Here is a 144,179-nt window from a genome sequence, read left to right as displayed (position 1 = left end):
GCCTCTATGTAGCTTAAATGCCAGGGCCTATTTTAATTCTCAGTCAGGACCTGATGGGGACCTTCCCCAGCACTTTTCTAAGTTTTTTTAGGTCGAATAAAAATCGCTCGATCGTTCGTTCGATCGCTTAAAATTGTTCTAATCATTCGAGGATCGAATTTGAGGGACATTGCCAATTTACTAACAAGTGTAGAGGACGCTTCGCCAGCAAAAGAGTACATCGCTAACGAAGTTTCGTGACCTTTCGACATGTGAATTTTCTCTCAGGCAAACGAATATTACTCTGCAAATTCACTAAAGTGCGAATTTTCCATTACGTCACCCCTTTCGCCATAAGTTCCTGCTGATAAGATGAAGCTACTTCCTCCTCAATATTATGTCAGCGACATCATATCCTGTATGCCGAAATGTTGGATAAATTAAAAAAGACGCTGGTGTTTTTTTAGTATTTTAAAGTGGGATTGGGTTTAACAGTTTTAACTGTTAAATAGTTTTGTTTTAATATTGTTAGTTTTAGGGTGGCCTCATGTCTAGGGCATTAAAGGATCTCTGTAGCCTTTATTTTGCTAACGAACATTAGTGAAAGTTCCCTCTGAAATGCTCGCGCTGACTAATTAATGCTAGCGAAACTTCCCCAGCGTTCAGCTGCAGAAATGCGACTTTGCATTTTAGTGAATTTAGTGGTAGTGAATTTGCTCCTGGCGCAGTGGCGGGAAGTGTGGAAAGGCCTTCGCAGGTGAAAATTTGCCCCAATGTCTTCAGGGTGGTATTGGGTGTTTGTTTTGCTGACCTAGAAACTGGCATGTGTGACATTATCCTTAGACTATTCTGTGTCACTAATAAGATAACATCGTCTACTCCTTCCTCTTCTGAACATTCCTTCCCCACTGAGCTTGCACTTTAGCTATAGCTCCTCGGCCACCCTAGAGTACAGTTACAGAATTATTTTAGTTTAGGGAATGAGCTTGCACTAATATTCCTGTATTGCTGAAATGGAAAACTGGAGAGCTGCTGAATAACCCTTTTGAAATATCCATACCTGTTATATAATATTTTAAAAATCTAAAAAAAAACACCTCTATGCCTGAGGCATAACAATAATTTTCACTTTTATTCCTGTGCTTCCTATGTCACAGCCTCCTCTCTACACACTGTATATAATTGTGCAGCCTGTACCTGGGCATCAGTTCCCTTTCAGGTGCATAAATAAGATTTTGGAAGGATGCAAAGCTTGCCTTAATAACAGTCTCTACAATATGGTGCCTGACTGTATGCTCTAATTGGAAACCAGATTAAAATAATTTATAAAGTGTGAGTAAAGTTTATTTGATTTCTTTTTTTAAAAGGTTTTCATTTTGCATTTTAGACAACATAAAACTAAACAACAAACAAAATAGGCATTACTGAAGTAAAGTGTAGTTGGTCAGCTGTTTAGGATTGGGTGGCCAGTTATACATTGGAGCATAAAGTACCGAATGCAGTAGAGCCAAGTAAACAATGCAGGGCTCAAACACATTGAGACAAACCATCATTTTCTGTAGGAGTTGCAGACGTAATACATACAGTAAATTATCACATACTGTATATAGTATTTGTGTTTATTGGGTCACCAGATCCGCTTCCGGGCAAGCGTCCAGCCAGGGTTCCCAGATTTATTTCAAACTTTTTTAGGCATTGCCTTGCTAGGTATGTCAGCTTTATCATCGGAAGTCTGCTATTAAACAATTTTACCCATTGCTTTACTGTAGGGGGCTGGGGGCTCAGCCACTTAATGGCAATATGTTTTTTAGTATAAAAGAGGAGGGTCCATAGCAGATATCTAGTTTTGTTCAGGGTGCCAGCTCATCTATGAACCCCAGCAAACATATCTCTGCTGTTTATTTTTAGATTACCCACATACACTATACTCTCTTTTCATATACCTTGGGTATAAGTTTATTTTTCTTGACTATAAAACAGGATTAGGAATTATTTTTTAGGGCTCTTACACACGAGCGTTTTTACCGAACGCAGGAAAAATGCAGCATGTTGCGTCTCAACCTGCGTTCGGCGCCTACACGCGCCTGTGTGAGTACAGCCCCATTGGCAAAAATGTAATGCGTCTATTCCAGCGCTCCCCTGTGGCTGAACGCAGAAAAACGGAACGCAGGGGAGCGCAGGTAAAAATGCTTGTGTGTAAGAGCCCTTAATGTGCCATGTCCCATTTAATTGCCTAATAAGCCATGACTTTGCATCAATTAGCACACTCTAATTATCTTATAGACCTGGCAGCATCTTTGCCTCCTTTACAAATTCTGCATAATTTGTTTGGTATTTTATTGCTGCTGTTTTACACAAACACACGTCCGTCTTAAATCCACAAATACCTTTTCTAGATTCAATGTACCTTGTTAAAAAAAATTATAAAAATTGCACTTGTTGTTCCAAAAAAAAAAAAAAGGTGGTTTATGCAATCCGACTGTTACATTAAAGCTACGTAAATGGAAGGACCTGGGGCCAAAACTGCCTTGAATTTATGCCAGACATGGACAAAGGCTCTTATTAATAACCAGCTGCAACGTCAGTGGAGCTAATGATCTGAAGAGTAGTGAATCTTCTTAACAAAAATGAGTATGTATCGGATAAAAATCCCCTGGAAGAACCTCTTTAAACAGAGAGCTGTAATTTGGACTATATATGTTTATAATACACAAAAGCCATGAATATCTTGTAAATTATATCCTTATAAACGGTGAGTTCTGATGTCATCAGTTATAAACGGTGAGTAGTGATGTCATTTCTGTCACATGACTCACTAAAACTTGTGTATTATATTAAATAAAGTACCCCCTGTTGCAAAATATGAGGATATTAGAAGTAACCTCGGAGTTTCATGCCCTGTATAAAAACACTCGGCCTTCGGCCTCGTGTTTTTATATGGTCATGAAACTCCTCGGTAACTTATAATATCCTTATATTTTACAAAAGGGGGTACTTTATTCCCTATATAACCTACTACTGTATTATAGCTTTGTTTTTCAGGATATTAAAAACATAATATTATCCTGACTAAAAGGAAACCTATCTCAATGAAATTCTTTGTTTATATTTCATTTTATAAATTCAGATATTTGCTTTTCTACATATGAGTAGTAGTAAGCACATTATGGGGCAAATTTACGAAGTAACTAACGCTGGCCAAAATTCGCCAGCGTGACATAATTTCAGCACTTCGTCGATTTACTAACAGGTGCAGGCGTAACTTCGCTAGCGAAAGAGACTGACGCTGGCGCTCATTCGCACTCAATCGCCAGGCGAAGTTGCACTCTGGTGAAGGGACGCAACTTCGCAAATTCACTAAGATGCAGATTTTACCGAACATCACCTCTTGCGCCAGACTTGCCTTCGCCACCTCAGACCAGGCGAATAGAGTAGATAGGAGAATTTTTCTAAAGGTGGCCATACACGGGCCGATAAAAGCTGCCAACAGACAGTGTCGGCAGCTTATTGGCCCCTGTATGGGGCCCCCCGACGGGCTTCACCGATCGAGATCTGGCCGAAAGTCGACCAGATCTCGATCGGATGGGACAAGAAATCCCGTCGGATCGCGGCCGCATCTATTCGTTGATGCGACCCTGCGATCCGACCACCCGTTAGGCATCGTTAGGATCCGATCGTTGGGCCCTAGGGCCCACGATCGGATCAGCCCGATATTGCCCACCTCAAGGTGGGCATATCGGAGGGAGATCCGCTCGTTTGGCGACATTGCCAAACGAGCGGATCTCTCAGTGTATGGGCACCTTTAGTCCCAAAAAATGCTGGTGTGTTTTTTTTTTTCAGGGTAATAAGCTGCAAAAGAGCGTACATTTTTTTTGGGGGTAACCGGCTTCCCCCCTACATTTTCTAACATATGGCATATAAACTATACACTGGGCTCATGTGTAGGGCAATATAACAACTTTATTTTATTTTATTTCATGAAGGTTTCCCAGCTTGTGTAATGTAATGTATTTGCTGCAACATATACGTCCATTTAACTTTAACTTCCCACCGTATGCAAATTAGTCAACGATAGCGCAACTTCGCTCTGCTTGCCGAATTAACGCTAGTGCAACTTCGCCAGTGTTCGGCGCCCTGGACACAACTTCAAATGTTAGTGAATTAGCGCTGTCTGAGCGAATTTTCGCCTGGCAAAGTGTTGCTCTGCCTGCAAAGCCTTCGCTGGCGAATTTTCACCGCTTAGTAAATTTGCCCCTATATTTGACCCCAATACAGTGTTATCTCTTTTGATATAACGCATAGTAAGTGTATGTGCATATATAATATAGATTTTATTTTCTTGTTTCTCAATATGTTTTTAAAAGACCCATAAGTGCTGTCACTGCTACTGTTTATATAGTAGTACAGGTAGTAGAAACCTCATAACCAGAAAACTCTGAATTACAGGCCATCTACCATAAACTCCATTTTAATCAAATAATTTTTTATTTTTGAAAATGATTTTCTTTTTCTCTGTAGTAATAGAACACTACCTTGTACATTCTATAACATGCTAAAAGCTTGTTGATTTGCTACATGCCCTAAGCTTAATTGCCCAGAGCACTCTGGGCATGTGCAGTTCCACCGACCCTCCTAACAAAATCCAAGATGGTGAGCAGCCATGCATAACTTTAAAAGCTGGTGCAGTTAGTTTAGTATTTAGAATATGACATTTTAGCCATATTTGTTGTTAGGGTTTAGTTTTTCTTTTATGGGTCGTGGCATGACAATAAAACCGTAGCTCCAGTTTTGTGATATAGCACACTACATAGAAAAAGATGGACAGCACTACTGTAGTTGAGGCCTTTTGGGACTCTTAGTACTAATTAAGTAGAGTGACACACGCACCACATCAATTGACAGAAGTAATTTCTGGCAGTGGGAGTTAAAGTAGCCCTAAATTTATTCTGATTATCTAGTCTGGGGTGGAAAAATATAAGGCACCCTATACAGAATATGTACACTTGTTTGTTTAAACATTTTCTGCCAAATAGCTATTTTTATATCGTGGGTGGTTTAGGTTTGATCTGGTATCAAGAACAGGGACAAGCTGCACACCTGACCCACCTGTCTCAACTGCCCTGGTGTTTGTGAGTAAGTCGTTTTCTCAGTGTAATTCTCATAAGCATAAGATAAATATTATGGGCAGTCCCACAGCAACACAGCATTTCTTTAAGGTCTCTTTAAAGATCGATCTCATATGTATATTCATTAATACATTTAACCATGCAACTCCGGTGACCTTACACTGCAGCAAGACAAAATAACTTCTCAAAAAGAATTCTACATAACTTGATCTTATCGGGCTCAGTCGCCTACTATTCAATGCTATGATTGTTGTCATTGTGTCCCAGCTGTGTTCAACTGGGTAATTGTTTCTCCGCCATTAAACTCAATTAGGCAGTGCTTTACTAAATTAACTATGAACATATGCTGTCAAAATCCAATAAAGCAGAGAGAGAAAAGAACTGTGTGGGTGCATGTAGAAAACAAACATAAAACAAGTCGGAACCATTTCTTCAAGTATCCTCTTAATGAGTTTAATTAAATTAATTTACAAGAGCAGTATGTTAGCATTACAGTTGCTTTCATAACAAAACAATATATTTCTGTTTACGTGTTGAAATTGGGTGAGACACAAACCCCTGTTCCCTTAATATGCTGTGGGCTTTATAACCTGCTCTCCTTACATGAGCATATAAGGATTACTTAAATGTAGAGATTGATCTGTTATTTAACCTGTGGATGCTTCAGTAATAATTCCTTAGATGGAGAAAACATTCTTTTAATATGACATTGCTTATACAATGAACCAAGGCACACAATGCCACAACATGCTTACTAAAGGACGGTGACTGGTAAAAGCAACTGAAGCAAACATATCAACACAAAAAGATACACTTTTTTTTATGAACTATTATTTTAAAGTAAGGTTTGTATATTTAAGTACCATGGTTTAATTTTTAAAAGTTTTTTTTTTTTTTGTTAGCCTTAGGTGCAATCAGAGTATGGTGCACACAGGGAGCATAGGGCAGGCAGAGTATGGCACACACAGGGAGCATAGGGAAGGCAGAACAGAGCAGGTGGCCACCTATCAGGACCACTCTAAGATGTACTACATAGTGACACAGTGCTGGTGCCCGTCCAGCAGTTTGTATGAGTGTGAACAGGTTTCAGGCCGCATACCAGTTGGACAGCCCTGCTCTAGTGGATAGCTGCTCTTTAAGTGTTTGCTCTTTAAGTGAGTTACACAGAGTTACACAGAGTTTCTAACTAAAGGAGCTTCAAACAAGGAAAAAGTTGAAGGTCTTCCAATTTTGCCTGTGCCACTTGCAAGTTTAGGAAGAAAGCAGGAGCTTAGGGAGCTAAATGCATGACTAAAATGTAAGAAGGAAGGGTTTGGGTTCCTAGAGCACTGGGCTGATTTTTCCTTTGGGTACAACCTATAAAGTCGGGAGTGATTGCACCTCAATTGAAGAGGGACCTTTGCTAGGGGAAAGACTGGCTAAGAGGCAGGAACTAGGTGTAGGCAGAAGAGGCAGCTGCGTAGGGCGCAACAATTGGGGGGCACTGGGCAGCTACCTCTTCTGTCTACCCCTAGACTGGACCTGGCCCTAGACTTGCACCCTTGAATGTTGCTGGTGTGTATGCGCAAGCGAACATTGCTGTCATGCATGTGCCATGCATGTGCCATGCATGTGCCATGCATGCGCACGCAAACAAACGCTCCTGCCGCACATGCGCACGCGAGTACCACACATGTGCATATGCACACGAGCACCGAGAAAAAGAGCTGGCCGGCTGGGCTGCCTAGGGTCAGCCTCTGCTAAGAGGTTGGAGGACTGTTTCAACTAGGCAAGGGAGGGGGGAGTAGGTGAGATAATGACTGGGCTGTGAATTTAAATCTTTACACCCTTTTTAGGATGGACAGAGGGATTAAACAGGGTGGAAGAGTGTGTTTGTATGTAAAGCCTGAATTAAAGCCATGCACTAAAGTAATATCCAATGGTGGCACTGGGGAGGGGTGGAATCCCTCTGGGTAGATTTTGAAAAGGTTACAAATAAAATTATTATTGGTGTATGCTACAAACCACCTCATATAAGTGAGGAGAATGAGGTCCAGCTACATTTACAAATAGAAGCAGCTTTGCAACTAGGTCAAGTTATTATTATAGGTGACTTTAATAATCCAAACATTGACTGGGGTAATGGGGTTGCCAAGTCAGAAAAAAGCAAGTAGGTTTGTAAATATGCTAAATGACAACTTATTTTATTTCAGCTCGTTCAAGAACCAACTAGGAATAACTCTCTTTTGGATCTTGTAATAACTAATTAAACTGAACTCATCTCTAGCATTTGTGTGGGTGAGCATTTAGGGAATAGTGATCATAACATGGTCTCCTTTCATATTACAGTATTTACAGTACAGTATGTTGAAGAAACAACTCTATAAGGGAGCAGCTAAAACACTAATTTTTAGATGTGCAAACTTAGACAGTATAAAGGCATCTTTGCTACATATGGGAAAGGATTTTCGTAGGGTTAAACACAGAACAAAAAAGTGAAGTCTTTAAAATGGTGCTTAATAAATATATGTCAGTATATTCCACTTGAAAGCAAGGAATGTTGTTGGTTCAATAAAAGTATTGGTGTTGAGGTGGGTAAGAAAAGACTCACTTTTAAGGCTTTCGGGTTAGCTGGGACAGCTGAAACATTTATCAAATACAAGGAGGCCAATAAATCATAATAAAAAGCTATCAGACAAGATAAAATGAATATGGAAAAGGGTATTCAAGCAAGGAGTAAAAAGAATCCAAAATTATTTTGAAATATATAAATAGAAAAAAATGAAGCAGAAAGACTCTGCTCTGTTATTTTTTTGTCTGTCTACACAAATAAGGAACCAGTTAATGAAGGTTACTTTTTAATAGTCCCAATTCTAGTAATATAACAAGTGATACATGGTTCATGCAAGAGGAGATTCACAGGAGAATAGAACATTTAAAGATAAACAAAGGTCCGGGGCCAGATGGTATTTATCCCAGGGTGCTAAACAAGCTTAGCTCTGTGATCGCCAAACCTCTTTACTTAATTTGTCATGATTCATTGAAGTTTGGCATTGTGTCAAGAGACTGGTGAATTTGTAATGTGGTGCCACTATTCAAAAAGGGATCCCGTTCTCCGTCTCAAAACTATAGGCTGGTTAGTATGATGTCAGTGGTAGGAAAGCTTTTCAAAAGGGTATTAAGGAATGAGATACTTGACAAATAATACTTTGAGTTTGTGCCAACATGGTTTTATGTATAATATATATCTTGCCAGACTAATTTAATTTCTTTTTATGAGAAGGGTTAGCAGGATCCTCAACTCTGGGATGGTAGTGGATGTGATCTACTAAGACTTTGCTGAAACATTTGATATAGAGCCACACAGAAGGTTACTGGTTAAATTAAGGAATGTTGGCCTAGAACATAGAGGGATGGAAGACTTAAATTATGAAAGTAGACAGTGAAAGTTGGGGTTGTTTTCTCTGGAAAAAAGATGCTTGCGAGGGGACATGATTACACTTTACAAGTACATTAGAGGACATTATAGACAAATAGCAGGGGACCCTTTAACCCATAAAGAGGATCACCGTACCAGAGGCCACCCCTTTAGACTAGAAGAAAAAAACCTTAATTTAAAGCAACGTAGGGGGTTCTTCACAGTCAGGACAGTGAGGTTGTGGAATGCACTGCCGGGTGATGTTGTGATGCTGATTCTGTTAAAGGAACAGTAACACCAAAAAATTAAAGTGTTTTAAAGTAATGAAAATATCATGTACTGTTGCACTGCACTGATAAAACTGATCTGTTTGCATCAGAAACACTATTATAGTTCATATAAACAAGCTGCTGTGGAGCAATGGCGGAAATTGAAAAACGGCTATATGGCACAGGTTAACAAATGGATAACAGATAACACTATTAGACAGACAGAGCTTATCTGCTATCTGCTGTGTAACTTGAGCTTTTTCTCCTTTGAATGGCTGCCCCCATTGCTACACAGCAGCTTATTTATATAAACAATAGTAGTGTTTCTTAAGCAAATACATCAGTTTTACTAGTGCAGGGCAACAATGCATTATATTTTCATTACTTTAAACCACTTTTATTTTTTGACGTTACTGTTCCTTTAATGCCTTTAAGAATGGCTTGGATGATTTCTTGGACAAGCATAATACCAAAGGCTATTGTGATACTAAAATCTACAATTAGTATAGATATTTTTATGTGCAGTTTATGTGAGTGTATAGAGGGGTCAGTGTGAGTGTGTATGTATGTATGAATGCTGGGTTTCATTTAGAGGGGTTGAACTTGATGGACTTTGGTCTTTTTTCATCCCGACTTAACTATGTAACTTAATTTATTTCAATTAAAAGGCTAATAATGATCTGTGGGAACAACACAGTGTAGCACTCTGACCCAACTGAACCCAATTTCTAGATTGTTTGCTCCGTTTGTACATGGGGATTAACAAACCATTTCTCTAAGAGGATGGAATGTATGAAGTATAGTTTCATATAAAACCATAAAGGAGAAGATGTAGAAACTTTCAAATTCAAGTTAAACCTCGATTCAAGGTTTTTTTTAACTAAAACTCACAAACTTGAATTAGAGTTTATGAAACTCAAATATTCAAGATTTATTTAAATGTAAAAAAGGTGAATGTAAAAATTCGGCATCTAAAAGCTGGTGAGTTCATGGGAAATTTCTCAACTCAAGCTTTTTTAATTCTTTTAAAAGTTGGTAGACGTTTTAATTTGATTGAGTTTTTTAATTGATTTACATAGATTGTGACTTATAGATTCGAGTTTTTTAATAAATAGGCGCTGATTCCATTCGACTTTTTTTTTTACTTCCATTTGAAAATTGTGATTTTTGATAAATACGCATGATAAAATATTTACTACAATAATAATGAGCAGGGCCGGGCCAAGGGGTAGGCAGAGTAGGCACGTGCCTAGGGCGCAAAGCTGGGGGGGTGCCAGGCACGTACCTGTTCTATCGCCTACCCCGCGTCTGGTCCCCTACGCCCAGCCTCTTCTTGCGCCACTGTGCATGCACGCGGGCGTCACTTTGAGAATGCGCACCGATGTCACTTTGCGCATGCGCACACATGGCGGCCGGCCAGGTTGCCTAGGGCGCCTGGCCGGTGTGGCCCGGCTCTGATAATGAGTGTAATATCACAATATCGGAATACTCCAAGACTCGAGCATTCTGGATAACCAGTCCCATACTTAACTAAAGAATTAGGCTAGAAATGTTGTACATTAAAGGGATACTGTCATGGGAAATTTTTTTTTTTTCAAAATGAATCAGTTAAAAGTGTTGCTCCAGCAGAATTCTGCACTGAAATCCATTTCTCAAAAGAGCAAACAGATTTTTTTATATTCAATTTTGAAATCTGACATGGGGCTAGCATTTTGTCAATTTCCCAGCTGCCCCTGGTCATGTGATTTGTGCCTGCACTTTAGGAGAGAAATGCTTTCTGGCAGGCTGCTGTTTTTTCTTTTCAATGTAACTGAATGTGTCTCAGTGGGACATGGGTGTTTACTATTGAGTGTGGTTCTTAGATCTACCAGGCAGCTGTTATCTTGTGTTAGGGAGCTGTTTTCTGGTTACCTTCCCATTGTTCTTTTGTTTGGCTGCTGGGGGTGGGGGGGAAAGGGAGGGGGTGATATCACTCCAACTTGCAGTACAGCAGTAAAGAGTGATTGAAGTTTATCAGAGCACAAGTCACATGACTTGGGGCAGCTGGGAAATTGACAATATGTCTAGCCCCATGTCAAATTTCAAAATTGAATATAAAAAAATCTGAAATGGATTTCAGTGCAGAATTCTGCTGGAGCAGCACTATTGACTGATTCATTTTGGAAAAAAAATTCCGATGACAGGCACATTAATTCAAGGGTTGAATTTCGAATTCATGTGAGTTTTGTAAAACTCCCTTAAATTCAAATGAATTCTGAATTTGACATGGGGAAATGTATTAATAAAATTTAATCTTTTAAATTGGGACAAATTTTTTCTCTGAAAAAAAACTTGAATGTCAGGAAGGCTGCAAACATCTCCAAATTGATCCCTGGACCTCTCCCATTGACTGAATTTGGCAGGTTTTAGGTGGTGAATAGTCAAATTCGAATTCTTAAAGTGCCAGAGTATGATAAATTTCAAAAATCTAATTCAAATCTTTATAAAAAACATGAATCGATAAATCCATAGTCGAATTTGAGAGTTTTGACCATAAAAAAATTCGATTTGAATTTTCAGTTTGACCCTTAATAAATCTGTCCTTAAAGGAGAAGGAAAGGCTAAAACTAAGGAAGCTTTCTCAGAAAGGTCTATATAAATATACCAGTAAACCCTCAAAGTAATGTTGTTCTGAGTCCACTGTCAAAAAAAACACTGCATTTCTTTTCTTCTATTGTGTACACATGGGCTTCTGTATCAGACTTCCTGCATTCAGCTTAAACCTCCTTGTCCCGGGCTTGAGCATGCTCAGTTTGCTCCTCCCCCCTCCATTTCCCGCCTTCCCTGCTGTAATTTGAGCCCAGAGCTATAAATGAGCAGGGAGAGAGAGACTCAGGCAGGAAGTGATGTCACACAAAGCTAATATGGCAGCTGCTATCCTAAACAAACATAGAGCTTCTAGAGCTGTTTACTCAGGTATGGTAAAGCATTCTGCATAATAAATATGAAGTTATAGCTTGAACTATTGTGGCTTATCTATTGGCAGTAAACGGCTTCAGAAACTTTCCTTCTCCTTTAATTGTTGGGCTTCTGTACCAGACCAAGGCAAACATAGCCCTTTGGCAGTAAATATCTGTGTCTCCAAATATGCCCCAGTAGCTCCCCATCATCTTTTTTTGCAGATTCACTGCACATGCTTTGTGCTGCTGTCACTTACTGAGTTTAGGGATCAACTCAAGATACGAAGTAGACATAGAACATAAGGGGGTTATTTACTAAACTCTGAATTTCTCACTATTTTCTTAAAACCTAACTTCCGCACACTTTTTTTTTTCTGTATTTATCAATATTTTCACAATAAAATCTGGTGCGGGAAAAGAATTGATAGAATCGTGAAACAATCTGAAACTTATAATTTTTACGTCTATGTCGGTAAAAACTTTTTGGATTATCACCTGAAAACCACTAAATGTTTGGATTATTGAAACCCAGTGTATATCAGGATATCTTCCAATTGTACAAGGGACATTTGCCATTGACTTCTACGTGAACTTGGCAGGTTTCAGATGGAGTACTTTTTTATTCAGACTTTTAACACCATTGGGGTTTAATAAATCACAAAAAATCTATTTTTTTCAAAATTGTGTTTTCCACCCCCTAAACTGAGCATGGATATACATTCTTGAATACCAGGATTATTATGATAATTTGGATTTAATAATATTCTAGGGATATGGCTAATATAATATTCACCATATGGAAATGCTCCCACTAACCCATTTTAATGCACAAAATGCATAGATTCCAATAGCTTATAGTAGGTGAATTATAGATACTGCTGGGGAGGTACAGCTGTAATGTGCTTATCAGGATTTTTTGGGGGGCTTTACCCCTACTAAATGGAATAAAGCCAAGGCAAGCAATACACTGTATAACAGCTCTCCTTCACATGTCTAAAATATACAGTAATGTGTTATTTTCATTTGTGCTTTCAGCAGTGTGTATACTGTCATACGTTATTTGTTTCAATTCCTATTTTTTTCAGTGTTTGCGCAGTCCTTGGGATTTTCCAAGGATTCAGCATTTTCAAAGAAAAAAATGTTAGTTTTTTTTATTTTCTGTTCTGCTTTCATTCCCCATCCCACCAAAAATTATTGTTTATGTATTTTGGAATCAAGTGAAAGAATAACTTTTTTAACTTTTTTTTTTATTAAAAGCAATGCATGCTAGCGAAACTATAACATGAGTTCCTTTTTCTGCTAGTGAATAAGGTGCTTTCGGTTTAACAAAGGAATAATTGTTGCCAAATAGAAAATTTGTTTGCATTTAACATATTTTTCTGTTAATGGCTACTACATTCCCCTTCCCCCTTACATTAGAGTACAACCCCAACAAAGCATGCGTTACTTTGAAGTCCAGTGTGTATAAACACATAAATTACTGCTCATTTAGTGACACCCTTACCTTTATTATACAAGCTAAAAAAAACATTATTGCTTGTTTAATCATCATTAATGTACAGCAAAGTTTTCCATTCTGGATGCCAGATAATAATCTTAGCAGCCTGGGAACGACTGGAGAGAAAAGCCACAGGAGGGAGGTTCCTGATTCGTGGAATATAGAATGTATTTTCCAGTTCAGAGCTAAACCGCTATGTAATGTAAATGTTTAAAATTTTAAAAATGTTCAAAGTTTGCTGCCTGACGTGCAACTCATAGGACCCAATCAGTAGATAGCATTCAGGGCCGGCTTTAGGCCAATTGGGCCCCGCACCTCTGGGGGGCCCCGCACCACAGGGCAGCACAGATAATATTTCCCTCAGCACATGATGCTGCCTGGCCTGCCCCCAACTTTGAGAGTCCAGCCCATCCCCAAATCCATAGGTCTAGCCTGCCCCCAACTCTCATAGGCCCAGATTTCCTCCAACCTTGTTAGGCCCTGCCTGCCCCCAATCCAACCAAGCCTGCTCCCAAGCTGAATCGGCCCAGCCCCAAACTAATTGGCCCAGTCCACTCTCCTATTTCCTCCCTCTCTCTCTTACCCTGTGTGCCCCTATTATGTTACCTTGTCTGCCCCTTTCCTTTCTATTTTGTGCCTGTATGCCCTTATTTTCCTAAATACTTGGTGTGTGAGTAGCCAGCAACACTTTGTCTAGGGGCCCCGCCAACATGGTCCCAATTGGGCCCCACATTTGATAGGACCAGCCCTGATAGCATTTACTGTCAGATTTTTAAAAATGAACACCTGATTGTAGTAATGTGCTACCCTAACCCTTACCTGCCCCTTCACCATCTACATCCGACCCTAACCTGGCACAATTCTGTATTTATAGACCTGCACCCGTCCTGCTCTGATGTCACCAAAGGGATGGGTGTGCAGGCGCAAGTCTATACAAAGCTCAGACTGGAGGTGGAAGCAGGGCAGGGTGGGTGCAGAGTAAAGTTCAGCCTGAACCACTTGTTATGTGGATGTTGGCCCAAACCCACCTGACCCGACTCGTGGGTAAACCTGTAGGTCCCACAAGTTTTGAGCCGGCCCGCATATCACTACCTGATTGGTTGCCATGGCTTACTACATAGGGCAAATTTTAGACTTTTTATTACTTTATTTTTTATGTTTGGTTATTGTTGCAAAATTGTGTTATGTACAGGGATCCTTTTGGCCCATTAAAGCTGCATCTGGCAGGAGGGCACAAAACACATTTTCGCTGCACAAACACCTGGAGCAAGCACATACTGTATGTGTATTGCCTCTTAGTGCACTAAGAGATTGCATCCAGCATTGGCACATGAGTCTTTATGTTTATGAACAGAAGAATCTGAAGCAATGATTAACAATACAGGTAACTATTAAGTAATTAAGAATCTGCTAAGGACTGTTGCCAGTGAAAGAATAAAGCTCATCTGTGGTTAAGAAGCTCTGGCACCCAACATACAGTACTTGGAATAACATTGCTACGTGTGCCGTACCAATTAAGAACTGACACATGTTGTAAAGCTATTGCATGGGCCCCAGCTGAACAAAAGGCAAGTGAAGAATGCTGCAGCGCTGAGACAAGAGCCAAGAGCAGGGGACAAGAAGTGCTTGGTTGCTATTTGCCATCACAGCAGCTTAATAATACTTTTGCCAAAAGCAACAATACAGGGTGATGGGTCATCAAAGAAAGAATTGCTAATCGTTTTGTAATCAGCATCCACAGATAATTGTTTCTTTTACAATATTAAGTCAGCAGCCTCCTTTGATTTTTGTGTTTTATTTCTTTGCTTGGGGGATGTTAGAAAGCTAATAAAATAAGCAAAACTTTTTATACTAAGTTTGGCAAGTTTTCTTTGCTTTGTCCCAGATGAATGGAAAACAAACGATTCAGCAATGGGTGTATCGTTCTTAAAACACAAGGAAAATAGCATTCACTAGGGGTGCCAATTTGTTACCTTAGACCAGGGATCCCCAACCTTTTGAACCGTGAGCAACATCAAGAAGTTAAAGGGGTTGGGAAGCAACACTAGCATGAAAAATGTTCTTGGGGTGCCAAATAAGGGCTGTGATTGGCCATTTTGTAGCCTCTATGTGGATTGTCAACATACATTGAGGCTCTGTTTGGCAGTGCAGCTGGTTTTTATACAACCAAAACTTGCCTCCAAGCCAGGAATTCAAAAATAAGCACCTGCTTTGAGGCCACTGGGAGCAACATCCAAGAGGTTGGAGAGCAAGATGTTGCTCACGAGCTACTGGTTGGTGATCACTGCCTTAGACCATTGGGACAACAAGAAAGATGGTTTTGTGGAAGGAACAGGCCCCCGGGCAAGTGGAATTTTCAGTGCACAGGAGTGCCGGCCCATGGTCCTGTTCCTGCAGTAATGTGCCACGATCTTAAGTGATGCCCCAGAGGTCCTCTGTGGTGCCAAATAGTGCACATGTGCAGTAGAGTAAAAAAGTTTTGACTCTGGGACCAGATTTACACATTGGACATATTTACTGTAATTTTTTTTAAACAATCACACCTCCTGCTTTTCCTCAGTGCTTCTGAACCATTGTGGATGCATTTGGACGGCGGAGAGCAACCTGGCTGGTCATAGATTATATTATCGAGGGGCTGCCTATTCACATATTGCCACCAGTGAATTTCTCTTCTTTTCCTGTTTTTGTATAAAGGGAAAATATACCCCATTTTTGACACAGACATATTCAGTTGGACTTATGTAGGTGCATAAACCCCATCGGAACTTCCAGAAATAAATATATATTTTTTACACTGACATACCCAATTAAACAAGTTTAATGAAACTATACCTGACTCACCTTGTTCCATTGTGAAGTGATTGATTCTGGAACTTGAAGTCCCCGTGTTCTAGAACTGATCACTTCAAAATGGACCAATTTAAGAGAGGGATTGCATGACTCTTTGAGCCAAAGGTTTTTTTTAAAATGGTTCTTATGAGTCAGGGATAGACTATTAGGAGTTCCTTTCAATATATGTAATCATCTGTAAAAAAAAAACACATTTATATTTATTTCTGGTTCAGATCCTTATACAACTTTTATGCATAAGCCCAACTGAATGAGCTCATGCCAAAAAGCACAGAATATATTGTCTTTTAGTGCTAAAATTTGCTTTTAGCCTCTCCATAGAGTGGGGACGGTAGTAGTGAACTGGCTGTGACAAGATATTGGAAAATATGATATCTCAAAGGAATTTTCCTTATCTGCTAAAAATACACTCAGTTGTAAAGGGCAGTGTCTACATTCAGTGTGCAAAGTGCCAAAAAAATAGCCCATTGCACTTTGCACACTGCCTTCCTTATAGTTAAATAATTTAATTTGTTAATAACAACATTTGGCCACATTCAATTCAGAAATATAAAGTTATCTGGTGGTTTATAACGTGAAAATTCACAGATGAGATTCAATTCCAGGAGAAAAAGCTTTTCTCCAAATTCAGTTTTTTCCCATAGACTTTTTTAATGTGAGATAAGTGTTTCTAAATTGAATTGCATCTCATATTGAATCTCGTTCATAACTTTTCATGTGATAAAGCTTTTTTCACTGAATTGAATCTGGCCCATTATCTGATACACTCTTGGCACTTACGGGCAAACGCCCAAATCTTTGTGCACTTTTGCCCTTCTATTTGTCCCTGTATGTTATGCACCAACTTCAATTGTAAGTTCTATGGGACATGGAACGCCTTCCTCCTTTGTTTCCTACTACATGGAATTTAGGGGGTATTTATCAAAATCTGTGATAAGTTTTCACTATTTTCTGAAAACAACTCAGACCAAATCCACACTGACCTTTTCACCATATTTATCAATGCATTTTACTGAAAATTTCTTGTGCGGGAACAAATTCAATAATATCGTGAAAAAAAATCTGAATCGTATGAATTTTTTCAGACTTGTTGCCAAAACCTGTGACTTTTTCGGATTTCTCTCCCGAAACCTGCGACTTTTTCAGATTTGACGCCCGCAAACCATGAAATGTTATTGGATGAAACCCAGCACAGATCAGGATATCAATGAAACATCTGCCATTGACTTCTACATGAAATCATTAGGTCTGAGTGGGAGTACTTCTTTATTTGGATTTTTAACATCATCAGGGTTTAATAAATCACAAAAGATTCTATTTATTTTCTATCAAAAATTGGTGGTTTTCCCCTTTAAAAGTCAGACCAGAAAAAAAACGAACTTTGATAAATAACCCCCTTAATCTCTATATATTTCTGCTTATATATTGATATTGAGTGTTTGTGCATGCTCCAGCATATACAATGGCTCTCTATGGAAGGTTCTGAGCTGAAAAATACTGAAGTGTTTGCACAACCCTGCACAACTCTGAAACTGCAAACAAATGCAAGTAGGCAGACATGCACATATAACACATACTCTATGTTGCTACAAACAATACCCTTCTCTGTCTCTTCTTAAATCCACTGCCTAGCTCTATGTCTAAAGGAACAGTAACACCAAAAAATGAAAGTGCTTTAAATTAATGAAAATATCATGTAGTGTTGTCCTGTACTGGTAAAACTGATGTGTTTGCTTCAGAAACACTACTATAGTTCATAATAACAAGCTGCTGTGGAGCAATGGCGGAAATTGAAAAACGGCTATATGGCACAGATTAACTAATGGATAACAGATAACACCATTGAACAGACAGAGCTTATCTGCTATCTGTGTAACCTGAGCCTTTTCTCCTTTGAATGGCTGCCCCCATTGCTACACAGCAGCTTATAACAATAGTAGTTTTTCTTAAGCAAATACAGCAGTTTAAACATTGCAGGGCAACACTGCATTATATTTTCATTACTTTAAAACAATTTTATTTTTTGACGTTACTGTTCCTTAAGTCTTGAACTTTGTTATATTATTTTATATTATTTATTATTATTTATTATAATGCTTGTCCTCCCTGTGTGTATTTTTCTATTAAAAAGCAATGCTTATACTAGTAGCACTATAAAAAAAGGTTATACAGGCAGTTGTACAGGCTGATACATTAGATAGCTTTAAGAAGGGGTTGGATGGCTTTTTAGCAAGTGAGGGAATACAGGGTTATGGAAGATAGCTCATAGTACAAGTTGATCCAGGGACTGGTCTGATTTCCATTTTGGAGTCAGAAAGGAATTTTCTCCCCTCTGAGGCAAATTGGAGAGGCTTCAGATGGGTTTTTTTTTTTCCTTCCTCTGGATCAACTGGCAGTTAGGCAGATTAAAAAAAAAAACTAAAAGGTTGAACTTGATGGACGTGTGTCTTTTTTCAACCTTACTTACTATGTTACATACATACATACATACATGCATATATACATGTGGCAATTATTTGTAGTACTAAACCTTTTACATGTTTAGATATTGGAGAAGAATGGTGCAGTCTTTCATAATGAATAAATTATAAGGAGCTTGCATTCAGATAATCACACACTGATGATTCCATATATGATTCTATTACACTGTAGAAATATTGCATATTACAGTATTTAACTTGCAGTTTCATTGTAATGGTCCATGAAGACCAAATTTAATTCAGTAATAAAGGGGCTTTGCATGCGAAAACTCATAGACGAGATTCAATGTGAGATGCAATTCAATTCAGAAAAGCTTAACAAATATTCTTGTTTATATTCACTTTCTTATTTTTGGACAAGTTTTAATAAACGATTAATAAATGTTCCACATTAGAGTCCTGAATAATGAATGAAATATGTAAAAGTCAATCATTGAAACAATGATATACAAAAGCAGAGAAACATTCATTTCCTGTTATCACAGTTTTTCTCCTAATCATATTTGTTGGTTATAAACACACTGCATGCTAAACCAGCCATGAAGATCTCATTAGGTGAAGGAGATTTGCTGACTTTGCATTATGAAGTGGTTCTGATTGCACTTAAGCCCTTCATTATCCAGTACCCACAAATATCCAGTCTGTGAGTTGGATACAGCTGCAAAATAAATACATACAATATCTGCTGGATTAGCAGGCCATTGTTTTGCATTCCTTACCATATGAGATGCATGCATTTCAATGTATTCGCCAAACTTTGAAATCCTTTGGGTGTCATTACTCATACAAACCAGGCATAAAAACAGAGCAATAACATGTGTATATCTGGAAATATTTTAATTTTGTTGTCATGACATCTGCAAATATGACTCCTTAGTGTATGTTCTGTATTGTATCCTGTTAAAGCAAAATAACATAATTGAAAATTCTTCAGCTGCAACCCTAAAAAGTTTTTTTTATACATGCCTTCAACCCCCATGGGTTTGGTGGATATGGATTTTGCTAAGCCTAATGTTTTGCCTGTTAATTATAAAATGTCTGTGATTTATGATATTCCATGCATTAAACAATTCAAGCAGTGAAACTGAATTTACTTTCATTTTGCAACTGCCTGGTTCTTCACAGCAACTTTGAGTTGAGGAGAAGACAGATGACAAATACATGGTGCTTGGCTTCAATCTTACCCAAAAGTACTGCTATGTTTTGTTTAAAAGCTACGAATGAGTGGTGGGTAAGACATAACAGAAAGGATATGGTTAGCCAATCACAGTGCAGCCTTCACGCAAAAAAATAATAAACAGCACTTCTTTGTCAGGTTTATGCAGCTTCTGATTGGCTGCCATCCTAGAGACCAAAGTTTGGAGAACCATAACCACAAATTTTTGCAAAGAACGGCTAATAGCATATGGGTCATTTTCCGATCCACTGCCTTTTGGTCCTTATAGGCAGTGCCCACACAACAAAACACACTTTAGTATTTCCAAAATCCACTCTGTGTGTATGTGTGCGATAATAGGCTTATCCCATGCCTGTCAGGGCACACATATTATATACGAGGTGCGGAAACATATCATCAGTCATCATTCTCTAAATGTTTGTTGTCCATGAATTTGTGTGATTTGTTATGTGCATTCATGTTTGAATTCAAATTTGTTGATTAAGCTACTGCTTAAATGAATCGACTTATTAAATAAATCACTTTGCATTCAACTTTACACAAGAATTAATCTAGACAATTGTTTTAAAAGCCTTTCTTCAACACTTTGGGGCAGATGTATCAAGGGTCGAATTTTGAGGGGTTAAATCCCTCGAAATTCGACTGGGGAATAGAGTCGAATAGGCAATTCGGGCGAATTTGTGCGCTGGCGAATAGTCGAATGGGCGAATATTCGCCAGGCGAATAGGTGCACGATCGAATATTCGCTCGAAGGATTTTCATTCGATTGAATGCCTTTTCATTCTATCAAAAACTTGGAAAACAAGCCTATGGGACTTTCCCATAGGCTTTTAAAGCAATTCGGTAGGTTTTAGGTGGCGAAGTAGGCAGTCGAAGTATTTTTAAAAGAGACAGTACTTTGACTATCGAATGGGCAAATAGTCGCAGCGTTTTTGCGCTCGATCCAGTACTTTGACTATCGAATGGGCGCTCGATCTATTCGAATCATTCTACTCAGGCGAATTTACGCCAATTCGATAGTCGAGGAGCACAAAAAACTACTTGAAATTCGAGCTTTTTTCCCTCATTCACCCGAGCTTGGTGAATGGGCCCCTTTGTATCAACGTCAATCTCATTCTGAATGAAACAGTACTTTTGATTTTGTACTCCTATTTAGACTTCAGACAAGGGCTAAACACAAGTTTGAGTCTGAAAGGGCAACAGATAAATGGATTAGATTCCAAAATACATTTCAGGCCTCATTTCCTCTAAACCTTTCTCAAACACAACTCAGCATTTCATTACAATGTATATGTATTGTACTTTAATGTTCCTCTACAAATGAGTCTCTTCTTTATGTAAGAGTTTATATTGCCAATGCATCCCTTAGTAAAAGTATTTAGCAGAAGTGTTTATTGAAATAAAGATTACCTTTCAGTAACAGACGTTTTCTACATAAACTTGATTCATATTTTCAAACAATACTTGGGATTATTGGAGGCAGACATAGAGGCAGTAAACATTTAACACATCACACATGGATTTTCTTTCAAATTATCTTACCAACTAGCCCATGAATCAAACAGCTAGTTGTTGTATGATTTGGACGTACACATGCATAGTCCGTCTACAGTGATCCCATTAATAACACAATCAGAAGCAGAAGGGAGGCTCTTAGATTTCCATGTGTGCGACTCGAGTGACCCAGCAAACAGGAACAATCAGTATTTCGTAAGGAGACAAACTGCTTGTGATCCCAATAAGGGACATGTATGGAAACCATAAATCTCAAGATTAAACTTAGTTGGAACACACATTTAATTACAACAGCTTACTAAAATCAGATGTGTTTGCTTTGCTTTTTTTTTTATATTAAACTCTAAATGTTACAAGAATCCACATGGGCTATGTTTTATTTGTAAATGTGTTCCATTGTTTGACATACCATAAAATATTGTTTAATTTCCTATCTGGTTGCAGCAATATCTTTACACAGATATAAAATGGCAAAGCAGCAAATTAGGGCTAAAACGTTACCTGCGGCTGTCAAATTGCACAGATAAAAGATTTGCCCAGTGCTAATAAGCAATTAGCTACACATTTGTTTTACAGAGTGTGTAAAAGATCCCTATGCAAAACATTTGTACTGACTGAATAACACACATAAGAGAACGCACACTGTAAATCACACACAAAGTGCATATATGTGAATTTGGGCATCATTCTGATTAACTCCAACATTAACACCTATGTACTCTCAGTCTAGCGGCAGGACAGCAATTTGCAAAGCATTCAATAATACTGAAATTTTGGGGGTAAAAACAAATGGTAATGCATTGATTACAGCGCTTTTGAAGCCAGTTGTGCACAATATTCTGCAAGACCCCCTTCCATTGCTTGGTGCACCAGCCCCCATTCTGTACTGCTACTTTGCTTAGGACCTCTTGGGTTCTATTGCGGCCAGTCCTAGTGCATTTGCACTACCTCTCCCCAGTAGTTCTGCCACTTTTTTCAGTTGTGATCTTATACCCTCCTAAAATACGTCCATTTTTAGTATTTTACATGAAATACTGCAGAAAGCTGTGGCAACACAATCCCTTTTAAAGCAATGCTGTCCAATAAAAATGAACAAACTCTAAAAAGCCAGGAACACGCTCATGGAAGAGTATTTCCTGTTCTTTTATTCATACCCTTGTTAATGGAAGCACTAAACACATGTCAAAGTTCCAACACTCGGACAGCACCATGTCGGCCCTTCTCATGTTGACCTATCAACTCTCCTACTTATTCTTGGGGACACAGCAATAGGTGTGTTCAGGGGTTTAGCTGCAACAGGGCATGCCATGAAGATGCAGAGAGCAGAGATTTATGGAAGGATTACATGCCATATAAAGAAGTTTCAATATTTCACACCATCTCTATAGAATCACAAATAAAATAACTTCATGCTGTTTAAAAGTGCTATTATTGAACGGGAATTATATCATTATCTAAACTGTGAAATGAGGGGAATATCTCATCCTTTAGTAATGTTCTGGCTTCTATATCAAATCCATATGTTATACAAAGAAAAAAATAATTGGCCAGCATATTGCTTTGTGTGTCTATCTATTACTGGGGCTGTCGAAGGCACTGAAAACATTCTTTGTCTGTCTGACTTCCCCACCCAGCATGTCAAGAGGATAAGAATGTTCTATGGAAGGGGAAGATCTGCTGCGCAGACTCACAGAAAGTGAGATACAGTATGACACACCTCATTACAAAGTATGTCAAAGTTCAGCAAAGCATGCAAGAAGCATGATTTTCTAAGTATGTCTGAAAATGCATGCACCTGAGGCAGGAGAATCCTAGCATACAGTTGTCAAAATATAACATGGTTGTTGCAAAGGAAAACACTATGCAAAGAATAAAAATATCACATTGTGTGTTTGCATGGGAAATCCACGACACACTACATGAGTACAGGTATGGGACCTGTTATCCAGAATGCTCGGGACCTGGGGTTTTCGGGATAACAGATTTTTCAGTAATTTGGGTCTTCATGCCTTATGTCTACTAGAAATTCATTTAAACATTAAATAAACCCAATAGGCTGATTTTGCTTCCAAAAATAATTAATTATATCTTAGTTGGGATCAAGTACAAGCTACTGTTTTATTATTACAGAGAAAAAGGAAATCATTTTTAGAAATTTGGATTATTTGGATAAAATGGATTCTATGGGAGACAGCCATTCCGTAATTCGGAGCTTTCTGGATATCAGGTTTCTGGATACGGGATCCTATACCTGTACTGTCTAAATGACATGCAAGTTAAGGGATGAGTAGGGAGCATGGGGATGCATTTGTGCCTCTGGCAGACCCTCAGACAGCTCTGTATTTCTTAGGGATCTGTGGATATGTGCAATTTAATCATATGCAGTGCAGGGTGATGTACAGAATACTTGGTGGATTGCATCTATCTCTGCACTTTGCCCTTTGTGCTGAGCTTAAAGAGATTGCTCACCTTTGCGGTAGCTTTTAGTATGTTATAGTTATTATAATGTTCAATTCCTAGCAACTTTGCAATTGGTCTTCATTATTTATTTTTTATAGTTTATGCGTAAATTTGCCTTCTTCTTCTGACTCTTTACAGCTTTCAAATGGGGGTCACTGACCCCATATAAAAAACAAATGTTCTGTAAGGCTACACATTTATTTTTATTATTACTTTTTAATACTTCTCTTTCTATTCAGGCCCTCTCCTATTCATATTCCAGTCTCTTATTTGAAACAATGTATGGTTACCAGGGTAATTTGGACTGAAATTGCTGAAACTGCAAACAGGAGAGCTGCAGAATATAAAGCTAAATAATTCGGAAACTACAAATAATAAAAATGAACTAATTGCAAATTGTCTTAAATATATGACCCCTATTACCTCTCGAGTGACACAACAACAATAGGATCAATTATCAAAATAGGTGATAGATATGTGACAATGGTATCCTTTTATGTAGGTATATAGCAAGCAATGGTGCACTCTGTTGACTCTACTACCTGGGTGCCAGCATAAGTTATATACAATAAAAAGAAGCTTGCAGCACAAAAAAAGGTTTATTTAGCCTTTATGTAGGTAGGTAGGGTAGGACAGTGCTTCAGGGTCATTGCATTTATAAACTAGATAAACAAAACCTACCATTGGTATTCTTTCAAGTGGACAATTTGCATGTAAATTAAGTACTTAACTGCATTTAAGAGCATTTGCAAGCTGCCAAATGCATCTGTTTTACCCATAATTCAATGTTCTTTCCCAGATGTTTAGCAGACAGCTGCAAAGTACTGTGTATCATATTGGTAAATCACAACAAGTTGCCTCAATGCTTTTTATAACAATGTGAGTGGGAATGCTGTAGTGTCATTGTAACTGAAGGCAGTATTTGTGTATCCCTTTCTGCACTGCTGGTTCTTGAAACAACGTAGCAAAAGGCAGCCTATCATAATTCTTTACAGGTCTGTTAGTAAGCTGCTACATTGTTTCAAAAGTCACAACCATCACAGCTGAAAATATAAAGTGACAGATTCTGTATAAAACTTTAAAGCGGCTGATGTCGTTAACATATATTGGAAAGTTACTTAGACTTAGTTAGTAATCTCTTTCAGTAGGCAAAATGTTATTTTTGGGGTTATATTTATTACAAGTACAGGGCACAGAGTTTGTCTGCTCTGTGCTTTACACCTTGCACGCGTTTCATCAAAGCAAGGTTATTATTGGTGCCAGGTACTAACTGCTGTAAGCACAAGCACTTTTGTGAATAGCATCTATATGCCCACAATTTTGCACATATTGGCATTTTGCACTTTCTCTAAATAATGCAGGGTATGTGTAAATATTACATCCTGGGAGGTTACAGATATATAGCAAAGCTAATTCTAAACACTTTGGGGGTTATTTATCTAAGTTAGAAATCCGAGCAACTCCGATTGCCCGAATAGACCTTAATTTATGAAGAAAAAAGCCCGAAAAAATAGGGTCGGTCAAACTTCAGAGCTTTCCCGAAAACTCTGAATTGTTTGTGGTTTCTGCGCAAAAAACAATGAAATCTACGAAAAAATTGTAGTTTTCTGACTGTTTTGCACAGAAACTGCAAACTCATCGGATATCGGGAAGGACATCAGAGCAGACACTGGGACCTTCCCCATTGACTTATACAGGACCTCGAGAGCTTTTAGATGTTGGGGTTTCGGATTCTGAGTATTCAGCCGAACCCTCGAATCCTTTGAGAAAGATTCAGCCGAATACCGCATATGCAATTAGGGATGGGAAGGGGAAAAAATTTTACTTCCTTGTTTTGTGATGAAAAGTCACACAATTTCCCTCCCCATTCCTAATTTAGGATTCGGCTTTGGTTCTGCTGGGCAGAAGGATTTGGACGAATCCGAATCCTGCTGAAAAAGGCCGAATCCCGAACCGAATCCTGGATTCAGTGCATACCTATTAATAAATCTCCAAAAATGTTTTGTTTTGTTTTTTTCATCTGAAAACCACAAATTATTTGAGGTTAGGATATTTGGACCTTGATAAATAACTCCCTTTAACTAGATTGCTGGTCAAATATTGCCTAGCTATGGACCAAACCTGTGATATTGAGGTCAGTCGCTGAAATCTGAGCATCGTATTGGACATGAATATGTATATACAAATAGAAAAAGGAAAGCAATTTACTGCAGAAGTGGCCAGAGTTGTAAGAGTACATAGAGTTAACTGTTTCTGGCTTTTGGGAAATATACAGATGAAAGGGCATGAGATAACTCATAAATGCTTTAAAATCATTTCAGATCACTGATACTGGCCATGATTCAATAGCTCATGACATCAATCTCTCATGATCTCTAATAACGTTAGCTGCAAACACATGGTTTAGTCCAGAAAAGCTTTCAACCAGTTTTAAAATGTGTACCTATAAAACAAGGTATTCTAAATTCTGTGAATTCTAGCAACTACAACCACAGCCACAGACTGTGGGCTTAACTTATTTTCTAGTTAGCATTCTGGCAAATAGAGCCTTTGTTAATCAGATGTTACCCTTGTGCCTCTTTGCTTTCGGAACAGTTAACCTCAGAGTCTGTAGGAATTCTCCTATTATTGGCAATCTCTCACTAATACACAGTGATTACTCTATTTACCTCTGTTCCTCTGCAAAGTAGGGCAGATATAGTTGACCATAACTAAGGGTAGCTGGGACACAAAAAACTTTTAAAGTCATTGAAGAGATGTAAGTAACCCCCAACTCAAACAAGTCAAGAGCTACATACATTATAACTGTGACATCAATATGTCGAATAAGATATTTGAAAAGGGCCATTGGTCAAAAATGACAATATGTTGGGTATTGTAATATATACGTATTAACAAATGTGACAACATGGATTAAACTGTGCTGGTTCTCTTATCTCCACTACAGTGAGCGTAACATTTTGTGGCACAGTACATGGCTCCGCCCCTTTTAAGTCATGTCAACTAGTGATGTGCGGGCCAACCCGAGGCCCGCGGGACCCGCAGGTCGGGCGGGTTCTGGCCGACCTCTGGACAAAATGTGTGGGTCGCGGGCGGGTGCTGGTCGAGCGCTTCTCCTGCTCTCCCCGGCCTTGACCTAGTACTGCCGGCTTCCGGCGCCGGAATTGATAGACTTCCGCCTGCCCCGCCCCTTTTGTGATGTCACTGTGGGGCGGGCACGGGTCTATAAATAAAGGGGAGCAGCGGGCCCAGGTCAGATGCGGGTAGGGAGCGGACGGGTTAGGGTTGGGTGAGGGTCCAGAAATTCTCGACCCGCACATCACTAATGTCCACCCCCTGTTTACATCATGGCCCACCCCCTTTTGTTTCTGCCCCCACCAGCCGGTAAAAATTTTAGGAAAAGGTGGCAACCCTAGTTGTGGGGAGGGGGCGGCAAAAGGAAGGCCACCTCAGGCGGCAAATTGGCCAGGATCGCCCCTGGTACTGGGTTTCGTATAGTAATCGGAAGAATTTGTGGTTTTCGGGCTATAATCCGAAAAATGTCAGATGTCATATCTGAAAAAAATTGTATGATTCAGATTTTTTTTTTTTTACAATTTTATTGTGTCTATTCCCACAGCATTTTTCAAATTCATTTATTGCTTAATTAAGTAAAAACGTGGATGGGAGTTTGGTCGAAAGAGAAATTTTCGGACTTTAGTAAATGACCCCCTGAAAGTTACATTTAAACAAGCCCTTTTAGAGAAATGTAAGTGAATGTGCAATAATTGGCCCAACTTGCGCATTGTCCATTGGGATGGATATAAATAAAACTCACAAAACTGATTTTTAAATTGAGCAGAACTTTATTAGACACTTGAGTTAAATAACTGTTTATGGAGAGGTAAAAAAGGAGTTGGAGAGTGAACACCTCTAAATAAGTAGCTGTTGCTTTTGCCTGCGAAACCAGACAGATGGGAGGCAATGATTTCAGTTTTTCCCCTGTGTGTGATGCAGGGGTTACAGGGCAGGGTGGGGCACGGCTGCAGCAGCGCTAGGGAAAGTTTCAGCCGAGCCCCGGGAGGCAGAGAGAGAGGGAGGCAGCGGCTGTGCATTAGGCAGGACACAGTCCCAGCTGTCACAAGTAGTGAGAGGAACTCAGGGGTCAGAACTTATTGTGTTCTATAGGGGGGAAGTGGAAGTGGTGTGAATGGAAAGGGCAGGTAAATAAGCTTGAGGACACTGAGGTGAAATGGCAGAAAGTTCATTTGCTGAAAGGTAAGGGGCGAGGGAACTGTCACAGGCTGCGCTGGAATGAACCTGCCTCGCTCTCTTATGATAACAAAGTGTCTGAGAGTCAGAGGAGCGTCTGATTGGTTCAGGGCAGGGCATTAAGCAGCGTTGGGACCCAGAGAAAGAAAGAGTCGCTCAGGGAGCAGAGCTCAGTTATGTGTCTCACAGCAGCGCCCTGATCTCAGCCTTGACAGGAGCAGGTTGTGAGTCACATGTGAAAGTGAAGTTCAGCCTGGAACAAGGAGTGACTGACACTGAGGCCATTACCTGGCGCAGAGGCAACGGGCACTTAGCTGCTCTTCTGTGGACAATCCGTCACCCCAAGGATCTATTTCTACAACCGGCCACGTGGGCGGCTGGATACATCGGCCAACTTCATCCATCGGATTAAAGCGCAAGCTGCGGGGTTTTCACCCTAGACAGGAGAATGTGCCCAATGTTGCGGAGTAAATGAGGCGCGCACTGGAATGACAACATGTAAGTACAAGAACTGGAGAATAGGGGGTCGGTGAGGGGGGGGGGGGTCGTATAGAGTTTTACAGGCGCAAAAAAGTGAAGAAAAATCAGAATAAACCTTTGGAATCAGAGAAAGGAATGTGGACATTGGAACAAGCTTCTTCTATATCCTCCTCATACCTTCCCTTAACCTGTGCAAATGTGCAATACTATTTATTTCTCTTGTCTGATACCCACAGTGCACCAGGGCTGCTACAGATGAGTTTTCTGCTTTCTGTCAGACCATTATTTACTGCCACTTTGGCTACTTTCCTGCTCTGCCGCCATTATTTTACATTTATGGGATCAGATCAGCTTTAGGTCCATGATACAAATTTATTCAGACTAAACCAATTCTGAAACAGCTTTCTTTCTATATATATATATAAATAGCACGTTAGCATCGGTGGCACTGGTTCCACGATAAATCCTGCTGCGTTTTCCCTTGCTCTTTATTTACCACAGGTTTTCCCACTAAGCAAATACCCCTGAGGCAGGGACCAGAGAAGGGAGGAGGATTTGCAAAAGTGCAGAAATGGTGCGTGTCCTTGAAAACCAAGGCAAGACCCAGCAATTCAGTTGCGCTGACCCCCTGTATAAAGCTGGCCATAGACGCACAGATCCTATCGTACGAATCAAGGATTCGTACGATTTTCGGATCGTGTGTGGACAGTGCCGACATCTTTCGTCCGGCGGAAATCAGTCGTTTGGTCAACCGGACATGTTTGATTTTGACCCGACCAATCCCGCCGGAGCCCATTTCACATCGTAATCAGATTGTTCGGCCAGAACGTTCAGATTACCCCCGATATAGCCATGCTCGTTAATGGTATATCGGGTAAAGATCCGCTCGTTTAGCGATGTCACTGAGGAGAGAGAGAGAGGGAGAGGTCTCTTCTCTATTCCTGTGGTGAGTGGAAAATCAGTAAGGGAGTTATGTAAAACAACATGTCAGACTACTTTCACTCGGAAAATGTGGCTGGGGGGGTTGCACAACCTGAGGGAATCTGTATAACCCAAGTCCTACTTAACATGGGGCAGAAGAAGTGAGGGATTCCATGAAAACCTCATGGTTTAGTGGGGGAAAGCTATATGACTTTTATTCATTTATTAAGCTGGGGTAAGCAGGTGTTTACTTGCTGTGTCGCTCTCCTGTAATAAAACACATGCAAGGAATCAGCTTGAAGATGGAGAATCAAAACTGGCAAAAATCCCTATAAAGTAAGGCACTGTTCTCCTTTTGATAAAGATGAGAGAAGTCTGACTACTTGGGTTGGATCCTTTGATAAATATGAAGTGCAGTCAAGGGCTTTGCTTTAACGTAAAATCATTTATGAAAAAAGTGTACTGCCAGGACAGTGACAGTGGCATATAACAGTCATTTTCCCCTCCATCCACCCTTATGTTGGCCCACTACTTGCCATTTTTATGATTCCAGCTGCCTTTCTTCTTTACACATGTATGCTGTGTAATGGGGGCGCTGCACTGTGATCTGGCAATAGTTCTGGCAAAGCAAGATAATGCTAAACAATCACAGTGCAGTGAATGTGCTCTAGGTGGTATGATGAATTCACCCCTTTTCCTCATTTTGTTGTTTGATCCAGTTATTAAAATAGATTTAATTGGGATGTTTAGCGTTTGATTTACACAATATAATTAACACTGCCTAGTGTTTATTGTGACAGCAAGCATGTTTAAGGCTGTTGATCAATACAGTACAAACTTTAGCTTCAAGTATGTACCAGCCTTGCACACTGTTTTTTGAAAGAGTTTTTTCTCATTCCTTTAGGCGTATTTGCTCTAGGGTTTTTGTGATTGTTGGGTGATGCTTGAGCCATTCCAGTGTTGATTTGTCAATTGATTTTGGGATAATTAACCTACTAAAAGATGATCATTCTCTCCTGATTACTTGTGTAGCAGACTAAAACCAGTTAATTTGCAGTATTGTTACCTATATTTGCACTATAATTTCTTCCTTCTATTTAATAAGATGCCCAGTTTCTGCTGTTGAAAAGTATACCAAGAGTATAACCAAACCATGTACTTGCTGAGACCTCAGTAAAAGTTAGGGTCTATGTGCTGAGCTGAGCATTCACATGCATTTTACACTGCAGTCTAGTGATGGGTGAAATTGTCCTGTTTCGCTGAAAAATTAGCGAATTTCCTGCGAAATGGCGAAAAATTTGTGAAACACATTGAAGTCAATGGGCGTCAAAATTATTGTGACACACGTCAATGTCGACGCCAGTGACAGTTTTTGTATGCGCACCTATTTTGTCCAAATGCATATTAAAGTCAATGGGTGTCCGAATAGTTTTGATGCATGACAATTTTTATGCGCACGCCCAAATTTTTTTGACACGGTGGATGTTTCACTGGCGAATTTTCGCAGCAGTTTCTCAAATGTATTCGCCAGCAGCAAAACGCGCAAATTCGTGCCTGATGAATTTATTCGCCCATCACTTTTCATAATCTATTTTATTTGCAATGGAAAAAAATCTTCAAGAACTAACCCCATAGGCATATGGCAGAGTGTTGAAATAATCCAGGTAATTATTGTGGATCCAGTAGTAACCGTAGTGTGTATCTAACACATGGCTTCAATTACTGCCAGGAAACACAGATGGCACATATGGAGACGATTATCTCTCCCATGGGCAATACCTTCTGATACAGTATCTTAGGCTTATAATGGCAAGTGACCATTGATGAAAAGTTCTATCAACAAAATGCAAGTAATCAGCTCAGTGAGCAATCAGAATGCCTAGTGATCAGTAAGCCTTACTGACTTTAATCTGTTATATCAGCAATCAAATTCTGTCTGAAAAATATAATTTTGTTGCACTTTCCCTTTCATTTTGCCCACACTTGCCAAATATAATATTTTCCAGCCTTATTAGCAAAATGTACAGTTGATATTGGGAACTCAAACCTATATGACAACATTTGCTTAGTGTATTTTTTATTTTTTTGACAGCCTGCATTCCTCTGTTAAAATATGCCCTGATTGCAACATTATCTTACCTGAACTTGGCACCAAAACAATGTGACAGGTACTGCCTGTCCAGGTGGGAAGCACATGCACATGGTGAGAACATGCGGATTGTACCTAGTTCAGAATCAAACTTAAGACCCCCCTGGTGCTGCTAGACTGATTTTCTAACTACCGTAAGTTAAGGCAGTGTAAAGATCAATTAGTGCATCACTATTGAGCGAACAATAGTATATAAAATATACAATTAAAGACATATTAGTTGACTAATAAAAAATATTGAAAGCAACACTTAATTTCCACAACATTAGTGGAGCAAGTTTAACTCATTTGCGTATTTTCAGGCTGAAAAACACCTATACGGGCACAAGCAGGCATTTCCCATTTAAAGGGATGGTTCACCTTCATGTTAACTTTTAGTATGTTATAGAATGGCCAATTCTAAGCAAATTTCTAAGGTCTTCATTGTTTATTTTGTATAGTTTTTGAATTATTTGCCTGTTGCTTCTGACTAATGCTCTGTAAGGCTACACATTTATTGCTACTTTTGATTACTCATCTTTCTATTCAGTCGATCTTCTATTCATATTCCAATCTTTTAAGGATTCATATTCGGTTCGACCAGGCACATGGATTCTGCCAAATCCGAATCCTGCTGAAAAAGGCAGAATCCTGGCAGAATACGTAACCAAATCCTGTATTCGGTGCATTCCTAATTCAAATCAATGCATGGTTGCTAGGATCTTTCCATAATTTGGATCTTCGCTTGCTTATCAACTTGTTTATTAATGACCTGGAGGTGGGAATTGAAAGTACTGTTTCTATTTTTGCAGATGATACTAAATTATGCAGAGCTATAGGTTCCATGCAGGATGCTGCCACTTTGCAGAGTGATTTGTCTACATTGGAAAACTGGGCAGCAAACTGGAAAATGAGGTTCAATGTTGATAAATGCAAGGTTATGCACTTTGGCAAAAATAATATAAATGCAAGTTATACACTAAATGGCAGTGTGTTGGGAGTTTCCTTAAATGAGAAGGATCTAGGGGTCTTTGTAGATAACACGTTGTCTAATTCTGGGCAGTGTCATTCTGTGGCTACTAAAGCAAATAAAGTTCTGTCTTGCATAAAAAAGGGCATTAACTCAAGGGATGAAAACATAATTATGCCTCTTTATAGGTCCCTGGTAAGGCCTCATCTGGAGTATGCAGTGCAGTTTTGGACTCCAGTCCTTAAGAGGGATATAAATGAGCTTGAGAGAGTGCAGAGATGTGCAACTAAATTGGTTAGAGGGACGGAAGACTTAAATTATGAGGGTAGACTGTCAAGGTTGGGGTTGTTTTCTCTGGAAAAAAGCCGCTTGCGAGGGGACATGATTACACTTTACAAGTACATTAGAGGACATTATAGACAAATGGCAGGGGACCTTTTTACCCATAAAGAGGATCACCGTACCAGAGGCCACCCCTTTAGACTAGAAGAAAAGAACTTTCATTTGAAGCAACGTAGGTGGTTCTTCACAGTCAGGACAGTGAGGTTATGGAATGCACTGCCGGGTGATGTTGTGATGCTGATTCAGTTAATGCCTTTAAGAATGGCTTGGATGATTTTTTGGACAGACATAATATCAAAGGCTATTGTGATACTAAGCTCTATAGTTAGTATAGATATGGGTATATAGAATTTAATTAAAAGTAGGGAGGGATGTATGTATGGATGCTGGGTTTTCATTTGGAGGGGTGGAACTTGATGGACTTTGTCTTTTTTCAACCCAAGTTAACTATGTAACTATGTAACATACCTTAAATCTACTTAGTTGGGTTCAAGTACAAGGCACTGTTTTATTACAGGTATGGGATCCATTATCCGGAAACTCATTATCATACCTCCCAACTGTCCCGTTTTCAGCGGGACAGTCACACTTTTGACAGCTCAACCCACAGTCTGGCATTTGTACTGAAAAGTCCTGACTTTCTCTGCACTGAACAGCCAGAAAAAGATACAAAGTTTTTAACTTAATTGGATTATGGCAGAGAGCCCAGAACAATTTTGAGATAAGCAAATAAGTTATTGTAACAATTTAGATAAGGAGGTCCCTTGGGAAAAGTTAGACTTACAGCTTAAAGGGCAATTCATCAACTGTACTAACTTTAAAAAAACTACAGAAATATTTTCAAACTTTCATAATCTGCCAAATTTTGTAAAATGAACATGGTAATTAGGGGGCGTGACCACAAAAACGGGCAGGGTCAAAACATTTCACTGCGCTACAAGCTCCAACTTTTTTTGTCCCTCTTTTTATTTCAAAAATGTTGGGAGGTATGCATTATCCAGAAAGATCCGATAGTCTCCCATAGACTTCATTTTATCCAAATAATCCAAGTTTTTTTAAAACGATTTCCTTTGTCTCTGTAAGAATAAAACATTACCTTGTACATGATCCACACTAAGATATAATTAATCCTTATGGGAAGCAGAGCTATCCTATTGGGCTTTTTTAATGTTTACATGATTTTCTAGTAAGATCCAAATTACGGAAAGATCTGTTATCTGGAAACCCTAAGGTCCCAAGCATTCTAGATACCAGGTCTCATAACTGTACTGCAGAGAAAAAAGAAAAGCATTTTTCAAAATTTTAATTATTTAATTAAAAGGAAGTTTATGAGAGATAAGCGTCCCATAATTCGGAATATTCTGGATAAAATGATAAAAATGGGTCCCATACCTATAATTCAAAATATAAATATCTGTAGAAATTAAATCTATCAAACGGTAAACGCTCACAATGTCAGTTTAGGGCATATGCCTTTGAGGGTTGTTGGGTCATCTTGAATTTATGATCCTGTATCAACACATGTACCTTTTGGGACCCATAACCAATCGCTGTCTTAATAGGTGCAGACAGAGACCTGGAGGTAAAAGTAAAGAGTAAGTGAGGGGACTGTAGTAAGTTAGGGGGTTTGTCATCTTATGAATAAATCAGCTCTGTGCCCTAAATCTAATTAAAGCCTTTATTAGGCAGGGCTATTGTTGTCTGTTATACGCACATACCATTAGTCCGTTTCCCATGAATTTGCATTCTTATTAACTGACTCACTGAATTGGGTTAATTATACAGTAATACCGTCAGATTAGTAGTAACTAAGTAAATACATGATTAACAAACCAATGATTTGACAGTACAGTCACTAGGATTTTGCCCAGAATGTGTGCTGTAAGGTTTCGCCCTGGTGCTGTATTGTATTTGGTTAGCGAACATGGTGGGCTTTTTGTTAACTCAAGTCCTGTCAGGTGGTTCAAATTTGGCATCTGGAACTGATGTTTTTGTTACATGTGCTTCATTCTCATTGGCCAGATTTTGTGGCTTTTGCCATAAGTTGATACGTTCCTGCTGCGCATAGTGAGTTAATCAGGCAGGGAAGGAGAAGGGAGGAATCACAGTATTCATAAAAATCTTCTTTGTATCATCCAGTTAGAATTTACTGGGAAGGCTTTATTAAGGTATAATTTTGCTGATCACTACAATCTGATAAATCGGATGCTGCATCCTGTAATCACATCGTCACATCGCTTTTCTTAAAAGTTCAGGTGTTTTGGTTTGCTTTTCCTTAACCAGCCTTTTCTAGCCTTACCAATTCTGCCATCAACTTTCGGGGCAGAAGAACTGTTTTTTGAATAATTGACCTATTATCGGGCAAATTCACTAAGATCCGAAGTTGCGCCAGTGACAGCTTCGCCACACTCCGCCGCACTTCACCAGGCGTAGTTTTGCCAGCGCTACGCAAATTCATTAAAATGCGAAGTTGCACTCAGGGAGGCGAACGGTAGCGAAGTTTCACTAGCGTTAATTCGTCAAGCAAAGCGAAGTTACGCTAGTGATGCCTAATTTGCATACAGGAATACACTACACAAGCTGGGAAAGCTTCATAAAATAAAATAGAGTTGTTATTTTGCCCTACTCATGTGCCCACTGTATAGTTTAGGTGCCATATGTTAGGAAATGTAGGGGGGAAGGAGGGTACCCCCAAAAAAAGTACGATCTTTTTCAGCCTTTCACCCTTAAAGGAGAAGGAAAACTCCAAGACAGTTTATTGCCAACAGATTAGCCACAATAGTGCAAGATAGAACGCAATATTTATTCTGCAGAATGCTTTACCATACCTGAGTTACCAGCTCTAGACACTGTCTCTGTTTGTTTAGGATAGAAGCTGCCATATAAGCTTGGTGTGACATCACTTCCTGCCTGAGTCTCTCCCTGCTCACTTACAGCTCTGAGCTCAGATTACAACAGGGATTGGAGGAGGGAGGGGGAGAGGAGTAAACTGAGCATGCTCAAGCCCTGCCCTGGAAGTTTATGCTGAAAACAGGAAGTCTGATACAGAAGCCCATGTGTACACAATAAAAGGAAAGAAATGCTGTGTTTCTTTTGACAGAGGACTCAGAGCAGCATTACTTTGAGGGTTTACTGGTGTATTTATATAGACCTTTCTGATAAAGCTTAAATAATTTTAGCCTTTCCTTCTCCTTTAAAAAAGGAAAAGACGCCAACGTTTTTTGGGACTTAGAAAAAATTTCAACTTTTTTTGAAGCAAGCCCTATCTACTCTATTGCACTTCGCCTGGTCTCAGTTGGCGAAGGCAAGTCTGGCGCAAGAGTTAACGTTCATGAAAATCCGCAAGTTAGTGAATTAGCCTAGTTCGCCATATCGCAACTTCGCCTGGTGTAAGGGTGCGAAGTAGCGCTAGAGTAGGTCCACTTCGCTAGTGAATTTACGCGCTTTAGTGAATTTGCCCCATCTTTATTTCTAACACAATTCTAGCATTTTGTTGTCTGCATAAAATATGTTTATTCACAGTACTTGCAGGCAGGCATACAGAATGCCACACTCTTTATATAATGCAAAATGATATGTTGCCAGTGGCTGTTCCATAGCCGTTCCTTGGTCAGAATGCCATATTAATCTGCTGTCCATGGAGGAATGCATGCCAATTTCATTTTTCTTATTGAAATTAATATTGTTCTTTGTGTACATTTTTTATTATGTTATCCAATTCACTCATTAATTAAAACAACATTTATTTTACTCTTTTGCCTTCCTCTGTATCAGATAGCAGTTAGGCAGGTTAAAATAGAGTTCAAAGGTCAAACTGTCTTTTTTCAACATAACTTATTATGCTACTACTATAAATAGCTTTTCATTTGTATATGTTATAGCAAAGTTTTGCTCTTAAAGGAAAATTTCGGTGTGAAAATAAAAACAGGCTGTGCAAAATAAAAAATGTTTCTAATATAGTTAGTTAGCCAAAAATGTAATGTATCAAAGCTGGAGTGACTGGATGTCTAACATAACAGAACACTACTTCCTGCTTTGCAGCTCTCTAACTCTGAGTTAGTCAGCGACTTGAAGGGGGGCCACATGGGATATAACTGTTCAGTGAGTTTGCAATTGATCTTTAGCATTCAGCTCAGATTCAAAAGTAACATGTATGACCCATGTACCCCCCCCTCAAGTCACTGATTGGTTTCTGCCTAGTAACCAATCAGGGCAAACCATGACAGCTGCAAAGCAGGAAGTAGTGTTCTGGCTATTATGTTACACATTTAGTCACTCAAACCTTTTTACATTACATTTCTGGCTAACTAACTATGTTAGAATTTTTTTTATATCACACAGCTAGTGATGAACGAATTTCTCCAGTTTCGCCGAAAAATTCGCAAAATGGCCAAAAATTTGCGGGAAAATCGTGAAATCGGAAAGTTTCACGAACAAAATGTTAAATTCGGACATTTTCATGGAAAAATCTTACAAATCGGTAATTTTCACGTAAAAATCGTGAAAATCGGACATTGTCACGAAAAATCGGAAATTAACGCCTGCGTCCAAGCTGATGCTGGCGTTAAAGTCAATGGGCACTGAATAGTGTTGACGCGTGCCAATTTTGACGTGAGCAACTTTTCGGATGCGCGCCCAAAAAAACTTTGAATTTCGCTGGCAAATTTATTCGCCGGCAGCGAAACATGGAAATTCGCCACAAATTGTGCCAGGCGAATTTATATACCCATCACTACACACAGCCTATCTATTTATTATAAAAAAAAAATAATTTTTATACCGAACAATTTTTGTAAAGACTCAGTGACATAAGAGTATTAATCAAATCATCTTAATTAAACAGTGGTCCAGAAGACACATCTGTTACAGGATTTGTATTACTGTCCTGTACTTTATAATTCCATTCCTATTTATATTATATCTTGTTAGGTAACACTGGGCTGTGGCGGAAGTTGCATCTTTATATGTATTATACAATTTGGTTTAAGCAATAAGTTTGGCACTGCTAACGACCGCTACCTGTTGACTTTGGGGAAGATGCTCAAAACCTGAAATACTACATTAAAATAACACACAGTGATTTGTGATTAGCATAACATACACAGCTGTCAGTCTATTTGGCACCACAACTGGAGACCTTAGATGTATGACTCCTTTCATGAACAACTTGCAGTTTTGGCTTTGCCATATAAGTGAATAGAAAGCACTGTTTGCTCTCAGAGAATCTATTATCTCTTGCGTCACAAGAACGGGTGCCAATCCTATGATAGAACGGCACATTAGCTACTTAATCTTCTTTGGCACTTGGCAGAACTGTTGCATGAAGAACGCGACTCTGAAGAAAGCAGGGATTCAAACCTTGAGAAAAATATTTATGGTAGTATAAAACGATTAGTATGAATCGTCGTGTTTCAGTCAGGAGAATAAACTCCAAATATAAAATCCTGCTTCATACCTTAATATTCAATTTAACTGGGTAATGAAATACAATTTTACACTCTATAATGCTAATCAGTCATCTACAGTAGAGTGATGAGCTGCATGTACAGGTATTTACAGTACATTTAAATACATCTGTACAAAGTTTATCTACAGATAGCTGCTCATTCTCCCATTTAAATAAGAATACAGTAGAGGAAGTCTACTTCTTCATTAAAGGGGTAGTTTAACTTTGAGTTATATATTGTCCCTTTCTTAGTAACTTTTCAAATAGTTTTCTTTTTTTTATGAATTATTTGTCTCTGTATTGTGCATCTTTCCATCTTTGGTGTTGTTGTCACTTCACTGACCCCTGCAGCCAAAAAACTATTGCTCTGTAAGGCTACAATTGTGTTAATGTTACTTTTCGTTTCTTACCTTTCACTTCTGTCCCCGTCCAATTACTCTTCCAGTTTCTCATTCAACCCGCTGCCTTATTACTAGAGTAAGTTGGACCCTAGCCACCAGATAGCTGCTAAAAATCCTAAACTGGAGTGCTGCTGAACAAAAAGCTAAATAGATCAAAAACCACAAAAAAAGAGAAGACAATCGGAAAGTGTCTCATTGTGTAAGAGTTAATTTAAATGGCGAACTACCACCTTTAATTGATTTGCATTTTTTTTAACCTTAAATTCAAGACAAATCAAGAGCTACTGTATCTTAAAGGTATACTGTCATACAAAAATTAAATACGACTGTTTTCTTTTGACGTAAAATGTGCAAATAGTTTAGGGCTTCTAAAATTGCACCCCAAACAGTTGCTAATATGCACAGAAATGTATCAGCTGTTAGATTAGAAGTTAACAAGCAGTGAAAGGATCAGTGTGTGATTGCAAAGCTTTGCTTACTGTTCTCACATTGACTCATTCATTGGCTAAGAGAGCAAGGTCATGTGCGTAGTAGGCAGAGGAATGGCAGACTCCCTCGAGTTGCTAATAAGCTGTACATTGAGACAACATATCACTGTGCCTAGCATATGCATTCCACTATTGACACAACGATAGAAGAATAGAAGATTTTGTGAAATGACCATGCCTTTAATGGAATAAACTGATAAATATGCAGTCTTTCCACATTCAAGCTTTAGCATACAATCCCAGGGCCCATCGTTTACCATATTATCCAGGTAGAAATTTTCTAAAAATTCTACCTGGAATGGTAAACTAAGGGCCCTGGGAAATTATATAAACTTACTTTGCCTTACCAGCCAGCAATCTTTAACTGTAACCTTTGTATTGCAGTCTGGAATCATTAGGAAAAAAACATATTGAAGATAAATACTCATTACAGTTCAAACAGTATCGATCTCAGGAATATGCTACCAGGGCAGGAGAATAATGAAAGACTTCAGAAAAAGTTCAATCAATCTGTCAAAGATGGATGGGCTAGAGACATGGCGGATGAGGGGTTTATGAGGGACCAGACAGCATCATGGAATTTGTCTGGTTGCAGTATGAAAATTTCCATCATAGATCAATCTGTCAATGCATCTGCGAGAAGAGCACATCAAGATACCTCTAAAGCTGGCCATAGATGCAAAGATCCGATCTTTGGAATCCTCGAACGATCGGACTTCCCCATCTTCCGACCTGCCACTAACCATTCAGATCAAATAAAGTAGTAAAAGAACAGATCAGCCGATGTTCTGCCCCTGACAGCAATTGTACAAAAGTTATGTCTGACCAAAGGTAGTGACAGTCTCCCACTGAAAATCGTACGATCTGCAATACATGCAGAGATATTATCAGCAGCCAACAGAAATCTTTTAACCTGTCCGATTGACCAAACAAATCCTCGATTCGTACCATCGGATCTTTTCGTCTATGGCCAGCTTAAGTCTAAGCAAAACAACTTTCCAAGGGATGAATTCATATGCCCATAGTTTAGCCTAAACTTATTTCCTTACTTGCTCTACTCTGTCTTGACAAAGCCAGTGTTTGTATTCCACCCCAGCATATCATTGATTAAAGATGTATGTATGCAGGGTACTAATTATTTATCCTCTAAATGTGTATTTCTCAGTAGGATGTATAGCACAGTGTTCCAAAATGAAAATTGCTTTGATTACACAGAGAAATCAATTATTTTAGTCTCATTAGAACACCTTTTCTGATAATGTTAACTACTTCTTTATACCAAATGCTACTGCTTGCATTGTGATTTATTCTTATTTATATACAGTGATCTGACACCTTTGTTTACACTAAACTGTGTTCCTCTTCGGTGTACACCACTTGTATTCTTTAGTACTGGGTAAAACCTTACAGGTTTACTGCTAGACTTTTAGGGATGGGGTACGATTTTTGAGGCTAGTTTTTGGTGTTTATGGGACTTGGGATTTATTGTTATATATGTACTGCTTTGGTTTTTCTGTAAAAATTACTGTAGAACCCTAACTATATAACACGTCAGTATACAACACAAACGTTACATTTACCCTTTTAGTGACATTTACCTAGGGTCGAATATCGAGGGTTAATTAACCCTCGATATTCGACCGTCGAAGTTAAATCCTTCGACTTCGAGTATCGAATTGAACGATTCGAAGGATTTTAATACATCGATCGAAGGATATTCTTTTGAAAGGAAAATTGTTAGGAAGCCTATGGGGACCTTCCCCATAGGCTAACATTGTCCTCGGTAGGTTTTAGATGGCGAACTAGAGGGTCGAAGAATTTTCTAAAGAGACAGTACTTCGACTATTGAATGGTCGAATAGTCTATAACGATTTTTAGTTCGAATCGTTTGATTCGAAGTCGAAGGTCGTAGTCGAAGGTCGAAGTAGCCCATTCGATGGTCAAAGTAGCCAAAAAAACCATTTGAAATTCGAACTATTTTTCCTCTATTCCTTCACTCGAGCTAAGTAAATGGGCCCCTTAGTGTTACCAATAAACATGTGCATCCCAAAGCGCAACCCAGAAACACAGAATTTTAAGCACCGTTTTCAAAGGGGATTGGTTGCCAATGTTATAGCATCTATGTTGGTATATAAACCTCCCTAAAGTTTGCTCCATTTTTATAGTAACATTTGTTAGAGGAAACATTTCATAGGTTGTTGTGGGCTGCTAGACCTGGAGCAAACATTGTGTCTTTCATTACATTAACAGTGTAACCATTGAAAAAGTGTGCAAGCCTTCAGTAAGGACCAGAGAATGGTACAGTGTGAACAGGTCATTTTGAAAATAACTGTGGTCCTGAGTCATAAAGTACCTAGATTACAAATTTTGATTTTAATTGAGTCCTGAATGATTGCCATAGATAATGGTAATTGTCATTTTGTGGCAACATGAGATTAAAGTGAGTTTGGCTCAATATGGTTATAGTTTGGGGTGAATACACAGAAAATAAACACCCTTTAAAACATATTTTAGAAGAAGATTTAATGTATCTGTCTTTTTTCTCAACAGGATATTTCAGATAAGTGGATTGTGGTGCAGTCATTGGAAATGGAAAATGCAATACATTCTACTCTTCTTTGTGGTGTACATTGCTTTAGTCCAGCATAATGGTGAGTACTGAGACTTCTATGCTCAGATATGTGTGTCTGTGTTTTAGGTGCCTACAAATATAACTTATTGTAACCAGAAGAGAGTGTATAGGTGTATAGGACATCACTAACATAACTTATGACAGCGCCTTATCAAGACCATGCTTTACATTTTATCCACGGCTTTTGTTTATTTTGAAGTATAATATACAGTAGCCAACATTATGTCATACTTCTATTGTCTGCTGAGCACAGAGGTACTGTAGACAGGAGGCACTTTAGGAAAATACATTGCAGAAATGTGTATGAATACAGCGACAATTGAGCCAATGTGGCTAAAACTGCTTACCTACCATTTTCCATATGGATCAATATGGTGTGTTTCTCTTTGAAAACTAGGGGCACTCTAACAACTTAGGCTACTCTAGGCGGCAGATTAAGGGTCAAATTGAAAATATACATTTTTTTATGGTCAAAACTCCTAAATTGAATTTTCAATTCTCCAAACTTGATCGATTGAATTTTAATTCAAATTTTGAGATTTATCATACTCAGGCCCTTTTATGAAATCAAATTCGACTATTCGCTACCTTAAACCTGCCGAGTTCATATATAAGTCAATGGGAGACGTCCAGGGACCAATTAGGATATGTTAGTAGGCTTCCTGACATTCAAGTTTATTTTGGAGAAAAAACTCGATTCGAGTTTAGTCGAATTCGATTAAAGTTTTCGAGTCGGTAAAATTTGTGTGAGTTTTAGATATTCAATTTTTTTATCAAATAACCCCCCAATTGAAATTAAAGTATATTTGAATTTAAAGGAGTTTAAAATGTTAATGTGCCTGTGTAATCATTTGCAAAATTAGACAAAGGAAACAAACAGAGGGCCAGATTCAGTTCAGTAAGGAATTCAGTTCCAGTTTTTTTCTCAAATAGATTTCAATAGAGTTTTCCTGTGATAAACCATGAGTTAACTTTTTCTGAATTGAGTTGCATTTCAAATTCAATCTCGCCACCCATGACTTTTCACATGATAAACCTTTTTCTCACTGAATTGAATCTGGTGTTAAGAAATTTATAAACAGCCCCCACCCTCATGTAACTTACAGTGTTTTCCTATCACAGTCACAGGTTTTCGGAATATAATGCAATCACAAAGATTGTATGCAGTGCATGAATCTGGAGAAAACAATATTGAATGCCCCAAATTTGAATAGCCTCTAACTCAGACTAAACTTGCACTTTTGTTCAAATGTTGTTATGATGTAGTATCATTTGGTGTGTGGGTTGCTAAACATGGAGCAAACGGTGTGCCTGTGAGATCATTTATTTCTTTTAAGCAGGTGTTTTTTTTACAGTACTTCTCGCTACTTTTGGCTTGGACTATTTCAGGCTTACATATAGAATTTTAATGGCTTTATTTTCAAATACGATTTTTATGAACTATCATTTGAAAGAATTTTGCTGACCGTATGAAGTGTGCATAGCCGTAAAGGTGCAAATTATCCATTTCCTCAGCTTTGAATTTCAGTTTTGTTTGAAAAACTAAAACTCCTTTTTTGCTGTCGTTCTGGTGGTGCCTCTAAACTAATTATGTGGAAACAATAGTGGCAAGTAAAAACAAGGAGTTCTCATGAAAACACACAGCCAGAGTATATATTTATAAATGAGACTGTAGTGTGAGGAAATCCTGTCTAAGATAGTCTGCATTGTAGAATAGAAGGGACACTGAGTGCTCCAGACTACTTTCACCTTAGATGAAATATAGGTTAACTCAGATCCATATCGTTTGTAAATAATGTGTGGGAAGGGATGTGATTGACAGAAATAAAATTTTTGGCTTGGCTGACAGATAGGAAACTCCTTGCTGAGTTTGATTTCTTAGGATTAAAACCAAAATAAAACTTGTGGCCAAACCAGTAAAAGAGTCTTATAGAGAAAAAAGGCCACGGGGGTAGGACTCATAGGTCGTAAGCCTTTCAATTATGTCAAAATTTTTTACGGAAAGTACACTGTACAATAAATTACATGAACTAGGAAATACCTATATGTTGAATGCTATTTTTGTACTGTATGTATCAAGTCTTTTTCGTTGACAGAGATACTGGTGGCTTGTATTAGTATCCCTGAACTTGGTTTTCAAAATAATACAAAAGCACAAGTTCTCAAAATGTCAAAATGGTATTTAGCATACCATTAGTAAAGGGCAACTGTACCCAACCATACAATGAAGAATTTTTAGCACTTTAGCACAGCAACTAAACCATGCAACCAGTCAAGGTAATTGGTACATTTGATTAATTAAATCACCTTTGTTCAGTATCACACAAATTATTTATATTGTCGATTATGTAAAAGTTGGTTGGATTCACTTTTCACTACCAGTTGTTTCTAATATGCTCTTTTAGGGGATTATTTATTAAAATAATAAAAATAAAAACATTTAGAGATGTGTTATGCCCTGAAGCTGCTAAAAGTCAGAATCCAAAAATACTCCTTCTAAAACCTGCTGAATTTGATCCGATTTCTTTCAAGTTTAATTATTAGTAAATTAGCCAAATTTGTGAATTGGAGTTGGGTCGAGTGTTTTTAATGTAAAATATGAGAAAAAATTAGTTTCAGTAAATAATACCCTTGGGGGCAAATTTACTTATGGTCGAATATCGAGGGTTAATTAACCCTCGCTATGCGACTGTCGAAGTTAAATCCTTCATTTGATTCAAAGGATTTTCATCCATCGATTTAACGATTTTTATTCGACCAAAAAAAGATAGCTAAGCCTATGGGGACCTTCCCCATAGGCTAACATTGACTTTGGTAGCTTTTAGGTGGCGAACTAGGGGGTCGAAGTTTTTTTAAAGAGACAGTACTTCGACTATCGAATGGTCGAATAGTCAAATGATTTTTCGTTTGAATCGTTCGATTCAAAGTCGAAGTAGCCAATTCGATGGTCGAAGTAGCCAAAAAAATACTTCTAAATTCGAAGTATTTTTTATTCTATTCCTTCACTCGAACTAAGTAAATGGGCCCCTTGATGTCATTTTTAGATAGAGCAGTGATACATAACTGAGGAATTTAAACTAGATGCAATTGCCCTGTAAAGGCAACTATAAAAGTGCAGACAGTTACATCACTGCTTAACTCTTCTGCAGGAGGTGCAGGAATTACCAGCTTGATTTAGCCTTTGATTAGTATTCTATAAAATATATATAGCACTTTTGCATTGAGCAAGATATCGTATGTGTTTGTCCCATGAAATACATTGCAATGATTAATGTTATGTTTATTAAGTCTGTTTTTGAGGGAGCACTAAATTTTATTTTACCACCTAGCTGTGACTAACTGTGAAGATCAATATGGACCAAATTCACTTAGAAAGTGGCAAATATATTCCTTGTTTAGTTCTATATTCCTTCAGTACAGGGAAGATTCAGTTTATAAAATCAAAAATGGAGGGATTTTTCACCATGCCGAAGAACAAAGATTATTTTCTGTATGAAAACGTATTATAGTTTTTAACAATCCTCCAGTTTATATATAATAAAGAATAATTGTTAACCAAAAAACAAGAAATATGTTTCCTTTTACATTCAATCTGCTCATTTATCCTATTCGATCCAACAATTAGCTGTTCGGGACTAGAGGCCTTCGCATAAAAAAATGAGCATTTAGGGTTATTCATAGCTTTAAATATACAGCACATATTTTTTGTCTCATGTAAATTGAGGTGGTTGCTTGCCTTATGCCTTACATCTGGCTGCTTTTATTGACCGGAGTGAAACAAAGTTCTGATTAACAAAGTGCACAGGCAAATATGTCTGGTATGGTCTGCGCAATGGATATAAGATGTAAGTATTCCACAAGACCCAGACTTAGTTTTCTTTACACATTTCAAATCTCTGCTGGTTTGTATCATAGAGTAAAGTTGTGTTTTATGGAAACATGTTTCCTTCTTGAGGCGGATGCAGATCAATAGTGGTATAAATAATTCCTGCTTCTTATCAATATGTTTGTTGCTGTATTCTTGAACACCTTCCCAATTTAAACTCATATCATATTTGAATAAGTAACAAATCAGCTTGTGTCGATTCTGAAATCATAACCAACATGGCCAGGCTGCATGTTAATATTCCAGGGTCAATGCACATAATAATTGACAAGAGTATTTGTAATATTTCCTTTGTTTAATAATATATACAGGATTATTAGAATACATACTGTATTCCATGGTCACTGCACAATTGGAAATGAATAAACAAAAAGACTTTCAAATATACACGTATGGGATCTGTTATCCGGAAACCCGTTATCCAGAAAGCTCCGAATTAGGGGAAGGCCGTCTCCCATAGACTCCATTTAATCCATATAATACCACTTCAAAAAAAATTATTTCTATATTTCTCTGTAATAATAAAACAGTACCTTGTACATGATCCAAACTAAGATATAATTCATCCATATTGGAAGCAAAACCAGCCTATTGGCTTCGTTTATGGTTTACATGATTTTCTCGTAGACTTAAGGTATAAAGATCCAAATTAGGAAAAACTTTATCCTGAAAACCCCAGGTCCTGAGCATTCTGGATAACGGGTCCAATACTATATGGCCATTTATTTACAGTTGTAATTATACTGCAACAAATGAGATCATTGGGACTGACCCTAAAAAGCCTGTGATGCCCTTTAAGGGTTTTCAGTGTCTTGTTGTTCTGGCCCATATAGATTTTTTAGCATAAAGGATACTTTTGTTGTTGGCTTCCACCTGTTTGAACCCATGTGTCATCCCCAAGTTTATACTGTACAAGTATTTTCTGTTTTGAATACATTTGAGGATTTGGCCAGATCCAATGGGGTAGCTGAATGTTTGGGTAGGCCCAAACATAAACATATATACATACATACAACAGGTATGGGGCCTCTTATGCAGAATGCTTGGGACCTGAGGTTTTCCATATCAGTGATCTTTTCATAATTTGGATCTCCGTACCTTAAGTGTACGAAAAATCATTTAAGCATGAATTAAGCCCAATAGGAATGTTTGCCTGCAATAAGGATTAATGATATTTTAGTTGAGGTAAAAAACAAGGTGCTGTTTTATTAATACAGAGAAAAAGGAAATAGTTTTTAAAAATTTTAATTATTTGAATGGAGTCTTTGGGGGATGGCCTTCCTGTAATTTGGAGTTTTGGATAACGGATCCTATACCTGTATATAAATATATATATACTTCTGGGGGTTTGTGTATGTGTATATGCAGAAGCTATTTTTGTCTCTATGACCAGGATAGCCAGATTGTTTTCCTTCTGCTGTTACTGCCATATGTCTCCAATCAGTACTTGTTGCTTATATACTGGCTGGCCCATAAAAGAGACAATACCGTAAGTTGAAAATAAACTACATGTATGGACTTGTTACGATGAGAATTCTGCGGGAGGCTATAAGCCATCTGGGAAAGATCAGGCTTTGCTGGAGTCAGTAGTCTGGACAGAAGAGATGTATTCATCCCAACAAAGAAAGATCTTTTCTGTACGAACAAGAGCACGAAATGTGTAACTGCTCAGTGTCAAGGAATTCGCAGTGCTGTAAAGCCACTGTGATCCATTTTACACAGAAACTGTGTAAGCTATTGGGATAAGCTTAACTGCTGAGGAGTCCAGAGCGTTGGGAAATGTGCTGTGCAGTTGCAAATATAGTGTACCTCTTGCAGTAGCCATTACATTTTTGCCACACATGTAAATTGTATTGATATTTGAAGTTATCAAGGAATTCCACAATTAGAAGGCGTGAGATGTTTCTTGGAAATATAAATCTGAAGATCGAATGTGGCTGATTAAATGTTCCTTGCAGCTCTGAGGTGACTTCTGAGGTCACAGTATTACCTATAACTGTATTGGTATTAACGACTGATCTTTCAATGTATGTATATTTTTATTTGTATAGCTCTCCTTGAGGGCAAAGCACTGTACAGCAGAACAATACATTAGTAGAAGAAACAGGGAGTCATTGCAATAATAAGTAAATAAGTATACAAATACTGGACACGTACATATAAAGTGTACATAAATATAAAGTATAACTACAATACATATTAACTGCTTATTGTCAAGGAGACAAATGGATGGAGGTCCCTGCTTCTTTGAGCTTACAGTCCCGATGGAAGGGTTACATACAGATACAGATTGGAGGGATATGAAGTGCTGTAGGTTACGGTGGGTGACACTGCCATATAAGTGCCAGTATGAAATGGCATTCCAAATATAAGGACTTTGATACTGGTGTGTACTTAAAATGTGTGACTTTTGGAATGAATCTTTTAACACAGTGCTGTAAGAATGATAATAATCAATGTAATGTTTATTGTCACCACCAGGCAAGAGTACAATTTTGGACATAATAAGCCCCTGTAAAATTGAAAAGAGCTTGTCAAAATACTGTACAGGTATAGGATCCCTTATCCGGAAACCCGATATCCAGAAAGCTTCGAATTAAGGAATGGCTGTCTCCCATAGACTCCATTTTATCCAAATAATACAAATTTTTAAAAATGATTTCCTTTTTCTCTGTAACAATAAAACAGTAGCTTGTACTTGATCCCAACTAACATATAATTAATCCTTATTGGAAGCAAGACCAGCCTATTGGGTTTATTTAATGTTTGAATTAATTTCTAGTAGATTTACGGAAAGATCCGTTATCCGGAATATCCCAGGTCCCGAGCATTCTGGATAACGGGTCCCATACCTGTATTAGCAAAATGTGAGTAGGAGGCAGGTGTATGGCAAAAATCTGCAATTTAAAAAAAAAGAGGTTAAAAATAAAAGATCATTGCAGAATGCTATAAATTATTTTTCACATGTATTTTCAGCTGTCTGATTTAATTAGCTTTATGTAAAGTAGAATAGTGGATTTTGTGGTAATAATATAACTTCCTTTCAGAGATCAGAGCTTTTGAGATTTTATGACTGCTCATACTGTAAGTTAAAGGGGTAGTTCACCTTTAAGCTATATTTTGCCATGTGATCAAAATAGGTAAATTCTTAGCAACTTTTAAGTTGGCCTTCATTTTTTCTTTTATAGTTTTTTAATTATTTGTTTCCTTCTTCTCACCAATCTGGCCACAGGTGATCGGTGTCAGCCATTAGACTCATTGCCCAACGTAGGTCTATCTCCTGATAGTTTCTGGGTGTGATTCTTCATCTGATTTTCTATTCCTAACCCTTGCCTGTTTTGACCTTGCTGTATTGCTGCCTGAACCGTCCCTTGCCTGTTATTGAACACTCTTCTGAATCCTGACTCTGTTCTGTGTTTCTGACTAGTTTTGACCCTGGTCTGTTATCCTGACTATGCTCCTGGTTCTGTGCTGCATTGTCTAACTGGTACTGACCCGGTCTGTTCCACAACTACATTCCTGATTCCTGATCCTGTACTTCATTGTCTGTTTGGTACTGACCCGACTTGTTCCACTACTGTGTTCTCTGTTCCCTGTCCTTCCTGCATACGTTACGGTTTCCTTGAATGCAATTTGGATAAATCATAAACTTTTATGTTGCATCAAAACCACTATAATATGGCATGTACTTTTCTCAATTCTGTAAAATAAATGAGAATCACGTTTGCATCTTTTTTTTTTATAATTCTTTATTTTGAAAGGATACAGAAAGAAAAAAAGTGTAAATAAAAAAATCTTGATAAAACCTCTCCTTAGTTTTCTTTATAAGTTGCTGTTCTATTGACTGTTAATCTAAAATAAAGGAAATTTTGTTTCATAAGGTGCAATATTTTATCATATATGCTTATTAAACCACCCAGCTAAGTAAACATGACACTTACAACTTCATAACATGTTAATGGAGATGTACGGTCACCACCCCGCAGGGAACCAGTGGCTTTTTTTCCCATCTATTGTGTTGTGAGTCATTTTCAAGACAGATAATCCAATGATTGTTGCAGATTTATGCCATGTTGAAAGAAAGAAGGTGGCACAGTGGAACATTTGATGCGTTTCTATTATAAAATGCAGTAGCTTGTCCTCTGGCACACAATAACCTCAATAAGTGTGTCAGTTACAGAGGCTGTGCTAGTCAACATCCTTTGTTGGTTACGCTCCCAGAGATCCCATATGATTTGCAAACAATATTCTATTGTAGAACATGGTTATAAACTTTTTGGCCAATTTATTTCTTCATTAATCAATGTCTGTAGGGTTAACTGGTACTGAAAAGATTCACTTTGTTCCAAAACACTGTGACAGTACTGTGATCTTTTAATTAATGCTACAGTGGCCTCTGGTTTATGGAGTCCTGCCAGGAATCAATTGAGTTCAGTTGAAGTGTCAGTAAAATATTTAAGTGATTTATAAAACCCTGTGTCATTCATGTCCTCCTAGTTTTAGTTTCCCATTCTTTAAAAACAATTTTGGGGATGTTGTAAAATCTACCAACGCTTTCTTTTTTTATGCGTTTTAGAATAAAGAAACATTCAGTTATATTTTAATTTTATTGAATTGAATTATAGATTGAGTTATTTTGAGTTACAGAAATGTACATCTACAAACTGTAATTAAGCAATGCACGGAAAATTTTAATTCCACCAGTGTGGCAGCAGCACTGATAGTACAGAGGGGGTAGGTGGAACATTGGCATTGCTTTGCACATTATTCAGGTTATCATCCACAATGGCAAATACCAAGGCTGTAGCAGGACATTTCACTTTATTATGACATAACAACATGTTGACCCAGCTTTGGATCTTGACCAATTGGTTCAATTAAAAGATTTTGGCAGGTGTTAGGTAAAATTGAGTGGGGTTCCCCATTTACTTATTTTTTTCTTATGCTAAACCTTAACTCATGCACCTTCTTGCACAAAGATAAAAATGTTGCTTCCACAACCTACTGCAAAACACATTTTGCAATTAGCTATGCTTTAAATTCTTTAAAGAAGTAGGCCAGTAATGTTGTACATTAAGTTTTGGGCTTCTGTACCTGCCCAAGGCAACCACAGCCATTTGGCAGGGGAGATCTGTGTCTCCAAAGATGCCCTCAGTACCCCCTCATCTCCTTTTCTGCTAATTCTGCAGATAATTACTACTTGGCAGCACAAAAACCAGTGCAACTAGAATCAGAATTTAATAATCAATCTGGTATTAGCATTTTGAATTAATTAATTGAATATTTTCTATTCAAAGAGTAAAGCCTCGCTGAAATTTTAGAATTTAGGTGTCCAGAATTACAGAGCAGTTCAGCATTGTTGTTCACCATTTTTAGCTGTACCACTTTTGTTCCCAACATCTATCTTGCTGATCAGCAAGCACTCCATATACACTGGCGAATTGTGAATATGGGCTACTGGGTATATTCTTGGTTGAGATTGATGGTCAGAATGGAAGTCACATGACCCAAAGATGGTAGTGTAGCTTTGCTTTTCTGGATGTGCAGTGAGACGCACAGTTAAGCCGGGGCAAGTATAACTGATGTGATTAGGGAGGGGGATGAAGAATCTGTGTGTTGGCGATAAAAATACAAATTTTCCAAGAGGTTTTACACCTGCTGAATATAAATTGTGGTGCTGCATTCATTAACTGAGAGATGAGAAATTAACTGAAATTTTAGGTGATAAAGTGTGTACTTACATAGTAACATAGTAAGTTAGGTTGAATAAAGACACACGTCCATCAAATTCAACCTTTTTAATTTTTTTAAACCTGCCTATCTGCCAGTTTATCCAGAGGAAGGCAAAAAAAACCATCTGAAGCCTCTCCAATTTGCCATATTAGACTTAAAAGAGGCAGAGAATCTTTTCTGTGAAAGACCAATCATTTGTATCAGGTACATGTATAGCTCTGAATCACCTTATGACACTCTTGACAGCTTTAGGAACAACTAAAGACTAATTCAGGAAATAAAAGTCTGTAAAATGGGCCAGGTTGACTGGGAACCCTAGACAACCACACTGACTATGTCACCCCTCCTCATGCACTCGCGTGTACAAGTGCCTGCATGTGCAGAAGAGTATGTGCACATTTGCAGAACAGTGCATTGCTGAAGATGTGTCGCAGGTGGGTGGACATAAGGGTAACAACTAGGGAAGGCTGCAGAAGAGGTACATGCCTGGTGCCCCTTTACATTTGTGCCCTAGACACGTGCCTCTTCTGCCTACCCCTAGTTTCTGCCCTGTGTGCAAAAGACAACATTTGAAACTGCCTGTTTAAAATATTTGTGATTTGTGAATATGGTGGGAAATGGGAAATGCGACACATCTATCTCCTGCCCTGCTGTTTTTTTTATACTGTCATCTGTCATATATTGCACAGCTGTTTTTTTATTTCTATATTTTACATGGTTCATCTTGCACTACATCTGCTCTGCCGCTATACTTAATTTAACATTTTTATTTTCATGGTAATACTTTTGTACTTACTATTTAACTAGTATGTTTTAATTTGGCTCAGTCTAAAAAAGTGGATCAGGATGCATTTCACTGCATGTCGTACCTGTATAACTATACATGTGACCAATAAAGAATCTTATCTTATTATCTTATCTTATTATCATCCACTTTAATTTTGTCTCAGGATTACCTCTATTGTGAATTCCCTCCTGTCAAGACCGCCGGGAGCGCGAGGAGTCGCGTCCGCTCCCGGCGGCGAAGAATTCAAGATGGCGGCGCCCAGTCAACCCACGTGGGTTCCGACGCCGGCGCCGTGGCGTCAGCGCGGCGCGACGGTCGCAGGCGCGCTGACGCTGGCGCAAGGGCACCAAATTCAAACATAAAAGGACGCCTGAGACGCCAAGATGGCGCCCGAAAATAGGATTCTGTTCCCTGAGAGTTTCCTGGGTTCCCTTGCTGTTTTCCCTACTTATATCTGCCTGATTTCTTGTTGTATTGACCCCCTGCCTGGACTTTGGACTTTGATTATATTCTGCCTGCCTTGTGACCTGTAGCCTGAACCCGATTACCCTTTCTGCTTAATCCCTGGATACCACGATCCTGATCCCTCCTGAGGGGCTTCCTCCTAGATCCGGACTACTCCCCAGAGGGGGCTCCCGGCTCCCTGACATTATTTTCGGGCCATGGATCCTTCTGAGGAAGCCACACCTCATGTCGGACGAGCGCTCCGCGGACTGGCATCCCGCATGGAGGACTACGAAAACCAGCAGGTTCGCATTGGGCAAGCACTCGATGTCTTGCTAGCTCAAGTGCCTTCTGAGCCTTCCACTGCTCCACCTACTGGAGATCCCCCCATGGCGGCAGCCCCTACGAACGCAAGCTACCCGACAGGTGAGCCTCGCATTCCACCATAGACTGGTCCACTGGGCAGATCTCTCGTTGGAGTTTATTTTGCCTGCAACATTGCCTTCCGTCAAAACCCCTCGAGAAGGTGAATGTCTCCTCTGCGGAATTAAAGATTTTGCCCTCCACTTACAAGGGATTTTCCGATGTGTTTTGTAAAAAGTCGGCAGAGTTCCTTCCCCCACATCGCTCCTACGATTGTCCGGTTGAACTCCTGCCAGGAGCTATGCCCCCCAGAGGGCGCACCTACCCTCTCTCTCCTGCAGAGACTACCGCTATGAAAGAGTACATCCAAGAAAATCTCCAGCGGGGGTTTATCCGCCCTTCTACCTCTCCTGCAGGGGCTGGGTTCTTCTTTGTGGAGAAGAAGGACGGAGGCCTTCGGCCTTGTATAGACTATCGGGGTCTGAATAAGATCACCGTGAAGAACAGGTACCCCCTGCCCCTGATTGCCGAGCTCTTTGACCAGCTGAAAGGGGCAAAGATTTTCTCCAAGTTGGATCTCCGGGGGGCCTACAACCTCATTCGCATCCGGGAGGGTGACGAATGGAAGACGGCATTCAACACTCGGGATGGGCACTATGAATATCTCGTTATGCCCTTCGGCCTATGCAATGCCCCTGCCGTCTTCCAGGAGTTTGTTAATGATGTGTTCCGAGATCTCCTAGGAAGGTTCGTAGTCGTATACTTGGACGACATCCTGATCTTTTCCAAGGACCTTGAAAGTCATCGCTCCCAGGTGAAGGAGGTACTCTCTCGTCTGAGGAAGAACTCTCTCTTCGCCAAGTTGGAGAAGTGTGTCTTCGAGGTATCCAAGATCCCCTTCCTAGGATACATTATCTCTCCAGAGGGATTTGAGATGGACCCCGTGAAGGTGTCGGCCATCCAGGAGTGGCCTCTCCCACTGAGTACCAAGGCAATCCAGAGGTTCATCGGATTTGCTAATTATTATCGACAGTTCATCCGGGGGTTCTCTTCCCGCATTGCACCTATCCTGGCCCTCATCCGGAAAGGGGGTAAACCCAGCCTGTGGCCTCAATCCGCCATAGAAGCCTTTCAGTCCTTGAAAGAGGCCTTCACGTCCGCTCCTGTTCTCCGACATCCCAATCCTGCACTACCCTTCTGCATCGAAGTCGATGCTTCTGAAGTCGGAGCCGGAGCTATCCTGTCTCAGAGACACTCCACTGATGGAAAATTGCACCCCTGTGCGTTTTTCTCCAAGAAGTTCTCATCCGCAGAGCAGAACTATGATGTCGGAAATCGAGAACTCTTAGCAGTCAAGCTTGCCCTTGAAGAATGGCGTCACCTCCTGGAGGGCTCTGAAATTCCTGTCCAGATTTTCACAGATCACAAGAATCTGGAGTTTATACAGTCCCTCAAGAGGCTAAATCCCAGACAAGCCAGGTGGGCCCTTTTCTTTTCCCGTTTTAACTTTGTTTTGACTTATCGCCCAGGTTCCAAGAATCTGAAAGCCGATGCCTTGTCTCGTAGCTTCACTCCGGTGGATCGTGACCCTGAGAGGCAGGAGCCAATCATTCCACCAGTCAAGATCATTGCCTCTCTGTATCCCCAATTTGCCGACCAGATTCTGGCTGGGCAGTCCTCGGCTCCTCAAGATACTCCGATTGGCATGGCCTTCGTCCCTCCAGAACTTCGCCTGGCCATCCTGCAACAAACCCACTGCTCCAGACAAGCTGGACATCCTGGTCCGGCCAAGACCCTTGAACTCTTGAGGCGCCTAGTCTGGTGGCCTGATATCCGCAAGGATGTAAAGGACTTTGTGGCTGCTTGTAATGTCTGTGCCACTTCTAAGCCTAGCCATTCCCGCCCCAGCGGGTTGTTACAGCCTTTGCCGGTTCCCTCTCGTCCGTGGACGCACCTCTCAATGGACTTTATTGTCGAACTTCCTCCCTCCGGTGGGAATACTGTGATCTGGGTTGTCATTGACCGCTTCAGCAAAATGGCCCATTTCATCCCTTTGAAGAAGTTACCCTCTGCGGTGGAATTATCCCAACTCTTTATTAAGTACATCTTCCGCCTGCATGGTTTCCCGGTGGAGATCGTCTCCGACAGAGGCACCCAGTTTACCGCCAAGTTCTGGCGTTCTCTATGTAAAGACTTGGGAATAACACTTAAATTTTCATCTGCCTACCACCCGCAGACGAATGGGGCAGCTGAACGTGTGAACCAAGCCTTAGAACAGTTCCTGAGGAACCACGTGTCTCTTTGCCAGGACGATTGGTCTGACCTCCTCCCGTGGGCAGAGTTTGCTCATAATAATGCATGTCATTCCTCCACAGGAAGGTCTCCATTTATGGTGGTGTATGGACAGCACCCTCAAGCCTTTCCTCAGGACTTCGTGTTGTCGGACGTCCCGGCTGCAGATGATCTGACAGCCCATATGCTTGCTATTTGGGCTGCAACCAAGTCTAATCTGGAGAAGTGTGCTCTAGTCCACAAGACTTTCGCGGATCGCCGTAGAAGGCCCTCTCCTCCCTACAAGGTGGGTGATAATGTCTGGCTCTCTTCCAGGAATATTCGCTTGAAGGTGCCATCTCCCAAGTTGGGTCCGAAGTTCCTGGGTCCGTTCCCCATCTTGGAGATAATTAACCCTGTAGCCATCAGACTTCAACTCCCACCAGAGATGAGAATCCCCAACGTGTTCCACGTCTCCCTGGTGAAGCCCACCGTCTCCAACCGTTTCTCTGGTGTCCAATCTCCTCCTCCTGCTGTCTCTGTGGAGGGTCAACAAGAATTCGAGGTGGAGAGAATCCTTGATTCCAGAATCTCCAGAGGGTCCCTTCAGTACCTCATCCATTGGAAGGGCTTTGGCCCCGAAGAATGCTCTTGGGAGGGACATCGTGATGTGCATGCTCCTCGTTTGGTAAGAGACTTCCACTCCAAGTTTCCCCAGAAACCAAGTCCCGGTGGTCCTGAGGCCCCCCGTGAGGGGGGGGTACTGTCAAGACCGCCGGGAGCGCGAGGAGTCGCGTCCGCTCCCGGCGGCGAAGAATTCAAGATGGCGGCGCCCAGTCAACCCACGTGGGTTCCGACGCCGGCGCCGTGGCGTCAGCGCGGCGCGACGGTCGCAGGCGCGCTGACGCTGGCGCAAGGGCGCCAAATTCAAACATAAAAGGACGCCTGAGACGCCAAGATGGCGCCCGAAAATAGGATTCTGTTCCCTGAGAGTTTCCTGGGTTCCCTTGCTGTTTTCCCTACTTATATCTGCCTGATTCCTTGTTGTATTGACCCCCTGCCTGGACTTTGGACTTTGATTATATTCTGCCTGCCTTGTGACCTGTAGCCTGAACCCGATTACCCTTTCTGCTTAATCCCTGGATACCACGATCCTGATCCCTCCTGAGGGGCTTCCTCCTAGATCCGGACTACTCCCCAGAGGGGGCTCCCGGCTCCCTGACACCTCCCAAGCGGCCTATTTATCCTGCTGTGTAAAACATTGGAAAAGCAATCAATCAGCAATTAGACAACAGTCAACTACAAGTTAGAAAACAAATGCAAAGATCTGAATGGTTGTTATGGGCAACATCACCGATGATGTTTTTCTCCACTGTTTTGCACAACAGGATAAATATGTCCCCAATTGTTCTACTCTGAGAAGATGCTTTGCTTTAATTGCATAGCTGTGTCTGTTTCCAAAGAAGATTGTTCAAGAACATCATTCTTTTTCAATTAAGCTTTGATGACTGAAACTGTGCAACTATTCTTAATTCCATGACCAGCATGTATGCTTTCATATCATTTCTTATTATTTTCATTTGTGGGAAAACTCTGAACCTTTTATTATACATAGTAAATTGTTGTTAAAGTCCACTTCAAATTTTCATGTTTATCAATACTTAATTGCTATTGAATTGCATGTCAATTGGACATTCAGTACAGGTAGTATAATACATATAAAAATTTACTTTTCTGTTTACTTCACTCTCCCTTCGGTTTTATAAAATCGTGGCTGTTTTAAATTAGCTTTTTTTTTTTTATCTTACCTTTATTAAGGTTTAGACAATTTGCAATTGGTTTTCATTTTAGTTGTTGTCTCTGATTACTAGGGACTCGCTTTAACCAGGTATGTATTTGGAAGTGTGAATGAATGTTGAATAGGAGAGGAAATCTTTAGAAATATAAGCCATAAAAAGTAATGCCTTACAAAGCATCAGTTTTCTCGTTAGCAGGGTCAGTGACCCCTGACAACCAAACAGCATTTGCAAAAATAAGGAAAATAATTTAAAAATTATAGCAGCCAATAAGATCTTTGTGTTTAAACACTAGACTACTAACTGCTTCTTATAGCAAACATTTGCAGTTTTTATTAAATAATCCCGCAAGTTAATTGATGTATTAAGCAGTCTAATGGCAGCATGTTTAGTCAGTGTGTTTATATATATATATATATATATATATATATATATATATACATACAGTATAGCCTATGCTTTATTTCTTTGAAACTGTTGAATGATTTGTGTGACAAGACTTAGCAATGTGCATTTGCCAATACTAATATAGCAGTTATATTATGTATTTAGCTTCACAATTGGAATTCGTGACATTCATAGCAGTTGCCATTCATTTAAATATGTATTGATGTTGTTGAATAACATGCAATCTTTGTCATAAAAAAATTGTACTCAGAACATATTTTAAATATTTTGTAATGTACAGGTTTGGGCATGAGGTGCTAAGATTAAAATATTCTGAAAAAGTAAACAAATTACCGTGAAGCAGTTAAGATTACAACATTAGTGCCTCTGATTTCATTATAAAGAGCTGTTGAGAGGATATGTACAAATACTCGTGGTGTTAGTACAGTACAGAGTTTTCCCAAATGAGCAAAATTTACAAGGTCACTGCTGTGCAGTATGTTGGTGCTCTATAAATGCATGTTAAAATAATAGTAATATTAATAAAAAATGTCAGCAATAAATAAAGGGGATGGGGTGGAATTCACAAAAGTGGTGTTAAGATTTTGGAGTTAAATGTTTGTTTGGGCCAGAAACATTTATTTGTATTTAATGTACCAATACCCCCATTTTTTTTTACTGATAATAAGTTGGAGTAAAGCAATTTCACCAGTTTAACTCCAACATTCTAAAATGGACATTATTATTATTGCAAAATGGAGTTAAACTGTTGTAAGTTATACTTCTGAATGTTGCTCACTGATTCAAAAGGTTGAGGATCCCTGCTCTATACTCTCTTCAATGAGAGTTTCACTCCAAAGCATGCCAAATGTCCATATTCACGAAATGAAGAACTGTGAATTTAACTCCAACATAAAGGGGTTGTTCATCTTCTTTATGGTGAAATATATATAAAGACTGCTTTGTATTTGTGACCTAATATTGAAGTTGAATTTTTCACTTTATGGGGTAAATTTACTAACCTGTGAATATTCGCCAGCGACGGCTTCGCAGCCATTGCAGCACATCGTCAGGCGAAAATTCGCTCTGACAAAGCTAATTTACTACAATGCGAAGTTGCAAATCCTAATGCAACTTCTTTAGAGGTCTTTGCTCTGGCTAATTTGCACATGCCGGAAATGATAAAGTTGAATGCACGTATATGTTGCAGCAAATACATTACATTACACAAGTCCAGAGAACCAAAACCTTAATAAAAAAAATAGAGTTGTTATAATGCCCTACACATGAGCCCAGTGTATAGTTTATGTTTCATATGTTAGGAAATTAGGGATGCACCGAATCCACTATTTTGGATTCGACCGAACCCCTGAATCCTTTGCGAAAGATTCGTCCTAATGCCGAACCGAATCCGAACCCTAATTTGCATATGCAAATTAGGGATGGGAAGGGGAAAACATTTTTTACTTCCTTGTTTTGTGACAAAAAGTCACATGATTTCCCTCCCCGCCCCTAATTTGCATATGCAAATTCAGATTCGGCTCTGCCAGGCACAAGGATTCTGCCGAATCCTGCTGAAAATGGCTGAATCCCGAACCGAATCCTGGATTTGCTGCATCCCTATAGGAAATGCATGGATGAACCCAGTTACCCAAAATGTAAGCAAAATTTTTAAGGATGCTTTTTTGGGACTTAGAAAATTGTTGCTCTAAAAATTGAGGAAGATCTATGCACTTCAATGCACTTCGCCTGGTCTGAGCTGGAGAAGGAAGCCTGGTGGAACAGGTAACGTAACAGGTAATCCGCATCTTAGTGCATTTGCGGAGTAACGTTCATTCACCAGAGCGAAAATTCACCTGGCGATAGAGTGAGAATGAGCGCTAGCGTCTGTCTCTTTCACTAGCGAAGTTACGCCTACGCCCATTAGTAAATCGGCGAAGTGCCTGAAAGTGGTAATGCTGGTGAATCGTCGCCAGTGTTTTTTACTTCATCCATTAGTAAATTTACCCCTTTTTTCTGAAGCAGCTGGGGGGGGTCACTGACTGTAACTTTTTTTTAAAATTGATACATTAGTTGATACATTTCTTATCTCTGTGCCTGCTGAGCAAAATTCATGAGTCTCATTAAAGGCAGCTGGTAGAATTGATTCAATAGTTGCTAATATTCCACAGATATTGCTGAGAAATGTATCAACTTGTAACAGTTTAGAATCTGCTCATGGATTACGGAGCTGCCAGACTGGAACACCAGAGACACAAACAATAAACTTTACAGTTCCGTTTTGGAAAACTGGTAATGCAACCGAAACTGGAAAATTTTCAGTTTACTCCACTTTTGGGAATTCTTTCATTGGGGTCTTCCCCTGAAATACTGTATAGCAAGTTGGCAGAAGCACCAAACATCCCTCATATTTGGGGGACGTAGGATGCATTATTCATTGCTAAGTTATAAGGGGGAGCTATGTAACACTGGAGGTACATATAAAAGGAGGTTCATTTGTAGGGGTGCCTGGCAGCTATTCGAAATGATATTTAAAAAAACAAAACATTTTTACTAAATGAAATCTAAATTTCAATAGATTTAACCAAATGTGCTGTTGGTTATTCTCACAAGCAGTTTGACTGGATGAGGTTAGGCTACATAGCCTGCTGTTACTATTTACCTATAAACATATCTGCAGTGTTTATTGTGGCCTAAAACATTTTAAATAGTTTTACTGTCTTAACGGAGAAGGAATACTTAAATATATGTACCGTATAGACACGTGCACTATGTGTTTTGTTGGACCAGTAACTCCCAGTAGCCAGTCAGTTTTTACAGTTCTGCTGCAGATCGAATAATAAAATCAGACATCCGATTACAGTGAATTACTAGAATAGGATAAACTGTGTTATTATATAACCCCTATGGTTTCATAGCATGTTTATACTAGATCTATCAACACTGAAACAAAAATTCTGATATAATTGCAAGGTTGCACGATTTAAGTGAATCACATATTCCAGTGATATCCTTTCAGCAGAGCTATATGGGAGTGCTAACATTTGCTGCTGGTTTTGGTCCATGATTTTTGCATTCTGGAAGGGCTTTGCAATAAGACAAAAAGTGCGACACATGGTCAACATTTTGCAATGCCACCAATAGATTACTTCTTCCATGCAAGAATGACAGTGTCATCTGTGGCATCTGCTAAGTAGTAGTAGCTTTGTAGCTAGTAGTAGTGACTGCACTTGTGTGCATATTACATCACTTCCTACTCACAACATCAATTAGAGTGTGTTTCACTGGTCAAGTTGTTGTGTGTCTTGGTGCATTGAGTCAGATGTTAATTTCAGACTTCTGTAACCCTTTATTGGTTCACTCACTTACAGTTGCTATGGCGATCAGGGGTCCTGAGCCTCTTTTCATGAAAGATACCGGGAACTGGGATTTACAGCACAGTGCATCCACCTTGTGGGCATTGAGGAATTGTACCTCAGGGGAGTTCCACAAGGAAAATAAAAACACACAGTTTGTAGTAACCAAGTATAACTTTATATAAAACTTAAAGAAAATAACTTAGGCTTTTAATACACAGTGGACTGCTGCACTAGGGACACGTGAGGACTGACCTAACTCACTGTTATGTATCACACAGACTGTCTCTATAACACAGTCCTTTTATATCACAGTCCCAATCACAAATGGAAGAGGTTAATGACAGCACAGTTCAGTTCAAATGAAATGTCCCTTCCCAAGAGCTCTTATACCCCAAGTAGTGCTAACTTTTACCAAATTACATCTTTCTTTGGACACTTAGTAAAGGCTCCCATGTCGTAGATGAACGAACAACAACAAACAAAACCTGTCCTCACACAGGGGCCCCACACTTGTAGTATTGCCAATATCCTCCTTTGGATGGCTCACTCACTTGGTTGCTCTCAGTGGCAGTCACACTGGAGATTACAGGCAGCTCTGCAGCAGAATCAATGTCAACAGTGGCACCGTTCACCTCCTACAGCTATAGCAACTGACAGGGAAAAGGATGGGCTCTCTCTGTACTTCCAGAGTGGCAGAACTGTAATCTTAATCTGCATAGCATGAAACAGAAATCTGACTGCAGTCCTGTCAGTAACTTTTAAAGGTGTGCATTTAGACTTTTTAGACTTTCTATGCAGATATGCACTATAGTTTAGTCCTTCAAGTTTCATTGGTTATACTGCACTTTATTATACCCTCATTCTGGTGGGAATCTACCCCCTTAATGGGTTTTTTTTATTCAATTTCATTTGAGCTTTATGCAAACAACTTTTGGAATATTGGGATTAGGAAAATGTCTCTGTGTTCTGGAACGGTCATCCCCAGTGTCTAATATTAGGATACCTACAGATAATCTCGAGGTACATAGGCAATCATCAGTGGGTAAAAAGGAGGATCCGTTGGGTGAATTACTGTTGGGTAATTCACTTAAGAGGTAATTTACTTACCACAAGTGCAGTATATAAAGTACAGATGGCATCACGTTGGGTGTGGCGTCAAAATGACTTGCAATTCTCTAGGTCAGGGAAAGGCAGTGGTGCCAGATGCAGCTATAAAGAAGTGCAAGGCACAAGTACAGTAGCTTTAATTAGTTTTTCTAGGAATTTTTCTTACAAGTGTGGCAAAATGTACACATCCACAACTAAACTTTCAGTAAATGTATAATTACTTCAAACTTTTTGTGTTACAGGCACCAGATTTTAATCTGTATTTGACAAATTGTGCTCTCTTTTTAAACCATTCAGTTCATGGCCTTGGCTTAAGTCATTAGCAATATGCACACTAGGCATAGGATGCTTGGTACTTCTTTTGTTTTATGCACTAAAGTATCTTAAATATAATAGCTTTTTTATGGACAAAGAAAATCTAGCTGAACTTGCAGTTATTTCATGTCATAACAACAATAGTATTTAGTTGGTGAAAACTACTGTACTTCTTGAAGGAAATAATGTCAAGCACTTGACATTCCTAACACACAAGAAGAAAAGATAAGCTTGCTGTGTGAGGGATGCTCATTTATTGCGTGAGAAAGGATGTTTTGTCCCACTGAACTGACATATTGCAAGGAAGTCTGGGTTAAGCAGTGCTGACACTTTTCTGGCTTGATGTTAAAGTGCTTCTTGTGGGGAAGCCAAATGATCAGAGAATTCACTAATGAATAAACATTGAAACATTCTAGTTTTTAGGGATGTGTATATACTTTATGGAACACTTTTTTTTTAATTGAAATGTGTTCTTTTATAAAATAAAAATGTATCATTTGTAAAGGGACTGTTTCACAGGAACCACTTATCCTTACAAACTTTGAAACACAGCAACTTAATTTCCTATTACAATTATGCAATTATTAATTTTCAACTGATTTGCTTTTTTTTCATGTAATTTGACAGTACCTTGTGCTTGATGTTAAAGTAGAACTAACCCCCCTCACAATATTGGCCACTGAGTTTTTATGAGCAGTTTTGTAATATACATACATTTTATCTTCTGCTTAGTAGTTTTACATTGCCATTGTCATAACGCTGACCTGCTATAATAGATAGTCAGCCAGTCAGTTGGCTGGTGGAGGGTTAATTCTAAGCAAGACTTTTTAATGATGTTTCTAAATGTAGAGGCCAAATCTAAAAATAATGGCACATGAATCTAAGGCTAATGGCACATATTTCAGGTTTACAGATATGGAATTCTGATTCTTTGAAGTAAGTACTAATATATACCTGGAAAAATTTAACTCAGCCAAAGTGTTTTTTGTCATTGTACTACTGAATAACGTCCTTATCCCTGCCAGACGGTCTTGAAATTGGGTAGTTTAAAACATTCAATCTGTTCCATACCTTCTTTTTACTTATATCATGAGGGTATGATTAATTAAGTATAAATGTACTTATATTGGTTCTGGTGCTGGAGTTTCTTTTTTTTTCTTTTTTTTCTTTTTTTACTTTTGTTGACTTTTTTTTGAACTTTTTAGATTCCATTGGAGATTGTTAAACTTTGTCTGAGAAAATGAGAAAACTACAGCTATATGATCTATTAACCCTTAATACCTGCACTTGCTGTCATTCTATTTACTGTGCTTAGTGAGCCAAGTCTTGTTGAAGTCTGGCCACTTAAGTGAATACTTCTTCCTGCAGTAATTATCAATGAATCAGTAATTCAACCCTCTTTGTACACAGCTCTCTTGCAGTACTGCATACTTGAGGGGCAGCCATACACAGGATGGGGGTGGACCCTCACATTGGCAATGTGAGACAGCACCGGTGTAGGCAAACCCTCATATTATTGCAAAGCAAAGTTTGGTTGACAAAGGAGTGGCAGTGCACAGTTCCACAGTGTGGTTATCTGTATGCATCAGGTGAAAGCCTTGTATATGAACTTATCAAAAAAATAAATGGCAAAAATACCTCAACAAGGTTATTTCATCAGAAATATTTTCAATGCTTTTTAATAAATGTACAGTTTAGATGGACAAATTAAAGGTATCTTAAACACAAAAAAATAAAAGTATCTTAAACACCCAACAAAAAAGGTATTTATATTTGTTGCAGAAAACATTATAATGCTCTCATAAAATGTACACTTCTTGGTTACATACAGATTTACTGGGCAAAATAAGCTATTACAATGACTGCATCCAGACCTCAAAATAAGAAGAAGTAAAGCAAACATTTGATATGCACTGTACTAGCGAAAGTTACCTTTTCCCAAGCTATTAGAAACTGCACTTCTTTATTTGCATTTCACTGGGGTGTGGGTACAATTATAAAGTATTTTTTCTCTCTGGCCTGTGTTTGTATAGGCGGGGTAAAATCTAACCTATAACCAGTTTAATGCATGTGCAGAAATGTCTAGATTAGACCAAATAATCAATTAGAGATTTGCAAATTATAATTCAAAATGGTGCCCCACCCCATATGTAACCCTTTGTTTTAGCCCAGGGACATGTGTTGTATCCCTTCATCATGAAGGGAGGGTGAAACCCCCCCAAAAAAAGGGGATCATTCCCAACTGCAGAGAATTGAGTGCGGATCCGTGTACAAAAATTGATGTTAGCCCAGGGACAGACAGAGGAAGAGGATGATTTTTGTGCTTTGAGAGGCTAATTACAGACATTTCTAAACAGATACCTTCATAGTATTCCAGGACCAGTTTGATATAGGATAGCCCTAGGGCACATAGTAGTATAATAACCCCAGAACACACGACAAACAAGGATAAAGAAAGGATATACTGTATTCAAATGCAGTGCCAACTTCATGTATAATGCCTCCATCCTGTCCAATTTTGTCCAATTTAGTGGGATGAGTGATACTAAGAAACAAGACCTGCCTTCAGCGTTTAAGGATTAAAATAATTTCCCTTGAAATTAATTGCATGTAATTTTCTCAGAATTTCAGTTTCATGAATACTGTGGATTAATGGAATACACTGCAAATGTTATTAATGGAGGGAACTACTTTCTGTTCTGATTGAAAGAGTTTTAAGCTGCATCTAACGTTCACCTTTATATTAACTTTCTTTATATCTTATAGGTGTATCTATTCTAAGCAACTTTTAAGTTGATCTTTTTAATTTGGATGTTTTTTTCTTTTTAAATATTAGCATTTCATACCTCCCATCATTTAGGAAACAGAAAGAGGGACAAAAAGATTTGTCGCGCCTATCACGGCAACTTTTTTTGGCCAGGCCCATTTTTGTGGCCACACCCCCTAATTACCATGTTCATTTTACATAATTTGGCAGGTTATGAAAGTTTGAACACATTTCTGTGGTTTTTATATGTTATTACAGTTTTGCAAATGAAGGTGAATTGCCCTTAAAGCTGTGAGTTTTCGTTCTTATCTTATCCAACTGTTACAAAAGTATGTGAAGTATGGATTCTGGGCTGTCTGTCAAGACCCAATTAAGTTAGAAACTTTGTATCTGTTTCTGGCTGTTCAGTGCAGCAGATCAAAGAGAAACTCGGACTTATCAGTATAAATCCGTGACAGAGGGTTGAGCTGTCACAAGCGGGACTATCCCGCTCAAAATGGGACAGTTGGGAGGCATTCCTATTTAGCCTGCCTCCAGCCTGCAACAGCTTACTTTGCTTGCCCTAATTTCATTCACTATATTCCTACTTATTACCATTAAAAGGCACAAACTTTGCTCAGGAGCAGAACCCATACCAACCAATAAAATGTATTTGCTACCTGCTGATTAGTTGCTGTAGGTGATAAGACCTGTAGCAAACTTTGCACCTTTTTTTTACATAACCCATTCATATTAATTCTCAGATTAGTTTGTAAGCTTTTCTGTTGGTTGCAGAACCAGTAGACACCTTGGGGATATTTATTATGACGTGTAAGAAACAGCAGGATAATACAGAACACATTACCAGGCTTCACAGTGTAAAAAACTGCGTACATTTTTAATGTGACTGCCAGAAGCAATGTAAAATAACGGCGTCAAATCTGGAGTTTGCATGGCAATTACACACACCTTGATAAACTCATTTTACACAACATAATAAATACCGTATGCTCCCTTGTGTAATACCCAGTAACTTAACTATAACCACCATCCTGCAATACTACCCAACAGGAAGGACTTGCAGATAAACAGTGGATGTTACTAAGGGTCAGCAATTAGGAGCTTTCTCTGTGTACTCTTGTGTAATGAACATGAACTAACTATGATACTCTGTTGACATATTTATTACACAACTACGCCATGAGGGATATTACAAAGTGTGGCTACAAACTACATCCTGTTATATAATATACAGTGTATATATATATATATATATATATATATATATATATATATATATATATATATATATAGCGATAAGGAAGATAAGCACTCCAATATTACTGGTCAATAATTATTTATTCCACTGTGCATACAGTGGAATATATAGCATAGGCTATACTGTATATTGTGTATATATATATAGATATATATATATATATATATATATATATATATATTTATATATTATATTTCATTCAAATTTGTAATAGCTGACATTATTAAGTAAGGGTGCCTAATATATATCATGCATTTATGCATGCCGTACCATTAAATATTTTGCATTTCTATGTTTATTGTTAGCAACTTGGAAGAGAGATCAGTGTCCCATTTTTATTTTTTTACTTTGGGAATGCCACTGTAATTTATAAAAATGAAATGGTTTTTCCACTGATAAGAACTAAATCTGTGAATGCAGTAGTGAAGTAAAAAACACTTAAAGGAGAAGGAAACCTACCGAGGCAGTTTATTGCCAATACATTATCCACAATCATGCAATCTAGAATACTATATTTATTCTGTAGAATGCTTTACCATACCTGAGTAAAAAGCTCTAGAAACTCTTTGTTTGTTTAGGATACAGCTGCCATATTAGCTTGGAGTGACATCACTTGTTGGAGCTTGGAGTGACATCAGTCTCTCCCTGCTTTCTCATATCTCTGGGCTCAGATTACAGCAAAGGGGCGGAGTGGGAGCTAAAAGGGAGGGAGGGAGGGGGAGAGGGAGAGAGGAGTAAACTGAGCATGCTCAAGCCCTAACCCTGGAGGTTTAAGCTGAAAACAGGAAGTCTAATACAGAAATCCATGTGAACACAATAGAAGGGCAGAAATGCATTGTTTTTAGGGATGCACCAAATCCAGGATTCGGTTCGGGATTTGGCCAGGATTCAGGCTTTTTCAGCAGGATTCGGATTCGGCCAAATCCTTCTGCCTATGCAAATTAGGGGTGGGGGGACTTTTTGTCATAAAATAAGGAAGCAAAAAATGTTTCCCCCCGTTCCCACCCCTAATTTGCATATGCAAATTAGGATTCTGATCTGGTTCGGTATTCGGTCAAATCTTTTGCAAAGGATTCGGGTGTTCAGCTAAATCCAAAATAGTGGATTCGGTGCATCTCTAATTGTTTCTTTTGACAAAGGGCTCAGAGCAGCATTACTTTAAGGGTTTACTGGTGTATTGATATAGACCTTTCTGATAAAGCTTACTTAGTTTTAAACTTTCCTTCTCCTTCAAAGTAAAGATGGGTAAATCATAGGAAAAAGATGAGTGAGTAAACATGTGATGTGTGTGCACAATACAGCACTATGCTAGTGAAGATGTCCAGTGCCTATGCACAAACTGTAATAAGGGTGACCTGCGCATGTATTGTAACACACAGGGTGCTAACAGTCCTAGGATTGTTGAATAAGTCAGTCTAATGTTGCAGGAATAATGCTTGATCAGCAGAAAGATTGTGTGCAGCAGTAAAGTATAACAGAACCTTGTTATCAGAAGTGCACTCAGAGCTAAACCTTCATTAGGGTTTTTAATTGACCTTTAAAAGGAAGGGCAATATTTTGTTTGTAGATGCTAACTCATTAATATATTTTGAGTTTATGCAGGCCCAACCCAAATATATTACACCATTTATACACTTTTAACGGGAAAACATTTTGTACAAGATTAAATTGGAATTGGCCGTAAGTATTTTTTTAATAACAGTTCTGATTTCCTAAGGACATTTCATTCCAGTCAGAACATTTCCTTGTTACACATTTTTAAAAGGAAAATTCTGTCCAAACAGTTGGTAGGGACAGTGACTGGCATCTATGAAAGAATGTTGGGATGACTGGTGAAGAAAGTATTTGACTCATATAACAAGGGGAGATAAAGCTAACATACAGCTTGCCCCTATATATGCGTATTTAGTGTGACACATACAAATATACCACATGCCTGCATGTTCCCAGCATATTACACTTACCACATGTTTTCCTTGGCTTTGAACTTTGTATAATTCTTCCTTCTATTAGCAAATAACTTGCTAACACTTTATACTGCTTATTTACAGTGATGACTGACTGTTAGTGGTATACTCCTGTTTGTAGGTTGGGAAAATGCCTTGTCTGCTTTAGAGAACTTGCAGCCCTATGCATTGCCCCAGACAGCTGCAGCCAAGGCCTGTCAGAGTTTGAATGAAAATATAGTGGTTCCTATAAATATATGTATACTGGCCCTCTCTTAAAACTGTTATGTATGTTTTGCACACAATTGCCCACCAGTCAGTGGCCTCACAAAGCTCTCTACACTCCTTTACCCCATAGCAGCATCTGGGTCTGCAGCAGTACTAACACCCTGCAGTGGACCATAACCTCAGTGTAAGAGGCAACATCAATTTCATTGCCCCTTATGTTAGTATTTAATTTCTAATCTATTGAATTCATAGCTTTGATGATGTCATATCGTAGGATGCAGTTTTTTTTTAAATATACCCAGTTATTTGTGCTGTACATTCTAACACTTTATTCTTTAGAAGGGGTTACAGTTATACCTCAGTATTATGTAGGGATGCACCGAATCCACTATTTTGGATTTGGCCGAATACCGAACCTAATCCGAATCCAAATTTGCATATGCAAATAAGAGGTGGGAAGGAGAAAACATTTTTTACTTCTTTGTTTTGTGACAAAAAGGTCACTCAAATTCCCTCACACTCCTAATTTGCATATGCAAATTAGGATTCAGATTTGGCTTGACCTGGCAGAAGCATTCAGCCAAGTTCGAATCCTTCTGAAAAAGGCCGAATCCTGGCAGAATCCTGAACTGAATCCTAGATTCGGTGCAGCCCTAGTTTTATATTTCCTAGCATATTAAACAAATTTGTTGGCTTGTCAATTTCAATGCATTTTAGGATTTTACATCTAGTTTTCCAAACGTTTTCTCCTTGGACCCCACACGCTGCCTCACACTTTGCACCTTGGACACAGACAGGTTTTTTCAGTTCCAATGTGCTAAGAATTGGCTTCCCCCATGAATACAGTGCTGCCTGCATTTGGTATCACTGTATTCATGAAGGTCGGATGGGAGTGAGGTACAAGGTGCAGGGCACATGTATTCTTCAGACACAAATATTTACATCATGAGCACTAAGGAGGAGATATTATGTGCCGTTTAGTGCATTAGCACATGTGCATGTGATATACATAATTCAGTTGGATGCGTAAGTTGTAGTATAAAGAGCTAAGCATTGTAAAGCCTGCTTCTAACAAGTTTGCAGGTTTGCTTGCTTCTGAAAAAAACTAGATTTTATCATGTTTTTCAGATCCTTAAGAAACCACACAACTGCCAATAAAAATAATCCTGTGTTACAGAGGGTGTAACCGTTTTGTTACCTTGCCCTCTGTGTATAAGGGAAATCCATAACTTTATCTCCTGCCAGTGCACTCTGTCCTAGGCAAACAGTGTTCCAGGGTCGTCAGAGGTTTATCCAATTGATGTTCTTATTTCTAGCAAGATTTTTAATGGCAGGGTTCCAAATAATCAGGCCCAACCTGAAAAGAATTACTTGAAAATATAATTGCATGCTACTGTATTTTCAGTGCTTCTTCTCTATGTACATTGTCAGGGGTCACACCAGATTTTTTCATGTTTGTCTTTTGTATGCATTTTATAGTCAAACAAATGTATACTTTTTAGTACTAATATTTTTATTTAATTAATATTACATTAATATTTAACATTATCTGATCACCACCATATTCAAACTTTAACAAACTTCTCAAATAAACTTTCTAAATATGATCTTCATATACAAATTTACTTAAAACTGACAAATAGAAGTCATGCCAGGGTAAAGCTAAGGAGGGCCTAACTTTCTGCCTAGCTTTGTGAAATTTGCCAGCTTCTGAAACATAAACATCTACAGGGTTCCTTCCACAGGAACATTTTTGTTTATACAGCATGAAAATACACATTTATAGCAACTCTTGGAGCAAAGTCTCAGTGGTGCTCACTCAGCAGATAATGTGACAGAAATGTCAATGCTTGCACCAGGTCTAGATCTCTATAAACACTTTCCAAGTACTGGAGGGACTATCCAAAAGTAAGCAACTCACAGATTCACTGTTTACACACACACACACACACTTTTAGGGGGTTGTTTATCAGAATCCGAATTCTTCTGAAATTTTAAATAATAAAAGTCAGACCAAAATAGAATCCACGATTTACCCTTAGTTATCATTAAAACAACAAGAAAAAACGTGACCTTTTCATTAGTCGAACGAAGAAAAAAAATCAGAAGTTTTCCGATTTGCCATCACAAAAAGTCTGAATTTTTCGTGAAAGCAGAGGAATCATCGGAAAAGCCTGACATGTTTGGATTACCGTACGAAACCCAGCACAGAACATAATATCTTCAAATTGCAAATAGGACAAAAAAGTAACTGCACTCACAAGTCTTTCTCAAAATGTGCAAAATGATTTGTTGGGAAATATGAGGATATAAGAAGTAACCTCCGAGTTCTATGACCTGTATAAAAGCACTCGGTCTTTGGCCTCATGCTTTTATATGGTCATGGAACTCCTCTGTAACTTATAATATCCTTATATTGTACAATATAAAAGTCTACTTGTAGCAGCCACACTCAAACCGGACTTGTTCAATTTAATTCGGGTGCAAGGTCCAAAGTTTTATGTATATAATTATTGAAAAGACCCGCACTCCATTTCTTGCAAAGTTCAAATTCTTTTTATTGTGTACAAAAATACAACATTTCGGCCCCCAATTGGGGCCTTTCTCGGCAGATAAGGCCCCAATGGGGGCCAAAACGTCGGATTTTTGTACACAATAAAAAGAATTTGAACTTTGCAAGAAATGGAGTGCTGGTCTTTCAAAAATTATATATATATATAATTTGTGTACTTGATGAAGATCCCTGTGAGGGATTGAAACGTGGAATATATATAAATATATATTGTAGATTGTAAATGTATATATACATTTTTAAAATTTATCTTGAATACATGACTATAAAATGTCAGTGGAACTGTACAGACAGTGTTTTATGCATGTTTCTTCGCTGAGGAGCTAATATTCTAGCAAAGATTTCCCAAATTTAATAAACCACAGTCAATGTTAGTGTTTTGTATTGTAACCGCACTTGGCTAGTAAAACCACTTATTAGGTGCTTCTAGAACAACCTAACCCATATTAAGTTGTCCAAAGTCACAACATCATTTTGCAGCCTACAGTCCCATTAGCACATTAGGTGATACTATTTTAAAACATTTATTGTACTATTTAGTACTTGTTTATGAAGATGGATAGTAGACATGCTCATTCTTGTTTGCACTAGAGACATTTTAATTATATGAGCTGCAAAGATATAGCAGCCATAACAGTGCTTATGTGTGTTGCAGCCAGATGAACAGTGACTGCCAACTCGGATGTGATGCCAGAGTTCTTCTCTTCTGACATCTGCATATGATGACTCAATGTGTCTTTGCTCTGCTTAATGAAAATAGCTGAGCAGTGAAAGAAATCATTGTGTCCTTTCACATATTAATCTGCTGAGCATAGTTTATGAAAGTGTGTGGGGGGGGGGGGGCAAAGAAAGACCTATTGAGAATCTTGGTCAAGCAACCTGCCCACAGCAGGGCATAATCCTTTTAGTTCTCACTCTTTGTGTCCTGTAGTCTTGGAGACCTATTTACACTGCAAAAGGACAGAGTCAACAAATAAGAAAGCACAATAATTGCAGAGCTTTTCTGCATTGGAGGGTGGTCTGCTGGCTTATTTTATCTCAAAAATATTTCTGATCATTCAGCTTGTCTTAGATGGTTCTTAACTGAATGAACGGAGGATACTGGAGACCTTGCTCCACAAAGATGCCTCATTATCTCCCCATCTTCTTTTCAGCTGATTCACTGCACATTCTTTGTGCTGCTGTCACTTACCCGAGCTGAGAACTGACTCACAATATAGTGTATATAGAATATAAAAGTGACAATGCAAGGCTAATTAGTAACCATCAATCAGATCAGATTTACAATATGTAGCAGCTCATAAATGAGTGCATTCAGCCCTGTAGCAACAACTTATATGACACGTGAACCTCATTTTTTTCTGCCCTGAGCACACTGAGCATGTGAGTGTCACTGACATTCCTAACAAAATCCATGATGGTAACACCCCTGTACACAAATTTGAAGGCCTGAATCATTACCGGTATAGAGATTCTAAAAATGTAGGCTGGTGCACCAAGACCACTATGTAAAATATGGCATTTCTGCCCTTATTTATTTTTAGGGCTTATTTCTCCTTTAAAAGCAGATCTGCAGTAAACAGGTTGGACAATACAACTATGACAACACACAGTCACAAAAAATATATATACAGACAGAAGCCTCCATATTTTTCACATTTTACACCCAACCCTGCTGTGACCACCCACAGATGCAAGTCTTTGCACTTCAGAGTGGATTGCTTTTTTCCTGACAAATACTGGGCTTCCAGAATTTACAATTTTAAAGAGTGAACATACCTGAAGTTGGCTGGCTATCCCAATGTATACATTTGCATTCTTGATCATTTATCAGGGGCGTGACACAGAAATGTATCCTTTGCAGTTTTTAAAATATTATTGTGCAAATTATCATCGTTAATCCATTAGTAGTTAAAATGAATAAAAGTCTAATACTGTCTCTGGAGACGGTACTATATGTTTTAAACATACAGACGCCATTTTTATAATTGCCAGAAACAATATTTGCCTGATTATCACTCTGTCTCATGTGTTACTTTTAATAACCTGACAGGACAGCCACGGAAATTACATGGGATATTGGAGAATAATAATACTCATGAGCCAGTGTTTAATGTCTTTAATGAATAAAACTTTATCTCCAATTTTCAGCACTGTCTTTTGTATTATTTTGCAGTTCTAGCTTCTAGAAATGTATTTCTATGGAGCTGCAATATTTGCTTACTAAGTGGCCCCATGGGTGCAATAATGAGATCATTAAACAAAAACAATAACAGAAAATAAGGCGTGAAATTGTCAGCTCACATGCAGGGAATGCATGCTTATGGTGAATAAGTTGGGGAAAAATGGATATGAGGCAATAAAGAGGGGACTGTGAACCAATATTATTATTATTATTATATACAAGTGTATATACAAATGTCCTTGGACCAATTGCTACTCCTCTGTGTTTAAAGGGGACAAAGCAGTAATATTATAGGAACAGTAACACCAAAAATTTAAGTGTTAAAAAGGAGAAAGGGCACAGGATACACCGTAGATAACAGATAAGCTCTGTAGTATACAATGGGATTCTTCATAACTTATCTGTTACTTACTGTGTATACTATGCTTCAATGGTTTATATTAACTATTAACACTATTACTATGTTTTGAAGCAAATGCACCAGCAACAGTACATTATAATGTGGATTCTTTAAAACAATTTCATTTTTAGGTGTTACTGTTCCTTTCATACATACTGTATACAATCCTGTCCTGTTCGCAGAACTGACATTTTAACACTGAGAAATCTTGCATACTTAATTTTTGGGCAACGCTGGTGCTCCAGGACGGTCCATCTGAGGTTAGACAATTCTGGGAGCTGAAGTTCAGCAACAGGTTTGCATATTGCCCTACTTTCATATAAGTAAAAAGAAAAAAGTCTTTATTAGAAGCAGCTTTGGTCAACAAATAACACTTTCCACTGAAGATATTGAAAAATGTTTCTGCTGTATGGCTATAAAATGTAATTAGAACACTCCACAGCCAAGTATTTTCTAAGATTTGAGATGGTCTCATATTTGTTTCCTTCTGTCACCCACACTGATTTAGCACATGTTTTTGCTTCCTTTAGCCACAGGCATGTACTGTTATGATGGAAAATACACACAGAAAAGGAACACATATTACCTCAGGCTATTTAGGAGACCTGGTTCCATGGTAAATCAGTGATGTCTGACCTGCAGTCTTTCTGCTTTATCAAACTTCCCCTTCTAGCACCCCAAGAGTTGTTGGTCTGATTGTTATATATCCTCAGTGAGTGGGCCAGCAGATGTTTTTCAAAACAGATGCATTGGTGAGAGAAGTGTGGACTGTGGACAGGCATCTTATTCAGTAGATAAAAACACACCAGGAAATAAACATAAGGACAGACGGGGCCACCACCATCAGACATCTGCTATAACTTTTCCAAAATCCATCCAACTGAAAATTACAGACCCTTCATTTTAATCAACTGGACATGCTCCTCAAGCAATTGTATTATTATTTTTTTCACTTGCTTAATGGATCTTGCAGTATTGGAAGTGCAACAGGCCACTTTGCTTGTCACTTCTCTACCGCAATTGTATCCACATCTCAAAAATAGACACAATTGCTCCTGCTCTTCATCACAGATTGGGCTTAGTTGCTGCAAATATATTCCATGTTTATGTGGTGTCATTTTCAGGGCTTGTGACGTAGGCATATGTACTATGTGCATATTGATGCGGGGTGTGAAGGGATCTCTAGAGGAGGTTGTGATAGTTCCAGGTTCCCCTGCATCAATAAGCACAGCCGTGCCCAATTGGCAGGCAGGAGGGACTGAGTGGCACCTATTGCAATTAAATAAAAGTATGGTTTTAGCCAAACTCACTGTGGCAAAATGTGCAAGTTCAAATCTGTGATTGTGATCTAAAGTGACCCCTTATATCTTTATTGGAGATTATTTTTTCCATTTTATTATTGTATTTCCATGTAGTGGTGGGTTATGAGCAGTGGCAGAGACCGCAATGCCCGCCCCACCGAAAAAAAAAATTGGAGGGGCATGTTGCGCATTACCTCACACTGCTCTGCTGAGGATTTTAATACTATATCTGATCCCACTGTCCAGGCCCCAAGGGTTCACCAGGCCCCAAGGGTTCACCAGGCCCCCCAGCGACCGTAGAGGCTGCTTTCGCTATAGTTACGACACTAGTTACAGAAATGAGCATAATGAATGTAATTAGGAGATTACACACAGTACCATTAGGCACAATCATTAGCTTTGAAAACTGTTTGAGGCTCATTTTATAATATAATAATATAATACACAAAAGCCATGAAATTCTTGTAAATTATATCCTCATAAATGGTGAGTTCTGATGTCATCAGTTATAAACGGTGAGTAGTGATGTCATTTCTGTCACATGACTCACTGAAACTTGTGTATTATAATAAATAAAGTACCCCCAGTTGCAAAATATGAGGATACTAGAAGTTACCTCGGCCTCGTGTTTTTATATGGTCATGAAACTCCTCGGTGACTTATAATATCCTTATATTTTACAATTTTATTCACTATATATATTATATATGATATTTTATATCAGTGCATGTAATAGATTTTTTAATGCTGTAAACTTATTTTTACATTAACATTGGACTATAATACACTGTATGTTTTCCCTTTTTCTTTCTGCCCAACAGTTTTATGTTGCACTGTCTGCAAGTTAACCTTGACAGCACCTACTGGAAATGTCACTTCACCTTGCTATCCCCAATTGTACCCCAACAACCAGGACTGTAAGTGGATCCTACAGGCTCCAAAAGGATTTATCGTTCAACTCACATTTGTGGATTTTGATGTTGAGGAAGCTTTGAACTGCGTGTATGACTATCTTTCTATAAGCAATGGAGAAACAACAACCAAATATTGTGGTGTAACAGCAAGAGGCCTTACATATAACTCCACAGGGAATATGATGAATATATCCTTTTTCAGTGACTTTAGTATCCAAAGGAAAGGCTTCAATGCAACCTATAAGCATGGTAAGCACGCACACAACCAATCCCCTCATTATTTCTCATCATAGACTCTGACTCCATAGACTCAAAGAAAAAAACATTTGCATTGTTCAGTGAATGAAAGTAGTGCTGGGAAATTCAATTTGCTTTAATATTCATAATGCTAGAGCTATCTTTATGCTTTCATCTTTCCTTGGACCTACGGGACAAAATACTGTTGTCTAGTATTTCAATAATCTTCCTCAGTCCCAACTGAAAGAGTCAATGGTCTGAAATCCATTTCAGATCTAGCAACCCTGCAGCCTAATGATTTTTCTGTTTGTAGAAAAAAACTACAGGTATAGGATCCATTACCTGGAAACCTGTTATACAGAAAGTTCCAAATTACGGAATGGCCATCTCCCATAAACTTCATTATAATCAAATAATTTGCATTTTAGAAAATGATTTCCTTTTCTCTGTAATAATAAAACAGTACCTTGTACTTGATCCAAACTAAGATTTCATGAATTATGATTACTCCTTATTGAAGGCATAACAATCTTATTGGGTTTATTTAATGATTACATTATTTTTTAGCAGACTAAGGTGGTTATTTATCAAAGTCCGAATTTATCTCAATATTATCTGCTACAAGCTCCGATCAAATCCGCTAGGGGGTTTTTAATGCTTATTTATTATTACATTTTCCAGAAAATTTGCTTTGCGGGAAAAAAACAGATTTTCAAAATTTTTTCGGATTTTTTCATCCGATTTTCACGAATTTCACATTTTTTTCTGAATTTTCACCCAAAAACTCAGAATACGGGGCATTGTATGAAACCCATTGACTTATATGCTGGCTCGACAGGTCTGAGATGCCAGATTTTCAGATTCTGACTTTTACATCCTCAGGGTTTAATAAATTCCGAAAAATTTGTGATTTTATAGAAAAAAAACATGACTTTTTCATTATTTTTCCATTCAGATTTAAGTAAATAACCCCCTTAAAGTATGGGGATCCAAATTATGGACAGACCCTTTATCTGGAAAACCCCAAGTCCTGAGCATTCTGGATAACAGGTCCCATACCTGTACAAGCAAATTTATAATCAAAATATAGATTCAATCTTAATGTTATACATATGAACATGACAGATACAAATTTTAACAAAAATGCAGATCCAAATGCAGAAAAAAAATGTTTTGCCTCATATATACATTTTATTCCGGTACATTTATATTGCATCAGTATCATCAGAGAAATATGGTATTTTTCTAAATGTTTCTGTGGGTTCTGCTGGGTTACCTGCTACTTAAGGTAGGCATTTTGGACTATTAGTAATATAAGTTTGTACCTAAAATACTATTTGTTTTTCTTTTTAACAGTACCTGTAACACTGAGAAATCTTAAAGTTACTATACCGCAAAACCAAAGTCTGGGTATTGTGTCTGTCGCAAGTACAGTTCTTGTACCAGTGCTAAGCCAGTTTACAGTATGCTTTGAGGCAACAAGATTCATGAGCAGCCCAGCTGAATGGAAGGCATTTACATACTGGAATTCTTTAACAGAGTTTCTTAGTTTTGGAAAGACTGCAAGTGGCCATTTTGTGCACATCCATGGTATACAGTGCCCTCTCAACCTTACTTTGTCTTCATTAAGTGCAACTGGGGATTTTTTTACTGAAACATTGCAAGAGATGTGCATTACCTGGGACAGCCGGTCACAACTTGTAGGTGTGAAGACCGTAAATACCTTTCAGACTTCAACTTGTTTAGATACAAAGGAATTAAACATTCCTGCTAATGGAAGCTTAATATTAGGCTGTTACGATAATAAAACATCTAGTCTGCAAGGGGATATTTACAATTTCCGTCTTTGGGACACTGCCTTCGATTCAGTGGCTCTGTCAAACCTAAGCTGTGATCAGAAAGGAAATATTGTCAACTGGGAAAATGATTTTTGGTCAATCCCATCTTGGGCAAGAAAAGCTGGAACTGATCTCAGTTGTGGTAAGTAGAATTTTTTTTTTTTTTTAGAAAAAATGTACAGCATTCTTCCAAAAGCTCCTCTGTGTATAAGCATACCCTGAGGAAAGAGAATGACCCTGCAATTTAAAGTGTGCCGTAGGATTTTGTTCTTCAGCTCAATAAAAATGATAGGACCATATCTGATCATGCTGAACATTTCAGTGTATTGAAGCCACCTGAGTCTTTATTTTTCTTGCACATAATTTTTTCTCTTCATTGCATCTAAATATGGACATACATGGTCCAGTCCAAATGCTGTACCTACACACATTTTATTAATATGTTATATAGAAAGGGATATAAGGGATATACAGACAACACTTTTTTTTTCCATTGTGTGTCATTACTTTGCAATTTATATTGCTCCAAAGATTTGTGTGTATGTATATATATATATATATATATGTATATATATATATATATATACAAATCTTTGGAGCAATATAAATTTATATATATATATATATATAAATATATAAAATACACAAAAGCCATGAATATCCTGTAAATTATATCCTTATAAACGGTGAGTTCTGATGTCATCAGTTATAAACGGTGAGTTCTGATGTCATTTCTGTCACATGACTCACTGAAACTTGTGTATTATAATAAATAAAGTACCCCCAGTTGTAAAATATGAGGATATTAGAAGTTACCTCGGAGTTCCATGACCTGTATAAAAACACTCGGCCTTCGGCCTCATGTTTTTATATGGTCATGAAACTCCTCGGTAACTTATAATATCCTTATATTTTACAAGAGGGGGTACTTTATTCACTATATAAACCTGTTGCTCTGCCTTTGTCCACAGAATTAGTAGAGACAGGTACTTGCAGAGGTTAAACTGCAATTTGTGTGAACAAACTATAGAAGTACCTGTCTCTACTAATTTTTGGACTTGATAGTCCAGCCTTCTGTGGACAAAGAAAGAGCAACAGGGATATCTAAGGCATATTTGGAACCAGTACATCACAAATACAGTTTATAGTGGTATATGTAAAATATTCAGGATTCAATTTGCAGATAAAGATGGACTATTATCTAGACCATCTAGTTATCTATGTTGTAGGTGTAGTAATTGGGTAACTGACCAAAAATGCAAATATTTCTTTGACCAAAGTCTAAAAAACAGGTTAGTGTAGAAGTCCGACTGTTCTTGATGCCATATTACTAACTGCCCTAGCTGTCATGGTGTCCATGGAGGTGTCCCAGGTTTAAATGTATTTGACTTAATTAAATAATATGTGTTTCAGTGACATAAATGGTGTCACACCTGCTTCTCCTTGACTGTACTATGTTGTGCATTCCAGGCCTTTCTAATTTGCTCAGCCACATGGTGCCATATAAAATAATTGGTAACACCCAATCAGGGTTCCCTTTGTTTACATTCAGAAGCACACAGCTGAAAGTGCCTTGTTTTAGAATGCATTGTGCTGATAGTGCTGATTTATCATACCATGTATAATTTCTGTGACACTATGTTGTCTACCTATTTCCAAATGTGGCCCTGTGTTGTGCTTACTGCATGAAACAACAAAACCCCAAGGAGAGGGAACTGCAATACAAACAAACTGGAAGATTCAGGCAGACATATGCGCTTCTTATTCAACAACGATTAAATAAACAGAAATTAATAAAATGTGTTTTCTATGTGTTTTGTTATACTCTTCTGTTCTTGATTATACTACATTCCACACATTCATTTTATATTCTTAGCATAAGGTTCAATATACTAGCACAACATGCAGTAATCTGGGGTCCTGTGACACTACACCTATATTTGTGTATTGGGGCGAAAGCATTTGACAACATTTCTGCACATTTTAATCCGGAGTGTCACCCATAGCAACCCATCCAAACTGGTTCTCATAGCAGTGCCCTAAGAGAGTAGTGGTGCTAAAGGGACATTAACACTGATGGAAAAGCTGTTTAAGTACCAACAGCCCCACTGCTTGCATTACACGTGTTGAAGCTGTTATTTGGTATGTGTAAACTTGTTACTGTGAACAGTTAAACAACTTTTTGTTGCCCTGTAATCCAGAATTTTTGGTTAAAACCTTTGAATCTTCTTACAGTTATGGATTAGAACAGAACAATATAATGCATTATGAAGTCCTAATGGCGTTTATAATCTTGCCTTTTTTATGTAGCAACAAAAACATTTCTTTGCCTACTTAAATCATGTATACAAAGCAAGGGTTTTGGTAATTAGTCAAAATATATTTAGTATGTAGTCCACGAGCAGTTTACTCTACAGGTCCCCTGATCTAAGTGCTGACCCTGGGGCCATAACCTGTGTTCATGCCCAGTTTTTATTTTAGGCCAACTTACATTTTTGCTTTTTTGTCATATACTGTATATATCACACATATACTGTAGGTTGTATGTAAATTGAATGAAATTTTAAAGGAGAAGAAAAGGTTAAAAGCTAAGTAAGCTTTATCAGAAATGTTTATATAAATTCACCCGTAAAATATCAAAGTAATGCTGTTCTGAGTCCTCTGTCAAACAAAAAATACAGCATTTTCCTTCTATTGTGTATACATGGGCTTCTGTATTAGACTTGCTTCTGTCAGCTTAAACCTCCAGGGCTAGGGCTTGAGCATGCTCAGTTTGCTCCGCTCTCCATCCATTCTCCCTCCTCCCCTCCCTGCTGTAATCTGAGCACAGGGCTATGCAAGTAAGGAGAGACTCAGATAGGATGTCACACAAAGCTAATGTTGCAGCTGCTATCCTTAACAGAGAGAGAGAGAGCTTCTAGAGTTGTTTACTCAGATATGTAAAAGCAGTCTAGAGAATAAATATACTGTTCTAGCTTGCACTATCGTGGCAATAAGCTGCCTTGGTAGCTTTGTTACTCCTTTATAGTACAAATTATAGTATAAAGTATATAGTATATAGTACAAAATATAGTATAAAGTACAAACTTCATATATGTTCATATATGTTTCTTTTATAGAAAAGATCAACTTTAATGCATTGGAAATTACTTATGTGTTTATCCTTACATTGTTTGATATTCTTTCCTAAGGTACCTCGTTATCAAGTACACCTTCTACTGTAACAACCACCTGTAAGAATCTTGGAGGCGTTTGTCAAGGTACACATGTAACTACTTTAAACTGAAATCCGACCAGTGGTACAGTATTATTATAAAGAGAGATACAATATTCTTCATTGTTTAACAAATAAAATAAGTTTTTAAGACATGGAAGCAAAACATCTATCAGAACATATTGGTTGTAAATATGAATCAACATATCAGAACAGTAATTCTTCACGAGGGTTATTCAGTAACATGAGCAAAACTTACCCTGGAGTTTTCAGTGTCCAGTGATCTATTGCAACCATTAAGCATTTCATCTACTCTATAATGAACGGCACCCTATAAAATGTACCTATATTATTGGTCAGTATTCATATGTCATTTGCATTTTTGAGGCATTTCCCTTCTACTGTGTAGCACTGTAGAATATTATTGAGCTTTGTTGTCAGCAGTTGTGTAATAACATGGTTTGTTGTCAGTGTTGTATATTCAGATTTCCTTGGTCTAAACTGTTGACTGTTGTAAACCTAATGCAAAAACATCTTGGTGGTACTGGCCAAGAGAGGAGAGAGAGTAGACCACTCCTACGTCACACTTTCACTTTGCAAAATGTCACTGAACTTCTCAAAGAATATAATTTAGTAAAGATGTTATTACACACATGGCTCCCTGGTGAAGATGTAAAAGACAGATGAGGTGCTAAAGGGTCAAACAACCAATATTAAATATGATTAAATGAGATATTTTGCACATTTTATACAATTATAGTACTTACATTACTTCTTTTGTAACTGTATCAATAGACATGCCCTGTCTATTAATTGGTCTTGATCTTATATCTTAATCAGTTAATAATGGTGATCCAGAGCTCTGATTGAACTTTTATACAAAACAGATTCTGTGGGCTGGTTGTGTATAGGTCAGTGCAATATCTTGTTTGATCAGATACTCAAGGAGTGGGTTAGACTAGAACAATGCAACCTAGAATAATTACTTTTAAAAGAATAAAACAAGAATTCTGGCAGAGAAATCAAGGTATGGTATAAAGTACAATACATCATGGGTCATGGGTCAAGTACAATTTCAAGTGCAAGTCACTATATTTTTTTAACATAATGCAATTTTTTTCCCAAATGTCCAAAATTTGTACACGCCACTTAGTGGGACAAAATTACATCACAATTACATCACAAATGACATTACATTACTCCTGGAATAGGAGGTGGGACAGACATAGCGGTGCTGAGCACAACTATATGAAAGTGCATGGAGCTGCTCAAGTAATGAATGGAGTTTTGTCACGCAATGACAGTTTCTGCAACTGCACTTGCTGTCATAAGTGACCCCTAATATTTAGAGACAAAGAGCCATATGTAATGACCTCAGGGTAAATTGCCCTGATGGAACTGAAGGAGGCTACACTAATTTTTTGTTCATTCATAAGGCTGACATGAATAATGAATATTTGACTGTTATTTATTTGCTTTTAGTATTTACTGTATGTAGAAGAATAATGGTCAGTCCCCCCCAACTCCATGGTTCTTTGTGTGGAATAGTTGCATACTAGATGTTAATGCTTTATGTTATTGTGCTGTCAGAAATTCATGTTATCTTTTATTACCCTTTTACTGGAATCTGTTTTAGAATGCAGCACTCTCCATTTGCAGTGTGTTTCCATTTTACACATATTGATGAAGGGGTGCTGACAGTTCCTAGTAATCCTGGTGACGCTACTCTGCCCTGTGGAAAGGGATTTTAGTGTACTTGTGTACATGTGCTGTTCAAATACAAAAACTTGTTTCATTCTGAGACAAATGGGCTGCAAAAATCATCTCCCAATGTCTATAAGATGTGAATTTCTGTTTCTAACTGGATATTTGCAGCAGGCCAGGTACAGAGGTGCCCAAAAGGTCCAGGGCCCACTGGGTTGTTAAGTTAACCAATATTTTGATTCATGTCAATCAAAATCAGCCTTGTCCACAGAGCGCCTTGGGACACTATGCACACTGCATGTTTCCCTAATATGAGATCTCCAAGGTAAATGCCTCTGCTTTAGGGTCAATGGCAGACTCCACAGGGAGGCATATTAAACAGGTTATGTGTTGGGGGATACTTACAAAGTGTTAACAAATCTTGCACTCAAGTTTACATTTGTCTCACCTTTATTACCAGCAACTGCTGCTCATGCAGCTACTAAACAAAAACCAACAACTACAGCCACCACTGGTAAGAAAATGGACTGTACTAAAATACACAGGGCCTTGGTTCTTATACTATACCTTGGTGGTATATTACTTTCTATGTCTTTTTTACTGTTGAGGAAATTCTGTGGCCCTGTATGTATATTAACCACATAATCAATAAATCAGATGAGTTAAATGTTATTGTATCTTTTGATCCTAATTTTTTAAATAAAAAAAGTTTCATTCTATGAGTTTTAGTGAGATGCTGATACTACTATTAATTGTAGATTATCCACTAGGCACCCTTAAGGGGTGTCTCAACAAACATCTCCTGAGTATACCGTAATATGGGTGGCATAACCATATAACCATCTCACTTGGAGTTTTTCCTTCTGCCTGAGCTTAACATTTTCACTTTTTGCCTCCATGGTGTTCAAAGATACCAGGATCTTCTTCAACAACTAGTGCTGTCTATTCCTTCTTTGGAAACAAATGGGTCCTCATAGCAGTTGCTTGAACGATCCTTCAGAATGTTTCCCAATACCACAGCCAATCTTACTGTTTCATATTGGGTGACATGCACCCAATTGAAAAGCCTGACACACTACCAGGGGTGGTAGGCGGAAAATATATATCCATTGGCCCAATACATATATGAAAGCTGATAAACTGTACTATGGGAAGAAATGCTGTGTGACTTATCTTGCTAGATGTGATAATGGAATAGTATTAATCTGCAAAGCTATAATATTCCTAATAATAACCTATATATAGTCAAAAGATACAATAACTACGAATACATCAGTTGGGAAATCTCCTTTTTTTTCAATAAGTAAAATACTCGACTAACTGCAGCTATAATCACAGCCTTTTGCTTTTTTCATGCTTTCATTGACTATATAGGAACTGCATTTTTTTCTTTTTTTGCATTTTCCCCATATGCATGATACTATGGTATATCTTTATTTATAATTTGCAAATGTATTGTTTTCTTTTGCCATCTTCTGTAAAAACTATTTTAAGCCACGCTGATCACTAATAGTATGTTTATTAATAACCCCATAATTTATTTTAGAGAGAAACGTCTTGGTAATGAAACCATTAGAACTTGCATTGCAAGGGAAAAAATCTCACTGTTAAAGGAACAGTTCAGTGTAAAAATGAAAACTGGGTAAATAGATAAGCTGTGTAAAATAAAAAATATTTCTAATATAGTTGGCCAAAAATGGAATCTATAAAGGCTGGATGTCTAATATAACAGAACAGTACACAACTTCCTGCTTTTCAGTTCTCTAAATCTGAGTTAGTCAGCGAATATAAGGGGAGCCACATGGGACATAACTATTCAGTGAGTTTGCAATTGATCCTTAGAATGCAGCTCAGATTCAAAAGCAGATATGACCATGTGGCCCCTCACGTCACTGATTGGTTACTGCCTGGTCAGTGAAAACCAAGAGAGCTGCAAAGCAGAAAGTTGTATTCTGTTATGTGGGACATCCAGTCACTCCAGCCTTTATACATCACATTTTTGGCTAACAAACTGTATTAGAAACATTTTTTTTTTTTGCACGGGCTATCAATTTACCCAGTTTTTATTTTTATACTGAACAATTCCTTTTATAGCCACTATAACATATGTGACAAGCTCATTTTTAAATTATTACTAAATCATTCACCCAAATTCACCTTTCTCTTATCTCTCACCACCAGCAACTACCATATCTTCTACTGTATCATTTAATGTATCATCTACTGTTACATCCAATGTATCGTCTACTATAGCATCTACTGTAACATCCACCATATCTACTATAGCATCTACACTAGTATCATCTATTGCACCATCCACTAAAACATCCACCATGCCATCTAATGCACCATCAACTGTATCATCTGCTATAGCATCTTCTCTATTATCCACTGTATCATCTACCATATCATCAACTTCATCTGCTAAGACGTCTAACAAGTCATCCAGTGCACGATCTTCAATATCATTTAATTTGTTATCTAATGGGACCTCTACGAAATCATCCACTGCACCATCTACTTTAGCATCTCCTCTACTATCCACTGATTCATCTACCATATCATCTACTTCATCCTTTACTAAAACTTCTAGCAAGTCATCAAGTGGACAATCTTTGGTATCATCTAATGTAACATCTAATGGACCATCTACCAAATCACCTACTTCACCATCTACTAAAATGTCTAGCAAGTCATCTAGTGCACAATCTATTTTATCATCTAATTTAGCATCTAATGGACCATTTACCAATTCAACCTCTGCACCATCCAATGACCCATTCAGCAAGTCATCTAATGTACAAAACACTGTATCCTCTACCATACTATTTTCTGAACTTTCCCTTTTGAAATCTACTGTACCATCTTTTTTGCCATCTACAGTACCATCCTCTGTATCATCTGCCATGTTATCAAAATCTACTAAAGAATCTAACATATCATCTAGTATACTATCCACTCTACTATCTACTAGGTCCTCTAAATCTTCCACCAAGTCATCCACTGTTCCACCTGTTTTGTCATATACTGTACCATTGATTGTGTCATCTATCGTGTCATCTACTGTGCCTTCCTCTGAAACATCCTCCCTGTCATCTACTGTAAAATCTAGTATATCTTCTTCTGTACGATCTACTGATCCATCCACGTTGTCATCTACCATCATATCACCTGCCACATCATATATACCAGTGTCATCTACTGTACATTCCTTGGAAACATCCACCTTGCCATCTGCTGTATCAAGGACTGAATTATCTATCATGTCATCTGCTGTATCATCCATTTTGTCATCAGCTGTACCATACACTACTGTGACATCCACTGTGCCTACTTTATCATTTACTGCTACCACTACATTAACCACTGCCACAACTACCTCTGACACACTGGGTAAGGAGATGTCAAGTCTGTTGTATAATAAATGTTTTCTGCACAGATACACTAGTCTCCACTGCCCTATGGTAACAAACTACTCTCAGAAAGCATATTTAGCAAAAACCTAGAATCTAACAATAAATGTTATCTTTACTATCCAAACCTCACATTGACACTTAGGGGCCGATTCACTAACTTCGAGTGAAGGATTCGAAGGTAAAAAACTTTTTTTTGGGCTACTTCGACCTTCGACTACGACTTCGAATCGAACTATTCGAAGTAAAAATCGTTTGACTATTCAACCATTCGATAGTCGAAGTACTGTCTCTTTTAAAAAAACTTCGACCCCCTAGTTCGCCATCTAAAAGCTACCGAAGTCAATGTTAGCCTATGGGGAAGGTCCCCATAGGCTTGGCTAACTTTTTTTGATCGAAGGATATTCCTTCGATCGTTGGTTTAAAATCCTTCGAATCGTTCGATTCTAAGGATTTTATCGTTCGATCAAAGGAATTATCCTTCGATCGTTCCATCGAACTATCTGCTCTAAATCCTTTGACTTCGATATTCGAAGTCGAAGGGTTTTAATTCCTAGTCGAATATCGAGGGTTAATTAACCCTCGATATTCGACCCATAGTGAATCGGCCCCTTACTGTATTAGAAGCATCCATTTATCCCTATTTCCCCTTTGTTTATATACGCAAAATGTAAACTGTTTTCCATCCAGTATTTTTCTAGGGAGTCTGCAACTAAGCAGTGCATGTGACCAGCTTGCAATAACTGAATTTTTACAATAACTTTTGCTTTATTTATTGCTTTGCTTTATTAATTTATTGATGCATGGTTAATTTGCCTTGGCATGGACTTTCCTTCCATTTGTCTTTTTTGGCCAGCCACCATAAGCACTACTTTGCAATCATCATCAAACAGCATTACTGCTTCTAGCATAATGAATGGTAAGAAATGCATTTTTTTAATAATTATTTCTCCTTTTTTTTTTGATATTGGAGCTTTGGTCATGTAAGTTGAGCTGTATATACTGTACATAGTGTACTGTGGGTATGTGAGGTGCTTCCTACAGCTGATACTATACCTGCAAAAAAAACTGTCTGCCTACTTTATAGTTACTGATTACTACAGTACCTCCACCTGTAGCACAGTATTGGACAATATTGATTGTTATGCCAGTTAAATGAAAGGTCACTTATATGGTAACAGCACAGCAAACTGTTACCGCACTTGTCATCAGTGATAGAATAATAAAAAATAGAGTGTGCTTGCCCCCATCCAAGGGAAGTGTGAGTAATGACTGCGGATTCACACTAAGGTTTTTTCTGTGATTCTATGTAGGAATCTTCAGAAGTAGAGATGTTTTCACTGCCCAATGGTGTTATCTATTCTACAGTGGCAGCTTCACTATATATTAGTCAGCCAGGCAAATGGAATATAGGTATGGGTCCTGTAACGGATCCCATACCTGTATATAGATATATAATTTGTACCCCTAGAATCCTAAAAATGTCAATATAAAGAAATTTCTTCTTTTTTTGCCAAGGCATCTACTGTAGTGGTTTCCAGACTGTGGGCCCTCCTCCATCCCTATGAGAAAAGTGTCAGGGGGACCCAGTCTGAAGGATAGTTATGACAAGATTTGAGTAAAATACCTAAACTCCTTTTAGATACTCCTGGAAGCCCATTCCAATGGTCTGAAATGAAATAACCGTGTATTCACATTCTGTTGCCTTGCCCAAATAGTTTTTGTTGCTTTGGTTAAAAGTGTCCAGCCTGTTCTGAAATCACTTGTTGGAACACTCACTACTGAGTTTCAAACTGTCTCTGGAAGCCAACCCAAAATCCTTTGTTTACTCCATTCCAGCAAAGCAATGGCTGGAATGGAGTAAAGGTTGTCTTCTATGGACTCTGCAGCAGTGGAATCACATTTTTTGAGTAATGAATCACATTGTCTGATGGATGTCAGAAGTTAACTCTACCTGTCTGAATGTGTAATGCAGACTGTAAAGTTTGGTGGTGAAGGAATAATTATCTGAGACCATGTTCATGCTGTTTGGGGGAGGCTTATTAATGTTTCAGCATGTTTATGCTCATGTATAATACCAGTTTTTTGAGACCGGAGTGCATTCACAGAGCCCTGACCTCGGTCTAGCTAAACCTGTGGATTAGTTAAAATGCTCACGTTGAACCATCCTGATACTAGCGCCAACCAGACTAAATGTTTTTGTAACAGAACAAAGCTAATCCAATTGACAATGTTCCAAAATCTAAGTGAAAGTTTTATCATAAATATAGAGGCAATTTTAGCAGCAAAGGGAGGACACACTTTTTGAATTTAGATGTAATACGGATAGGGGTCCTAACAGTTGATTATATAGTATAATATATCGTGTTGTATGCCAGACTTTCTTTTTATGAGTTATTGGGGTTTCTGTACACAGGTGGTGTGATGAGCAAGGTGATACCGGTATGATTTGTTGTCTGGCAGCGGTAATGGAAAATATGGTGGCATACTATGCTGTTCCATAGGTCCATCACCCCAAAGACTGGCCCTGCTCAATCTGTTGTCTTTTGTACAGCTAGTAGTTGCTATCTTTCTGTAGTTTGACATCTTCTACATCTTTTTCAGCTCTACCTGTCCTTTCCTCAATAAGGCTCTGATAGAGAAGTACACCATTACTGGTCCATATCTTCTTTCATGGGAAACAATGTAGAACTGATTTAGGGATCGATCTCCAAAGTACGAGAATGTAAACTTTATATTGGAGTTTGGGAAAAACCCTTGGACACTTTCCCTGTGTCAGAGAAGAGAGTAGAAGGAGTGCAGGGATTTACAGTTGACTCTATACAGTAATCAATATCTGTGGTATAGTCTATGGCCCCTTAGATACAATTTTTAGCTTTTCTAAATTTGTATGGTTGCGAGAAAAAAGGATAACCTAAATTACCCTATACAATTAATGCCTTGCAGAACTGGGGTCCAGGGTCTGTTTCTACCCAGGGCATTATCTACAAGGAGTTTATATGTCCTCCCTATGAATGCTTTGTTTTCCTCTTACTCTTCAAAAACCTATAAAATCACTGGCTCCTGATAAATTTGACCATATATAGTGTATGTTTATGTGATAGAAACCTTAGAGTGTGAGTTCCATTGGGACAGGGACTGCTTGGAATAATGAATAATCTCTGTAAAGGGCAGTGGAATGCCTCCCTTTTCTCAGCATTGGGTAAGGAAACATCTAATATTATGATGGTATATTGGTAAATCAGAAATGGGACATGCTGTATACCCAACATCACGTGATTAAAAATGATCCACAATGACAGAAATGGTTATATTATATTAAACATTATTGACAACCAAGATAATACAAAGTGACCCAACTAGTGGGCACATCCAATTCATTTTAATTCTTTGCAGATTAATATTGATTGTGGCAAAACCTACCTATAGCCCCACTGATGTTACACTGTGAGTCCTGACTACTTGGCCTTGGATAATTCTTTTTACAACTGCCTATCAATGTGTGGGCAGAATTTGTAGATTGTCAGCAGTCTAGAACTGTATAGTTGAATATAATATGTATTTTAATGAAATCACAAACACAGCTGCTTTAATGATATTAATTACATGTTATCAACAAAATATCAGCAAGGAAGAATCTTGAGTAAAACATCATATTCAGTTGCATCAAACAGTCAGCAAATCAACAGTTATGTCATTATTTTTATTTCATGTATAGCGCGTGTCGTTTGCAAGATTTTAGATTGCATTTTCTGTATAGTTATCATTATGCATGGCAATCTAAGCATGTCATTCAATGCATGTTCACTTATTCCTATGTTTTCCCAGCTACTGCTTCACCATCTACCTTGAGCCCTACTAACTCATTTGATAGGACCACAAACTATAGCTCAAATTCTGGTAAAGAAATAATGTGTATTTAGCCTATGCCCAGCTACACACACAGTCGCACACACCGACTTGAACTTTATAAATGTACTTAGACTGTGCAATGTTTGTGTGCAATACAAAAGTTCCAAAATACAGAATATCCAAATGTAATGGGATGCAAATGGTATATTGTGGCTAGTTCTGGCGTTCCCTAATATCACCAGCAGTATTACATACATATGTTTAACACATATATTATGTATTCTTAACAGCTACTAATACTTTAACTCTCTAAAATGCAAAAATAGTTTGGATGATCCTCTCTCTTGGCAATATATTAAAACATAAAAAGTGTTGTATTTAATTGTAAAGATATTAGCAAACCTTTAGCAAATTGTATCACTAACACAGTAGCAGTGCCACATACATTGATAAAATAGACAAAAACTTTTAACCTTCATTGTGCAAAGATAATTGGAAACGCCCTGTATAAAGTGAAGTCCGGTGTTCCAGAGATTAGGAAATTAAAGATACATTAAATAAAGAATGAAATATTTCAACATCTTTTGTTGCCTGCATGACGCTTGTATTGCAATCACTTCACTTTTTTTATTTTGCATGAAATCTAAATTTTAACGTAAAATGCATGTAAATATTTTCTTTTTCATAGCTACTCTAAGCACGGTCTCAGCTTCTACCTTGAGAACTACTCAACTAACAGCAACGTATAGCCCTAGTCCTGGTAAGGGGAAAATGTGTAGAGAAACTATAAATCCTACAGTATATTATTTTTATCACTGGATTAATAATTGCAAAATCTCATTTAGTAATAAAGCATGTACTGTAGCTTATATGCTAAAACCTTTTCATACAATAATTTATCAATGATAATTCTCAAATTATTTAATAAAAGCATAAAATGTTACTTTAGGCAAGCTATGGTTTAATGTATTAATTTCCCTGCTGGTCAGGAAGGTTGAAGGGCAGTCCAATGACAATTAAATAGTTACCAGCAATAACTGGGAAATTCATACTTGAAAACCATACATTTTTTGTGATTGAAAAAAGTAAAACATGTTTTTCGCACAAACATTATTCAGTGAAGTTGCCACTTTAATTTACTTTAGTCCTGCAGGTGAGACACAGGTGAGACAATTTTAAGTCATTCAGTAGTGCAGAGGAGTGTCCTTGGGTCTCATCATTGGCCCTTCTGAGCAGAGTTTCACTAAAGGCAGCTGTTATAATTGTAACAATAGTTGCTAATATGAAACAGATGCTGCTGAGAAATGTATTTATTAATAAAGCAAATTGTAACAGTTCAGAATCTGTGTCTGGATTACAGAGCTGCCATACTGCAACACCAGTAACAGGGGCATTAAAGTGGCGGTTCATCTTTAAGTTAACTTTTAGTTTTTTTTTTTACTAAACTCCGAATGCAAAAATCACGACAAATGTTTTTGGAATTTATTGAACCCAGAGGATGGAAAAGTCAGAATCTGAAAATCCGGCATCTCAGACCTGTCGAGGTTGCATATAAGTCAATGGGTGAAGTAACAATGATTTTTGGATGTGCGCTGGATTTTGTTCAATACCCCGAAGTTTTCAGGGTTTTCGGGTGGAAATTCCGAAAAAATCGTGACATTCATGAAAATCGGATGAAAAAATCCGAAAAAGATTGTGAAAATCTGAATTTTTACCGCAAACCAAATTTTTTGGGAAAATGTAATAATAAATAAGCATAAAAAACATGAGCTGATTTGATTGGAGTTTGTAGCAAAAATTATTGAGATAAATTCGGCCTTTGATAAATAACCCCCTTAGTATGTAATAGAATGGGTAATTATGAGTAACTTTTCAGTTGGTCTTCATATTTACTTGTTTATAGTTTTTGAAATATTTGCCTTTTGTTCTGACTTTTTCCAGCTTTCAAATGGGGTTCACTGACCCCATCTAAAAAAACAATGCTGTGTGAGACTATAATGTTACTGTTATTGCTCGGCTTCCAGGGCCTCTCTGATTCATCTTCCAGTCTCTCATTCAAATCAATGCATGGTTGCTAGGGTAATTTGGACTGCTGAAATTGCAAACTAAATAAAAAGTTAAATAACTCAAAAACCACAGATAATAAAAATGAAAACCAGTTACAAATTGTCTCAGAATATTATTCTCTACATCATACATAAGCGAACAGCCCCTTTAAACTTAAGATTTCAATTTTGAAACAATGGTAAAAAAATGGAAAGTTATTGAAAAATAGTGTTTATTTTTTGGGAACAATCTGAAAAAAAGTATTTGGAAGGAGAACAAACCCTTTAAAATGCATCTCCACCAAAAACTGTTGCATAATAAATAATTCTAAACAACATTTAAATATACATTAATCATAAATACCCTGTGGTTTTAAAGTTAATTGTAAATGTTGTTGTTGTAAATGTTGTTGCAATATTATTTGTTTATCCTTTTCTGTACTCTGGTCCTGACCTTTGCAAACTATGTAGCAGAAAGGCGTTCCCCTCTAGGTTTTTTAAACAGCTGTTTCTACTACAACGTTTTATGTGTCAGAGCAAGTAATATTAAGCTACTGTTTTAACTAGGAATCACATTTATATATATTATTTCTAAAAACCACTGAAAATGTAATATTCCTTTGTTTAGCCCTTTTTGTTTTCTGGTTTGGACTCCTGAAACAATATACGAAACAGAAGTCAGTTTTCATCCAGAACTTGAAATCAACTGCTTTGTATGTGGGTGCTATCTGACTGATGAAGCGTCACTATCAGCAATGTCCAAGTATCGAGTTAAAATAGTCTCTCAAAAGAAGGGATGCGCCAAATCCACTATTTTGGATTCGGTCGAACCCCTGAATCCTTTGCGAAAGATTCGGCCGAAATACCGCACCGAAGGGGAAGACATTTTTCTTCCTTGTTTTGTGACAAAAAGTCATGCGATTTCCCTCCCCGCCCCTAATTTGCATATGCATATGCCTGGCAGAAGGATTTGGCCAAATCCGAATCCTGTTGAAAAATCCTGGATTCAGTGCATCCCTACTGAAAAATTTTCATAGAAGACTTCTTCAACCTTTGTAAGGAGGAATCATAAGCTCAAAATCCACTGATTTAATAGTTGGATGCTGCATTTTCAATAGCACTACCTGCAAGATTTCCGGGCAGTGTGAAGGGAACAGCATGAGCTGGCAATAAATAAGTTAAGTGCCCTCTTACCCAAATTATGCAAAGCATAGAAGAGGGCACGATTTGCCATGGTTTATTTAAAATGCAACATTCTGCCATCTTTTCAGCATAATTGCATGCAATACAAAACTTTACACTTAAGGTAATTGCTTCAGATGTATTAATCCTGTAACTGTTATGCAAATGAGAAACACGTTGCAAAGGCTTGGTTATAAGCATTTAAGGGCTAGTCCACACGGGGAGATAGCGACGCGTTTGCGGTCGCGGCGACAAAGCGCCGCGACAGTCGCCGCGACCGGCGCAGGCGACAGTTTTGTATGGGCGCCTATGTAAAAACGCCTGTGCTAACCACACGAGGCGATGCGCTTTTCAACAGTCGCCTGAAAATGCCTCGCCAGGCTTTTTCAGGCGACTGTTGAAAAGCGCATCGCATCGCGCATCGCAAACGCGTCACTATCTCCCCGTGTGGAATAGCCCTTAGGGTGGTTTACTATAGAAATCACATTTGAGTGCAATTCAATCGGTGCAGCGTCTGTGGTGCAACATTCCAAGGGAGCCTTAAGGTGGCCATAGATGCACAGATAATATTGTACGAAACTAATTTTTGTCCGATATTCGTTGCGTGTATGGTGGAAAAAGAGCCGACCGTTATCGGCAGAAAACTTGGATATCGGTCGGCTCGTCGATCGGGCTGGACGGAAAATTTTGATCGGGTGCCTTTGAAGGGACCCAAACATCGGCCATTGTTAGTGCTGAATCATCAGATACAGGTAGAATTCTATTGTTTCTTCCCGTATGTATACCTGTATATCTGACGATTCAGCTCTACACATGTGTATTGAAACGAACGATCTTTCTTGGAAAGATCTTTTCCAAGAAAGATCGTAATTGTTACGTCTATGGCCACCTTTACACCTATCTATACTTATACCCTGCATGAGAAAAGTTCAGATGTCTGAATGTACTGCTGTGTTCAACAAAAAAGAGCACAATTCTGTACTGTAGGGACTAGCAAGTTTGTGAGTCAGTCTATATTTCTCTATTTCCAATTGTGTTTAGCATGAGAATAAATGTGTTTTGCCAACGTTTGTACGCCAGCTAGATTTACTACTTACATTTACAAATGTAAATGTAAATTTCTGCTTGACCTTAGTTTTTGCCACCACACTAATGCATGTTATCTGCATGATTTACTTGTTTTCTTTACTAACTATGTTTTTGTAATATGCATTAACCATACCTTTCAATGCATGTATATTTGCTTTTTGCCAGCTACTTACAGTACTGTCTCAACAACTACCTTCAACACTAGTAATTTGAATGACACAACATATAGCTCAAGTTCTGGTAAGATATATATGTCTTATTGTTTATCCCTCAAAACACTGAAATAGGATTCAGAAATAAAAATTGTGTAAGTTACCTATAAGTCAATCCTTTACTGTACTGACAAATCCTAAATGAAAGAATTAAATATAAGGGAGTAATTCTTTTCATTGTACTGTATTGTTTGCATAACAACACAATATATGATTCTAATTAGCCTTCCTATAATTTACATTAATCAAAAATGTTCAGTGATTGTAAAGTTATTTAGAAATGTAATGGCTGTTGAAAGAAATAACTCTGTTTTACTATTTCCTCCACTGCTTGTCCTGACTACTTGCAAACCTAAAATAAAACATTGTATTGGTAGTCATCTATTCTTCATGCAAGGCTGCAGGCAAGCTGATTTGTGCTACTTTTTAAGTTATAGTTAATATTGAAAATAATAGCAAACTACAGATATTGCATGCAATAGCAATTACATTACAAATAAGTTAATCAATTAAATATTCAAAAATTAACAAATGTATATTGGAAAGTCTCCCCTTGTGCAGTGCCCATGTAAACCAGTGATAAAAGTGTTTAAATTCTGATTGCACTTGACCTCTAAAATCTACCTGCAAATGTTTGCCCATGTTATGTATTTCTTTCCTTTTGGTATAATTAGTTAGCATTTTTATACTTTTACTTGACAAATCTTAAGCAGCCTTTTTGCATATTGTGAAATGGTAAATTAACATGGCTCGTAGAGTTATTACAGTTATTTAATGCCTCACTTAGGGGTAAGTGCACACTGGCCATTTGGGGAGATTTGGTCACCTGGCGACTATTCACCTAGTTTTTGCGGCGACCAATCTCCCCAAACGCCTTTCCTGACTCTGCCGGCGCTAATCACACGCGGCGGTTCGTTTTCCGAAGTCGCCCGAAGTTCAGGTTGCCAGGCGACCAAATCTCCCCAAAACGCCTGTGTTGCCTGACCCTAAAATGCATGTTTTTTGCATGTAAGTTTGCATTTTCTTTTTTGTCATGCTTGGCACTTAAGGTTTTTTATTTTGCACAGCCTATCTATTTACCCAGTTTTTATTTTTACACTGAACAATTCCTTTAAGGCTATAGTCCTGCACTGCTCACACTGCTTACAGCAGTGAGTTTGTGTATTTACTCAGTTTGGTGTGCTGTATGGGCATGGCTCAGTGTATTTGTTGTTTATATGTTTATTGGTTAAATTAAAAGTGAAGTTTTAAGTAGTCATTTTTTTTCTAAATATGTAGTTTTACTTGGCTGATGGAGCCGGAACTGGTTTGCAAGTGAGTGTGGGGGAAGGGGCCATATAACGTCACAACCACAACTCTCCACTCTACATTTCTTTGTTTTCACTTATGTAGCTCTACTCTAACTTAATCTTTTATTACATTCCCCCGTTAGTTCATAAAAATGTCCTGTAGCACTGTAAAGAGCTACAGAATATTTAGCTCAACATCTGGTTAGGAAACCTCTAATATTATGTTGGTAAATCAGTAATGGGGCATATACCCAGTGACAATCGATCATAAATGACCCACAATGACAGAAATGGTTATATATTATCTTTAACAATGAAAAATCTTTAATCTTTGACTACTGAGATAATACTAAGTGACAGAACTGGCAGAACGATTTTCCAAATTAGGATCTGGACAGGACTCTCCTTTAATGACATGTCATCAAGCCCATCCCAATGTACCCATTCCACCCTCTGACATCATCTGCCCCCCTCATATCACTGCCCCACCCCTTGGCAACCGTACTGTAGTCACATTGATGTTACACTGGGAGTTTTGGATACTTGGATAATTCATTTATAGTAACATCTTCCTATCAGTGAGTGGGCAGAATTTGTCAGTAATGTAGAATGTGTAAATAGTTGTGTAAATAGTTTTTTATAATATGTTATATAATATATTAAATTGCTTGCATTGTACAGGTGCATCAACTGATGTGTTCTATGAAAATCTGCATAATTCAGAGTATTTGTTTTTCATTGTTACAAACACAGTTGCTGTAATGTTACGAATTGCATATATCTGTGGCATATTGCATCCCAAGGAAGAAGCTTTTGTTACATATGCTTTTCAATTGCATCCAACTTTCAACATCGCACCTAGATAATCATTTTTTATTCCATGTATAATGCATGTTGTCTGCATGATTAATAGATTACATTCACTGTATTGTTTTCATTATGCACGCCACTCTAAGCATGTCTTTCAATGCATGTTCACATTTTACTATGTTTTCCCAGCTACTCTGAGTACTGCTTCACCATCTATCTTGAGCCCTACTAACTCATTTGATAGGACCACAAACTATAGCTCAAATTCTGGTTAGGAAACAATGTGTACTAAGCCTATGCCCAGCTACACACACAGTCACACACAAATATGACTTGAACTTTATGAATGGCTGTATTTACGCTGTGCAATGTTTGTGTGAGATACAGACGTTCTAAAGACCAGAACGCCCAAATGTAACAGGATACAAAATGTATATTGTGGTTAGTTCTGGCATTCCCTTATATCATCATCAACATTTCTTACTGAGAGTGCAGAAGTACTATACAGGTATGGGACCTGTTATCCAGAATGCTCGGGACCTGGGGTTTTCCGGATAACAGATCTTTCCGTAATTTGGGTCTTCATGCCTTAAGTCTACTAGGAATTCATTTAAACGTTAAATAAACCCAATAGGCTGGTTTTGCTTCCAATAAGGATTAATTATATCTTAGTTGGGATCAAGTACAAGCTACTGTTTTATTATTACAGAGAAAAAGGAAATCATTTTTTAAAAGTTTGGATTATTTGGATAAAATGGAGTCTGTTCCGTAATTCGGAGCTTTCTGGATATCAGGTTTCCGGATAAGGGATCCTATACCTGTATGTAATAATAAAACATACATATATGTTTAACATATGTATCGTTATGTGTTATTGACAACTACTAATACGTTTACCCTTCAGTATCCAAAAATAGGTTGGATCATCCTCTTTCAGGGCAAGCTATTAAAACATACAGTGCTAAAAAAGTGTTGTGCTTAATGCATACGATATTAGCGCAAACAAATTGTATCACTGACATTGAAGCCGTGTCACATACATTACAGTGATAAAATAAACAAAAATTATTTAACCTTCATTGTTCAAAGATAAGTGTTAATGCCCTGTATATAGGGAAATATGGTGCACCAGAAGTTAGGAAATTAAAGATACATTAAATAAAGGAGGAAATATATCAATATTTTCTGTTGACAATGCAATTACTGTTTTATTATGCATGGAATCTTAACTGATTTAGTTCCACTAGCAAGTTTGTGAGTGAGCCCTGTGTTTTTCTTTTTGCAAGTTGTGGTTGGCTAGAGAATAAATATGTTTGGCAATTCTGTATGCCACCTAGATTTACTACTTAAATTTACTAAGGAATCTTGTGCCAAACTTCTTTGTGTTGTATCAGATATCATCCCACTTGACTTTTGGTTCTGCCACCATGCTTCATTAATAATGCATGTTATCTGCATGATTTACTAACGACTTTTTGTAATATGCAGGATACCATTAACCATACCTTTCAATGCATGTGTATTTGCTTTTTGCCAGCTACTTACATTACTGTCTCAACTACTACCTTCAACACTAGCAATTTGAATGACACAACTCATAGCTCAAGCTCTGGTAAGAAATATGTGCCATATTATTTATCCCCAAATAATAAAGAAGTGATTCAATAAACAAATTGTGTAGGTACCGTACCTATAATTTCAGTATCTATCTGTAACAGCAGAATTGCTAAATGTAATTGCTACTGAAAGCAATATCTCCAACTTACTATCTCTGTCTTACTATTTCCTCCACTTCTTGTCCTGACTACTCCTTCTATTGAGTAGCAATTACATTGCAAACAATGGAATCCATTATATGTTTTAACAGAATCATTTTACAGGTATGGGACCTGTTGTCCAGAATGCTGGGGACCTGGGGTGTTGCTGGATAACTGATCTTTTCGTAATTTGGATCTTCATACCTTAAGTCTACTAGAAGAGCATGTAAACATTAAATAAACCCAATAGGCTGGGGTTGCTTCCAATAAGGATTAATTATATCTTAGTTTGGATCAAATACAGGGTGCTGTATTATTACTACAGAGAAAAGGGAAATCATTTTTTAAAATCTGGATTATTTGATTATAATGGAGTCTATGTGAGACAGCCTTTCCATAAATCAGAGCTTTCTGGATAACAGGTTTTCGGATAACTGATCCATACGTGTATATTTGAAAGTCTTTTTCCTTATGCAAAAAATAAATTGTTTATTAGTTTCCAATTGTGCAGTGACCATGGAAATAATGGTCTGACTTGTAAAATCTGCAAATATTCTCCCATGCTATCCAGTAATTTGCTTTTGAAAAAGTCAGCCTTTATTATACATTATTCTACACGACAAATCATAGGCAGACTTTTTGCACTTTATGAAATGCTAAACATAATTAACATCAAGCTGTAGCTGTACAGTTGTTTAATGACTGGCTTAAAATGCACGTTCTTTGCTGCAAGTTTGCATTTTCTTTTTGTTATGCGTGGTACTTTTCCATATATGCATGCTCACTTGCATCTCTTTTATCAGCTACTGTAACTTTTGATTTTTAATATGATGCAGAGAGATATTCTGAGACAATTTTTTTGTGCTTTATTTATCTTTTTATTCAGCAGCTCTCCAGTTTGCAGTTTCAGCAATCTGGTTTGCTATGGTCCTTATTACCCTAGTAACCATGCACTGAGTTGAATAAGAGACCGGAATATGAGTAGAAGGGGGCATGAATAGAAAGATGAGTAATAAAATGTAGCAATAAACAATACAGAGCATTTGTTTTAAGATGGGATCAGGGACCCCTATTTGAAAGCTGGACAGAGTCAGACTAAGAACGCAAATAATTAAAAAACTAATAAAAGTAAATAATGAAGACCAATTAAAAAGTTGCTTAGATCTTGGATTTGTTGCATCTTTACATCCACAAAACATTGTGGATTTGTAAAGCTTCCCCAGGATTATCAATGAGGTGAGTACTTTCGAAACATGACTACTTTTAACTGCCGTGAGACTGAATAGTTGTCTGCACTTGTGGAGTGTGACTATACAGGCTTCCTACATCTAAATGTTAAAAAATAAATAATAACATGCCTTAAAACTGTGAATTTTGACTTTTTTTGCTATTAACTTATTTTTCTTTTCCCCTAATAAGAAATATGTGCTTTAGCATGGCTCTTCAATAATATTTGCCTAATGTTGCGTGATGCTTTAATTGTGGCTGATAAATAACTATGGTACCATTTTAAGTTTTATTGTCTCTTTTAGCAGCTATCTCCTCACCATCAACCATGATAACTATTAACATGAATGATACTAACCACATCAATAACTCTCAGCCTGGTAAGAAAAATGCATTTCATTTATCCCTTTAAAGCATAATGTTAAACATATATAAATAATACTAGCCGGATCTAAAATGTCCAGATGTGTTATCAAGCTAAAATATGCCTTTGTCTAGTTTATGGTCTTTTTGTCAGTGCTGTTTGGAACTGCTCCATAATTCCAGGTGGTCTGTATATCCGATGAAGGTTAGAAAAAAACACCAACTTGATTTTTTATGCAAGCTTTAGTTTTCATGTAAAAAAAACCCAAGATATTCCTTTAATGTTCTCATTCTTTTAAGTGTATGACAGATGCTGTTTCTCTAAGTTAGCAGCCATCTACATGAGACTCTTTTTTTTATCTCAGAGCTGTTTTTTGAGAATTTTATATACATGCTGTCTTTGTTGATATGTTTTATTTTCTTCACATATAGATTAGGGTTGGTGGTTATGCTTGTTTTACGTCCATACATTTCTTACTAGACTTTCTTCTAGTTTACTAAGTGCTAGACCACTTTTCTCATATATGACCTACAGATTCTATGTGATATAACCCTAAAGCCCAGATTTGTGGCAATGCCACAAAGGCCTTGGCCTAGGGAGGCAAGATTTAAGGGACGGCATGTGGACCAGCCGCAATTCAAGGAGCACTCTGCACTACTATATGCGTAATGCCTAGTGCTCTGGCACACACGTGGGGGGAAGGGGGACTGCTAGGACCCTGCATCCTAGGGGCATCCAAGGCCAAAATCCGGCCCTGATTACCCTCTCTTTTATATCTCACATGCAACTTGAATGCACTAAAAATTCTATTTTGTATGGTACTAATACTGATCATTTAAAAACTATTTTGAACAACTGTGTAGTGCTTTTCCTAAATGGCATGCAGCAAGTGTTTGCATATGCTGTACAGTTATATCCATAATTTGTTTATATACTTAATTATTTTTTATAACTTCTCTAGTTAACAACCAGGTAACGCTATCAATAACCAAACACACTTGTTGCAACATTAAGATTTATATATGGTGGATTCATCTAGTTTAGTGAATTGAGACTTTTTTGGTTCAAGCCCCCCTTGTAAGTTTAACACTTATCCCATAACAAGGTAAAATAATGAATTAACCGTTCAACCTTAGTTGTTTAATCTGGCAAACATTCATCCTAAATTGCACCCAAATCAAAATTTAGGAGTATTTTAGAGAGAAAATCTCACCCAAACTGGCCTGGAGGCTTGTCCCTCCAGCCACTGCCCTGGGCTCTCCTGGAGAACCACTGAACTAGTGTATATTTAAAACGCTGGAGAAATTGTATTGGTTGTCAGCTATTAATGGTGAGATTACTATTTTAAAAATACATTAACATTAAATAACCGCTTATTTTACTCTATTTGTTACGGCATAACACATGCATATCTGCAGGAACTCAAAGTTCCTGCTAAATTTTTCATCAGAATGAAGAGAAACCCAGTAACAAGTTCCTGGACACATTTGCAGTTGCAATTACAGGACTCAAAAATAAAAGGTGTAAGGGGCATGGGAATTCTCTCCACTCTGGAGAAACAAAGACCAGCACCTACAGAAAAAGATTCTGCATTGAAGGAGACACCTCATAAAAATGCAGCAGCTTTCTTCTTCATACCTACTCAGTCTACTGTGTCTCTATCTAGCACTTTCACAACTAATGACATTTCGAAAAACATTACAGTAGGTGACCAATTGACTGAAAACATTTCGAGTCATAGAAATAGTACATCTCTCAGAAACATGAGTCGATTATTTTACCAAGAATCAATCAAGGAGGACGGATCGGTGCAACAGGATACAGAAGGTTCTGGGATGGTGAATGTGTTTCCTAGTCATAAAATGTCACAGATCTCTTTGGATCATGTGCACATCAGCAATGCAAGCAGAACATGTCATTTATACTTGAAAAGCATTTGGCATAATAATGAAAACATTATTGTTGGACTAGATAATAAGGAAATGGCTGGTATATCTGATTTTATATCAGACCTTACCAAATGTGCTTTCTCTTCCCCCTCACTTTACAGCACGTTTCCCATTATCATTTATCATCAGATAATAGTCTATACTTAGATGAAATATCAGAATCCAGGGTGTCCAATAGCAAACATAACTCAAATATTATGCCCACAACAGTGGTGTCTGGCCTTCCATCATTAGAAAATGCAGATAAAGCATTTGCTGTAGAATCTGCAGACTCGGTTGCTAAGTTTCTAACAATCCCTCTCCATAGACCATATGTTTCGCTAAATATCAAAGAAACAAAGCACCCCTTTGTGGCTAATGCTAATCTGCCAGTAGAACTGAATCCCTCTGAATACAGCATTCTCTCATATAATTTAGCATCTCTTATGCTAAGGAATAAATACATACATTCAGCAACCACACACAACAAAGATAGCATTTCATCAAATGCCCCCTCCAGCTATGATCTTTCTAGTTGCAATACTGTAAAAACAGAATTTGTTTCAGATAACCTAGAGCCTGCCATACCAATTTCTGTACCAGGAAGTTTGCCAGCCCAAAGATTAAATATGCAACTGCCTTCAATAAACCACTATGTGGGCAAATTTCTAATTCCTTCACATACTATTATTGGCCAAACACAAGACAAGGGCGTTTACTCACAAGTTACATAGCAGAATCAGAAGAAGGGCTTTCTAAGGAAGTATTAGGACCCCATTTCAGATTCCCTGACACCAAGTTATGATCTTCTGCATGCACAGTGGAATGACAACAAAGATATTCTTCATCCAATCTCGTCAAGTTATGATTAACATTTTGATCAGTGGAAGTATACAACATTACCATCTGAAAAAGTAACAAGTAACTCGAAAGCTTCCACTGAGGATTTATATCAGCAACAAACTGCACAGCTACCATTTATGAACTTTTTTGTTTAAAAAAAAAAACTAGCAATATATAGAAGAGTTTGATTATGATGTGACACAATTTTCAGGCAATAATTATTTTTTAGAAGAAGAGAAATTGTATTTACTCACCAGAAATCCAATTATTAGAAAATCAAAAAGCAAAGAAGTTGTCTTTCTAAATTCGTTAACTTCCTCAAACCAAATAGAATTTCTAGGAAATTAGTTTCTTGTAGAACAAAGTAATTTATCTAGACATCCCCCTTTAGAAACAGAAAGCCTACAAGATTCATCATCATCATCACGACTTCTCAAGCCTGATGGTACAAGGAAATCTGTCTATGCATCTCAATATAGTTTGTCATGAAAAAAGACTTCAGATGCAAGCCCTTCCTCTTTACCCTGTTTATATCACCAAAACACTTTATCTACCCTGTACCTTGGAAAAAATTATGAACTCAGGGAGGAACAATGCAGCTCAACAAAACACTATTACACATACAAGTTTTATTCAGCTTTAGAGTAAAACAACATATCTAGATATGAATGATTGGAAAAATCTAATTTATGTATATTGTATATTTTTTAGTTAATTCAAAAGTTGAATGTTAAGTTCAGATTAAAAAACAATTACAAGTCAAAATGGCAGTTTGTTCTGCATAGGACACTTACAATTGTAATTCCATTAAAGTACCTTTTCTCTCTTTTATGGACAAATAATAGACAAATAGCCAATTTCTACAGAAACCTCTTCTAGAGACATCCTAATTGCAGTGAAGTGAATACATGTAAATGAATGGACATTACAAAACTGACATTTTTTGTTAATCATTGAAATATCAAAAGTATGCCTACGTTGTGTTTTTAAAATGCAAGAGGGGATATGTGAATGGTGGTAATAGTCCAACCCACATTGAAATAGAAAGAGTAGTAGATTTATAAATGCCATATAAATGGAAGGCCATTGGCGATAAGGTGCTGCCACAAATAGTGTTGTCCATTGGAGTTGAACAGTTATTTACATGCATTGCATCCTTAAAGGCAATATCAACCCAAATAATTCATTTTTTTCTTGAAAAGAATTTTGAAAGAAAATACTGTTCAGTATACCATTATATAGCTCAATTCTAGTAGAGGTGTAATTCCCTTAAACATAAACTATAAACATTGTTGGATTGCTTCTTTATATTGCATGGTTATACCTTATAGGCAGGGAGGTAAACTGTCATTGCACACTAAATTAAATCTTTGCAAAAATAGAATGCTAAACATGTTCAGGGTAAGGGCACACGGGCAGAATCGGGGAGATTAGTCGCCCCAGCCACAAATCTCCTCTTCTTCCGGCGTCAATCTGCCTGAATTGCCTTCCCTTACCTTCCCGCCAGCGGGATGGCTGTCGCTGCACTTAGTTTTCCGAAGTTTTATTATTATTATTATTATTATTAACATGTATTTATATAGCGCCAACATATTGCGTAGCACTGTAAAGTAAATGTGATTATACAACTACATCACATGAATTACATATATAGAATATATGGAGTAACAAACATCACAATCAATACAGGTACAAAGAGGTGAGGAAGGCCCTATGCATAGGCATACAGTCTAAAGGGAAGGGAGTAATACACAAGGTGTGGGAGAGGGCAAAATCGAAGTAAGTGGGTGAGAAATGTGGTGTTGTATGTGGTGTTGCATTTGGTAGTCAAGCAGAGTGAGGGTAGGCTTCTCGAAAGAAGTGCGTTTTCAGAGATTTTTTGAAAGCAGAAAGGTTGGGAGAAAGTCGGACAGACCGTGGGAGAGCGTTCCAGAGGAGGGGTGCAGCCCTTCCAAAGTCTTGAATGCGAGCATGTGAGGAGGTAATGAGAGAAGAGTTGAGTAGCAGGTCAGTAGAGGAGCGTAGTAAGCGAGTGGGTGAGTATATAGAGATGAGTTCAGAGATGTAGGGGGGAGCAGAGTTGTGAAGAGCTTTGAAAGTCAGTGTCATTAATTTGAATTTGATTCTGAAAGGTAACGGAAGCCAGTGCAGGGATTGACAGAATGGCGAGGCAGAGGAGGAGCGGTTGCTGAGGTGTATGAGCCTGCAACTTCTGGCAACTTCGGAAAACGAAGCACCGCGTTACAGCAGACGGGAAGGCAGTTCGGGGAGATTGTCGCCCCAAAGAAGAGGAGATTTGTCGCCGGGGCGACTAATCTCCCCGAATCTGGCCTTGTGCCCTTACCCTTAATTGAATATAAGCTTATCTTCAGCCACTGTACGCCTTTCATGCCAACTGACTGCACATGGTTGTCTCTGTGCAACCTCCTCGGAGTGTAAAATGTAGATTATTGTAGTGTACTAATCTCCCTAACATGCGTATAGAAGCACCGTTTAGTGGCAGGTATGAAGGCAAACCCGTTGGACAGCTTTCCAAGGTTCTAATGGTTGTGTACATTTTAGATTAAAAAAAGTAAGGTAATAAATGCATAGCTCTTTAAAAACATCAAGCTGTGCTGGAATCTGGAAACAGATTTGTTTTGTTTGGGGTGTCTCCAAAAATAATATGCTTGATATACCAGTATGTAACTCCTAAGAAGCACATTCAGGTGCAGTGCTCCAAAACAATTTTGTTTTAATTGGGCTTCCTCCAAATTTAATATACTTGGTAAACAAATGGCTGGGATTAGACGTAGATGGTACGGATCAGACGTAGATGGCAACTAAAATGAGTTTTACTATGTGTCTTTTTGTACATACAGGCAAACATAATGTACCATTTGATGTCTAAATGTCCATAGGTCAAAGCTGGAATAATATTAATACAGATACATTGTGTTTTCATATACTTAAATGGGCATAAAAAATCACCTGAAAATACTACTTTTATCAGTAGTAGAATGGATAATGTCGAATTATCAAGGGCTGTTGATGCTTGATGCTGTATATGATTTACATTTAGTTCCAATTTCAATTTACTTCAAAATGCCTGCTACAGCGGTCACTAATACTAGAAAATGTGAGTTAGAAATGGCTAGAATTGAATGTGTCTCTTTAAGGGATTCTGTCATGGGAAAAAATTTTTTTTTTCAAAATGAACCAGTTAATAGTGCTGCTCCAGCAGAATTCTGCAGTGAAATCCATTTCTCAAAAGAGCAAACACATTTTTTTATATTCAATTTTGAAATCTGACATGGGGCTAGACATTTTGTCAATTTCCCAGCTGCCCCTGATCATGTGACTTGTGCCTGCACAAGGAGAGAAATGCTTTCTGGAAGGCTGCTGTTTTTCCATCTCAATGTAACTGAATGTGTCTCGGTGGGATGTGGGTTTTTCTATTAAGTGCTGTTCTTAGATCTACCAGGCAGCTGTTATCTTGTGTTAGGGAGCTGTTATCTGGTTACCTTCCCATTGTTCTTTTGTTTGGCTGCTGGGGGGGAAAAGGGAGGGGGATGATATCACTCCAACTTGCAGTACAGCAGTAAAGAGTGATTGAAGTTTATCAGAGCACAAGTCACATGACTTGGGGCAGCTGGGAAATTGACAATATGTCTAGCCCCATGTCAGATTTCAAAATTGAATATAAAAAAAACTGTTTGCTCTTTTGAGAAATGGATTTCAGTGCAGAATTCTGCTGGAGCAGCACTATTAACTGATTCATTTTGAAAAAATTTTTTTTCCCATGACAGTATCCCTTTAATGTTTTTTGTATTTTAAACATCTTTTATGTGTACAGGTGGAACATTTTACAGGATTTCCATAACTGTTGTCAACAACAATCTTGATAATGAATCCGAAGTGCAGCGCACAGTATCTGACTGGGTAAGTAAATACAGTTATTTTTCATTTATACAAGGTTGGGCATGTAGCACGTGCTTTATATATAAGCACGTGCTATATGCCAAACCTTGTATAAATTATATATTTTGTATAAATATATATATTTTATATATATGTATATTTTTCATGATTACATTGCTTTTTGTAATATTAAGAACGTCCCTTTTATAAAAAGTCCCAATAAAAATGAGCCCAGATGCAAGTGCTACAACACTATAGGGCAGATTTATCAAAAGTCAAAGGTGAATTTTTGAATGAAAAAAATTTGAATTTCGAGCTATTTTTTGTGTACTTCGTCTAGGGAATAGTCCAAATTCGATTAAATTTGGAAAAAATTAGAATATCGAAATTTATCATGTACTGTCTCTTTAACATTCGATTTCGACCATTCGCCATCTAAAACCTGGCAAATTGTTGTTTTAGCCTATGGGGGACCTCCTAAAACCTATTTGGAGTCAATTGGTAGACTTTGAAAAATCTAAGTTTTTTTTGGGAAAAACTTTGAATCGAATTTGATCGAATGCGCTATTCCTTCGATTGGAACAATTCGAATTCGGCTGAATATGGACCTGTTCGAGCAAAAAAAAACTTCAACTTCATTTCAGTTGGTCTTTTTGAATTTCGAAGTTTTTTCAATTCGAAATTTGACCCTTGATAAATATGCCCCTACTGTATGTGGAGGAAAATCATGTCCTTAGTGTTTGTGCAAGAAGTACTTTCTTCCAAGGTCTTGTGCTCTATTCCTCGTGTTGAATTCCTGGTAAAGAGTACATTGGTGGCAGCCACAAGACTGCCCTGTTTTTGCCAGCTGCCATAGGGCAGGCAATAAATACAGTGTACAGAGACCCAGTGCAGAACCTATTGAGGCCTACACTTGCTGGCACTCTGTTGCATGTATGAATTATGAGGAAAAAGGACTAGGGGGATTGTTGGGGATGCTTACTTGCCTCCCCCTGCCTGGCCCTCATGAATACATTGCCACTAAATGTAGACAGTGCTGTATTCTTAAGAGGAATGTGGGTCAGAAAGATGTCAGGAGAGGGTTGTTTTTTGCATCCTGCCCCACAATTAGTATATTTTCATATAATTTTACATATGGTACAATAACCTGTTCAAAATAATTTTTACAGGTTCTGAAAGTATCTGAAAGAAATGAGCATTACACTAAAATGATCTTACCTTAAACCTTTAGGGTAAGGCCAGACGTGGCGTTTTTTGCGGTGTTTTTACGTTGCGTTTTTAAAAAAGAACAGCCAGGCGTATATACGCCACTGAAACCAAATGCGACCGTCAACATGCGTTTTTCATGCGTTTTTCAGCACGTAGGATTCTGTTCCCAACATGCACTTCTCATTGTTTTCATTGTTCTCTTTGAGAATTTGGAAGCCATATTTAAAATACGCTGCATATTTGCGCAAAGTGTGGTTTCAAACGTGCAGATCCCATAGAGTCTATTGATTTGGTAGTTTCTTGATGTATTGACGCCAGTATTGCTAAAAAACGCCAATACTGGCGTCCTGTGGCGGATTTCAGCTTGCAAGCGCCCTGTGTGAATTGCCATAGTGCGTTTTCCATTAGTTTCAGTGGTAGTGCAGTTTATGCGTATTTACGCTTGGCTGTTCTTTTTTAAAAACGCCGCAAAAACGCCACGTCTGGCATTGCCCTTAATGTGAATGTCTTGAGGGTTCTGAATAGTTTGATACCCAGTTTTGCATAAGAGTAACCAGCTGTATAACATGTAGAGAGCTCAAAATGTAAATAGTGCAATCAAATTACTTTGGCCCCTCAAAACACACTGCATTTTAAAAGCCCCCTAACTTCATAACCCCTTCAGAAAACCATATATTTTAGAAACAGAAATTTCAGAATAATTTAATGTGGATGTACATTTCCATGCACATAATGGGTCTTCTGCGTGTGATTTCTCACAGATGTCTGGAATCACGGTAACTCAAAAAGATAAAAAACAGTAAATGTTATTTAAGGGGCAGATTTACTAAGGGTCGAATTTCGAAGTACAAAAAACTTCGAAATTCGACCATCGAATTTAAAAACTTCTAATTCGAATATCTAATTCGAAGTTTTTTTCAACAAATTTGGCAATCCTGCAGTCGAATAAAAATCGTTTGCTCAAACCATTAAATCGTTCGAATGGAACGATTAGAACGATTTTTAGCTATCGATCAAAGGATTTCTATTTGACCAAAAAAAACTGTGCACTTCGGTAGCTTTAATTTGGCGAAGTATGAAGTCGAAGTTTTTTTAAAGAGACAGTACTTAGATTATCGAATAGTCGAACGATTTTTACTTCGAATCGTCGAATATAGCCTATTCGATGGTCGAAGTACCCAACAATTTACTTCGAAATTCAAACTTTATGACATTCGAACCTTAGTAAATCTGCCCCTAAATGTGGCAAATAATGAAATAGCACATGAATTGATATGTTGATAATATAAATATGATTTATTTTAGTTGAAGCAATCCCTTCAGAACTGGAGTTACGCTGTCTTTGTATTAAACATGAGGTAAGTGAAAGGAGAAATTATACAGTGTAAAAGTTAATGGTACTATGCTGTATAACTTTCCCTTTAAAATAGATCTGAACAAACCGATTTCTTTTCTGTGGTAATTACACTTACACATACAATATGTATGGATTTATTTATTACAGCATTTATCAGACCAACTCAGAAATTGTCAGAGATGCCCGGAGCCTTATCATGAAAAGGTAAAAATGTGATCATCTTTACCAAGCTGTTTAATTTGAGAAAGTCTATAATAAATTAATGATTATTTTGCAGTAAATACAATTTTGATGAGAGATGTGTTTCCTTATATGTTGGTTGTTTCAGTAGTAAAAAAAAAAAAGCTATGTTTTAATATCCCGCATAGGAAAAAAGTGATAAAGCTAGGTGTAGCACGTATCTATATCCTACTCTCCCCTTTGCTCTGTTTTCTACAACTGCCTTGCAGCAAGGAATGACTTTTTTGCTCCCTATTCATAAAGGGGATGGACTTCAGAGGGAACAGATTTTATTTTGTATTATTGGTGTTATAAAATTTGTGGTTTAAAGACAACAGCAGACACATGGTTACCACCTCTCACCATGCATTCTGTGATCTGGGATTTTTTGTTCCCCTTTAGTGCTTGGGTCACTTGGGTTATCTTAAAATTATCACTTAGCAGTAAATAAGCAGCCAAGTAAAAAAAAAAAAATAGGAAGTCTTTAGAAAGGTAAAAAAAACTGCATAGCATATTGATTTGGACTACAAATATTTGTATTTTACACAACATCTATCATAGTAAAAGTGTTTCCACCACCAACGGCTGTTGGGGGAAACAATACTGTTTTGGGCAGAATTCACCCTAGTGAGTGCTATGCTGCCTGGCAGCCCACCCCGCTACTCTGCTTTTTCTTTTGTTCAAGTTGAAGTGGAAGTATTCAGGGTCTCCACTTGTGTGTAGAGGGCTGTCTAGAGATTCTTTATTTCTTCTGAGCCTTTAATGCTGCTGTATTGGAAACTGATGATTGAAATAAGATATTCCATTTATGTAATTTATTTATTTAAGGTATGAATGCTTTATGAAAATGTTCTGTGCAATCTTATTAGAGTGGTCAACGTTATTAAATCATGACAGAGATGAAAAAAAAGTATTGTGATGCATACAAAAAAGTTCCCCTTATTAAATAAACGTGTATTTCTTTCTCATACAGTATGCAGCAGAGCCATAAAAGACGTGCCAGGGATATCAGCAATAAAAGGTACTCGCGTGTCATACATAGCATACAGAGCTTTGTGTGTAATAAGCAGAATATAGCTGGTTGAATTGGTCAGTGACTCCCCACCTGACAGAAAGTAATGGGGGCCATACTTCTCCCACATTCTGTGAATGCAATTGTTAGTCTAGTGGGCAAATGGCTACAGTGCACATGTGTCCGCAAGTGTAGTGAGCAAAGTGCAATTCTGAGGGCAATAACCATGTTTTTCCCCCCACAAAGCAGCATTTTCTCCAGAATTCCAGTGTTATTTTGGTTGCAAATGGGCAATGCTCGTGGCACAAATGTTGGTATTTGTGGGCAGGCCACGAAGACCTAGGGCAGTAAAAACAGAAGGGGGGGGGGTAGGAGACATATTGTGATAGTGTTTTAAATCTCCAGCCCACCCAGTCCCCAGTGGAAGAGATTAATATGTGCTTGGGGAAGCAGGTTGGAGCAAGGATTGTGAGTGGGGGGAGGTTGGGGGACTGCAAGTGTGGGGTAGTTGGGTGCGAGTGGGGGAGGTTGGGTGCAAGAGGTGGGGGGACTAGAGGTGCAGCATCTTGAAATATGCCCCTGGGTGCAGTTGTATTCATTTTGGGGGTATAGTTTTCCTTTAAGTGCAAAATACAAAAAAGTCATCACAATCAGCTAGATTTTTGTCCTACAATGCAACATTTCTACTAGATTTTACGGTAAGTACACCACAAACCTGTGCAAAGCAGATTTACATTAGTTAGTGTATAACGTGAAACTGAGTGCCTGAAATATAAGGGGCAATACAGTGGGGATATGACTGCATATATACATGGCCTTCAGTTGGGAGCTATTCAGCATGCTGCAGTGCGTAGTAGCAGCCATATATATATAGACAGGGTTTTTTGTCCCTGAGGAAGAGCACTGTTTAAACATGTTTATTGGACCCAATTCTGCCATTTTATTTTCCATAAACAATCCATCTGATCTTTGTAGCCATGTAACCACCCATTTCCTCTCAAACTTTAGGGAGTTAAATCTTAGCACTATAGACAGGAAGGGCAAAACTGTAAAGTTAGTCTTATTTACATATTACATCTGTGTAAATCTTACAGCTAACCTTTGTATAACCTCTGAATAATGTAATAATGTCTGTTTTGCAGCTTTGATGTCTGGGCTCTTTTGGTGTATAACAACAGCAATAACGTTGTCCTGGAAACAAAAACTATTTATGACAAACTGTTACAAAATAATGACAGCATAGGGGATGGATTGAGTCTTCAGGCAGTCAGTGTCTATTCAGTTGGTAAGTATTGGGTTGAGTATGATCTATATTTTAATAAACTGTATGTAATAATTATTACTTACTTTAATGGAGTTTAGCCAGTTTAGTTCAGTGACCATAACCATAACTATATACAGTATACATATCATACATATTTATGCTATACGATGTGTATACAAATATTTATCAGTAATTCAGAGTTTGCCCTTCATCTTTGAACATGGTTTGTAGCTGCTGCTGTTTATAAGTGTCAGGGCCTCAAGGCACAATTTGGAGTGCGGACCAAGGAGGAAGCAATTAGGCAAACACAGTTCGCGGTACAATGGATTAGGCAGAAGAATCGTCAGTTCAGGCAAAGGTCGGTCCAGGCAGCAAGATATCATGGTCGAGGTTTCAGGCAAAGGTCGAGAATCAAGAATCAATATTTAGAAAACACCCAGGAACTCTAGATAGAAGAACCTATACTCGGGCGCTGAGAGAACCTTCTGGCGTCCTTAAATAGGTGGATTTTCGCACCAAAACATGTTAGATGACTTCACAGGACGTGCGCCAGAATGTGCGCCAGTGTCTGCACGTTTTGGACGCCAGCTTCCAAAGAAGCGCCAGCGTTAATACGCTGTACGAAAACACCGGCGTCATGCTGACGGCCGCATGGCCTCTTCTGGGCGCCGCCATCTTGGACGCGCGGAGGACAGCCAGGACGCCTTATAATAAGCACTTTAAATATGGGTTGTAAAACTATATGTTTAGGCTGTTAGGAGTATGATATGTTTTAGCTTGATCTTCTAGATAGATTGGCAAATTTGAATCATGCTGCTCACAACACTTATAAATAAATTGATATTTTGGAAGCTGCAATCTTTATTGCTATTCAAACACTTATTAAGCCAGCACAGCACAGCACCAAAATATGTGAAAATAGATTAATATCACAAGTAGAAGGAAGAAAATTAAAGAGAAAATACATTTGTTTCAGAACCATGTATGGCTGAAGAATATCCATCTTCATACTTCTGGCCAAGTACAAGGCCCACCATGCTTCAAATAATCCCCTGCCCAAAGAACAGTGCATTTAATGCATCAAGAAAATGGTAAGTAGAAAGTAGTTAAGAATTGGTGTAATAAAATGGGGAAGAACTAGTAATTTAATACAGTTTAACATAAATAACTAATAATCCTGGACTACAGAAAGCTAAGAAAATTCAAGATGTTGTTTATATCCATATCCATAGAAATTATGGCACTGGTACATGTGAAATATTATTTATATGCTGCAGTAAATATACTGGCGATAGTGTTTATAAGTGATTGAGTGTACCTTTTCTAAACAAATTATATTGTGGTCTGTATGTTCAAATCATGTCAAAGGCAGATAGTTGCATTTGACAATATGTCTTTCCTCATTTAGTATTATGTGAATACAGAAATAGTTTGCTGTCAGGCTTATTATTATGTAGCATAATAAAAATACATTTTATGAACCATTTTCCTTCTTTTGTAGTTCAGTTGGCTTACACAATTATAGTTCCTATTGGGAAATTCCAACTACAGATAATTGCACAGGTAAGTGGCAGTGCTTTATTGGAAGAGAATAACCATATTACCTTGGATACATCACAATAATAAACTTAGTATGTACTTTCTTTTCAAATTCACAGATTCCACCGGTACAGAAGATGCAGAAAATGTTGCAAATGGACTTCTGAATATTACTGGAAATGGCCAGGTCCTGACTTCAGAGAAAGTAGACCAAGTTGTTCAAAAACTAAAACAAATAGTCAATGATGCCAATATCAGTGCCAGCCTTGGCTCAACTGTAGTAAATGTTTTCTCTAATTTACTAAGCAGTCCAGATGATTTACTGGCTAAATCCTCTTCTGAGTAAGTACTTGTAATTGTTCTTTAAACATTAAGGGGTCTTTTTATTAAAAACTCAAATCAAATATATATATATATATAATGCTTCAAATTTTTTTATTGTTACAACATCACTGGTGCATCCAACGTTTCAAGGATGATAAAGACCCCAATGGGGATCGAAACGTTGGATGCTGTTGTAACAATAAATTTTTTTTGCACATTTTAAAGAAGGTGGAGTGCGGGTCCATTTTGAAACATTGGATAAACAATAACTTGACTGAGCACCCAGGCCCTTGAATCAGGGGTATAGTGCGGCCACAACCTATATATATATATATATATATATATATATATATATATATATATATATATATATATATATATATATATATATATGTTAATATAAAATGTGTAACATCGGGTGCCGACCCACCAAGGAATATAGCAACTAAAAACAAAAAAAGATTAGTCTAAATCAAGGTTTATTTAATCCAACGTTTCGGTTCCATGTTGTAACCTTTGTCAGGAAAAAGATATATTTTCCAATTCATATGCATACACCAAGACATGCATATCTTTCTTTAATATGTATTATTTAAGTGCAGATGTGATATGCAGAATATTTTACCAAGGGATTTCCAAGTAGTGGAGTGTTTAAAAGAAAGGCTCTGTTTTTTTTCCAAATGTTGAAAAGGAACTTTCAAATCAAGTTTATGCCAAATAATTTTTATAAATAAAAATATATTTGTTTCTTTGTGTTTTTGCACATTTCAGCGCCCTCAAAACAATTGAAACCTTGGCATTGAAGGTCCAATTCACAGGGTCATCTGTCAGTATTTTGTCACCAAACTTGGCTTTAGGAGTCTCAAGAATGAATTCTACCTCATACACTGGTTCAGTTTTTAGTGTTGGATCCAATACCAGCAGTTCAGAGTTTGAGGTACAGTATATAGTGTAAACTTCATTGCACTTCTGAATATATAAGGTAGAGATAAGACCCACTAGTATCCATGTGATGTGAATGTATTTATATTAGTAATTATGTTGCGCTACTTCTGCATGCAGAGCTGTACAGCAGAACTATAAAAAATAATAGAACAGTCATTAAAGTTATAAATACAAAAAATGCAAACTACAGTTACATTAAAGAATAAGTGCTAAGTGTTAAAGAGACAAGAGGAAGGAGGTCCCTGCCTATAGAGCTTACAATCTGATTAATACATTAGCTCAGTATAGTTATCAAAAAAGTGAATAACCGTATGATTTACTTGTGGAAGAATAATCAAGTCTACTATACAGAGCTCAACATCCAGAGTTTTTAAACATAAAACCTGTATATAAAACTAAGGTCAGTGTTTTCTCCAACGTTTGCTGTGGATTTGTACCCAGAAATTGCTTCCCTTCTATATTGTTTCTAGGGAAGCTGGATAAGCTAATACGCATTTTATTGGTAACAAAAAGGAAGCATTTACTGAAAGAATGTATTACATATTTGAGAAGGGAACTGATCCAGGAGAGTGACCATCAGCAGGACTCCGCTCAAGAATTTTATTTGAACTGGATGTCTAACACAGAATAGTCTCTCACAGTGTTTATAATTAGAGTTGTTTTCTGGACATTATGAAAAATACAGTATGTGACTTCACCAGATTGTACAACTCTGTAGATGGATTTGTCTGGTTATTTTGTTCTAGTACTTCATTGTCCTAATAAGGCTTTACAGAAAAATGATGCAGTAAAGTAAGGCTGTGGCTAATAGACTGATTCAGCTGCAAATATGTGCAAAACAAAAATAGATTTAGTTTTCTTATTGGATAATCAATTTAACAGCCATATATTCTTTAGAAAATGCCAGTTTCATTGACAAAAACAAGAATAACACACAAATAAAGAATTAAGCTACTAAGGCTAATTTTATAGAGCTCCACCAACCAATCACCTATATTTGATATTCCACAGATTAACATGGAGAATTCCCAAAACAGTTCATTGGCTTCTGTTGTTTTACCCTCAAGTCTGTTGTCGAATTTAAGTGAAAGTGATTTCTACACAGTTTCAAGAGCTCAGTTTACTTTCTTCAATAAGTCTGGACTTTTTCAGGTCAGTAAAATTAAAAAATACCCTCACTGGGGCATTGGACCATTTTTGGTCACAAAATGTGTTGTATCAATGTTTATTTAAAATATAAAATCCAAATATAAATAACATATTCATCCCATCACCAGTCTTTTTTATTTTCTAAATTGTTTTCAATTGACAGGTTGTATAGTATTTGTAGAGTTGTAGATAAATCTGCAACAGTAGCAGTCAAACACATGAATGAACGGTATAGGGCACGTTTGTGATACTACAAATTAGTAGTGTAGCTGCATCCATTTATAAAGAGATACTTGACATGATCTGGAAATTGCAAAAAGACTGCTGGAAACACATTCTGTGCTAATGATACTATGGGGGTTATTTATCAAGCTCCGAATATCCGAACCTCGAATAATTCGTAGTTTTCAGAGGAAAAAAAACTACAAATTTTTCGAGATTTATTAAAGTCCGATGGTCTAAAACCTCCGTATCCCAAACCCCGGCATCTAAAAGCTCTTGAGGTCCTGTATAAGTCAGTGGGGAAGGTCCAAGTGTCTGCGCTGATGTCCATACTGATATCCGATGAGTTTGTGGTTTCTGTGCAAAAAACTACGAAAAAAATCATAGTTTTTGTGCAAATATTCGAACAATTCAGAGTTTTCGGGGAAATAGCTAAAGTTTGCCCGACCCTATTTTTTCGGGCTTTTTTCTTCATAAATAAGGTCCATTCGGGGAATCGGAATTGCCCGGAAAATAGAATATACTGAGATAAATACGGACTTTGATAAATACCCCCATTAAGTTTGATATTGGTTTTCCCACATACCTCTTCTTCCAGAAAAAGTTTGATAAGAGATAAGCGTTATCCTAAAGGAAGTGATCTCATTACATTTTAGTTAATACTCATCGGGCTTTGTTTAGTTTAGACACAGGAAAATATCAGTACTCAATTTCGACTTGTATAAGACTGAATAATGAATAACCTCTGTAAAGCACTGTGTAAAACATGTTAGTACTGTATATATAAAGAATAGCAATAATGTTTTTCTACATTTGATATTAAAAAAGTGTTAAAATTCTGCCCAAAATATGTAACAGTTAATTAGTATTCTGCTGTAAACCAAAGGTATGCAATTACTGTTAGACTGGGGTGTCTTATGCTCACTGGGGTTGCTACCTGAAAGGCCTACTAGCAATTACCCGATTACAAACTGCTGCCGACGCCCTTCCCTCCCAGCACCTTCCTCCTTGGAAAGGTAAAACCTGAGGGAGAGTTTATTTTCTTGCATTTTTTTTGTTTCCTCCAGAACAAATGGGCTTTACTTTGTCTTGCCAAATTTTAGCAGGGATCCTCTGCCATAGCCAAAATTTAAAAGCATTTCTACCTCTAAAACAGGTGCCTTTTTTTATTTTGTTTTGCCGTCAACTAGATTTTGTTTTTCTGTCAACTAGAAACTAGTGTTTTATGGTGACCTTTTGTGCATATTGTGTTCATGGTGGGTTTGTTTCTATGTATTTCTGCACCCACCCTACTATTATTGGCTTGGGTATATGCCATTTGTTTTGTATGACACAGAAAAAAATTGCCACACTTTACAAAAGTTTCCATCTTCTTTCCACCTTATTTCATGTCAAACAAGTTCTCTTATTTTTTATGAGTTTGGCAATTTCAGATACCTGTGTCGAAGATAAGGTCTTTGAAGCTTGGAAGATGAGAGCCATTGCCAAAGCTATTTGTTTTGGATGACATGGAAGATAGACAAAGGGGTTGTTCACCTTTCAACACCTTTTTCAGTTCAGTTGGTTTCAGTTTGTTCACCAGAAATAAAAACTTCTAATTACTTTCTATTTTCAATTTGTGACCATTTTTGAAGTGTAAAGTTTACATTTTCACCTTCTAAAGCAGCTCTGGGAGGGGGGGGGGGGTCGTTGACGCTTTAACTTTTTTAAATTGATACATTTAGTTATCTTTGTCCCTGCTGAGTAGAATCCCTGAGTTTCATGAAAGGCAAATACAGTTCAGACTACTCCTGGATTACTCAGCTGCCAGACTGAAACACTAGAGACAGGAAAATGAATCTTAAATTTTAGAGGAAAACAGTAAAAAATAAAAGATGGAATGCAATTGAAAAAAGTCTTTGTTTATGGAGCAATCTGAAAACAACTGAACTGAAAAAGGGTTTGGAAGGTTAACAACCCCAAGTAGGAAATTCAAGTAGGAAGACAGCAACTAGAGTACTTTTAGTATTGCAGATACATAAATTGCATGCTCTGGGTATTATTTTCCCATGTTGTCTTCAACAACTTTCACATAGCTCAGATAGGGACAACTCATTCAAGATAGCAGCCAGCAATTCAAGCAATCAACTGGAGGAAAACGGATAATGAAAGGGAAATCACTGCCGTTTTTCACAAGATGATAAATGCTTCCGTTGAAAGCTGAAATAGTTCTGTTTTTTGTATGGAAAGTCAAAGAAATAAGCAAATTATTTAACGGGTGCTGGCATAAATTCGCTAGCGAAGTGGACCTACTCTAGCGCTACTTCGTAACCCTTACGCCAGGCGAAGTTGCGCTATGGCGAAGGGACGTAACTACGCTAATTTCAAAATCCAAAGTCAATTGCACATTCATAGCAGCTTGAAGCTGATGTATATTTCTTTCTTTGTTTCACAGGATTCCCAAATTACCTCAGGGGACCAGACGCTCATCAGCTATGTTGTATCATGCAGCATTGGAAATATTACTATAAAGAACCTTGCGGATCCAGTCAAAATTATAGTCAAGCACAAAGCACAGGGGGTAAGAGAACATTGTTTAGATATCACTGGCTTAAAACAGCAAGTGAAATAACACTAAAACCATAAAAAATCATAAAACCACCAACTAGTCAAAAAGGCTGTTTTAGAAAAGCTTTTTGTAGTGATGTTGTGTCATTGCAAGCAGTATTTGTTTGTACCTTTATGTTCTCTTGTTTTGACTCAGGAAATAATACTGCAGGAGTCAGTTCTCCTCCAGGTCTGTTAATCAGCCGGCTTCTACTACATTGTTTCAGGAATCATAATCAGCACATAATAATCAGACTGTATAAATAGCCAGATACTGCTTTCAGTTGACATTTTTTAATAACTGTTGACATTTTTTAATAACTGTGTATTGGAAAGAATTCCATTTTTTTAGGTGGACATCCCTTACTACTTAAAAGCATTCATCATTTTATTGTATTTTTACTCCTCTTTCTTAGACAAATCGAGAAAAAACCTGTGTTTTCTGGGACACAGAAAGGAACAGTAAGTTTGAATTTAATTTCTTTCTGTTTTGTTTCTTTTTTTCTAAATCTTCATTAATTACCAGTACACACCTATAACATTTGGAATCTTTCGTTTTAATTGAATGTTTTTTGCGTGAGTGTTTTTCCAAGCAGAAGCAGAACATTTTAGCATTAGCTACTTTCCATTAGATTCTCTTTAACGTATTATTCAGTCCCACTGACAGTTGGCTGCCTCTGCTGTCAGGCATATTATACTAAGTGCATTATAACAGATGTAAATTCACCAGCAGTGAGGTGAGACTAAATCATTTCCTACGTAAAGTCCTCACAGAGAGATTGCAGAGCCCAGTGAAAGGGGGTCGGTGTTGAAAGGAATGCTTTGCTGAGTGTTTCATGAAGACAAGAAAATAAACTTTGCGTTATTTAATTTAACATGCAGTAAACACTGTAATCCAGTACCAGTTGCAAAAGCTTCAATCCAGGGTCTCTGCAGAAGAACATTGCATACATAACATATTGTGCTATGTGGACTTTTAACAGTAGCAAGGAGTTTGCATAAACACATAACTAGAGATGGAGCTTAAGGCTTGCAGGACGGCATTGGCTTGTTAGCCCCTTGTAGTAGGGCAAGTAATTTGTTCTACCCTTAGTTTGCCTTTTTTCCTAAATGTCATACTGATGATCGAGAAAATAGAAATGACACTGACACATTTATTTATTTATTTGTGTTTAAAATCTTGTAACATTAGTATTTTTCTGTTCAGCCTTTTGACTTTTGACCTTCTGTCGAATTTTACATTTGCACAGATGGTAAAGGTGGCTGGAACACATATGGCTGCACTGTGCTTAAAAAGGAATCCAGTGTGCATGAAACAGTCTGTTTGTGCAACCACCTCACACATTTTGGAATATTGATGGTAAGTAAGACTGACATTTCCAAATTAATACACGAGGATGAATCTGCTGAGCTTGGCAGTGGTATGGGTGCTGTTCCTAGGTATGTGAAACTACCTACCTACCCTGTTACTTTTTATTTTAAATGTGTGCAAAAAAAAACTATGTACAGGTTTGGGATCCGTTATGCAAAGACCTGTTATCCAGAAAGAGCTCCAAATTATGAGATGGCCATCTCCCTTAGATTCAATTTTAATCAAATCATTTCAATTTTTAAAAAGGATTTACTTTTTCTCTGCAACGAGAAAACAAAACCTTGCACTGAATCCTAACTAAGATATAATTAATCCCTATTTGGGGCAGCACAATCCTTTGGGTTTAATTAATGTTTAAATTACTTTTTAGTAGATATAAGATATTAAGATCCAAATAACGGTAAAATACAGAAAACACCAGGTCCCAAGCATTCTGGATAAAAGGCCCCATACCTGTATTTCTAACTGATGCCAGAGCAGCATGTGTGCAATAAAACAGGACATTTAAAAAAAAAGATGCAAGGGAAAGCTTTCACTATAGAAAATGGGAAGCTCGATATTGTACAGTGTGGTCATGCACATGGTCATCTATAGATCAGGGTCCTTACACAATTAGTCAGATAACTGGATGAGTGTAGTTTTGGGTGGGCTCATGATGTCAAAAAAAGGTTGCATCTGGTTGTTGGACTCCATTTTCACTATACATTAATTAAACGTTTGTAGTCATATTAAAGTTATTTGTGAATTAAATTGTAATTGGCAGCAGCTTCTGTCTGTTCAAAGCTTTTCAAAACTACGTTAATGAAGTAAATGATCAATGAAGTAGAAATTAGCTCTCATCTAGCCAGGCCTCTAGTTCCCACTGTGCCTTGCATGCTTCTGTTATTCAATTTGTTATGTTAATAATGGAACATGCAAGGCATTGTGGGAACTGGAGTCTTTGTTGGAGGAGTGTTGACAATTAGGGGCAGATTTACTTAGGGTCGAATACCGAGGGTTAATTTACCCTCGATATTCGACCCTCGAAGTTAAATCCTTCGACTTCGAATATCGAAGTCGAAGGATTTACAGCAGTTCGTTCAATCGAACGATCTAAGGTACAAACGTTTGATTTTAATCCATCGATCGAACGATTTTTCTTCGACCAAAAAAAGCATAGAAAGCCTATGGGGACCTTCCCCATAGGCTAACATTGAGGTTCGGTAGTTTTTAGGTGGCGAAGTGGGGGGGTCGAAGTTTTTTTTAAAGAGACAGTACTTCGACTATCGAATGGTCGAATAGTCAAACGATTTTTAGTTCGAATCGTTCGATTCAAAGTCGTAGTCGATGGTCGAAGTAGCCAAAAAAATTTTTTAAATTCAAAGTTATTTTTTTATTCCTTCAGTCGAGGCTAAGTAAATGTGCCCCTTGATGTAGTGTTTCAGTAGTATGTCAGGGAAGTCAGAGGAAGCAATGGTAAGAGATAGACAGGAATTGCTCTCAGGAGAAATTACATTTACCAATGACTTTAGAATCATGGGAATGTTGCTTTAACATTTTCTGCCATTATGTAATTCTTTTATGTTTCACATGCCCTTTCATTTCACATGTGATTAAATGACTTTATCCCGCAGAATACAGGAAATTCTGCAAATGTGGCAATAAATTGGAGGCCATAAATTAAATCAATATTACAAGGCCAATAAACTTGCAGAATCAAAATATACTAATGAACAATATCACAGACAGGTGATAAAACCACAATGCTAGAGATCTAATTAAGTGAAGCTCAAGGGACAAAGTATTGACTATTGCCTATGCAAGCAAACTCAATAAAATCACAGAGCGTTAAGAATCAATAATACAAAGGTTAGACAGAGATACTTTGCTGTATAATTTTTTGTGGTCCTAATATAGTGTTAAAAATATATATGAAGGCACTCATCTTGAATTTATGTATTTTATAAAAGTCTGTCTCAGAAATCCCTGCTGCCTCCTAGTTCCATTTTTTATATACTCTTTCATGGTGCAGTATAATTAATTTATCAAAACAGCACATTTGCATCTGGGCAGTAACCCATAAAAACCAGTCAGTAACTTTTTAAAACCTTTTTCAGCCAGCTGCAGTTAGAGCAATGAAATAAAACACGTGACTGCTTGTCATGGGTTAGATGCAGACTTTCCCTGTGGTACTAAATGTATATAGAGCATTGAAGAACTGCCTCTAACACGTTTTAGAGGGTAGTCTAGAGGAGATAGATTTGGGATATAGGAGTTTTAAAGGAAATTTATTTTGCCATGTCTTTGATAACTTCAGCGTGTGAGATCTGTCATGCAGAATGTTATTTCCTCTTTGCAGGATCTCCAAAGGACAAGTCCAATTATCGATCAGCAAAATACTAGAATTCTTACCTTTATAACGTACATTGGCTGTGGAATATCTGCAATCTGTACAGCTGCCACCCTTCTGACCTATATTGCATTTGAGTATGTAATATATAAAACCAGTCTGTTAAAGCAGCCTCTCTGCTTTCATTTAGAGCAGTGGTTGATAAATATATGTTTTGCTTTTTCTAGAAAAATTAGGCGTGATTACCCCTCCAAGATCCTCATGAACTTAAGTACTGCATTGCTCTTTCTGAATCTTTTCTTCCTTTTGGATGGTTGGATTGCATCCTTTGGCATCAATGAACTGTGCATCACAGTGGCTGTCCTGCTGCATTTCTTTCTGCTGGCTACATTCACATGGATGGGGCTGGAGGCTGTGCACATGTATATTGCTCTGGTTAAGGTTTTCAACACATACATCCGGAGATATATGTTAAAATTCTGCATTATTGGCTGGGGTAAGTACAAATTACAAGGTATAGTTATATAAGCACTCCTTTTACAGGTTGTATGGAATTTATACTGCAGCCCTTCTCAATCCTATCATTATTATATTTTTGGAGTCTGTGCTGCCTAATAAATTAATATAAATATATAGTAGGCTGAGCAATCCATGGGGAATGTGTGTGCTATTCTGTCCAATTCATTAAGCTACGGCAGAATGCAGGGAGTTGTTAAGCAGCAACAGGTTTAGGACCTTAGGTAGAGCATTGCTTGTTATTACAGTTATTTTCTGACCAATACAATCAATATAGCAAGAGGGCTATAATGTACTTTGTACAGTAGGATGAAGAGGATTAAAGCAACTCGTTGTGCATTGCTAGCTGAGAAGCATTAATTTTGATCAGACTTTAAACTGCATGGAGATGCACAGTTATTTTAGTATATTGCTTAATAAAACCTATGTGTTATAAATCAGGCAAAGGCTTTATATTGGTGACATTGGGGACATTTGCTGGTAGAAGAGCGCTATGTCCTGATGAACATAACCATATTCATGTAAATTATACATAAGTGAAGCAGACACAAGTAGTTGGTGAGTCAACTGAAGAAGCAGTTAGGTGTGCACCAAACTAGCCTCATAGATGAGCATCTACTAGGCCTGCTCACCCATTCCTTTATAACTTGATATATATACAGTATATTGCTTGAATGACAAGGTTGTATCAAAGAAATGTAAAAACAGTTAGTATATGTCTCATTTAAGTAGGATACCTATGCATTTTAACCAAACCGATGCCTAAATATTTTTTGCATTGTAGGCTTACCTGCTATAATTGTATCTGTGGTCCTTGCAAGTACACACAGCAATATTGCTTATGGAAGTAGCAGTTATGGCCAAGACAGTCGAGGAAATGGGGGTGATGAATTGTAAGTGCATTTTAATCTTAAATTCTTAAAGTCACTGTAAAACAGAATTTTAAAAGTCTCTGTATGTCAAGAAGACAACATCATTTTCTTTTTCAGCTGCTGGATTAAAAGTGATGTGGTATTCTATGTGACCTGTGCTGCCTATTTTGCCATCATGTTCCTGATGAACGTAGCCATGTTCATTGTGGTGATGGTACAGATCTGTGGAAGAAACGGAAAAAGAACTAATCGAAGCATTCGAGAGGAGGTTCTGAGAAACCTGCGTAGTGTTGTCAGCCTCACCTTCCTCCTAGGAATGACCTGGGGTTTTGCTTTTTTTGCTTGGGGTCCAGTCAATCTTGCTTTCATGTATTTGTTTACAATTTTCAACTCACTACAAGGTACAGTAGTAGTAAAAAAGAGGTCCTTCTTGTGAAAACAGTGGCTTTATGTTCTAGTAGAATTGGAAGATATGGGAGTTAAAATTGTTGCTTTGAATAGACATGTATTGCATATTTTGTAAGGCAATTAATTAAATATAGAGAGATAACAAAGGGTAACAATGCTTCATGACATAAATATAGTACAATACTCATTTGTATTACGCAGAGTTCAGCTATAAAATACTATCAACATTTATATAATAGTTATGAAGCCCTTGAAATATAAATGCTGTCAATTTATCTATCAGTCATCTATCTATATACTGTATCTAGCCATCATCTACAGTATATATTTATTCATCTCTTTTTCATCCCATACCATCTTGAATAACACTTTTCATGATAGCTTAATGCAAACAATATACGTATATCGCTGCTGCTACAAATAAACTATTCTTTTTTTACTGTAGGTTTATTTATATTTGTATTCCACTGTGCGTTGAAGGAAAATGTACAGAAACAGTGGAGACGACATCTGTGCTGTGGAAAACTCCGTCTGACAGACAATTCTGGTATAAATATATAATAAATCTTATCCATATGTGTTACGTATTATAAAAACACAAAATAATCTAGGATGAATAAAGCATAAATTTACAATTTTCCAAAATACTTGCAGTTTAAGGGTATGGCTATAAAATATAATGATGCCGTTGCATTTTCTGTAGGGATAAAATAATAGCAAAGTATATCTTGAAATTAAAGGGGAACTCCGGCTTCAAAACAAAAATTTGATTAAGAGCCCACATAACACAGAAACCCCTAATATACCCATCACAGTTACCTGTTTCTTCAAAAAGTATGAATAAATGGCATTTTCTATGCTGAAATCCAGCTGTTTAACAGTTCATCTCTTCTTCTGCAACATTTTAAATTCTGACAGTGAAGGAGGGAAGACAGCATGCAGGAACTACATAACCCACAATGCATTGTACTGTTATGTTCTGTTCCTTATTGAAATCATGTGTGGAATTGTGGGGTTTGGAGGATGCAGGCTGAGGACAGATGGCTGTTGATACAAAGTAACAGTAGTCAGTCAGCTCAGCAAAGTAGTCAGAGAGATCAGCAGAAGAGCAGGGGGCTAGGCTTAGGGAACTGTTCCAAACCATTAAAAATCATGAAAAGTCTGCATATTTTTTAATTGATGTATATTGCAAAGTTGCTTGAAATATATGTTTACTTTTCAAAAAGCTCAAGTTATGTTTTTGTGGAGTTCCCCTTTAAATTAAAGGATACATTTTACTGTGTTAGAAATAATTTTCAAAAAATATCTATGAAGACGCCTTTATAGCTGAATATTGTATGTTCCCTAAGAGGTTTTTTTTTCTAAATTAGGATTAAACAACTGGAGCTCATGAAGGGTTCCTGTCTTACAAAAGCCTCCATAGAAGTCTTTGTATGACATAAGTACTCAGCCTACTGCATAGAAACATAGGAAAACTTGAAAAGCATTGTTCTAGAACAACTTTTAGTTGTTAGAAGCTTTGTTTAAATAATACTCAACTCATACTTTTTATAATTTTATAATCTTGGTTCCCTTCCTTAGTTTTACTTTGTTTTTCAGACTGGAGTAAAACAGCAACTAACAATACAAAGAAGGTCAGCTCCGATAATTTGGGGAAGTCCCTTTCCTCAAGCTCTATAGGCTCAAATTCCACATACTTGACATCAAAGTCTAAGTCCAGCAATAAACCATTCTTTAAAAGAAACAGCAGCACCGGTAAGTACTAGATTTTCTAAAGATCTGTGGTTATTAAAGGTCCATATAACTCTACGAGAAGCACATTAGAGTGAAAATATAACATATTGTTGAGCAGAGGGATCTGGATCTGAAGAATGGAAATGATGAGAAGAATATATTCCAGATCAAATACAATGGGATATTCATGAATCTAGAATACTAGGATTTAAATAACTGTACTCAGTTTGATAATTTTATTTACCTATTGTACATTAAATGGCAGATTTATCTGGGGTCGAATTTTGAAGTCCAAAAAACTTCGAAATTCGACCATCAAATTAAAAAACGAATTGATTGAAGTTTTTTCAACAAATTTGGCAATCCTGCGGTTGAATAAAAATCGATTCAATTCGAACGATTTTAGCGATCTATCGAAGGATTTTTATTCAATGTGTAAAGACTTAGAAAAATGTTGTAGAAGGTCCCATTAGGCTAACATAGCACTTCGGCAGGTTTAATTTGGCGAAGTATTGAAGTCGAAGTTTTATTCAAAGATTTTTACTTCAAAGTTGAATTAAATTCGAAGTCGTAGTATCCTATCCGATGGTCGAAGTATCCAAAAAATTACTTCTATTTTCGAATTTTTTTTACTTCGAAAATTCCCTTAGTAAATCTGCCCCTAAGACTGCAGCTCCTCATGATGTGTTACATAATTTTGCTTTGTTGCTATTTTTGCTTCATTCTCTAGACTAGAGGTTCTTTTTCACCTGAGCCTGATATGTTAACACCAAGACACCCCTTATTTTAAATTTAATTTTTTATTGATTTACTTCAATACAGTATACAGTTCAAGGAATGGTTCATCAAGGAGATATCAGCAAGTGTAACAACATGGAATGTATTTATCCAGCATATCATAAAATTTAGTCTCCATGAACAGGCTATTTTCATAAAAGTCCTAAAGCGACTGTATCATTTATTAACGGGGGGGAGGAAGAAAAAGAAGAAAAGAATAAGAGTATAGGAAAGTGGAAGGGACACCCCTTATTTTAAACATCACTGAAGTACAAATGTTGTGTTGGTTTCATATATTTCATGTTTTTGTTATTGCTAGTGTTTGATGTCTAATTTAATGTTTCAGAAATATAAAAGAAACTATTTATACCCCAAATGAGGTTGGCCTCTTAGCTTGAGAAATAATACTCTAGACGCTAGACCAGATAAAATTGTTTTTCTGTTCATTGTAACAGACAGCCTCTATAACAGCTTTCAGATTTTAGTACATGATGGGATTTATATTTGTAGGCATGCTTTCATAGGATTTCCCAGCTGTACTTGTTTTAGAGATGTTCATGTGATCATACAACCGTACAGCCTTTATTCCCAGCATACAGTGCAGCAATTATCCTTATAAAAGCAGCCAACACCTCTTCTTCTTTGGGTTTTCAGTGGTATTTACTTTAACCAACAAAAGTTAGTGCATTTTGTAAAAGGCCTTTGGCACACAGGCAGTTTGATCTCTGCTGTCCTTTATCAGAAAATTGTGGTGGTCACAGCACCCAAAATCATATTTCACTGCTTGCAAAAGTTCTGCTTATGGCACATACTGGTATTGGTATCAAACTCCACTCCATTATATTTAACTCTACAATGTGTATTTAAAATAAGATGAAAACTCCTTATTAAGCCTAGGTGGAGTTTAATGAATTTAATAAAACAATTATAGACTTCTGTAAGTGACATTGTTTAGTGTATTTTAAAATTTAATAAGGTAAGATCTAATGCTATTCTAGATTCATTCAGTATTATTTATAATATATATATTATTTAAAACACTTTGAATGGGGTAACATTTTGCTATAGAAACATGAAGGTGATATGATATAGGCCTGTTGAATAGATATTGTTATATGTTGCTTATTTTTGCCTCCACAATTGACCCACACATTCATGTTTGTGGTATAGATAATGGCTTCTAAGAGCATTCCTTAAGGATTGGTGGAGTCATCCAGGTAATGTTTACGTGGGATGCATGATCTATCAACAAGTGGGTTGGGTGCTCTTGCATGAGTCACTTAAGCGAGGCAAAATGACAATTACGTTAAATCAGGAAATCGATTTATCTGCTCCTTCCTCTTGTGCTGTTGGGTCTCACTGCTGTGGTGGTAAAGGTGCACATTTTGCTTTTCATGCTGGTTTCCAACAAGGATGATCTTGGCTCTTCTTGTAAATGTTGATCATTTTAGATCTCATGCAAGCAGACAAAAGGCTAATTATTTGAAATGCAGCTACAAATTGGAAAACTCTAAAGCCCATTCATATTCACAGTTGCTTTATGCCCCATGCTAATACTGTACGTGAGAAGAAAGCCAAGATCACCCAGCACACATCCAGCTTTTGTATTATGTATGGACAGTTTACTCAGCCATCACACTTGCCCTTTAACATTTATTAGGAATCTCCATTCCTATTGGGAGTTTTAATTCAGTAATTGATGCAGGGAAGAGCCCTCCAAATATAAAACTCCCAGAGCTGCAGACTACCAGTCCTTAATCTAGTATAGCGATTTGGAGATCCTCTCTATTGACAAACCAAAATGTAATTCCATTTTTATAGTAAACTGAGTAAAATGTTCATATTTAATCACAATATAATCATGCTTCAATTATTGCTAAATAATATATTTTTCTTTTAAACAGTTGCACACTTTTGGATGACATGTAAAGGAATGGTGCTACAGTCTTAATTTTCTCCCTTAAGAACAATGATGCTTTCCACAAATAGGCAGAATATTTTTCATTGTATTAGCTTGTCTTAAAGGGACACTATAATTTTTTGACTTTATTTTATTAAAAAAAAACACAGAGACATATTAAACTTTTAAATCACTAAGTCTTTATTAAGAAATAACTTCCCGAAACTCCACTTGCGCTCCTCTTCAGAAAAGGCTATTCATAGAGCGACGCTTGATTTCTCCTCCCTGCTTTCCTTATAGGAGATAGCCAGGGAGGAGAAATCAAGCGCCGCATGATGAATTGTCGCAGTGTCGCCTTTTCTGAAGAGGAGCTCAAGTGTAGTTTCGGTTCTTAATAAAGACCGATTAAAAAGTTTAATATGTCTGTGTGTTTTTTTTCATTCTACACTAACGAATTTTTTAATTAAAAAAATTGATGTTACTGGTCCTTTAAGTTTATCCTTTTCTTTTAAATTCTCAAAATTTTTGTTTTTATTTAACATACATGTAAACAAAAAATCTTTAATAAAACAGCCACTTGTTTAATTAAAAAGTTCTGTTGCATCAGGATGATTTGCCTCGGCAGTAGCTGAGGAACATTGCACTTCCTCAGATCAGACTCTATGGAAAACTATGGAAGCTAGAGTATATGCTCCAAGGCATAGCACTTATATATATATAGAATGGAGAAATAACAATGCAACAAAGGGGGTGGTTATAATTATGTCCGGTTGATTTGCGGCAGTGCTCTAGCAGATAGAGAAGTCTACAGCAAAATTCTTTGAAGTTCCCTTAAAATGTTGGGATTAAGATATTTTTGAACTAAACTACTGATTATTCAGTGCGCAACTGGGACATCTATTCCTCCTGGGCCCTGTGTCAGTTGTGCATCAGTCACCTGCAGTCCCTCTTGCTGCACATGTAAATGTCTTTTAAGCTAGGCCCATTGCTTTTATACAGTGTGCAGGGGGTTTCTGTACTACATTCCCAAATGGCTTGTTGTGTAATTATCTATAGTGTTATCACACATTAATCTCTCAAAAACGATTAGGATCGCTTCAACTCACGACCACTTAGCTGCTCCTCTGTTGTGCCGGGTGCTCAGTCCGCAGTGTCCCCACTGCCAACAGTAAATATACGAACGGGAGGACGGCACTCCGGTAAAAAAAAGGTTTTTATTGTTAAGTACTGCAAAGGTACATAAGCCTACATTACAAGCATGGGAATTGATAGTGATCATAGTGGCAATTGAGACTAGATCTACAGTAGCTGGGTCCAGAATATCACCTTTCTGATGATGTATCTGAAATGCATATATTTGTGTAAAAGAGGGAATTTAACGGAGAAACAAACCCTACCCTGCATAGACCCCCCCTCCCTCCTCCCCTCTAGCCTAGCTGCCCCCCTAGGCAAATGCCCCTAACTCTTTACTTACCCTTTCAAGCATATTCTGTCCAGCGGAGTTCAAGCCGCCATCTTCAGCCGCTCTGGTAATCTTCATGAGTAGTAGTAATTTTCGTGAGTTTCGGTGCATGCACAGTTGCTGCGGAACAGAAAATTTCTCCAACTTTGCCAGTCTCATTCTGAAGATTACCAAAGAGAAGAAGATGGCTGCTGTGAACTGGACAGAATCTGCAAGGAGGGGTAAGTAAAGAGTTAGGGGCTTTTGTCCGGGGGGGGGGGCAGCTAGGCTGGGGGGGAGAAGGGTCTATGTAGGGAAGGGTTTTTTTTATTAAGGGTTTGTTTCTCCTTTAAAGGAGAACTCAATCCCCCCAATAATAGAAACCCCTACCCAGTACCCTACATAGTCCCCCCCTACATAGGTGATAACACCTATAAGTGCCCCTAGTACCCCCTACACTTTTTAAATGCAAGAGTTCTTTCTCCATTCACTTGGTTTTGCTTCCACACCAACAAACAAACTCTATCTGGAATAAAGCAACTAACTAACTTTCAGCTAAAAGTCGCCAGAAAGTTATGTACACAGTGAAGCAGGGTGTAACACATGGCCCATTCAGATTTGTTTAATTAATGTTTGGGAATAACATGATTTACCAGCAAATGTCAGCTGCACATAGAGTGACTCACCCAATACGTACGCCAGTTTATACTCAGAAAACAGAAATGCCAAGCTTTAGTGTTCTGTTCTATAAAATAGCCTCTTTTTCAGGTTGAATAGACTTTTCTCAGGTTGACAAAACTCATTTATGTTCTTGGCTATATCCCTAGCAATCATGTTTATATAAAGACAGAATACCTGCAAAAGATTGTGCCTTGGCAGTTAATCTTATACATGATATTTTCGCAGGTTACATTTTTGGCGACAGACCCTCAGTTAAATTTACAGCAGTGGATGGAGAGCAGACGTCGATTCTTCCTGTCCATCACGTTATTGACAAAGTCAAAGGTTATTATAATTCCCATTCTGACAACTTCTACAAGAACATCATCATGTCAGATTCATACAGTAAAAGCACCAAGTTCTGAAGCACAACATCCCACAGAAATCAGAAGTACTGGTTCATGGAGTTTTATTGGGGGATCTGGCCATAAGGGACTAATAATAAAAAAGAATTGCTTCCAAAAACGCTGTTGTAAATATACATTTTAAATATGTCAATGGATGCACATTAACTAAATCATATCTCTCATCCAACTAAATGATAATAGATAATAAATAATAAGGGTGTTATGGATTGTACAAGAATGGAGATGTCCAGGAATTTTGAACCTACAGTCATGTGGTCTTCGCTTGGATAAACGTAAGCATACAGCTCTATATAATTGCACAACGAGGGACACAAAATCCAAGTTTAATGGCGTTTCTATGTTTTTGGTATGCACATTAGAAGATTTCTTCATGACAAGTTTGTATTTTACGCCACCGTGGTGTTCCAATTTAGTACTTGGATACATTCAATCCAGTAATGTTACCATCATTTGTTACACTGAATGCATTTTAGTTTGGCAGCCAGTTGGCAAGAATTTGGTTTATACCATTATCATTTTATCATTTAATACATAATCACGGCATGATTGTATTAACCTTGATGCATGAAAATGATGTAGGAAATTCTAACTTTCATAAATGTGAAGCATTGCTCATTGAATAGTCTACAAACCAAATTTGGCAGAAGCTCAACAGATTGAATGCTGGACAGGATTACACGGTTTATAATCAACTTCCCAGAGGACAATGGAGTCCAGTGACTGGGAGTGAATGAAGTTCAGCATTATAAAACTGTTGTGCCCTTTCTATTAAGCTTTGTGGCTTCAGTTTTGAAGAGCTGTAGCATGTTAGTGGCAAAACTACAAGCAATTGTAAACTTTCCATTTCACAAGTCAGCAGTATATTTTCAGAATTTAGGGTTTTCATTCTTTACATTTCAGAATCTCTCTTCCTCAGTCATAAATTCCTCAAGGAAGTATCCAGGAATGTGCTGCGAGGCACCTTATTAGGTCAGACATTGTTGCCTTTAATGCGGGATCAAGTTGGCTGTGTATTGCATGCGACATTCGTTCAGTTCTAGGAGGATGCAGCCAATGATCATGTGCTGGTCAGGAGTGACATCCTAAGGTTTTATACAAAAGCAGCAGCAAAGGCAGGAAGATCCTTACACAAATTAGTTGCTTTTGTTTAATTGAAGTGAATGTGGCTAATGACGCCTTCCTAGATGCAGAAAGTCATCTCGTTCTGCCAGTGTTGGACTGGGATTCCAGGGTTCCACCAGAAAACCTTAGACCATGGGCCCACTTTCCAATTTATTTCTCCTCTTCCTCTCCTCACATAGGAGGGAATGTAACTAAAGTCGCAAAACAATTCGCACCAATAAGAATAAAAATCTTGTTATTGCATTGCGAATTGTAATTGCGCATTGGCGCAAACTATACATTTTGCAAACGGTCCAACCACTGTCAGAAGTGGTCGCTAAACAGTTTCCGTGTTTGCAAAAGCTATATTAAATTCACGCAAAGCTAAATTTGTTCCCGCAAAGGCATAACTTTTCAAATTGCTTCCTCTGTAGTTACATCCCAGTTTATATCCTAGGCATGTTTAATAAATAGTGAATAAAGTACCCCCTCTTGTAAAATATAAGGATATTATAAGTTACCGAGGAGTTTCATGACCATATAAAAACACGAGGCCGAAGGCCGAGTGTTTTTATACAGGTCATGGAACTCCGAGGTAACTTCTAATATCCTCATATTTTGCAACTGGGGGTACTTTATTTATTATAATACACAAGTTTCAGTGAGTCATGTGACAGAAATGACATCAGAACTCACCGTTTATAACTGATGACATCAGAACTCACCGTTTATAAGGATATAATTTACAGGATATTCATGGCTTTCGTGTATTATATGTAAATTGTGTCCAGGCAGTAGACCACATTACCTTTTACAGTCTGAATAGTTTAGTTACATTTTACTTGTCATTGATACTTTCCCTATAAACTCTCAGTTGCAGTGTGCTGAATGTTACATGGTCATGCTTGAATCCCTTATCTTCTCAGTTCTTTACTACAACTATCATATGTTTAACACATTTACAGATATCTTTTTAAAGGGATAAAGTTAAATAGAGACCTAAAAGCAGATTTATTATGTGGTGTAAAAAACAGCAGAATTATCACACATCTCCAGACATTGCAGTGTAAAATGGCATCTTTTTTTTTAACATGCTTTTTCTTTGAGCTACTTTAGCCATAGCTTACTTACAAAGGGCTGAAGTGGTGTAAAATAACGGCTACAAACCTTGTGTTCGCATGGCGTAAAATAAAACACACCTTGATAAGTTCACCATTTATTTTACACAGCTTTTTAAACAGTTTTTTTCAGCGAATTTCCTTTTACACCTGCAGAAATGGGATAGTCATGGAGTCATTTGTCATGTTGGTGACTGCGACCTATAGAGGATATGTACACTGGACTAAATTTACATATATTTTTTACATAAACTCACATTAAAAGGCATTTACATGAAATAATCCACAATGATTTAACTGAATATACTAATACCTAGTGATAGGCTGTTTTGTCCTCAACCACAGTCATATAGAGATGGGAGTCTATTCTCATGTCAGGTTCAGGCTGCTGGTTATGTTTTTTCTTCCAGACCACAGGACCAACTCCTCATAACTTTGCATGCCTACTCATCATAACTCCACATAACCTACTTCTCATAACTCCACATAGCCTACTCCTTATAACTCTGCATAGCCTACTTCTCAGAACTCCACATAGCCTACTCCTCATAACTCAGCATAGCCTACTCTTCATAACTCCATATGTTTACTCCTCAAAATGCCACATAGCTTACTCATAACTCTACACAGCATGCTCATAACTCTGCATAGCCTACTCCTCATCACTCCACATTGCCTACTCCTCATAACTCAGCATAGCCTACTCTTCATAACTCAATATGTTTACTCCTCAAAATGCCACATAGCATACTCATAACTCTACACAGCATGCTCATAACTCTGCATAGCCTACTCCTCAACACTCCACATTGCTTACTCCTCATAACTCCACATAGCCTACTCCTCATAACTTCCCATCACCTACTCCTCATAACTCCACATAGTCTACTCCTCATAAGTCCACATAGCCTACTCCTCATAACTCCACATTGCCTACTCCTCATAACTCCACATAGCCTACTCCTCATAACTCCACATAGCCTACTCCTCATAACTCCACATAGCTTACTCCTCATAACTCCAAATAGCCTACTCCTCATAACTCCACATAGCCTACTCCTCATAACTCCACATAGCCTACTCCTTATAACTTCCCATAGCCTACTCCTCATAACTCCACATAGTCTACTATTTATAACTTCCCATAGCCTACTCCTCATAACTCCACATAGTCTACTCCTTATAACTTCCCATAGCCTACTCCTCATAACTCCACATAGTCTACTCCTCATAACTCCACATAGCCTACTCCTCATAACTCCACATAGCCTACTCCTCATACTACCCTGAACTCGGCATAGCCTACTCCTCATAACTCCACATAGCCTACTCCTCCTCATAACTCCACATAGCCTACTCCTCATAACTCCACATAGCCTACTCCTCATAACTCCACATAGCCTTCTCCTCATAACTCCACATAGCCTACTCCTCATACTACCCTGAACTCGGCATAGCCTACTCCTCATAACTCCACATAGCCTACTCCTCCTCATAACTCCACATAGCCTACTCCTCATAACTCCACATAGCCTTCTCCTCATAACTCTGCATAGCCTTCTCCTCATAACTCTGCATAGCCTACTCCTCATAACTCTACAATGTTGTTATTATAGATACTAAACTGGTGACTCTACCATTTCCCCATAATTCACAAGTCAGATGCTGCTGGTTTGATTATTGAAGTGAATAATTTCCAGATCAACTAATACTATTTCCGTTGATGTGTTTTAGAGGAATATTGCACCATATAGTTTATTTTCACACATTACAAAGAAGTCTATGAGAAGTTAAGCTGGGCATGCATTGAGCCAGCTTGTTTAGCAGGGTCACTAAAGATGTCAGGGATGTCATTGTGGAGAGGACTGCATCAACGAGCCAATGTGGTCATCACCTCAACAATATTTTAAACCAATCTAATCTATACCTGACTGATTTTCAGAAGCTCAAATCTGACCCTGTATGGCCACCTTTAATCAGAATATTATAAATATTATAAATCTCCAGATCCCATTAACAATGCTGTACTGGTTCATATTTTAATCATTGGTATTTCTCTGCAGTCCATCAACAGTACTAAAGGGAGTTTTGGGACAAGTTTTAAAAGGTCAGTAGTGACTAAGTGACTGAATCTCTTGCCCTTAATTGTTGCTTTAACAAGTTAGATTGTCCCACTGTAGCCTGTTGTCCAATAATATGAAAGATAATTTTGCCAAGGAAAAAGGGAATTCCTGTTAGATTGTGCTGTTATGACTCAAAGCTTGTTTTTACTGTATATGTTGATGTTGTAAGAGAGTCGCTGTACTATTTTTTCTCCCTTTCTCTTTTTTACTACCATGTAGTAGAATGTTAATCTAATAATTCCCAATATTTTATTTTTACCTTTTATAATAGTGTCTTAAATTGTCAGATATTTTCCAATTTCCTTTCTGAGTGTGCAGTATAATAACTGTTAGTCTGTCTCTACTGCATTGTTTCATTCTAACCACACCTGTGCCTACCGCCCTGTACATAGTTATTTATTTTGTTGAATGTGGCAAATAATATATATCAGGTTTTTTTTTCAGCTTCACAACATGTCAGTTTATTTCATACACTTATCGCACAGCGGAGGGACAAGGATCTTTGTGATATTTAATTTTGAAGAGTGTGTAGAGCGATTAATACCATGTGTCTTTCACTGTTACTAGTCAAAATTACTGCGTGGACAAATAGTGAATAGAGAACAGTGGCTGTATAGCTTGATGTAAACAGAAATATTCTTATTTTTAAATTAAATATTCATTTCTTTACAAACTGCCTGATTTCTTTTCTTTTTCTTGAAATTAAAGCAAAGTAAATATACATGTGAAACCCCATCTTGGCTATGCTAGACCACATCTGGCTAGAGAAAGGTAAAGCCCAGTTACAGTACATTTGACCCTCTATACAGCTGGGGTCCCCAAATTTTAAACTTGTGAGCCACATTCAAATTTAAAAAGAGTTGGAGAGCAACACAAGAATGGAAACATTCTTGGGGGTGCCAAATAAGGGCTGTGATTGGTTATTTTGTACACCCAAAGGTTGGTGAGCTACATGAGCCACTGGTTGGGGATCACTGCGCTACTGGATGGGCCTGCACTGGAAGGGGATGAATGGAAGGTGTTCTGCAACTACACCTCACTTGTGTTGTGTAACTAAATAAAGAACTGGACTCTAGAAAGTTATTAAAGGGATACTGTCACGGGGAAAAAAAATTCACTCTACCATATAAAATTTAATTCTTAACCCAACAAGTGTATTTTTCTTTTAGTTTTAATATTGGTGTGTAGGAAGCCATCTCATGTCATTGCCTGGTCATGTGCTTTCAGAAAGAGCCAGCACTTTAGGATGGAACTGCTTTCTGGCAGGCTGTTTCTCCTACTCAATGTAACTGAATGTGTCTCAGTGGGACTTTTACTATTGAGTGCTGTTCTTAGATCTACCAGGCAGCTGTTATCTTGTGCCAGGGAGCTGTTATCTGGTTACCTTCCCATTGTTCTGCTGAAGGGCTTGCGGGGGGGGGGGGGTGATATCACTCCAACTTGAAGTACAGCAGTAAATTGTGACTGGAGTTTTCTCAGAGCACAAGTGACAGGACTGGTGGCACCTGGGAAACTGACAATATGTCTAGCCCCATGTCAGATTTCAAAATTAAATATAAAAAAAATCCATTTGCTCTATTAAAAATGGATTTTGCTGCAGAAGTCTGCTGGAGCAGTATTATTAAAATGCATTTAATACGTGTTTTCTCATGACAGTATCGGTTCAAAAACTCAACGAATCTTTAAACCCAGAAATTAATGAACTTTGCATTCAAATAAACATATTACAAGTTAATAGGTGTTTATCACAATGGCTTTCTGCATTTCTACAAACTGATAGAACAATAAATTACGACAATAAAATAATTAAATCAGAGCCAGAGCTTGTCACTTACTTCCTACCCTGGACTCTGCTCCATTTCTTCAAAAAATGCACCAGTCTGGGGTACTATTCCTGTGAGCACCATGTTTTGGAATCCCAGCCATCCCCTAGGCTGCCCCGGATGAGTGTATATACAGATATGGGATCTGATATCCAGAATGCTCAGGACCTGGGGTTTTCAAGATAAGGGGTGTTTCCTTAATTTGGATCTTCATACCTTAAGTCTGCTAAAAAATAATTTAAACATGAAATAAACCCAATAGGATTGTGTTGCTCCCAACATGGATTAATTATATCTTAGTTAGGATCCAGTACAGGGTATTGTTTTCTTGTTACAGAGAAATCATTTTTAAAATAGGAAATCATTTTTTTTAAAAAAATTGATCAAAATGACGTCTCTGGGAGATGCAACAAATGTGAAGGAAAGCCAATACCTGATTATGCAGCAAACTGAGGAACGGCCTTGCGGTCCCAAAACATTTGATCAATTGTAAAGTGTCCAACGCACCATAGAATAAATTTGGGATCACCCCGTTTGCTGCATAATCGGGTATTGGCTTTCTTTCACGTTTGTTGGATTCCTTACTGGCGTGTGGCTAGGCCAGTGCCAATTACCGGCATCCCCTCATTTGACTTTGTGTCTATGGGAGATGGCCTTCCCGAAATTGGGAGCTTTCAGGATAACAGGTTTCCCCGAGCCATGGTCTCCATTTATTGAGGTTGATCTTTTGTTTATATTCTGAGCTGTTTCCACAACTATGACATAGTTTCTTTAGTATATTCAATGTAGGCCATCCTTATATTTCCTAATGACTCACTGAGATTGCAAATAAACACAACTGCTCTATACTTACCAGTGGCAGGTGACAGAATGGAATAACCAAAAGACAATTAGTTGAAGTGTCAACAGCCTAGAATGTTTTGAAGGGAGCTTTTCTCATTTCCCCATACTCATAAATCACACTGACACCATTTAGGATCTACCCTTATATTATTTATTTATTCCCCTGGGAATACACAAAGAACAAACCACAGAACCTGTCATTGAAAACATTCCCACCATACTGTACAGACAACGCATAAATGTATGCATACAACATTAACCCTTTTAGTCCCAGTCACATTTCGCACTTGATTGGCTTCCAGTGCCAGATGTTTTAAAGGACAAGGAAAGTCTAAAATAGAATAAGGCTAGGAATGCTATATTTTGTATACTAAACATAAGCATGAACTTACTGCACCACAAGCCTAATCAAACAAATGATTTATGCTTGGCCACAGGGGGCTGTCATCTTGTAACTTTGTTAAACATCTTTGCCTGACCCTGACCCTGCACATGCTCAGTGTGGTCTGGGCTGCTTAGGGATCGTCATAAACAAAGCTGCTTGAATTCTGCATGGCTGGTAAGTAAGGTGGGGCCTCCCCCTGCTATTCATAAGTATGATTGTTTCCCTGCTCAGCAGTTAGGCACCATCGGACAATTCCTATCCACAGCAGTAAATGAAGGGAGAATTTCACTGCATACAGTCAGGTTTCTTATAAAAACGGTACACATTTTTTAATTAAAGTATATTGGAGATAGGTTTTTTTTTTCATTAAAGAAAGTAAAAATGGGATTTTATTTTTTTGCCTTTCCTTGTCCTTTAAGGACAATTTTTGCTCTCCCTGGGATTTCTATTGGAATCCTACACTTCAAAACAGACGGAACAGCTCTTTGGCTATACATTTGTTGAAGTACTTCTTAAATGGCATTGGGTTGCATAATCTAATAATACAGGTGTTAGTTGCCTCTAGTGGCCTTGGGTAAGGGGCCGGACCTAGCACGGGAAATAACAATACTTTTTAATAGAACGAAAAAAGGAATAATAATTGAGAGAAAAACTAGATGGGCCCCAAGGCTATAGTGTTTAATATCTCCATGTATGCCCTGCCTCTCCCACACTTGGTGCCACATTCCAACCCAACTACACTTCTATCCAAAGCCCAACCCCTGCTATGCTCCTTTCTCCTCTGCTTCGGATGCAGGAATGATCCTGGCCCCTCCCCCCATGCTCACCTTTTTGGTGCCTAAGGGAGTCCGGGGGTGGGGGGATACATGATGCTAGCAATTTGGTTCTTAAAGTTACCAGTATTGGAATTTTTGCCTTCCCTGGTAACCAGTTTGGCCCTGCCACCTGGAAACTCATCTCTTTGTCTCAGCAGGCCTGTTCAGATGGATATTGAGGGGATTCAGTTGAGAATTCTATGAATTTGTAACAACCACGTTATCAGGAACCTTGTTCAGCGAAAGTTCCCACGGATGCACAGGTGAACTCTGTGGGTTCCGGTGTTCACCGACGCCCTTTTGGAGCCCCGGGCTTACTGCTGCGGAAGCCAACAAGGAAGTGTGTAGCAAGAACGTAAGCGAGGTACCGGCAGGGATGAAGAGAAGGCGTAATCAGAGTCAGGCAAAGAGTTCAAGGCAGGCGGCAATAATCGTAGTCAAAAATCAGGCAGAACTCAAAACAGGCCTTGAGTAGGTACAGGTAAACTGAAGCCTAGCTTGGGCACTTACAAAATGGCGAACAGGCTCTTTAAGGAGGATTTGGTGCCAAGTTTTAATTCCGCGCCTTCAGATGACGTCATGGCGCCCAGCATCAATATGCCCTAATGCGCGCAACCCGGAAGTGCGCTCCTGCGCAAAAGGACCCGAGAGGAGACACACCGGGAGGTAAGGGAACGAAGAGACCTAAATGTTTTTAATAAATATTATTTCAAGCTCCTATTTTCTTTTAACATTATTCTGGCTGTTTGTACCATATTCCTCTCTAATTCTTTTTAGTATTTGTATAACAAAAATTTAAATTCTGTTACCAGTCTTCCCAACAGCACTGAGAAATATTTGTGTTTAGGAGGGAAGATTTCTATGTGATTTCTAAAGGAAGGGAGGGATTGGTTACGCTTTCCTGCTTTTAGAAAAATAATCACACGTTTAAAGAACAAGTCATTGCGGTTTAATCCATATAACACATTTAATAAACATAAACAAACATGATTAACAGATTGCCCAGCATTTCACAAACGCTGAACAAATGGATCCAGACCGAGATCTCATGAACCTGAATAGCACGTAACACATTTATTAGCGTGTTCCACACTTGCAGGGAGGATATTTCCTGCTTAATTACTAAACCAGGAAATAACTGACCTAAGGTCACTGATATTATTTCCTTTGATGGAAAAAAATAAAGCCGTGGACTTTGTGTTTGTTTAGTAACAAAGTTTCATAGTTCGCTGGATTATTATCTTAGGGGTGGAAAACTGTGCTTTTCTAACTAATGCAAATAAACACTTTTTTGCTGGACCATAAGAAAATGAAATAAATGATAACAATCAAACAATCTTATCATGTTTTATTTATAATGGTGTGTCATTTACATTAGTTGGCGGAGGAGATAAGGAGCCAGACTAGGGGTAGGTGACAGAACATCTTCATGCCTAGCGCCTCCTATGTGTCTCTTCTGCTTACCCCAAGTTCCAGCCCTGCTAGTAAAATACTAATATATTCAGTCATTTTATATTCAGTCAATATGGATTGTATGAAGCGTCTCTTCTGGTCCTACCAATCCATCTATGAAGATGATGCCTATGATGACTAAATTAGTCATATCTGACATATGGCAATAACTGGCATTTTTGCGTTCCAATATTACACTGTAATCATAGCTCAGAATTGTGGATAAAGCGCTGTTAAAGGAGAACTAAACCTCCTTGCTAATAAAAAGCCCTACCCTCAATAGTCCCCCGCACAGGTGTTAACAAGTAAATGCTCCTAAGCCGGTAATTACCCCTCGTTGCAGAGTCAGTGCAGCAGAGCTCATGGACGCCATCTTCCGGCGATTCGATAATCTTCGGGTCTTCTTCTGGCGCTTTGGTGATCTACAGGTCTTCTTCCTTCCCTTTGGCTATTTCTGTGACTTTCATCGCATGCAGTTGTTCAGGACAGGCATTGCTATCTGTAGGGATCATTTAAAGGGATTGTTCACCTTTAAACACTTTTTTCATTTGTTTTCAGATTATTCACCAGAAATAATGACATTTTTAATTGTTTTCTATCTTTTTTTTACAGTTTTTTACCGTTTCCCCAAAATTCAGGTTTAAATGTTAATGTTCGTGTTAGAGTCCTCCAGCGGGTCGGGTACCTGCGGGTACAGAGGCGGGTCTGTCTCCGCCCACTTTTGATGATGTCACTTCCAGTTTGCTGCAACAGCACTTCCTGTTTAATGGTTGTCGGCGGGTTGCGAATCAGGTTGCGGATAAGGCAGTTATGGGCCAGGGTCAAGTAGCTGATCCAAGTGGGTAAATATGCAGGTTGCAGGTTTGGGTCTGGGTCTCAAAAATGAGTTGCGCGCAGGACCTGGCTTTTTTGCCACCCCTTGTAACTGGCTTGTAACTGGTGAGTTGTGCTTTCTGCACTATCATGCAGATTTGATGTAAATTGCAAAGTTTTACTTTTCAAAAAGCTGAAGCTATGTTTGTGTGGAGCTCCCATTTAAGCATTCATCTGAATATAAAAGACTAGTAGGAGAGTTCAAAGGTTAATGTAAAAGACTAGAAAATCATAGAGATGAAAAGGAAATGTCAAGATATAGAAAAGATCATGTCAATAATGAAAAGAGTTGGTACTTCAAAGTACCTTCTATTAATCCGTGTAGTACCAACTACACGGGATAATAGAAGACTCCTATGCAAAGGGTAGAAGAAGCACAAAACATTATAACAGAAAGATGAGAGAAGATTGGAGAGGCCAAGTTTATAATTGGACCTGTGGGAGGGTTATTTTTCAAAATTCAAAGTTATTCATTTTAGTTATTTTATTTCTAAAATTTGAATCAATGCAAAATTTTAGCAAACGCGAATATTTGCTTACGAAACACAGAAAGCGATCGGTCTAACCCACAATCTGGAGTCAGCCAGCTGCTATAAACAATATTTGTACACAAAGAAAAAGAGAAAAATTGCCAGCACCTGGTTTGTTAAAAAATTAGGCATTAGTACCACACTTTGGCCCAAATATGTAAGCTCAGTTGCCATGTCAAGGCTCCTCTTTGTACATGAGTCCTACACTATCCATAAGCATTCTAAATATGTAGTGCATTTAAAATCAAGTTCCCAAGCAAACAGTGTGACTGAGTAGTAAGACCAACAGTGCACTTACCCTTAACTCAGAGGCTCTAGTGAGAAAGCAGGGAGTTTATAAACCCCAGCCAGTGCCGTAACTAGATATTACTGGGCCCCACAGCAAATTATTTTTCAGGCCCCCAAAATGTTTAGAGGTTGACTTGTTTCTCCAATATTTATTGAAATTGTATATGAATTAGGGCCTCATGGGGCCCCTATACCTCCTGGGCCCCCCTGCAGCCGCAGGGTCTGCTTCCTCTATAGGTACGCCCCTGACCCCAGCCCATTAACATATACCTACACCCTAACCACATTTGGCTACAATTATCTTCTGAATTAAGGGTAAGTTATTGTACCAGCCTAAAGTTTCAGTCTCAATTGCAGCAATAATCCAGAACTTCAAACTTGTCACAGGGGTGACAATTCATTAAAAACCGCCACTTTTAAAAGTTACTAAAAATGAGATTCCAGTAGAAGCTAATTGTACTTCTCTCTTAGGGGCAAATTCACTAAGCGCCGAAGCGCTGAACGCTAGCGTCAATTCGCTAGCGTTGGGCATTTTCGTTACTTCGCAAATTCACTAATGAACGCTGGCGTAGATTCGCTAGTGTTACTTCGCACCCTTACGCCTGGCGAATTTTCGCTAGCGACGTAACTACGCAAATTCACTAACGCGCGCAGTGTACTGAATGCTACCTTTTACGCTAGACTTCCTTCGCCACCTCAGACAAGGCGAAGCGCAATAGAGTAGATAGGGATTGCTTCAAAAAAAGTAAAAAAAAACGCTGGCGTGTTTTCTACATTATGGGTGATAGGCTGAAAAAGATGGAAAAATTTTTTGGGGCTCCCCTCCTTCCCCCCTACATTTCCTGACTCATGGCAACTTACCTTTACAGTGGGCACATGTGTAGGGCAAAATAAAATTTTTATTTGATGTTCTGAAGGTTTTCTAGGCATTTGTAGTGCTGATACGTATTCCTCCATTGAAATTTGAATTTGTCGCCGTATGCAAATGAACCATCGCTAGCGAAACTTCGCTTTGCTTGGCGAATCAACGCTAGCGCAACTTCGCAAACTTACGCTACCCCTGTGCGCAACTTCGGATTTTAGTGAATTTGCGGAGCGCTGGCGAAACTACGCCTGACGATGTGCGGCGAAGTGCGGCGAAGTTGCGCCTGGCGCAACTTCGAATCTTAGTGAATTTGCCCCTTAATGTGTTACCTTCCCTCCAAAGAACAACAGTGACCTCTAGTGGTACTTTTAAGTTGTTGCAAGAAAACAGGTGCAACTTTTCTTATACAGCTTCTTTCTAACCAAATTATAATATAATAATAATATAATATAATTATATATACCCACACCCTTCTTAAATATATTAGGGGGTTAAATCCAAATTTTTCTGGTCTGAGTTAAAAATTGATTTGTTTGTTTGACATTTATTATATCCCGAGGCTGCTAAAAGTCCGAATTCGAAAATACTTCAACTCAAACCTGCCTAGTTTATGTAGAAGTCAATAGCAGATGACCCTTTTACAACTGGAAGATATCATGATCTGAGCTGAGTTTCCTACAATAATATGAAAAATGTGTGGTTTTCAGGTGTCAGATCCAAAAAAAATCTTATATTTCAGATTTTCAAGATTTTGTTGAGTCTTTTCCTGAGCCAGATTTTTTACAGTTAATTTATTGATAAATAAGGTAAAACTGTGGATGGGAGTTTGGTCAAAGTTGTTTTAATAAAATACTAAATAAAAATTCAGATTTTATTAAATAACATCCTTTATGCCTCTGTTTTGCCTAATAAGGATCAAAACTTCAGACTTTTTGTACGATGTGCTTATAATTGAGGCATTAACTTTAATAGTTATACATATATGTACATATTATTATGTATATTTTATTTGGCTATACGTGATTGTT

General features: G+C 37.9%; 1 protein-coding gene across 8 annotated transcripts; it reads left to right on the top strand.

Moving 5' to 3' along the window:
• The first annotated feature begins 27,662 nt into the window (after nt 1-27,662).
• Nucleotides 27,663-132,575, top strand: LOC108717815 (adhesion G-protein coupled receptor G6). Of its 8 annotated transcripts, XM_041564407.1 has the most exons (29): nt 27,663-28,439; nt 41,668-41,768; nt 75,676-76,017; nt 77,362-77,985; nt 81,035-81,103; nt 90,003-90,074; nt 90,715-90,786; nt 99,943-100,017; nt 106,608-106,693; nt 109,187-109,239; nt 109,386-109,442; nt 110,431-110,478; nt 111,612-111,754; nt 112,710-112,824; nt 113,235-113,296; nt 113,392-113,614; nt 114,368-114,533; nt 115,553-115,693; nt 118,347-118,472; nt 118,915-118,960; nt 119,749-119,858; nt 122,209-122,336; nt 122,427-122,695; nt 123,500-123,608; nt 123,705-123,988; nt 124,441-124,542; nt 125,595-125,750; nt 127,677-127,723; nt 130,754-130,880. In XM_041564407.1, coding segments are annotated over exons 1-28 (3,795 nt in total). In that variant the 5' UTR covers nt 27,663-28,437; the 3' UTR covers nt 127,691-127,723; nt 130,754-130,880. The 8 variants fall into 8 exon arrangements, with proteins under 8 accessions (XP_041420341.1, XP_041420339.1, XP_041420338.1 ...); XM_041564405.1 differs by lacking the exon at nt 127,677-127,723 and having other exon boundaries at nt 27,664-28,439; nt 99,946-100,017; nt 130,754-132,575; XM_041564404.1 differs by lacking the exon at nt 127,677-127,723 and having other exon boundaries at nt 27,664-28,439; nt 130,754-132,575.
• The last annotated feature ends 11,604 nt before the right edge of the window (nt 132,576-144,179 follow it).

This window comes from Xenopus laevis, chromosome 5S (genome assembly GCF_017654675.1).
Source record: "Xenopus laevis strain J_2021 chromosome 5S, Xenopus_laevis_v10.1, whole genome shotgun sequence".
NCBI lineage: Eukaryota > Metazoa > Chordata > Amphibia > Anura > Pipidae > Xenopus > Xenopus laevis.
Note: the sequence above shows the minus strand (reverse complement) of the source record. Positions and strands in the feature narration are given on the sequence as shown.

What these genes read in the sequence shown, in the direction of transcription:
- LOC108717815 (XM_041564404.1), top strand. An exon ending in TCTTGGAGGCGTTTGTCAAG is followed by an intron (nt 81,104 to 90,002) that starts GTACACATGTAA and finishes ATGTTTTCCCAG; the next exon opens with CTACTGCTTCACCATCTACC. An exon ending in CCAGCAGTTCAGAGTTTGAG is followed by an intron (nt 114,534 to 115,552) that starts GTACAGTATATA and finishes GATATTCCACAG; the next exon opens with ATTAACATGGAGAATTCCCA.